Source organism: Falco punctatus (assembly GCF_963210335.1).
Source record: "Falco punctatus genome assembly, chromosome: 11".
In the NCBI taxonomy this organism is placed as follows: Eukaryota; Metazoa; Chordata; class Aves; order Falconiformes; family Falconidae; genus Falco; species Falco punctatus.
The window spans coordinates 11,736,159-11,841,645 of record NC_137591.1 but is presented as its reverse complement, the minus strand read 5'-3'; the positions used below and the strand labels follow the sequence as shown (position 1 = coordinate 11,841,645).

Here is a 105,487-nt window from a genome sequence, read left to right as displayed (position 1 = left end):
TGGGAGGGAGCCAGGCTTTCTGGCAGGTGTTGTGGACCAGCCGTGTGCTCTATGTACGTATGTGTAAAACCATATGTAACTAGTCATTGGTTCTTTGTTTTGGGGGGTTATTTTCTGTTTATTTTTTTTTGTTTTTAATTGTAAAGCCATCCCCTGTTTTCAAGGGGGGGTCTGCAGGGGGGAAGGCTGGGGAGAGAGGCATCCCGGTTTGTAGCAGGCATCCGCCACTTCCCCTCTTCTGCAATGAGTTTAAATGATTTTAAAAAAAAAAAAACATTTTTTTTGAAATATCGGAGTTACCTATCTTTGCCCAAAGAATCCCAGTTGCACAAAGCGATATTCCGGTGTGTCGATGATTGTGTGTCGGTGTATATTATACAAAGAGGTACTTGTCACTCCCGTTTGTAAACTACATTTGACATTAATTAAACAAGTATAAATCTTCTCAGGCGCTTTCCGCCTTTCTGTGTGTCCCTTTTTGGCAGGTCAGAGGCAGCAGGGGAGCCACCCCCCTACACATGCCACAGCCCCTGGGTGCGGGTCATGTCCCAAAGGGGAGCCACAGTCCTACTTGGGATGGGGGAGGTGCTGGGGGGTCTCCAGGGGTCCTGCCCCAGCATCCCCTGCAAGGATACATCTCTGCTCCATCACAGATGGGGTCCCCCCAACTTGTGTCCGTTCCCCCCTCCCCCCCAGAGCCAGGAGTGCAGGGCAAAGGGCACACGTCAGGGGACACCCCCATAAGGAAGTCTCATCAGCTGCATTAGTCGGGGGCAGGAGGCGGCCAGCCCCAACAGATCTATACATCCTGCATTAGGGGCCACTGGCATGGTATAGGGTTACCCCCCACCACGTGGATGGGAAGCTGCTAGGGCAGGGACGGGTAGAGGTCAGGTTCCCCCCACCACAGGGCTGGCGCCGACACTTTTGGTTTACAAACATTTTGCAGACGGGTCAATGGGGTGTTTTCAAACCCCTCCCCATGGCAGCATCCCCCAGGGATGGGGCAAGGGGGGTTCCTCAGGCTGGGGAGCGGGCAGCACGGGGTGTTAGTGACCTCTTTCCATCTACAGTGGCAAGGATGGGGAGAGGGGTGGATTTGGCCACCTTTTTGGTTGGATGCAATAGAGCATCTCAGCCATTCTCCAGCCTGCTTTCAGCCCAGCGGAGGAGGCCTGAGGCCAGGGTGAGGGGCAGGAACGCTCCCTCCCTTCCCCTCCACCCACCCCGCAGCAGGCTGCTAATATTTTATTTAAAATATCTTTAGGAAGCGGAGGACCATGATGTATCGGATGTATTGAGAAAATGCTAATGTGTAATAGCATGTGTCAGGGGCCTCGTTCATCACCCCGCACCGCCTTCTGGGGGATCCATATCTAATTAACAGTAATGAATGAGGGAGCCCACCTAATGACAGCCTGCCAGTTTGTTATGGAAATGAGGCAATCCCATTAGGCAAAACACTTAATTAAACAAACTGCTCGGAGTGGAGGCCAGAGCAGGATGGGCACAGGCCCTTTGGGGGAGCAGGGGGCCCTGGTATCCAGCCCCCCACATGCCAGCTGGGGGGCACAGAGGCTGCCACAGCTCCATAGGGCTGGGTGCCCATGGTCAGCCCCAGCAGCACCGGGCTGGGGGTGCCGAGGGGGACCCACTGAGGCGGGTCCCGGCCGGCAGGAGGGCAGCAGGGCAGCTCACATCCCCCTCTCATCTCTCCAGCACGTCGCCAAGCACAGAGGCAGCGGAGGCCAAACACAGATTTCCAATGAAACGTGTGTACTTGGCTCCTGCTCTATTGACACTGAAACAAGAAGGGCTCAAGGTTAATTCCTTATCAATACCCTATTGTCAGCTCATTCATCACCCGGGGAGGGCAGGGGCTGCCCAAGCTCTCCCTGCCCCAGCCCCCATGGGTTTGGGAGGGTGACCGAAGGATGCCGTGCCTCTGCCCACCCCAGCCCTTCTCTTGCAGCCCATCTCCAGCCAGCAGTACTGGCGTGGGCTTGCAGCCATGTGAGGATGCAAAGACAAGGGGATGGGGGCTCAAGTTCAAAGGCCAGGGGATGGAGGGATGCCAGGCAGGCAGAGCAAGCAGCTGCCCGGTGGGTGAGCCCCTGCCTCCTTCACCTGTGCCCCAGACTGGATGCAGGAGCCGTGCATAGGGCGTGCTGCTAGGGTGCAGGGCGGGGGGGAAGGTGTCAGTGGCTGTGACCCCCATTTGTGCCGTCCTGTTTCCTAAGTGCCCCCCAAGCCCCCAGCCCTGTGTGCTAGGGGGTCCTGCCAGCCTTTCCGGAGGGCAGCACTAAGCCCAGCTCCATCCCCAGGCCTGGGGGCTGCAGGGAACGCAAGGGAGCTCCACAGTCCCAGTTTTGGGGGGTTCTAGAAGTTGGACCAGGGTCTGTCTAACCACAATATGGCACAGATTTGCTTAAAAATAGCTAGCCCTCTCTGGGTGACGGAGAGGGAAGTGGTGCAACCTGGCCTGCTGATGCTGCGAGGGCTGTAAAGCTATTCATGACATTGGGCTTTTGGTTCTAACATTCAGTTAAAGCTGAGAAATAGGATCTTGTACAACTTGCAGGGGCAGAGAGCTCTAGGGCTGGATGCTGTTCTGTATTAACTCACGGTCTCTGCTTCTTGTCGTCGGAGTCCGTTCTCGCTGGTCTCTTTCCTTGCCTCGAGAGGGGACGTTTAGCGGGGGATGCTCTCAGGCACGCAGAAGCGCTGGGCTGAGCCGCCCTGTTGGGGTCTTCTCCAGGACCTGCTGTGCTCCTCTCCCGAACCAGAAGGCTCTCCAGGCAGGGAAGAGGCGCCTGCTGCCACCTCGTGGAGCCCTGCTCCGAGCGGCCCTCGCCGGCTCCCTCCATCACCCCACGGGGCGGTGATGTACGTACACCTGCCACGTCCCCACGCGTACCAAGGTAGGACCTCAGCCCGCACACAACCTGCTGCCCCAGCACACAAAAGACAACAGCTGACTTGTTTTAAAACACTCTTACTAGGTGTGGGCACAGGTCAGTCTTCACCCAGGGTCCCGGTTGCAATTACCGGTGCTGTAAGGTGCCGCCCCAGCTCCGAAACGTGACCCCTGGCTGTGCTGGACCACGGCCCTGCTCTGCCCAGGTCCCTCCCCCAGTGTTGCGGGGCGCCCTGGCTGCGGGGCACCCTCCCACGGCCCGACAGCAGCAGCTCAGCACCCTCCAGCGCAGGCACACAACCGCTCTGACCACTAAGTAGCTTTTTTTCTTTTTCAAAACCTTCCCGTAACACCACCGCTGCCTGGGGAGAGAAGGCAGCACAGGGGAGTGAGCCAGCAGGCAGCTCCCTCATGGGAAACACTCACAAACAGCTTTTGTTGCTGAGGAAAGGTTCGTTTGTGCTCTTGCAAAATGCACCTGGCTGGGAAACGCACAACAGCAGCAGCTGGCCCCTGGGCATCCTCCTCTCCCACCATCGCTGGTGATTCGCCCACACTGCTCCACCGTCTGTGCTGCAGGGAAACGAGACCGTCGGTGCCACGTCCCGCTCCAAACCCAAAGGCAAGCCCAAGGACACTGCATTTTTCCTCCCAAAGCGCAGATCTGCAATACCCCTCCCACAGCTTATCTCAGAGATTTACTTGGATTTGCCAAGATATCCCAGCCTTTGGCCTTCAGCGTTCAGGCTGAAGCTCTTTAGGAACACAGGCTGCACCAAACTGTGACAGTTTAGCAAGGATTAAGGGTTTGAGGCTAGGGTTTTTTAAATCCAGTAGTGCTTGGATCAGTTCTTGGCCGTGTGCCTTCGGGCTCCAAGTTATTAACCTTCTGTTTCAAATAACAAGCAACAGAAATAAAGAAGGCAGAAGGAGGTGGAGGGGTGAGTATACATGCTGTACAGGAAAGAAGGCGGCAATATATCACACAATACATTTAACACACTGCTCATAATCATAATTAAAACTTGCTGGGGCACGGAAAACGAAACTCGCCCACAAGATTGGCACTGATGACTTCCTCTGTAAACCACAGGCTTCCTTGAGATCCCCCTGCCCTTAGAGAGCTGTGTACACAAATGAGCTCTGGATTTCAAGTCAGTTTTGCAGCCCTGGAAATGCCTGTGAGCAGGTTTCCATTTTCGAAGCCCAGGGCACCTCCGACTGCGGAGCGCCAGCAGGCAGCACCTGCTCCCTCCCTGCCGTCCCGTAAAGCTGCAGGGTGGAGCAGAGCCGGACTGAGTTGAGGGAACAGCAATCCCGTGGTGGGGAGCTGAAGGTGGGGATGGAAAGTGTAGCGGACATGTGAGGGTCTTTCCAGAGGGAGCTTCACCATCCCATCGCATGGGGACGGAAGGTTTAGCTCCATCTCCTGCCAGCCATGCTCCGCCACAGCCCGAGTCTTTACACAGAAATCCAACGCCCACAGCAATAAACAGGAACGGCAGATTCCCAGCTCAGCACAACTGTATTAATTCAGAAGCATATATTATGGAGTGTTTAACTGTTCTGTAAATACTGAACCTGTAGAAACCAGCATGAGAGCAAGTACTAGTTAAATAACCTTTATCACCTCTGCTCCCTAAGAGTTTTCAGTGCCACAAACAGGCTGGATGCTCAGAAGACAGCCCATCTCTCCGGGAAGGCAGGCAAACAGATCACAGCTCGGGAGTTACAGCACAAACCAGGGGCCTGCTTTAAAAAAGCTAAAAGATCTCTGATGGGCTTTCTGGGGATAGGGAACCATGACTGGATTTTATAGGTCCAAACCCTAGGAACAAGAATTTCTTCATGAAAAGCAGCAGGCTGAAGGCTATCTTACTGCAGTGTAGCCCTCAGCTTACCTTCACACTGGAAGCTGAAACTGGGATCACACCTACAGAACACTGGACCCCAAGAAACAAGTGCTCCTGTGCCTGGAGCCAGTTTTCACTTAAAAAAAAAAAAAACTGAAGACAAACCAGGCCATCAGCTCTTTTCCCATTAATTCTCACCTACCCTATACACCCCAGTCCACCCTTTAAAACTATGCCCAACATGGGGTTATTCTTTGCTTTAAGTAAGCTTTGTCACATTAGCCTGCTAAAAACATTTGTGCCAGCCACTGACCACAACTCACCCTGTGCTTCCACCGTGAGGTGTTATGGTTCTTGTTTTATACTTACGAATTATTTTAGTGCTTCCCACGAGACCTCCCTCTCTCTGTTTCAATTCAGAACAGCAAATGATTTGTCACTGTGGATGACAGCACCCCAAGGATGGGCAGGACAAGTACAGCAGCCCAGAGGCAGCAAACATCTGTAAAAATCCTCGTGTTTTTTATGTTCTTACTTCTCAAGGGCAGTCCTCTGTTCAAACAGGCCCGTATCACAGCCCTCCAGAGCCTGTTCCCAGCAATCTTTGGCTGGGAATTTGACGCTGGTTAATACTGTCCACCACATTACTAAGAAGCTTGCAATACTGTGACACAACATAAACATATTTGCAAGCTCGCCTCTGTCTTTACCCCGACTTCTCCCCCAAATAAACAACAAAACCCAAAACCAAACATGGCTGACGCACAGTGCAATAAACTACTTTTTCACTAGGTGGAAGGAATTAGTTTCTTGTATTACTAGTATGCGCTGCACAGGCAGCAAAGACTGATCATCTGAAGAGAACATTGGGGGAAAAACATTGAATTTCATGGTCATTTGTGGGCTGGAAGTGATTTAAGAAACATCCAGTATGAATCATAGCTCCAAGAGACAGTTTCATTTTTCTCTGCAGTTGCACCTTTCTGTTTCCGAGGTCTTTTGGGTTACAGCTGTGCCAGTTTCCCTGTATTTCCAGATGCACAATACAGGCTGCTCAAAGACACACAGTAATATGAGCAATTCTCCAGGAAAGCAAAACTGCTCGGGAGAACACACAATAGACTGGAGGGAAGAGAAACAAAACAAGACACATTCAAAAAGGTTAACTTAAATCTTTCGGTTGAAGAACACAGAAGTTATCACAAATATTTGAGCTCCCACCAAGGATCAGAGCTTTGACTGCTTGCTCTATCTCAGCTACTTAAAGGAATCAGATGACAGTCTGCTCATACTGCCCTATATACACTTTTTCCAGGTCTTACACTTGATTTCTGGGCCTGATCTCCAGCAAGGAGTATAACAAGATCTGGGATGCACCAAGAGAAAAGTCCTGCAGAGCTGCTTCTGTTTGCTCACTGCAACATAAAAGAAATGGCGGAGAGGAAAAAAACAGCAAAGACGTGAAAGAGCTATATTGTAAAATCAGTACAAGGCAACAGAACACGCACATTGGACATCAGGGACAACTAAACATGGAAAGTAGAGAACAGGAGACAGAAAGAAACAGGTAACACTCTGTGTGAACTTCTTGGCTGACACACCTTGATAATGTACATCAATGTCAACCATGCTAGGATTTTACCTTCAGTACTTTAAACTAATCCACATTTACTTTCTGCTATAACGTGGCTGGCCCAAAGGCCAGCCCAGAGGCTTTCAGACTTGAATATGGGGGGCAGCAGGGGGAAGCTAAGAAGTCTCTACTTTCCTCCCTCCAAAGACACAAAGGCAAAGGGGGTGACATTTCCCATACAAGCTGAGCAAAGCAGAGGCAAACACTGCAAACACTGGAGGTCATTATACCACTAACGAGGTGAGCCCCCAACACAGTCAGACAGGAAAGTCATACAGAGGTTGCTGTAATAGGTGGGATATGCTCGCATATGGCTGACATGAGCTGAATCCGAGAAGTCTACAGCTTTCACAGAAACACCAAGCTGCTGCCGGGCATCAGCCATGTGCTTAACTTCGCTGGCCTTGATGATGGCATCAGCTTGGGAATAGAGGTAAAGCTCAGGCCACCGTGAGGGCGCTTTCAGCAGGGCATCGTAATGGCTCTCGTGGATGAAGCGGGTCAATGGGTACAGCAAGATCCGCAGTACAACAGCTGTAGTAGCAAAAGTGAATAAGAGGAAATACTTGAGCAGCACATTTGTGGACACCAAGACAGTTGCCAAGGCACGAAGGCCTCCCCTCAAGTTTCTTCTGCCAGGGGCACTATCAAAAACAGTGCCTGCTACTTTGACGTTCTTAAATGGCTTGTGAGTGTGGAGCGCCTCAATGATGTAACGGTACAGCATGACACCACCATTGCTAAAAACATGAAAAAGAACCGGTCTGTTTTCTACACTGTAGTCAAAGAGCAGCTCCAGGAGTCTCTTGGCTGGGGTCTGGAGGGATCTGATGCCAAAGGTCTCAGAGAAGAATATCATCTTCCATGGAGCCGTGTAGCGGATGACTGTACACCCCTAAGAACAGAAAGAGACCCCACAGACATTTAGGCTGTGCTGTAAATTACAAGGAGTAAGAAAGCATCAGTACAAAGAACATGAAAATTTAGGACAGGTTTCCACCAGAAACCACAGGGCCAGAAGAAGGTCTTTAGTGTCAGTAGTGAGGCACCAATATGAATAGGATTATATTAATCATAACAGCACACAGTATTATGAAAAGGTTTCTGCAGTAGCAGAGGCCTGGACTTGATGACATTTGAGATCCTTTCAAATCTTGTGCTAACTGGCACAGCCCCTGGGGACATTGCCACACAAGTTTTATGAGTCTTAGTCTTCACCCAGGAAGAGAAAACCATTTCCTTGATTCACAAACCTTCAGTATAAGCCATTTTAGTAAGAAGGGCCTTTTCTGCTACACATCTAGTTCATGACATTGAAATAAATGCAAGGAGGAGTTGCAGGAGGAATTTCTTCCTGTCCTTGGGTAGTACTTGTTTGCAGCGGTCTCTAAGACTCACCCACAATCAACACTGACATGATTTTCATGAGCCTTTCTGAAATGCTCCAGCTGTGCAAATGAAGAGCACTGGTTCAGAGGTTCAGAATGCCCGAACAATTGCCATTACAGTCAAAGCCTTACACTTAGGTGCAGCCTGGGAAACAGGATCCTGAAGGAGTTTCTAAACAGAGCAGAAGGAACTGTATTTATAAATACCTTAGGTCTTTTCTATCACCTAAACGCACTGACAAACACAAGGCAAAGTCACCAACACAACCCTCCTGCCCAGAGCTCCCTAAGTAGTGAACAAGAAAGAAGAGGATATCAAGTTCTTAAATCAAAGTCTTCTGTACCATCTTGCAATGGTTGCAGCCACTTCCTTATTAGGGAGCTAATAAAACCCTTTCCCTCCTTTCCCATTCCTATCATCTTTCTGATAGAAGAGTATTTTCAGAGAAGTTGGCATGCTGCCATGTAATGAGCTCCTCATCTGCTCAGCAGCACCTCAGTCATAACAGTCACTTAGTAATTAATTCTTCACTAGAACAAGCCAATTCAGGACTCTTGCACTGGATTACACATTAACAAGTTTATTGTTAAATAAACTTGTTAATGTACAAACTTTGCCACCTATAGCTGAAACAGACTTGGAAAATATAAGATCCTTGTATGGTGACAAAAAAAAAAAAAAAAAAAAAAAGTCTAATGTCTAACTGGGTCCCCATACTACAAGCTGGGGTCATTCCAGTAAAATACAGTATTAGAAAAGAAAACGTAACTTAGGGAACTAGCAGCCAGACAGACCTCTTTGTTTCAAACACAAGGATTTCCTAGTGAGCAGGTATGACTACCACAGGATGTGTGCTTCACAGACAGGATAAAATAAATTTGGATTACAACATTTAGATGAATCATCTTCAGAGGAAGGAAAAGCCAAAGGAATGACAGGTGTTGACATGTTTTGTCAACCTGGCCTCCCCAAGTCTGTGCTGTGGCCTATCAGCAAGCAGTAAACGCATAATCTTTCCCCCCACATTTACCTGTTTGGAAAGTTTACACAGTTCATGTCACTCCTGAATAATCTCATAACTTTAAAAACCTTAAAATATTCCAGCGATTCACAAAACAGCAGCAAGTTTCTCCAAGGAACTATTTTTGTCTCAGCTGCACGCAGAGATGACATCACCAACTGTTAGATAACGCTGCCTGCGCACTGTCAGACAAGGAGCTTTCAATGACAAGAGAACTTGCCACTCAATCCCAATGACTCTTCAGACTGTGAGCGGCTTTAGAGTGATTTCACCAACATGGAGAAAAGAAGCAGTTTCTCAGAGAGTTGTATAATAGTATCATGAAAATATAAATAAGCTACCCACCTTCTGACCGTAGATTGTGCTGTATTTGGCCAGGTATTTGTCCTGGCAGCCTGCCCAACCTAAAAGGATCACCACAGGCTGACCATCTGCGTGCCCCCTCTCTGTACCGCTTCCTGAAACAAATCACAAGATTTAAGATATTTGTCCACCAGTCTACCAGAATCAGAACTTACGGCAACTTGCCTGGTTAATAAAGTTTAAAACTAATGGTGAAGCTGGTATTAGCTTCATTTATTAAGTCTGTTACGAACACTGCCTCGTTCCAGTTTCACTGTGTGGGCATGCTGAGGACGACAGCAGTTTCAATCCCTGCAGCCTCACAAAGCTCTCCGCTGATGCAAAGCCAGCGGTGTGAAGATGGCTACGGGGGCGGAGGCCCCCTCCTCACACCTCCCGGGCGAGGGGAGGCATCAGAGACTGCTGCCCCCTTCCAGGGGAAAAGGGACGTGTCCCGCCCTGCTCTCCAGAAACTACCAGACACCTGGTAGGGTACAAGTGTCTCCACGGCTCCTTCTCCCCCGACCCTGAGGGGTCCCCCAGGCCCGGCCCCCCCTCAGAGGTCCCCCAGGCCCGGTGTCCCCCCCACCCTCAAGGGTCCCACAGGCCCTCCTGTCACAGGGGGCCCGCGGGCCCGCCCCCCCTCCATCCTCGGGGCCCCCCCATGCTCGCTCGCCCCCGCACCGCGGGCCTCCCCCGGCGCCAGCTCCACCGCCGCCTCCAGCCCGCGGACCCCCATCGCCGCGCCCTCCCTCCTCACACCCCACTGCCGCTTCCGCTCTCGCCACCGGAAGCTCCGCCCCCACGCCCCTCCGCAACCAATGGGAAGGAAGAGCTTCCACCCCGCCCCGCTCTCCGGCTCTTCACCTTCCCGCCTCCTACTTCCTTAGCGACGCGCCCTTAGCACCCGGCCCGGGCTGGCCGCCCGCCCACTGGTGAGGGAAATCGGCCCACCCATTGGGCCGGAGGGTCAAAGGCGGGCCGCGATTGGTTCGGCCGCGGTGTCAGTTATTCTGATGGAAGTCCGCCCCCTCGGGGAAGGTGAGAGGGAGTGAGGGGCTGAGGCGGGCGCTGCGGCATGTGGGGGGAGGGGGGGTAGGGCCTGGGGCGGTCGGGATGAGGGGAGTTGTAGGGCCTGGAGTGGGGATCGCAGTCAGGGGGGCTGGAGGATAGGGTGGGCGTGGGGACTGAGGGGGTTGTTGGTCCTGAGGGAGGCATTTGGGCCAGGGAGACAGACCTGGGGGTGGGCACTGGGGTCAGGGAGTGCGTGAGGGGCTGTAGGGCCTGAGGTGGGTTTGGGACTGTGGGGGCCCACTGGACCCGCGGTTGGGCTGGATCAGGCCTGGTGGGATGGTTGTTTCTGGGGTAGGGAATGTTGAGACTGCAGTGGATTAGGGGAGGTAGGGGCCGAGGTGGGTGTAGGGATAAGTGCGGGGCCTGGCTGGGGGTGAGGAGAGTGCAGAGTTAGGTTTGGAGTTTTGACTGGGTTAACAGTGGGGCTGGGTGGCAGGACATGTGGGTGAGAGAGGGACCAGTGGCACTGTGGGTTGATAGGGGCTGGGTAGAAGGCACTGGGGTACACTGAGGAAGGTGCATTGTGTGTGAGGAAGGCTGTGGGGGATTTGAGGTCTGCCAGGAGAGGGTGAAACCTGCTAGGGAAGCAGAGGCTCTAAGTTTTGCTTGAGGCTGGGCACAACCTTGATGTTGCAAGGTGCAAAGCTAACACCAAATCACTATCACTTTGTCCTTCCATTGAGTCCAAGCCCGTAAGTCCCTGGCACCTCACACTTGGACTGAGGCTGACGCAGCACCAGTTTGCCTTTTGATCTCAATCTGATGATTTAGCAGCACTCTGGATGTAAAGAACTGCTGAATTGCCAGAGCCAGTCCCTAAATCACTTGTGTTTTTCTTGGCAGGAATAAACCACTGCCCTGACCCAGCCTTGTTTTGATTATTAGGTCCAATGGACTGGGGTGGCAGCCCAGCACTATTGAGAGCAGAGTTTGAAGCCAACAAACAGGAGTTATGTGCTGATGCTAGCACTGATGAACAACTCATGCAAGTCATTTAACTTCCCTGTGTCTGTATGTTCCCATGTATAAAATGGTCATGATAAAAATATTCATGTACATTTTCCTGGTACTTTGCAATGCTGGCTCTAAAGGCTACTATGTCAGCAGATGCTCTTATTGTAGCAGCCAGGGACAGATACCACTGTATTCTCAGAAGCCTCACATGATCATTGTTTCAAACTCTTCTCTTTTTTTGCCATTGATTCATATGCAAGCCCTTTGTATAACTAAAATCCTCACGTCCAAAGGCTAGTGCCGGTATTTCTGAATAGTGGGGGGTTACTGCAGCTTTATAATAAAAATAGGATAGCATTACACCACCAGCACCTTAAACATAAATATGGAAACGTTAATTTAGAATCAATTTTGGGATGTTTCAGGCTGTAAAGTTCTTTTAACTAGATCTCTGTTGAGGACAGAGGAGCACTTTATGGGACTGTAAATTTCATGCAAACAGTCTCTGTGAAATAGAGATTCCCCCTGCACACTAGCTGTTCTTTCAATATCAATCATATGCCTTGCAAGTAATGTTTCACAAATATTCTGTAAATCACAGGAAAATGCTAGTAATAATGTGAAATATGACTTTCACTTGACTGTTTCACCAGAGGCCCCTAACAGGCCATTCTCCTGTCAGCACTAACATTTGTTATGGCTAATAACATTTTCAATCACAACTATTTTGGGAAAATGGATTTATTTTAAACCTGCTTCCCCACAAAGGAGATCCTGAAAATGCCCTGCCAAGGACACAGACTCCTTATACAGTACAGACCGTTAACTCCCCAGTGAAATTTCATCTCATCTTAATTCTCAAACGTTGTTTCTTAGCCAGCTTTTTGAAGACTTTGTTTGTTTGTTTTCAGGCACTGAGGTACATCTTCACCTCTTGGTCATTGTTTTCAGTCTGGTTTAGATAATAGCAACAGAAAGTTATTTTTGAGCAGGTATCTTGGGGATATTCTGGAACTGATTTGGAATTTTGCTCCAGATTCTAGGAAAAAAGGCTTAAGAACTTTGTAGATAGGAAATTGATAATCTTAGCAACTTGTATTATATTGAAATAAACTTCTTATTCTGAAACCCAAAGATTTTTATGTCATTTTAACTTCTCTTAAACAACACTTTAAATAAAACCTGAAATTGTGCTTTTCTGATGTAGGAAGTCCAAGAACTATATTAGACAAGGCGTGAATTCCTTTCTTATCTTCAGACACATTTATACAGCTTGGTGGAGAGCAACGCACCTGTGTTAATGCAGCTGTCTGTGACCTTGTCGCTCTGTCTGCATCTGTGTATATACACAGGTACCGATGTTTAACTGTGTGGCTCCTAGAGATAGGTCAGTGTCCTAAAGCCAAAGGCATACATGTCAGTGGAATTCTCGCCTACCTGAATGAATGGAGAGCATCATCCTCTGACATTTCATCCCCTTGCTAAGCACACCTTCACATTTTTCAAGCTGGAATACTGAGCCAAAAGTGTGCCGAAGAAATCTGGCAAAATATGGATTGCTTTCTTTAACACCTGTGTGAAGGGATGGAAGGAAATGCAGGCAAGGGATGTTTCTGGAGCTTCTGTCTTCTTGCTTATTAGTTCTTATCATTTCAGGTTTTCTTAGATTGTTTTAAAACATTCCATAGAAATTAGATAAGAAAAAAACAGAGCAAATGTCTGTCATGCCAAAGGGTCCCAAAGCGCTCTCCCACTGCCAAGGCCAAGCACATCTTCCTGGAGTGGATATGGGCCCAGTCCAAACGACTGTCGCTCCATCACGTGAGGGAGGACATGCTGTACTGCTGTGCTAACAGGCATTTACAGCCCCCTTGACCCTGTCACTCCCCATAAATCCATACCTATTTGTGCTCTCATTTCACCCTATTTATTCTCTGGCAGGTCAGATATGAGATGCAGTGTTCATATCATGAGGCTAGCAAGAAACCAAGACTGGGGTAATGGGTAACATTAAAATGACTTTATTAACAGAGCAGAGAAGAGGGCTCCTGTGGTGAAGCCACCTGCCTTGGAAAAGAATGTCAAGTCTGTCGCAGATTCATTGTGCAGCTTCAGACATACCAGGAGCAATCCTTTTGCCCCGGTTTCCTATCTATAAAATAAGTATAAAGGAAAATGAGATTAAATTAATGTCTAGTAAGTGCTTTAATATTATTTGCCAGACATTTTAAATGTGATTCTGGTGGTTAATTCCTTAGTACAGGCTTTTTCTAGCTTCAAAGCCCTTTTTTAACTTCTTTCTCACTTTTGTCTAGGCAGAACAGATCATGACCTCTGTTAAAGAGCCGGAAGCCATCGGAAAGCTCATGGTTTCCTTGCAGAAATGGGATAGTGCCCACAAAGTTGCTCGAAGGTGCATCCTGGACAACTTCATTAAAAGCAACGATGGCAAGACAGAACCAGAGCTGGAGCTGGAGCTCTCCCAGGGAGCCAGCTTATTTCTGGCTCGCCTAACAGCATGGCTCAGGATGACGTATCCGTTTCCTTGGACAATTGGAGATGGCATGTGGTAGTGAGATGGAGAGGAGGAGAAAGTTCTTTACTGAAATTTTGTTTAAAGAATAACCTTCTGTATGGAGACATCCATATCCAACCATGTTCTGCAGGGTTAAAAAAACCACTGGCAATCTAAAGATGGAAGTGAAGGGAAAGCCACGTAACCTGTCTCACAGGGACCTAGAACTGATGTTTTTTCTCATATCGGGATGAGCGTGCTGCCTCTCTGCCTGTGAGAGGAAGGTCCATGCTCTCTCCCCGTTCAGACCTCCACATAGTCAAAGGCAGCCTGGGGAGCACCCATCTGGTCTGTAAATCTCTCCTTAGCCTTGACAAACAACTACACTTACAGCACATGCCTTGACAAGCTGCTGAAGTCCATTGGCATCCTCCTATCTGCTGCAAGTGGGTGAGTATAGAATGTCACTCTGTGAAAGGTGCCACGGGAAAGGCGCACAAGGGTGAGGGGGTGACTACATAGAGTAACAAGTCCTTGGGCATCTTTTGGGAAGGCTGTGTAAGCATTTCAGGCAAGACAGGCCCCAGTGAGGCTTGTGGTAGGAATTTCAAATGCTCTCAAAACCAAATGCACTGCTTGTGCATTTCTCCAGAGCTACCAGGTCACGATGTGGAAAGACTGTGGTGAGAGTCTGAGTGAGGCAACAGGGCTTTCTGTGCCTGTGGTTCAATATCTGAAATAAGCACAGAGTAAAACAGGAGCTGGTGACCTTCTGGCAGCAAAGCGTGCTGCTGGCAAGCATCTGCCTTTGCACTCTAGGGTGAGCCTCCTTGTGTTTACTGCCCGGGCACAGGATACCCACTGCAGCGAGGCCAGAGATGATAGTTCCCTGGAGCACAGCATGCTGACAGAGGAAGATGGGCTCCAAGGCAGGTGACACTTTGGCTTTGTTCCCCCTATCCTTGCAGGTGCAGATACCTTATTGAATTTCTGGAGACTGGAGGTATCTTGATTCTCCTGGAAGTACTAGGGCTGAACCACCTGAAAGAAGAGGACAAAAGGGAGTCTCTAAAGCTGCTGCAGATTGTTGCAGACGCTGGCAGGAAGTATAAGGAGCTCATTTGTGAAAGCTATGGTAGGCAGCATGTCCATCTGTGCTTTTTCCTAATTCAGGCAAGGATGTTCTCCCTGACCTCTGGCCCCCGGGGCTGCTTGCCACGCTGAGCCACTCCCTTCCCTCCACCTGCCAGATGGCAGATTGCCATGGTGTTTCTCTGGCTGGAAGGAGTTCAGAGTCTCGGCTATTGTTGAGCAGTTGCATTTCATCCCCTCTCTCAGTTTTTAATGAGCTCGCTTTCTTTACAGTCATTTCTTTTGATGTGATATTGCTGTCCCGCTGGTTGCAACTGCTCTGGTTAAAACCATAAAACAGTTTCCATTCTTACCTGCAGTGTTCACCTACTACAAACTTTTCCAGACTTCCTCTCTGGGGGTGGAAGGGGCTTGTGGCTTGTACCTTTTGAAAGAACATTGCAACAGGTTTTTTTCCTGTTTTTTCTCCTGGGCAGTGGAAGCCAAACCCCATTAGTTGTTCTGTAGTTTGGATTATGTTGTCAGATGCTATGGGGTGATACCTGCCATCACAGCTCCAAGAGAGACGAAGTGGCAGGATCAGCAGAGGGATCCTTAGCACTGTTGGCATCCCAGTGTCAGACTCTGCATGTCTAAATACCTGCAGAAGGGCTTTGGCCACCTACTCCAGCTGTGAATTTTGCCAAATGGTTTTCTAGTTGGTGGTGTGGCTTCTGACAAAGACAAGGAAGTTTTTTGCTGGCTTCTGTTCGAGCCACACTTTAAGTGGGATCTGGTACTGGGTTTTCTCAGGGATGACAGTGAAACATCTGAGATGGGTGACCCAGACTCATCCAGGCACATGAGTTGTTGTGTCTTTCTCTGCACAGGGGTGCGATCCCTCGCCAAGTTCTTGGCCACTTCCAGCTCAGCAGAGGCTCAAGAAGATATGCAGATTCTGCTGGGCTCTTCAGACCACGGCAATCCCAAGTACCAGAACCAAGTCTACAAAGGCCTCCTTGCTGTGCTGCTGCATGCCACCCCCCACCACCCCCACCCCACCACCCCCCCCCCCACCCCCACCCCCCACCCCCCCCCCCGAGCCCAGCAGCGGGTCCTGCAGACGCTGGGGGCCATGCAGGTAGGCAGCATGCCTCCCTGGGGGCGAAGGGCAGTGTTAGCTTCTATGTCCATCCTTCCTGCCCTGACAGGAGCTGTGCCAGTCTCCTCGGCATTGCAAGCTGCACTGGGCAGCTCCAGTACTTGGAAGAGGACAGCCTGGAGTACTGTGTGAAGACTGTCCCTGTCACTCTGTCCTTTTCCCCCCAGGACGTGGTGGGAGAGGCGCCATCCCTCCTGGTGGAGCCCGTGCTGGGCACGCTGTGCTCGGTGAACCTGGAGGTCCAGCACGAAGGTAGGTAGGATCCCTCCAGCCTCCAGGAGGCTGGGGCTGGGCGTCTCTGGGCAAGTGTGGCAGAGGTGTGGGGAAGAGCGGTGCGGGCGGAGGGCAGAGGACGGGAGGCCTCGGTCCGTGCAGCTCCGGGACCAGCGGCGGGGCCGGAGGGGCGCAGCAACCCCAGAGGCCCAACTCCTGCTGGGCTACAGCCCTGCACAGCGCTGCAGGGCCACGGCGGCTCATTAGCATGGTGCTCATTAGTATGTGCCTTATTTGCATACCCAGGGTGCACCACGGGCTGGCGGCGCAGTAGCGGTAAAGCTGTCCGCCGCCGCTGCAGCTCCCGCGGGGCCGCTCGGGTCCGGGCGCGGGGCCGTACCGGTGTGCGCCGCCTGGGGCCCAGCCGGCGCGGCGGGGGATCGAGCTGGGGGGCGGCGGTGGTCGCCGTGACCTGTAGAGCGCCAGCCGAGGGTGGGTACATGTGCGGGGGCCCTAGCAGCCATACTCTGGTTTCTCTTCAAATCGTATAAATCTTTCGCCTTTTACTAAAGATTTCCGTGGAGGGGAACAAGCACGAGTGTCAGGGAATTTTTTGAGGCTCCATTTCGGGAGCTGTCTCTGCGCTAGTGAAAGACAGAACGAATGAACCGGGAAGTATTGTAACGGGGAGTGGCGATCGGTGGGCGAGGTGACACCTACGCCAGAGCCGTCTGCTTCCCGCAGCGCTGAGCCGCTGCTCGGGCCCTTCCGCGCCGCGGCCGCCCCGTTCCCGTTGCCTGCCCAAATGATGAGCGGGTGACCAGGTGGGAGCTCGGGTGGGCCCTTCTCCAGCCCCGGGCGGTGCGGCGGGGCCGCTGCCTGCCGGCGGCTCGGGCCCCGGAACGATGAGTTAGCTGGGGACCTGTTCTGGCGCGACGGGCCGGTTCCGCAGCGCTGTCCGGCCGCTCCGGCGCTGTTAGCCCCGCGGGGCTCTCGGGCAGGCCCAGTCGGTACTGCTCGGGGCCCAGCCGCGCCCCGCCCTCGCCGCCGAGCTCCGCTCCGTGGCGGCCGAAGCGGCGGTGGGGGCGGCCGGTGGCCTCCCCCGGAGCCGATTTTTGGCCTCTGCGCGGCGCTGCCCGCGGGGACGATACGACCCAACCCGGGTGCAACACGGTCCTTCCCGCTTCAGCTCGCTAGCGCCGGCGGCTCCAACTCAGCGCTGTCCCCGTCCGTGCCGCGGCGCCGGGGGCCGGCAGCGCCGCGCCCTTAGCATGTCCCTCACCGCAATGGCTGCGATTAGCATACCCAGGGTGCCCCGCGGGCGGCGCGGTGTGACACCGGCCACGGGCACCCCCGGCTCAGCGGCACCGGGGTCTGGGGCCCAGCGGGGGTGTCGTAGCCGGGACGAGCCGGTGTCGGGCCGGAGGGCGGCGGGGTTCCGAGTAATGGTCGCCGTGTGTTGTGGGGCGGCGGCTGAGGCTGGGTACGCGTGCGGGGGAGGGAACACTTATACTCCGGTTTCTCTTCAAATCGTATAAATCTTTCGCCTTTTACTAAAGATTTCCGTGGAGAGAAACACATACGAGTGTTGTCGAAATTTTTTAAGGCTCCATTTTGGTGGAGCTGTTCTTTATTTGGTCAAAAGCAGAGCGAGAGTTAACAACTCAGCCTTGTATACCTGCTTGTGGCAGTAGCAAGGGGCAGCCGTCGCGCTTCGGCCTGGCGGCGGAAGGGATCCGCTGCGGGGTCGGGGCTGGCGGCGGAAGGGATCCGCTGCGGGGTCGGGGCTGGCGGCGGAAGGGATCCGCTGCGGGGTCGGGGCTGGCGGCGGAAGGGATCCGCTGCTGGGTCGGGGCTGGCGGCGGAAGGGATCCGCTGCTGGGTCGGGGCTGGCGGCGGAAGGGATCCGCTGCGGGGTCGGGGCTGGCGGCGGAAGGGATCCGCTGCGGGGTCGGGGCTGGCAGCGGCAGAGCCCGCCCATCTCGGGCCCCTATGCGCCGCCTCCGTCGACCCCGCCGCCGCCTCATTAGCATGTGCCTCATTACCCGGCGGCTGTTTTGCATACCCAGGGTGCACCGCGGCCGCACCGCGACGCTGCCGGTGCCCGCCGCCGCTGCTCCCGCCGCCGGTCCGGGCTGTCCGGGTCTGCCTGGTTTGTGCGGCCGCGGCGGGGCCGGGGCGGGCCGGGGTCCGCGATACCGGTGGCGGGCGGGAGGTGGTCGCCCTGAGCTGTGGGGCGCGGGGCCGGCGGGCGGTGCGGCGGGGTGGGCGCTCAGGGTTATACTCTGGTTTCTCTTCAGATCGTATAAATCTTTCGCCTTTTACTAAAGATTTCCGTGGAGAGGAACAGGCACGAGTGTCGAGAAATTTTTTGAGGCTCCATTTCGGTGGAGCTGCCCTTACGCTGGTCAAAGACAGAACAAAAGGCGGCGGGGCCGCGATGTTTCCGGCAAACCCCCTGTCCCCTTCCCGCGCAAGCACCGCGGCCCCTCTCCCCCGCCTGCCCCGGGGAGCCGGCCCCGCGCTGACCCGCTCCCCTCTGTCCCCTCCACCCACCCGGCTGCTGAAGGCCCCCGCGGCCCTGGAGGCGCGGCCCGCCCGGCTGAAGGGCCTGGTTGCGTTACTGGCTGCACCCAGCCAGAAACCGCCTGCCTTCCGCCGTGAGACCGCCCACGGTAGAGGAGCTGAGGAGCTGGCCCGAGCGCACAGCTGGCTGTGCCTGCCAGGGCAACCGGGGGAGGCTCTCCCAGGGTCCCCCATCTCCTGCAGGGCTCAGGGGAGGCGCAGGGGCTGTCCCCTGAGGCAAGGGCGCTGCAGGGCTGCCGGGGTGCAGGCAGTGTTTGCAGCACCAATGCTAGCGTGCAGGCCCGCAGAGACCCGCTGAGGGCTGCTGCTGGATGAGGATGGTGAGCAGGTCCTGCCACGGGTGTTTTTCCCCCTGATGCAGCAGCCCATGCTCGCTGAGCTGTGTCCATCATGCACACGCAGGGTACTATGTATGATATACAGCCACATGGTTTTCCTAAGGCATGTTTCCTGGAAAACTACATCATTCTTTCATGCTAACAGTGTAACTTCACCTCCCCTCCTTTCTAACATCTTAGAAGTGTTTGAAAACATCATTCTCACCTTTCTAATGTTCCTCATGCAGACTCAACCAGACTTTGTCTGAGGGAGCCTGTGCTGGCGTACGTTAAGCAGGCAGCTGCTGCAAAAGTTATTGGGTAAGAAACTTCAAGTAAGAAACTCTGGAGCAAAATGTACAGGAGCATAAAAGGGACCTTAGAGCAGTGGCTTCCTTTGGGTAGGAAAGGACTGGGAATGTTCCTCCCAGGGAGCATCCACCCATTCACCTCTAGCACTGCTCTTGTACCCCAGCTCTGCCAAATTTCCAGTATTGGGCTCTTTAGAGATGGGATGTGTTGAGGAATGGGGCAGAGCCGCTGCCTGCAGGTAGCAGTGATCAGACCCTCCCTGCTGCTGATATTGGAGCTGGCTTGAAGTTTTATTTATAGGGAGATGCCTATCTGCTCTGGCCCTGTGTGTTGTCACAGTGTCCCCTTTACGGCTAGACCTGGCAGCAATGTGTGTGCCCTGCCACACCGCAGGGCTGAAGGGTGTTGTATTGCTTACGGCCACTGTATTCTCCACATAGCTGGGAGTCACAGTGAGCAGTGAAACACCCTTATTTAACATCAGCCACCCAATGGAAGAATCTAGCGCCTATGATTGACTGCAGAGCCCTTACGGAAATTCAGCCGTTTGTGCTAAAATGTTCATTCAGTATGAATTTCCTGCAGTGTCCACAAGATAGTGCTATCAGAACATTTTTCCTGCAAAAGCAGATGACAAAAAACCCTTGGTGGGTAGGGAGACACGCAAGTCTTCCAGGGACATGTTCACAGAAGTAATGATGGTAGTGTTTGGGGCCTGGGTTCTTTATAGTCACACAAGAAACTTGCTACATTGAATACACACAAGAAAGCTCCTGCTAATCATTAAAAAATTGGTTCTCAGCAAGCCCACACATTAGATGATTGCTAATCCATGCGCAGTGTTTATTTTGAGACACTTCTGTCTATTGGTGCCGCTAGGGCAGGGTAGGAACATCATTTTCTCTGGGGGTCGCACCAAGAGGCCCAGACCTAATTTGCTGTGTGCTTCTTCCCCCATATGGGGTAGGGGATGATGGCCTGTCTCATTGCAGCCTATTAGCCAAGGAGTTAGCAGAAGTGGCTGAAGACCTGATCCAGCTGAAAGTGGTACATGGCCTGATGGTTGCTTTGGGGAACGTGGATCACATGGCCAGCCAGAGACATGCCAGCATCTCCCTGGAGGTGAGCGTGGTGGTACATGGCAGAGGACATCATAGAACTGGGTCTGTTGCCAGAGCACCTGAGCAGAAAGGCTCCCTACACTATGGTTTGGTTTTTTCTCCTAAGCATAGCAGACACAGGTTTATTCACAAAGACAGGAGTGACCCTTCAGGGAAGAGCAGTATTTCCTCTCCTGTCTGCCTCCCCTCCACACACAGGGTGCTGGGAAGCCAGTGTTAGCCCTCATACCTCTGTCCTGGGTAGGGAGCACAGACAGAGCTAAGGGCCTAACCATGACAATTTGCCTGGAGCAAGACACTAGCACAGAATTATAAGCAGGTTGTTTTTTTCCTGCTGGTGCTGGGTAAAGGGTTTTGGCCTGCCTTCGCACAGCTCTGCCTGTGTAACAGCCACAGGGAAGGACCATGCTGTCAGTAGATGTGAAGGGCTAAGTAAGTGATGGCTGAGAACAGGCTGCTCAGGGTGAAAAAGGGTTTAGAAAACTACCTGGTCATGCAGAGGATCAGTTCTTCTGAGCAGGTATTGACAGCATGGCAGGATGAACCTCCTAGCAACCACTGCACTGCAATCATTTCACTGAAACACCCTCCCGCCTCTTGTCAATGAAGGTGGGAACTGGCACTGGGGGAGGACAGAAGGGAACAAGGTGATGCTTGAGCAGGGACCCACAAGTTCCTCTTGGGTGTTCATGAAGTGCCGTCAGTAGCACCAGCGTTAAAGAAGGTGGGTGAGGGACTTGCTGACGTGTGGCCCAGGTTATCTGGAGCCACACCATCCAGGCAGCTCTACCCTCTATACATACACTCACATCCCTTCTCCCTACACACCAACTCTGTTTTGTTGCAGTATTTTGTCCACGCATTTCCCTTCATGGAGGAGTGCATAAAAAAGGCACTAGGACACACACTGCTCCAGCATTTTATGGTAAACACACCATCCTTACAGGGTTTATTAGTGGCCCTAGGACCTTGGTCTGTTTTGCAGGGACTGGATTTCTTTTCACAAGAAATCCAGTCTTGCACAAGTACCCAAAAATAAACCAAGCCATCCTTTGAGAAGTGTTCACCCTCAAATCTGGGTGTTCAGGAAGAGAATTGCTCTGACTCAGCCCCAAGACAGAGCAAGGAGGAAATCTCAGACTACTGCTGCTTCTGTGACAGTGGGAACTTGATGTCAGAAGCGTGAGCTGAAAGGCCATTGAGGCAAGAGGTAACCTGAGCTCCTCCAGATCAGGTCGCTCCTGACTAGCTCCTGGAGTAAATATACAGAGCAGTAAACAATGTTAGGTCAGGGTAGGGTGGGACAAACAAGGGGCAACATTTTGTTCCTTGCACCCAGGCCCACCCTCACTTATCCCAAGACACCACTGGGGAAGGCTGGATAACCCAAGGGTAGTAATATCTGAAGGGAAACAGGACTGCTTTGCTTTAGTCCATACTCGGTAGGGTGTAACAGCAACAGCCCTTTTACTCTGGATGTGCCACCTGAATATGATGCAGGCAAAGCCCAAGTACCATCCCACTTTGAAGATTCAGAGACCCTTAGAGCACCCAGCCCCACACTGTGCCCAGCACCTAAACTGTTGATCACAAAGTGCCCTAGCTGTCTGGGTTGAAGTATCCCTTCTCTAGCTGCTTGTCACTGCTATTTGCCCACATTTCATTAAGATCCTGACTCTTCTGTTGCCTTTCCTAGGACAGTCCTGAGACCTGGTACACAAAAATGGATCCAGTCCAGGCTGAAGAACTAGTCTCCAATAAAGTAGACGTCCCCAGAGACATGGCAAGGATGCAGTCCACAGCAGGTATGTGCACAGCTAGGGACAGTCACTTAAAATGACACACCCTTCACTTTCAAGGGGAGAAGGCAGCTCAGGAAGCAAGCCAGTGTGGGGGTCTAGGGAAAGAGGGAGTAATGGCAGAAGGATCCCTTTGTAATCTGACGTTTGCATGGCTGCTGGGCCCCAAGCTCACAGGGCCATTTGTCCTTTCAGAGACAAACCCTGGAGTGAGCTGAACAAACAGGAAACATGCCTCCCATCTGTCCTCCCTCAGCCTACCCCTCCTGTCTACTCCTTCCCAGAGGACAGGTTGTGTAGGGCCACCTGGACCAAGGTTGCACACAAGGGCCATGGCAGCACCTCCCTGCACCTGAGCCAGGGACAGCTTTGCACTTCTGCCCTCAGATACAGATTTTGGTGGACTGCTGAAGATGTGTGTTTTATGTGGCATGCTAGCCCTGGGAAATATGTGAAAAATAGTAGCATCCTGGAGCCATCTTCAAAGCCTAAGTAAATTTCCATGGTACACGAGAGTCACAGGGCCCTTCCTACTTACCTGATGTCATAAGAGCTGAATGACTCACTACATGCCCAGTCAAAGCTCAGGTGCAGGATAGGTACCCTCTAAACCTTTGATAAGCTAATTCTACCCAGCAGAATCTCAACATTAAGAACCAAAATTTATTTTGAGTGATTTTTCTGTAAACATTCCAAGTGTAAAGGCTTTAAAGAGAAACTTCAAGAGATCACCAGCAGCCAGTTGTTAGGGGCTGTCAGACTTCACCAAAATCAGCAAGAAATATATTTTCTATGACAGAAGATAATTAAATCCAGGAATATTTATTTACCAAACTTCTTAAAATACTAGGGTTGATGGGGTTTGGGTTTTTTTTTTTTGGTTTTGGGTTGTTTTTTTTTTTTACAATTACATATAGTACATTTTCTTTCTAGAAAAGCCAGACTTGCAAGTTTTGCAATGATTCAAGCACATCTGGAAAGGTTATATGTACACTAGAAAATTATACATGTGTATCTAGCTCTATTAGATGAAACCAGTGTCACTAGCAAAGGGCCAGATGCTAGACACATCTAGCAGACTCCCCAGCCCTCCCTTCCCCAAGCCTTGCATGGGGGTTGCTTCTAGCACTCCACTAGAAGCCTGATACCTGGCCATGAGGAGACAGAGGCTGCCAAGTTCACTGCCTTCAGGCACATGACCTGCAGACACCCTACTGCTTTTTAAAATGGGAGTTACACACACCACTGACAAACATGTAAGACATACACAAAACTGCTTGTGAACCAGGTTTTGCTGTATTTACTAAGGCTTCCACCACCTCATCTGCTTGCTGGCTTGTTCCTCCAGTTGCATGGCAGCCCCCAGGGCATCCAGTGTTTCTGTACAGAAAGACACGAGTGACAGGGTGACTGACTTAGACACTGAACACCCCAGCCCAGCTGTCCCCCTCAGCAGCTCAGCAGGGCTCTGCAAGGGCCACGGAGGGCCTGGGCAAGAACTGCTCAGCCAGCATCAAATCCTGCATGGTCCCACAAAGCTCTTCAGCTGTACTTGTTCATTTCTACTCATCAATAGTTTCAATCCTGCAGTTTGTAGTTCAAACTAGATGCCACTAATCAAACCATCCCAGAGGGCCAGACTTCCCTGGTCTGTAAGGCAGAGTGGGTGGTAGTACATACAATAGGATGTTACAGATCTGTTCAGATCACCTGGGAAATTGATCTGAACCGTAAGCTATGCAGAAGGACTGGGTGCTCAAACCTCCACAGGTATACTGGTGTTACTTTCAGGTCTTTGAAAAAAATATTAGTGACAGCACTAGTCTGAGACACACTAACATACCTCTGACACTAAGGAAGTTTCTTGAGCTCTCCTCTACGAAGTACTTTGCTCTGCTCACAAAGGTCTCAAGATCATAGTCTGGTTGCTCCGTGATTCCCAAGAGGTAGTCAAGTTCAGTAGCCATTCGCTATATTTACAAGGGTAACAGTGATGAGAAATTGACTTTCCAGAAAGTTTTTTCAGATCTGGCACGTCAATCAACAGACCTGAGCTTCTACAGACCAGTAACAGTCAGTGCTCATTGGCAGCACAGAGAGGTTGCCAGGGGGTTGTACAGGGGAAAGGGGTCTGGCTGGCCACAAGCACCAAACCACCTGGGCAGGAAACCACACAAAAAAGTTGGCAGTGAGGGAAAAAAAAAAACCACCCCACAGCATTGTACAGCATCTTGCATCTCTACAGCACACAGCCTCCCCAGGAACGCTTGGCTCAGACAAGGCAAGCTGCTATCAACTTGTAGAAGGCATCCTGGGCTGGGCTTGCCTTTTCCACATACCTGTCTCAGTTCTTTAAGCTGTTCTACAAGCTTCTCCTCCCGTTCGTTAATTTGAGTCATAGCCTCACGGAAGTTGGACATGTGGGGAGAGATGTCCTCATCATCATCCTTGGAGAGCTGCAAGAAACAGTCCAAGTAAGAGCAGAATGTTGCACCCAGCTTTGAGGTCTGTTCAGCCAGCTGCACACACATACATTGTATTGAAGACCTAAGCCTTCTGCACAGGTCCCTTCCTCATCCTCAGTTTCCATCTGATTCCGTGTTTCACCACCTCCATTATGAGGACTGAGCTCTTTCACTCTGCAACAAGAAAGTTTGTGAATCTTCCAGCAGCTTATAGGCTACAGCATCACAAAACAGCTACCACAATCAATCAGTGCTCAGCAACAAACATTCAGCTGCACTTTAAAAGTTGCACATTGCCACCCCCAGAACAAGCTCACAGGCAGAAACCCCAGAGGCTTATAGGAAGGAAAGCTTGAGAAATGTTTATCTCAGTGCCAAATCTGGGACCCCTCCTGGAGAGAAATGTCCAAGTACACAATGCTAACTGCCAGCAAAGCCTTTCACAGAAGCTGTCTTCCACATGTCAGCTTGGTCTGTCATGAGCAACTGAGAGAACTTAGTATGGAAAGAAAAGGAATAAGGTTGATTTTTCCCCCAGAGACCCACTGTGCCACAATAGGTCTATAATAAGGATGAAAGTCATGGCTGATGACATGCTATTAGAGGTAGGTGTCAGACACCAGCCAGCCATTTCATTCCAGTTACTCATGTCAGCTTCATATTTCCAGTGAGTTTCAGCCTAATACCCCCTTTCTTATAGCTTGAACTTGCCTTGTACATTGGCTAAGAACCCAATGGGCCCAACTCAAGACTAGAATCCTGCTGAAGTACACCAAGTCAGATGTAGCACTTTGTACTGTACTTTCAGGTGAGCAGGAATGACTGTCCACCAGAAGGGGGAAAAAAACCCCGCAACTTCAATCCAGAACCACACCTGTGAATATGTCAAGATTCACAGTGCTCCTGAATGCTTATAACAAGAATTACCATACGTCCTTTCAGAGTGGAATGCTTTCCAGGAAGGAACTAAGCAGCCTTTTGTGAACTAAATGAAGGAAAGCTACCAAGCCTGAAACGTGCAAGTGTCTTTTTACTTGTCACCTCACTGGAGAGGTGCAGGGGCATGTAAAGGAGAGACCAGGAGGCACTCACTACTCTGTTACAGGTGTTCCAGGTATCAGCAAGACCCCCCAGGGAAACTTGGGGCTCAGTCCCTGCAAATCTAAGCCTTGCCTTGCAGGTACCCAAAGTCAACCATGTGGCACTCAAAACACACTCCCACCATCTGCTTAGAGGCATTTGAGTTCTCTAGGTCTTTTAGATTTACCCAAATTATCCAAGGTGCCATACCCTATTAGTTCATATCAAAGTCCCTCAAGAACACCTAGTGTTTTGTGCCATCTCTAGGGCCACGTCAGGGACACATTCTTAGCCTACCCTTACAGGTGCAACCCAAAGTACTAAAAAAAAAGTAAAGAGCATGGAGGTAACCACTGAGGACAGTGTAAACTTCCTACAAAAACCAGGGCAGTCTGAAGTCTGGCATGAGAGACTGCTCCGAGGAAAGGAGACATTAGTCATGGTTTTATACAATCTCTATTATGTCTCACACGTAGAACACCCAGGTTAGTTTCATAAGACAGCTCTGAGATAACTTGCTTTTAACAACCAACCTCCAAATTACCATTACAAGCAATAGAAGAGAACTCTAGATTTCAAAGGTCAGAATAAAAGCAGCCAAAACACCTTCTGCAACAACAGTAGAATCCCCAAGTTAGAAAGGCCATTACCTGTCAGCGTATCTCAGTGTGTTTAAGGTGTACTCACACGAGCTCATGCCTGGAGAAATCATTGCTATCTGCAAACAGAACAGAAGACCTCAGTGACTCCCACATCTGACTTTTGCTCATGTTAATGGTCCTACAAATCTCAGCTGACAGCTAGGACACATTAGGACAAAGGGTCAGAGTTGAGATATTCTGTCAGGTCCATTTTTTTTTAATTATATAGCTTCTGCAGGACATGCCAGTGGCCCTGTATTCAGCTTCCCACTGGCTTCGTGTGCATCCACTGTGCTGCACCCTCCACAGCAACCAAAGCCCTTTGAGAGCACTCCAGGCTCTACTATAGATTCACTGCGTGAAAGTGACTTTGGCAGCCTTGCTGCTACTGGAGCTGGGCATAGCTCACCAGTTTTTTAGTCACCGTGGGTGAGAAGAGGAAACTGACTTTTCTTTGCAGAGAATTGAAGCTTTCTGACTTCAAAGTCCTCTCACTCTAGAAGAGCATGCATCTATGTGGTCACATTGCAGAATCCATAAGCAGCGTGTGTGTTTGTGCCACGCGCATACTCACCATACAGGTCCTTGAGTTTGTTCCTATGAAAGAGTCTCTTAGCACCTGGGTCAGCTTGCTCTCCCGGAAAGGGGTATGAGACTTGTTCTGCCCTAAAGCTCGGATACATTCCTACAAAAAGACAAGCCTTGTGAATGCAATGTCTGCATCTCCTCTCAAACCGCCCTGCAAGCTATCAATCACCAATTGCTGGTAAACCCAACAGGCTAGAGAATAGTCATCTCTATTACTCTGCAAGTGCTTCGTAGCCTTTTAAATATACTCCAGAGATTTGACTGTTACAGGACAGCTTTATGTGATATCCATCACATAAAGAAAAAAAAAAAAGAGACCAGTGAAGCTCAAAATGGCTGTACCAGTGTCTGGCCTGACAAAACTGCACTGCTTTCCTGGAAACATTCTAACCATTTTCAGGGTTGTTAACATACTAAACTAGGATCTTTTTGGCTATCCTTTTCCCCTGCACTGGAAAGAAACAGAAGAGATAACCGTACAGTTGAACGGAATCATGTGTTGATTACCACTATTTGCTCCCTGATCTACAGCTCACCTTCAAAGCCAGCAAGCTCTTATTGATTTCTGCACCTTCCATTCGTGTCTGCCGATCAGCACTAGATGTGTCCGCACCCCTCTCATTTCCTGCCAGATCCACCAAGGAAAATTTGCCAAGCAGTTTCCCTCTTTGGCGTAGTAGGATTTGGAAGCAGGCATGTGACCGTGAAGAGCTAGCATTTGCAAAAGTCTGCCCAGATGTCCTACAGCAAAGATGCAAACAAGTGTTAGAATTGTGTCACAGAAGGCACAGCAGGTCCTGACAGCACTAGGCAAGACCTGAAGCCATTCAATTAAGTTGTTTAACCTCCCATGTTTTATCCCACACATTAATACTTCAAGTTTACCTGAATTCCAGAATTACCTCTGATACAAGAGCACAGAAGGACTGCTGTAAGAAACATGAACCTGCACCCCAGTTGTAGAGATTTAAGGCTACTTAAGCTGCCTGGCTCAATTCAGCCGGCCTACACTGGAATGCCTTTCTGACTGCTAATGCCTTACATGCATTTGGAGCTGGAGGACATACCTTCAGCACCGCATGTCCCTGCCTCAGAGCAGGGCACATGTCATTTTCCTAATGCGTCTGCCATTACACGGCAAGCTCAGCCAAGCTTCCCATTAAACAGCATTAGCTGTGCTAGCACATTACAATCATGGTAAATCCCCTTCTTCAGCCAAGCTGGCTTGGCATTTCACCTCTGCTGTGCAGCTGCACCTGCCCCATCACTACAAGACACAGGCTGGAGTCTTACAAGTTACCATAAACCTCCCTGTGACCTTCACTGTCATTTACTCCCTAAGAAGGCTGACAGGTTCAGTATCACTTGTGTCCTTAATGCCAGGGGAAGGGAGGGAGGTTGTCCTAAAGTGAGGCAGGAGTCTGAAGTGTTGAACAGTTCTGGACTGAATTGTTAGCCGAAAAGGCATGCCTAGCAGAGTGCTGAATAAGCTTTCACAGGATGTGCATATGCAGTCTAATACAGAAGCCAAGGAGTTCTCATTTGCCTAGTAATGTTTTCACAGCAGTTGCAACTTAGCTGAGACAGATAAGATTGGGTAATACAGATTTTAGCCCCCACCACAGCCTTCCTGCCAGAACAATAAGCCAAGCCTGCAGCTGTCCCTTGGCACCTGCTCTCAAGGATTCTTTAGACAAGATCTCTGAACAACATGCAGCATTTTTGTTTGTTGCCATTGGAATTGCTCATCTGGCCTGCAGTTAAGCCAAAAAAGTTTTTGCAACTGTAAGTTGATGCCAGCTGCTCTTCCTTGATCTTACAAGCCCACAGGCAGTTAGTTCCCCATGTTCCTGTAAACTATCTGATACTTCTAGAAAACAGCTAGACTGCTGTTTAGCTATAGCACCAGGGCAGCCATCTCCTCATGTGATTAGTTTCTCTCTTCTTACAGTTAGTTACATGAGGACATATGAACCATGAACTCTGACCTTCTCTATGGAAGGCAGGCTAAACCCATTCCTGCTAGCCCTTTATTCTGTAACCACCTTCTTGTATTCATGGAGAGGTGTTGCTCAGTGTCTGCCTATTACTGGGAACAGCAAGCTTCCGTTTAATTCCCAAAGCACCAGATACAGACATTGTGTATTTTTTCTAGACATGAAGATACAACAGGACACTACTTAATGGTTTTAAGTCACCAAACCTGCAGGCACTGCCCATCTCAATCATTCTGATGACATCCTCAGCACAGGTGACTTGTCTTTCTTGGAGACCAACAACCTGGACCTGCTGCTTGCCATCCTCCAGGACTCGAAGCTTTGCCTTCTTATTCAAGAGGTCAAACACCTATATTCAGGCAACAAGATTGAGGAAAATCTGAACTAGGTCTCCTTTTAAGTATTTTGCACTGTCTTTTAACAAAGCTATATAGAAACAGCACCTTTAACATAGCCTTCCAAATCAATTCCAAACACATCAAGAACAATAGACTATTACAGAACCTAGTAAGTTTCACTCAGCTACTTATGAAGCATTCAACCAGCCAGGTCAAGATTTAAGAAGACTCTTACCTTGCCATTGTATATTTCAAAGAAAGTCACATAGACTTGCAGGTTCTGATTCCTGTACCTGGGCTGGTTTAGGAGAAGGAAGACATCTTGTGCTAGTGAGGAAAGGCAGAAGTTTAGTGAACTAGTTTAAAACTAATTCTAATTGCTACTTGATCTACTTTCAAATATTGTGCAGCCATAAGGCAGTATCTAGCAGCTGAATGACAGTCATCCTAAACAAATGCTAGTGAAACAATTAGTCCTGTGCTACCATCTGGAGAATGGTTTCAGCATCCTCCTCCTCATCCAGGGGAATATGGAGGTTTCTACTGCTAGTGTCACCCGCAGACAGCAATCCTTACTGATCTGGGGGAAAAAAAACCAGGGATCTGCTGTTGGTTTGGACAGGCCTGAAAGTCACTTATCTGAGTTTCAAGCACTTCTTTGGACAGCCTAGAAAACATGAATCTCTGAGCACCAGCATTGCTGCTGTTTAGAGGAAGCATACCAGATTAGTTCACCCTTTGGATGGGTCCAGTGCAGTTTTCACAATTAGGCTTCAGACTTTGAGCTGAAAAACAGAGCTTCCTTCAGGGCCAGACATAACTAATTTTCAGAAACTAACAAACAGTTGCTCATTTCAGCTGCCTTGCTACACAGACAAGTTTCACAATATGCCTTTCTAAAGGGAAGGTAGAAGTGGTCAGGGTTCATGGTGTTTTCTAAGCATTACATCAAGGAAAGGCTTCTAAGCATCTGTTTTCTGAAATAATTTTGTATGTGCTAGGTTTTTTGCATCTCATGCTTACAGGAAGAAACATACATTCACATGCTTTCTGTATAACAAGCTTTATATCAGAAATGGGTAGGGTTGTGTTGCATTCGAGTCAGGTATTTCCAAACACCATCCCTAATCTGAGACAAAGGCGAAGCAGAAGAATCAAAATTAGGTGGTTCAGCCCAGAAAATGCCAAACTAGAAAATGTCAACTCTTCGCCTCAAAACCAAATATCTTCTGGTGAGTCAAGTGTGGATCTAGAAACTTACAGGCTGGATGGAAAATATTTTGTGAAACTGAAAAAAACCAATCATACCTCCTGCAACAAACATGACTACCTATTACTGAAAACACAAATACTTCATGTATCTTTTACTGGAAATATTTTAAATAACCATACAAAACCAGTTCTTATCTATTTAAGAAAAACAAACACTAAATTGATTTTATCTGAAGAAAAGTCAACTTACACGCAAAAGCATATATGCCTTTTGAGGCATTCTGTGCTTTCCCAGAGAAATCTCCGCCCATAGTCTGTGAAGAGAAAAGGCTAGAGGTAAGGTGTGGTACCTTAATCAGGCTACCTGATTTTAGTCCAGAGAACATACGAGGAAGTTACCATATATATGTTCCAGTGTCAGCAAGATTATTAGAACACAGTGCAATTCAGGATAAAAATCAGTTTGCTGCTTCTCTGTCAATTCAGAAGGAAGATCTGGACTATGCAAAGCAACAGCTGAATGCCTGTAAGGCTGCGCAGCACAGTCACAGCTGCTGTTCCTCCAAGGGGAAATGCACGGCCTTGGCAGTGCAACCAAATAGCCTCTGGTCAGAAGCAGCAAAGCCTCATTTTCTAGGACACAGGTTGAGTAACATCTTCACTGCTACTTGCAAAATCTCACATGATATCAAAACACATCAAACTTCTAGATCAGACAATACTTTTAACTCCTTTGACCAAATTTTCAGTTAGTGCTATCCTGGCGATTTGCTCTGCCACTTTGATATGAGACAGAGCCAATTATTTAAAACACAACTCAATCCCATGACACATTCTCAATCTTCCAGGGTTTAATATGCAGCAGTCCAGCCTCAAGGTACAGCTATTGTACAGAACTAGTACAAGGACCCTAAGATCGGAAAGGGAAAGTAACTTCACTGCCTATGATTTTAGTGCCTCACAGTTGTATTCCTGTAGCGTAGCAATGCTCAGATGAGCAGGTTTGTCTGCCCATTCCAGGGCAATGGAGACAGCCTATGTCCAAACTTCTATAAACTTCCAGATTTCCTTCTGGATTGCTGGAAGATACCTGCAGCTCACCACATGGCACTAACAATAAGAGATCCTAGCCTAAAACTTGACTCTAACACTGGAATGACAGCAACTGATTACTCAGACTGGCAGGTTAGCCTAGTCCAGTCCAGATCACTGTGGTTTGAGGGAAAGGCTTCTTGCAGAACAAGACAAGAGATTTGACTCTGCTATCATGCTGTGGGGAGAGACTTTCCCACTTCCCTATAGTTTCCAGAAGAAGAAAGTTCAAAAGACAACACAGTAGTTGAAAATTCAGAGCAGGTCACCTCTGTGGCAGAAAACACAATCTTCAAGTCTCTTGAAACTGCAGCTGGTTGACTGGAAGGAGTGGTGAGAAAACTAATAGACTAATTTGTCCACTTCACAAAAAAATACCGAATCACTTAAATGTTTACTGCAACAAGAGGTTTATTCTTCTATAATCACTAATGTCTTTGGAGTGGCTCCAAGCTCTAAACAGCACAGACAATAGCCTTTGGCTCAGACGTAGGCTAATAGTCCCACTTTGCAGACTGCAGTTAGGCAGCGATAGCCATTTGAGGCAAGGAATACCCATGACTAACTCTAACATGTCAGGACATCCTAAGTCTTTAAAACAAACAGCTATGGGCGAATTTTAGTATTATTTTCCTCACAACCTCAAAGGAAACCCACTAATACATCAAACCACAGAAAAAGAGGATTAACAACTGACAAAATATTAACTTTAAGACAATAACACCAAGACCCAAACTCCTTATACAATCCTACTCATTATCAACATCAAAGAGCTTTAAATTAATTTATCTAAAGTAGAAAGTTTGAGACCTTTGATAAAAACTTACATGTGTTTTGCCACTGCCCGTCTGGCCATATGCAAAGCATGTTGCCTTCCCACCCTCAAAGATGGTCTCTACAAGAGGTCTAGCAGTGAACCTGGATATTCAGAAGGTAAAAGTTAAGGCAAGCATTTCACACCCTGCTTCACCAATTTTCTTTTAAAAGTGCAAATAAAAGCAAATCCTTAGGGAATCAGCAAGGCCGTGCCAAAAGTAAACTTCAGACTTTTCAGTCCTTTGGTTTCGTCCAAAAAGGATTTCAATATTTATTTCAGGTGGCAGTTTAAGTCAGGATGCCATCTAGCCATAGCTCCATGCTTTTATCTTGCAAGTCATTCCCAGTGAGAAGAAAGCATTACCTGTATACCATTTCATTAGAAGAAGATTCATCAAATGAGAAGTCAAATCTAAATGCTTGGGTGTCAAGGTATTTTGTCAGGTCCACTTTCTGCTTTGGCTCATGCACCAACAGGACACACTTGCTTGGAACAGTAATCACATCACATTCCTTTTTCAGAAGTTCTGTTGACAGAGAAGACCCTCAGTTTTAACAAGAGTAAGCAATGTCAAACTGCTCGGCGATAGAGCTGCTTGGCCAATACACTCACCTTGTTTATTGAGAGGGCGCTTCCTCACACAGACACAAATCCTATGTTCTTCTATCTAAAAGAAAAGAAAAGTAAGAATTATTTCCCAATTATACCCACACCTGCTTAGTGTTACAGAGAGAAGGATCCAATGCTCCCTCACATCTGCTTTTCTATATGGTGGACCAGTCACCGTACTGATCAGACCTACTCATGCAGGGATGCAAGTCTTAAAGTCTGTTTAGTGCAAAAGAAACACTACAAACAATTAACCTTTACATAGCATACTCCAGCATATCAGGTAGAAATGCTGCTATGCTATATAAAGTGCCCCAAATATTCTGTATCAGAATGAGAAACAAGTTTAGTCCTTGGCCAGCTTTCCAGCAAAATCTGTAATATCAATATTGCAACTGTGGTCAAATTCAGGCAAATTATTATTTTAATTTACCCCAGAGGTATTTTTTGACCTGAAGTTCTTTACTGATGCAGCAAGTTTAGCTATTTGTGCAGCATGGCTACACAGCAGTTGAGTTTGAAAAAGTGCATATTCCATTGGGTGAAGCAGAGAGCAATGACAAACTTCTGTCATGCAGTAATATGTACACAAACAGCTGGTTCCCAGCTCCGCAGGATGCAAGCACACAAACCACTCAGTGTTCTAAGGTAATTCACACCCACTTTTTGTTTGAATTTAAATGCTGTCATTTTTCACTGACTATAACAAGGCTTTTTTGAGACAAGGACTACTTGTTCTCAGGTATCAAACAATGCTACCTCCATAATTGCTGAAGATATGAATCAAGCCTGTTTTTCTAGGTTTTGACCTTTACTTTTGCTCCTCCGCTTTTTGACCTAGTTTAAAATTACTTAATACAGGATTTACATGCAGTACACTGCATTATAGGGCAATAGTCCATTTTAAATTATACCTAAATGAGCTAAGCTACTATGTTACAGGCTCTGCCATTTGCAAGCTCTGAAAAATACTGATGTTACCACACAAATCATTGCATAATTGTCAAAGCGCAAGCTCTTCACTAGTGACATATGCAAAGTAGCGCAAGGCAGCTTAGCCCAAAATAGAGAAAGTAAATGAAGTCACATATACCACCAGATGCCTCAAGATCACAGCATGCTCAGACTGTTTCCAAGGTGCAGTGATGCACTACATTGCTCATATGCTAAAATCTTCAGTACAAAATAAAGAACTGTCTACAGGCTGCAGTTAGTGGCCTCAGTCTTTACTTACTGGATCAGTTATAGATATTGGCTGGCAGTCTAAAGTTGCTCTAAACTCCTTGATCATCCGTGCAAACTCCCAGTTTGGGCAGCTGCTGTCAAATTCCTGCATGGAAAAAACATGGATGAGAAGGTAATTAACCTGTTGCAGAAAAAAGCCCCAGAGCATACCAAACAATCAGCTATACGCAATCAGAGATATTTCACAAGATTGAGAACTTCTGAAACTAGAGTCAATCCATCCTTACATACAGCTTTTTAAGAACAAAGCCTGACCAAAATATGTTTTAGTTTCAACTATTGTGCTACTGTCACATAGACTTTCCCTTTACTGGTGTATAGTAGAGTACTCCACCTGTGCACGTTTTGTCCTGATTTCACTAATTTGAGCTCTCTTTTCTTCTCTCTTGTTTTTCATTTTCTCCATCTCTTTCACAATGTTAGATTTTCTCCGAACTAGATAAAAAAACATGTCCTTGGATTAAATTTTCATACTAGATTTTAAGCACAATACAAGTATTTCAACTTTTCCAGGCTGCTGACTGACCAGCTTGTACAGGAAACAATCACCTTCAGAAGGATGGTCATTAGTTTTGCAACCCTTCCTTCCCAAACTAGATCTACCTACCACAGAAATCACCTAGGAAGTCTCATCCCCACTCCAAAGTAAAGGCAGCTTTTCTGAGGCAATACTGCTATACCACAGTTACACATTTGTATTAAAATTACTCAAAATATTCAGCCTTACTGCTGAAGCCACCTTTTCAACCTTTAGTCTCGTAGTATACAAAGCAGCAATCACAGTGATGCATTGCTGACTGGTGAGTCAGTTCTTACCCACTGGCTCCCTGGTACCTGGGCTCACTGAAGAGCTCATTCTAGCAGCGGGCAGATGATCCTCTGTATTCCCATTTACATTTGTCACTGAGGCTTCTGGAGCACAGCTCGTCCTGCTAGTCCTGGTTTGGCCAGCTGCATAAAGAAGCCAGACCAAAACCAATAATGAAGATTCCAAAGGTCAAGAATAATTTTGTCTTTTGGAAAGCCTCATAGACCACAGGCATTTCTCAGCTCCAATTCTGGATCAGGAGAGAGAACTAGCTAAAACCTGTGGTAAGTCTGCAAATAATTTTTTTAAATCCTTTGCTGATCACCAGCTTTTATTCAAAGCTACAAATCAAGGCCACAACAACTAGATAAGAATTTAGTATCAAGCCTCTTATTTCAACGCCTTTGCAGAACTTAATACACAAGGCATGCCCTCAGCTATTGATAGGGTAGGGCTGGTAGAGAAAATTTTGTAATTCAAGTAGGCTCAAGTTCTTGCTTCACTCAGCCGGGATAGGTAAAACTACTACCAGTATAGTTACAGAGCATGTTGTCAGCAGCGTTAAGGCACTTCTCTTCCCCCTCAAGCCCTTCATATAAAGTGAATACCACTTTATGCCTTTAAGCGGATACCACATCCACCCACACACATAACCAGTGCGCTCTGGCTAATAAAGCGCATCATTATTCAACAACATTGTTTCCAAAGTCCTTTGAGAATCCCTTCAGGTAGGAGCCCTGAATATTTACATAGCAACAGGCCTCTAGGTCTTTCTTGGTTTATATGTGAAGGAGTAGAGGTTGCCCATCCCCCTGGGATTTGCAGTTTACATAATTAAATGCACACAAAGCATCTTGCTTCACAGTAAGAATGCACAGGGTTCTTTCTCCACTCACCAGGAACTGACGAATTGTTTCTGGTTTGTGTAGAGGTACAGGGATCTACCCCCATCTCATTTTCCTGGAGGCTGCACTGAGATTCTGTGATAACAGACATCCTGGAACGGCCACGCATAGCTTTGGAAACAGGAATTCAAGGTCAGCATCATGCCTCAAACGCTTGCAAGTAATAAAGTGCTCACAAAATGCAGAACAATGAGGAACACTGTGTGGTTAAAAGAACCTTTTCCAGATCTTTGATACATTAACAAAGTACAGGACAAAGCAATGCAGGTTGGTGAAAAGTGATCATGAAATATACCCCTACAGAAAAGCAGTTTATTCTAGATTTAGAGTCCCAGTGAACTAATGAACTCACTAATATGGTAGTTCCAGAACCTTAGTACCTAGGAAGGAAGAAAGAAGTTACAAGTTGGGGAAATGAGAAATTCTTTGCAGCTTCACACTGGCAGGGCTGTGTGAATTAGCAGTTTGATGGTGACCAGTACTACTGCAATCTGGCAACTGGTCATGGGCAGCATCATGCCTACTATCACAGCACCCATGCACAGTGTGTGTGGTATACAGTGGAGTGGGAGCTTGACAACACTAAATTCAGCTAAAAGACTATATAATCACAACAGCAAATCTTTGGAAAATATACTTTTGTAGGCAGTCTCCACTGTCACATGCTAAGATATTGCCTTCACTCAAAAGTCCATCACAGAGCTTCCTAGGGAAAGAACTGGAACATACACCTCAGTATGTAATTTGTAAAGAAATTTGATCTAAAAAAATGGTGTGATATGCAAGCTAAAACTACCTTCACCTCCAGTGATCACAAGAATTTATCCAAAATCAATTGGTATGATTTCAGGGTACACCAGATCTGTTTCATACCAAAGGTTAATTTCAATTCTGGATCAAAGCCCTTAGAACCATAACCACAAAATTCAGTGCTCCTATCTGTTAACTCTTTACCTGGAATCTTCTGCTCAGGTGCAGAGACATTAGATGTCACTGCTGCATAGGAACAAAAAGTACCAGTTTCATTATACTCAGAGATGGCATTTTATTCCATTTGGTTTTGTCACACATGTCCAGGCCTGATCTTATCACAACTCAGCAGCACTTTTTCTGTAAATACTAGTGCTTCTGGACAGGCGTACCAACTGCAGAGTATGCTGCATCTAAATGGGTTTGATCCAAGTGATCCTTGTACATGAGGATATTCAGCATCCTCCAAAATTCTTATTGGTTCACAGAACTGAAGCAATATCTGTTTCTTCATTCATTCTGAAAGCACTGCTTCTGCGTCTCTCGCTTCCCTGAATGAGATGGGAGACAGGCAGCTCCTGATCTTCTTTAATTTCTTTAGTCTAAGAACCACCAAAACTTGAAGCCAGTATGAGCTTTCAGATTGGTGCAGTGCAGAGTTTGCAACAGGACAGATACTGACACTCATAGGGTTTGGCTAGTTATAACAGATCATATTATTTGAGGACTACTAGAAACGCTGCTTCTCTTGTACTCTAAGCAAATCTTCAGGGACAAGACTGTGCCAGTAGGAAAGGCAACAGGTATTTCAGTTTTGCAATTAGATTCTATACTTCATGAAAGCCATGACCTCTGTGAGGAAACTTTTCCATCAGTCAGTGACTGGATTAACACACTTTTATTTTTCCGGCTGGCTATTCAGCTCCATTAACTAACCTGTCAGAGCAGTCATAACTTTACCACATCATTCCGCTTGCCAGTTCACAAAATGTATGGAGAATTTTCTCGCTTTGAGGAAGATCAAGATATTCAAGTACAGAACAGCTTTTGAAACATTAAGCTGCTGGGACTATTATTGCCTCTCCAATGCAAGGGGATTGGTACTGTTGTCTTCCAGTACCAGCTCTCCTTTCTTGCAACACACGCAGCACAAGAGGCCAGATAAACCCGGATGTTTTGTTTACAGTTCAGCTGCATGGAAAAGCACACATTTTGGCTAACTATGTGCTTTAAGAGAATAATTAAATTGGCAACCATTCAACCTCAGCATCACACAAGTGTATTATAAATAAACCTGTAATGCTGCCACTTGCAATTCAAAAAGCCAGAAGAGTCAGCCTCATCTCATCAAAACATGGGAGTTTTCCAGCTCCTGACACCTCAGGAAAAACAATTCCTTAGCAATCCCACATCTCTATCTTCTCTTCTGGCTTTGCTCAAAACATTGTACTGACATACAATCACTGAGCCATGGCACACCAGCTGGCACTTTGGCTGCCTCATCTGAAATGTCTCCAAGGATAAAGCTGTAGTCACTGTTTAAGGCGACTGTTTGAAGAGGAGACATCCATTTGTCACAGCTATTTCTTTCTTGCGCTTTACACTGTCATTTTGACACTGGCAATCTTAATAGCTGCCACTTTTTGCTGTTTGTGGCATTTGCAAAACTCCATACAAAAATTTAAAACTCACAGCAACAGTAACTGCCTAGTGACAGTTAAAGCAGCATGAAGGAATAACTACAGCAATGCTGCAGAAGAAGGCAAAACGTCAACAAACCCTGGCTCACAGGAACAGGACAGCAATCTGTTAGCAAAGTTTCTGCGCTCAGGAGTCCAAAGCATTGGTATGAAACAGTACGCTCTTTATTAGCATTGCCCGACTGAGCAGCTTTATGATGCACTGAACTATAATATTATGACTACAATGAAGGATCACCACTGTGTCACAGGGATATAGCGGAGAAAAGCATTTTCTCACCTTCCCGGGGAGCAGGAATTTTTGAAAGGGTTGTTCTACGCTTCTCTTTCTGAAAAAAATGAATACTTTAAGTAACCTAAGTAAACTGCAAATACCTAGCACAGCACTGACTGAAACAAGAATTTCTGACTAAAGTTTGAGACAGAGAAGACAAGTTAGAGACCTCAAACTTTAAGACTGAGGATATTATTTATAACAAAACCTATGCTGTTAATACTTTAGTACCTTAGGAGAGACCAAATCACTTTAAAGCACTTACCTGTACAGTTACATTCTCTTGCAAAGGAAGGTTCTCTTTCACATCTGCAGCAGGTAGTTCTGCTAACTCAGGATTTATTGTTAGTACATCATCAATATCAATCTACAAGAGCAAGGGCAGGATTTTACAGAGTGGAAATTTGCTGCTACCACTTACAGCATTTTTTAATGTTTTTCAATCTTGACATTCAGTACAGGCAAACAAACCTGACCCACTGCCTGCCAAACACTAAGTTATAATTGTCTGGAAGAGCAGGAGAGTAGTTCATATTCCGTTTGAGTAGTCTTATATGTCCAAATATGCTAGAAGAAATGTGCTAGTTAAGCCATTTACCCTCATCTGCCAGACACCATGCAGGTGCCATAGAGCACTTCTGAAGAGATGCGCAAAGCACATTTGGCATCAACTGCTTTAATCTCTTACTGCTAATCTTAGTAAATCTCAGCTGCTCTGTGACTTCTGTGCTAGGAGAGCATTAAGTGTTTACTGCGTGATTGCGCTTACTGAAATAAACTTCAAAGAGCTACTTAGACTTTGGGAAATGAAGGATTCAGTATTTAATCCACAAGTCAATTCACCTGCATTTTCACTTGCTATTGCAAGCGATTTCACCTAGGGCCAGCTACCACCTCCTCCCTGACCCTCCAGTGAAGTCATAATCCTGTCTTCACCACATTCTCAGCAGCCACAGGGCAGGGGGAGTGATGCGGGGGCAGACAGCCAAGGGCAGGCTCCAGCACAAAACCCAGCAACTCTCCTGGGTCAGTTTTTCAAACCTAACCCTGCAGAAGAGGTTGAAAGCAAGTGTACACAAAAACCCCGGTATCTCAGCAGCTTGCACTGGAATTCACCTAAGGTAACAACACAAGCAACACTCCAGGAAGTTCTTAACTCTTAAATTACCTGAATAAAATAAAAGTCCATAAAAAGAGCAAAATCAAGTAGGTTAGCCTCTATAAAATATTTGTGTGGAATCTGTAAGTACCCAATTGGAAACCTCAGAAACCTTTACGTGGACAGTATAATGTATAAGTGTATATCAGTATATATACACTGTATATACAAGCATATGAGAACATTGCTAGATTTTGAAGCATATTCATAAACATTTAATATCATAACACATACATGCAATTTAACCAGCAATTAATTACATCTGAATCTGCACATTTTGCATATTTGAATGTCGTATAAAAAATGGGTCTGAATGCAGAAAACAGCGTAAGATCCAGTTTCAAAGAACCAGCCGATAGCAACGTTAAGATTCCAACTAAACTCTAGAGCATCTATGTTTCCAGATAAATAGGAGGTCAAGCACGTTTGCTCGGTTACCAAAGGAGATCTTGTTAAGCATCAGAATGGCAGCGACACCCACCTCTGAGAGCCCAGCCCCCCGCCCCATCCCACCCCACAGCAGCTATTGACATCGGCACAGCGTTGGGGCCGGAGGATGCCGTTGGGGACCGGGCAAGGCAGGGGGGCAGCCCGGGGGGGAGCAGGGCTGGGGCACCCAGCACCCGCAGCAGGAGGCCCGGCTCAGCGCCCCCCGCAGCGCTTCGACCGTGCGCGGCGCTGCAACAAGCGCACCCCGAGCGGGCTGCGGCAGGGGGCGAAGGGCAACGGCCGCGGGGCCGGCCCTAGCCCCCCGAGGCACACGGGGCCTCGCTGGCCCGGGGGGAGCCCGCCCAGCCGCCACTCACCTCCTTCCCCTTGATAGCACCGCCCTCGACCCACTCCACCGACACAGAGGACCGCTCCACGCTCACCGTCTTCACCGTCGCCTTATGGATCAAGCCTGGAAGAGGCCGGCGTTAGGCCCCGGCCCAGCCCGGCCACCCCACAGCACCGCCCCACAGCTGCTGAGGGGGGTACGGGGCAGAGGGGAGCAGCCAGGACTCCGCGGGCACCCCGCTGCCTTCCCCGCGCCTCACCATTGCTCCGCTGGATGTTAACGACGAGACCGGGGCAGACGTGGCGATGCAGCTGGCAGTCCATGGCGCGGAGAGTGCGGGCGGCTCTGCAGCGGCAGCGAAATCCAAGCCCAGGCAACGGCCGCCGATTTAAACGCCGCGCGCCGCGGGGCCTACCGGGAAACACGGCGGGAGGGGGGGGCGGAGCGCCACGCCTCCCAGCGTGCTCTGCGCACACGGCCGCCTACAGCTCCCGGCGTGCCCCGGGGCGCGCACCGGCACTGCCGGCTGCCCGGAGGCGAGGGCGTGGCGCTCGGCGCGGGTGCGCAAGAGGCCCTGCCCCTGCCGGCGGCTGAAAGGCGGAGCGGGACCGCCGCCATCAGTGCCTGAGCAGGGCACCGGGACCGGTAACTGTGTGTGGCGAAAGCGCTGGGGGCGCACCGGGACATCCCTCTATGGGGCATTCCGTAATTCTGTTTTTCAACCATAAAAGGAGTAGCTCCACCGAAATGGAGCCTCAAAAAATTTCTCGACACTCGTGCCTGTTCCTCTCCACGGAAATCTTTAGTAAAAGGCGAAAGATTTATACGATCTGAAGAGAAACCAGAGTATAACCCCGACCGCCCACCCCACCGCACCGCCCGCCGGCCCCGCGCCCCACAGCTCAGGGCGACCACCTCCCGCCCGCCACCGGTATCGCGGACCCCGGCCCGCCCCGGCCCCGCCGCGGCCGCACAAACCAGGCAGACCCGGACAGCCCGGACCGGCGGCGGAAGCAGCGGCGGCGGGCACCGGCAGCGTCGCGGTGCGGCCGCGGTGCACCCTGGGTATGCAAAACAGCCGCCGGGTAATGAGGCACATGCTAATGAGGTCCCGCAGCAGCTCCCCGCCGCCGGCCCGAGCCGGGGCGCCCTGCTGTGGTTTAGCCCCAGCCGGCAGCACCGCACAGCCGCTCGCCCACTGCCCCCGCCGTGGGGTGGGGGAAGAGTAAAAGTGACAGACTTGTGGGTTGAGATATAAATACTTTAATCATTGCGATAAAATAATAATACTTTTTAAAATAGTAAGGAAAAGGGAGCAAAAAGAACAGGAAAATAAAAAGCCCAATGGACAAGCGATGCAAAGGAAGCCCGTTGCGCGCCTCGCGCTGCTTCCCACCGCCACACGGGGCAGCCCCACGGCCAGCGGGGGCTCCGGCCGCCCTCCCCCAGTTGGAGCAGGCCCGGCCTGAGGCTACGCGGCGGCTCCAGGTGTTGCTGTAGCGCTGCAGCGCAGCAAAGGATCACCGGCCGCCGCAGGCCCGAGGCACCGCCACTGTTCTGTCTTTGACCAGCGTAAGGGCAGCTCCACCGAAATGGAGCCTCAAAAAATTCCCTGACACTCGTGCTTGTTCCCCTCCACGGAAATCTTTAGTAAAAGGCGAAAGATTTATACGATTTGAAGAGAAACCAGAGTATGGCTGCTAAGGCCCCCGCACATGTACCCACCCCCAGCTGGCGCTCTACAGGTCACGGCGACCGTTCTCGTCCCCAGCTCGATCCCCCGCCGCGCCGGCCGGGCCCCCGACGGCGCACACAGGCACGGCCCCGCGCCAGGACCCGAGAGGCCCCGCGGTAGCGGCGGCGGACAGCTTTACCGGTACTGCGCCGCCAGCCCGCGGTGCACCCTGGGTATGCAAATAAACCAGAATAGTAATGAGTTGTACGTTAATGAGCCGCCGGGGCCTCGCAGCGCCGAACAGGGCCGCAGCCCGGGTAGCGCGGGGACCCGCTGCGCCCGTGCGGCCCCGCCGCGGGATGCCGGGCCCTGGACCCTGCCCCAAGGCGCCCGGGGGCCGGCGGAGCAGTAAGGACGGACCTGCCGTAGGCAGCGCCCTAACAGCGCTCTCCCCGCCCTCCCGGGACCACCGGCCAGAGCCCGGTGCCGCCGATGCCTCGGCAGAGCAGCCCCGGCGCGGACGCACGCTGAGGCCCGGCCCGGCCCCGCCCACCGCCGCCGCCGCGTCGCCAGGCAACGGCGCGCGCCCCGCGCTGCCGGCGCGGTGACGTCACTGCCTCGCGAGAGCTCTCCCCGCCAAACCGCCCCGAGAGGCGCCGCCCCGCCTCTTTGCGCTAGTGCCGCATCATGGGTGAGTGGGGCGGTCGCGGGGCCCAGCCGCTATCCGCTGCCATCTGCTCGCGCGCTGCCGCTGCCCGCCGCTGTCCCTTACCGGGTGACAGCAGGGGGTACCGCCAGCCTGCGCTGCCCGCCATCGGGAGCGGCCGCGACGGCGCCGAGCCGCTGGCAGGGGGAGGGTGCCTAGGCCCAACATGGCGACGGGGGGGGGAGGCGCGGGCGGATTCTCCTTGCCTTCCTGCGGGTCCCGAGCGCTGGGCTCGCGTTCGGCGTCTTCTGCAGGGAACCCTGCCGACGAGGTGGGACGGCGTTCTGGGGGACCCAGCAGGAGGGGTTGGGGGGTGGCCTTGTAAAAGACTTGGCTGGATGGTGGGGGCTTGTAGGGTCCCCGGGAGGTGGAGTGCGCTGGGGAAATGGTCCCTCTGGGGGGCCCAGCAGGCTGGGCAGAAGCAGGATTACGTTGGGGTGTCTTGTAAGTACAGGTGGGATGGGGGTCCTTTCCCGTGCAGGACTTGCCACACCCAGCCGATAGCATGGGCTGTGTGCGGTGATGTGCCTGGCAGCTGGGCTTCTGGCACTGCCCGTAGGGTGCTCAGCATACGAAGTATGTTGGCAGGCTGCTTGCCAAAGGGGATGCCCGTCACACAGTGGAGGGAATCTGCTTTGTAGCACTTTGCTGGAAAGGCGGAGGTTAAGGCAGATCTGAGTACCAATGATGAAGCTTTTCTTACTGCTGCATAAGGCTGAGTGCACTGTGCGGATACCAACCTTGGAGAGCTGAGGACTCAGAACTGTGCCTAGATGTGGCCAGGTGGGGTCCATGCCATCCCCTGACCACACTGCGCTCCCATTCAGGTATCTCCAGGGACAACTGGCATAAGCGTCGCAAGACTGGGGGCAAGAGGAAGCCCTACCACAAGAAGAGGAAGTATGAGTTGGGGCGACCTCCTGCCAACACTAAGGTGGGTGATTTGGGGAGGGTGGTCACTAGCTGTGTCTTTAAACTCTTGATTGCTGGTTGCGTGTGCTTTTGGAGGCTTAAATACATGCCGTGTTTTGTGAGTGGTTAAACATCTGTTACTGCTTCTTTAAAAGGTGGAACTTTCCCCTGTGCCTATAGAAAGCAGCGACAACATTTTTGTAGTAAGGGGCAATTTGGAGTGATGAAACTTTCACCTTAGGTAGATGCAACAGACCGTTTTGGTCTTTTACCGTATCTGCCAATGCTCGGGTTTGTCATAGTTACACTGACCATGTTGCCTTCGAGGTTAGGGGTTGGCTGGGCTCCTGCAGGAGCTGTGTAGCGTTCCAGCACCAGCAACACCCTCCTGTTTGTTTCTGACTGTAGATCGGTCCACGTCGAATTCATACAGTGAGGGTTCGTGGTGGAAATAAGAAGTACCGTGCTCTTCGGTTGGATGTTGGCAACTTCTCCTGGGGATCAGAATGTAAGTGCATTGTAAACCTGGTGGGTTGGGAGGGAAGTCTTTTACAGCTGTGCTGGTCTCTGGTACTGCTGCATTGTAGAGGGATGATGATGCATGTATAGATTTGTAGGCTGGGTTTGAACATCTCGGGGCTTGCAGTCCTGGGTCTGAAGCAGCATGCATAGTGATGATACTTTTGACCTTATGTGGCCTTAGGAGACTTGGTTGTCTGCTAAGTTCACAGTGATTGGAGTGTCATAGTTACACTGAGTGACATGCTCATGTTACGTTTTTACTGGGGTGGGGGCATCTACAGAGGGGTAAAAAACCTAATTCAGATAGTGCTTCCTAAACGGAGCCTTTCTATGTATCAATCAAGACTTAATAATTGTTAAGTTAGGTGATCCTGTACAATAGAGAACAGTGTTGAGGGTTGTTCTGAGAAGGTGTGCCACTAGGACCATGTTACATTAGCATGTGCAGTTCACTTCATACTTCTGCTTTGCTAAGCAAAAATGGGAAGCACAGAAGCGAGAGGGGAGTCTGTTGTATTTCCCCTGAGCCAGGTGGGTTTTCTTTGAATACAAACATGAAAACCATGAAACTTGAGCCTGGGCCTGGTCAGCTTTTCTCAGTATGATGGTAAAACCAGCAGTAAGGAAGGTGATGTTTCAAGTGATCAGCATGGTGCAAAGGTGAAAGGACGTGCTTTCTCCTCAGTCATCACAGAGCGTTGTCCATACTGTGAAAAGTGCCGTTATTCATAGGCAGTATTGCAGGAGCGAAGAGACTGAGCGTACCTTGCAGAACAAGGATGAGGTACATGAGCAAAGAGGAGAGAACCCATCTTGTGCCTGGCCTTTGCGTGCATGGAGGGCTGTGTCTGCAGGGCCAGCCCCTGCTAAACAGTCACATGCTTCAGGTGGGTCTTAAAAGGTGGAAACACCAGGTTCCCCTCTCAGTTTGCTCATAAACCCTCATCCTACAAAAATGGTTTCTAGTATGCATTGCAGAGCAGTCCTGTCCAACACTGCTCGATTCAGTAATTTTAGGAAGTAACACAAACACATACAGGAGGTTGAGCTCTGTGTGCAGTGTTATTTGGCATCTGCTGAGGTATCTTCCAATCCAGAAATTGACTTTTTAGCTTTGCTTAGTCTTACTTGAGATGAGTTCCAGCAAGGCCACAGATCCCAGTTTTTCAGTTGGGGTGAATCAGTTTCCAGGTGTAGGCTTAATGTCCTAGCAGCAGAAAGTTGGACTGATGAAAAATAGTTGCACCTCTTAGTTAAATTTAATTCGGTGCCAGGGAGGCTGGAGGACATTTGATGGGGTGATGAGTGTGAGTTGCTGTACTGTGTTCTCAGTTGTCTGATTCCTGTAGGTTTGAGTTCATGCTCTTCTTTTGAAAGGCTGCACTCGCAAAACCAGAATCATCGATGTCGTCTACAATGCTTCCAACAATGAACTGGTGCGGACAAAGACCCTGGTGAAGAACTGCATTGTTCTCGTGGACAGTACCCCGTACCGGCAGTGGTATGAAGCCCACTATGCCTTGCCCCTTGGACGCAAGAAGGGTGCCAAGCTGGTATGTCTGGGATTGTCATTGTCATTTTGACTCCTTGCAGAATCCACCCTGCTAGAGGCAGTTAGCCATCATGAGTGGACAGTGCCTGCCAGAATAGTTTGCGTAGCCTTCAGTGATAGCATGGGCAATCTGGGCCCACCAGTTTGCAGGATGAGTTTGGTTCTGTTACTGGATTGACCAGTACCACAGAGCTCTGTGAGGCATTGCACCCATTTGTGCGCAAGGACCTACCTGTCAATCCCTTTCGTCTTCTAATGATGATACCTTTGTCCAGTTCTGCTGCTGAAGGGAGAGCGATGACATTTTATGATGCTGAGGAAGACTTGCAGGTCAGGTCCTTATGCCTGGGAATGATTGCTTTGATGAGAAGCTTGTGGATCAGCATGTTTTTAAGTGTCTTTTAAATTATCCAGACCCATTGCCTTTTAATTCATTTGAGGTCCAAACCCCAGACTGCTGAAAGGTATTTAAACCCCCATATGCAGCACTCAGCTTAAGAGTGTCTCCTTGCATTAAAAACAAAGCTCTTCTTATCTGAAGCACTGTGTAGTTCAGAAGCACAGGGAGAGCTCATAACCTGTCTGCCAGGAGTTGCACCACACCCAAGTGCTTCATGTCTGGAGAGGGAAAGAGTATTCGCTTCTGCTGGAGGAAGATTAATTCATCAAGGAAACCTTCGCAGTTTCATTTGTCTAAGAGTGCCCTTCCCTAGGGGTGCTGTGCTTTGTTGTCAGCAGTGACCGTAGTTAGCAACATTGCACTTCTTGGCCTCAGAAGTGAAACTCAGCACCTGGTTCTATGGGGATGAGGTATTTGTACCTTTGCCAGGTAGAAATGGGAAACAGTACAGTGCTGAGAATACAGAAGTCATATTAGTGGGGACCACCTGCTCTAACAGAAGGCGGCCATATGTTTAATCTTGTCTTCGCTTATGGTCTTGTTTTTAGACTCCTGAAGAGGAGGAAATCTTGAACAAGAAGCGTTCAAAGAAGATCCAGAAAAAATACGATGAGCGCAAGAAGAATGCCAAGATAGCGAGTATTCTTGAGGAGCAGTTCCAGCAAGGAAAGCTACTTGGTGAGTCCCTGCCAGTGTAATGTGAGTGGGGATAAGGGAGTTGGGGCACAAAGAGGGTGCCAGAGCAGATCTTATTCTTGGTGTTGGGATGGGATCGTTGAAAGTTATACTCACCTGTGATAAAGCTAACTGCAGGGTGAAAGCAGTGCGGTGTTCTCCGTATCTGCAGGAGTCCCTTCTGGGTCTTAAATGTAAGTTGTTCTTTTAGCTTTTCTGGAGATAGCCGACTTCTGGCAGGAAGGGGAAATCTGTTTCTGGAGCATGAATTGCTACATGTCCTAGTCAGGCTCCTGGAGTTGATTATTCCTGGTTGGCCTTTGAGAAAAATAATGGGGCTTGAGACTTGCAAAATGAGAGAAGACCCATGGGCTGCACTGTGTGTCAGAAAAATGTCCTACAAACACAACGGCTTTGACCAGTTTTAAGTTCTGGCGAACAGTTCAGTGTTCTGAAGTCTTCTGGTGATGAGACCTTTGTCCAGTTCTGCTACTGAACTTGAGCGATGACAGTTTGGAGATCTGAAGAGGACTTCATAGAGACTCATTCCAGCAGAGCAGGCTCACGAGCACAGTACCCTAGGGGGAGGTACTGAAGCCAGCACGTACCACTGGTGTATCCATTACTAGTAACTTGCTGGTCCGTGCCTTTGCAGAGAGACTGCATGCAGGGTTTCTTTCAGTTGCTGTATATATGGGGGTAGTGAATTATTAAACTTTTAACTGGATGACTTTTCCTTGCAGCCTGCATTGCCTCTAGACCTGGACAGTGTGGCCGAGCTGATGGCTATGTGTTGGAAGGCAAGGAATTAGAGTTCTACCTGAGGAAGATCAAGGCCCGGAAAGGCAAATGAATGAAAACTATTCTGCTGAGAGAACGAATAAAACCAAGAGTCTACAACAATAAAGGGTTGTGTGCTCATTTGTGTCTGCAGGGTAGAGGGGGCTTGTGTAGCTCCTCCTGCCTGTAAAATGTGGAGGAAGGAAGAAAGATCTCCTGGAATCCCTGAGTGCTTTTTTGTCTTCAGGCAAGCTCTGACCCTATATGCTCTCAACTAAAACATCTCCCTGGATTCTGGGATGGTGACGTAATGGATCAAGTGGGTGTGGAAAAGAGTTGTCAGACTTGGCTGAGGTGGAGAACTTCCAGTACTTGAAACCTGCAAGCAGGAGGAAGGTGCAAATGCCCACCCCATTTAAGAATCCTGGCTCTTGGGGGGGGCTGTCGGGATCTGGCTGGGCACACAGTCCCCCCTTTTCCCATGTGTTTGGTCAGCACGTGCTGCATCTGGAGTTCTGGGGTGAGTCAGTGAGGAAGGGGGCCCTGCTGCCTCAGGAGAGGAGTGTCCAGGGAGCAGCTCTGCAGTGCTGTTTCATACTTGGCATTTGTGCCAAGTCTGGCTGAAAACTCCCAGCTCTTACACCTCCAGCCTCTGCAGCTGGTACCTGCTGCTTCCACTTCCTAGATGACACGTGTCCCCATCCTCTGGTTTGGGCCAGCAGTCCCTTTGATCATTGCTGGGTGTTTTCTGCCTGGCTGTACAACTGCCTCCAGTGTCTTGTAGCTCCTTTTAACCAAACTTGGCTGCACTGCTTAATGACCAGCTGGTCTTTTGCTGACCTCCTTGGTCTCATTCCAGTGCAAGATAAATTCCTTCTAGCAGAAGGGCCAGGCTGTCATTGTGGTCTGTCCCTTTCGAAAGCTGGGCACAAACTTCAGTGTTCTGCCCCGTCACTTGAGGTGGGATTGGAAAGCTGTGGTGAACAGAAGCTTTTTCAGGATGTTTTGGGGCAGGTGATGATATTCCTTGGGGCTGCTGGCTGAAGAAAGCCAGCATGATGGATCTCTGCATCCAGTTGCCAAATGGTTTGTGCAGGTATTTGGGGGTGAAGTTGGGAGCCCATCTAAGGGCTGGTCCTGGGGCCAGGCTGGACTTGGGGCATGCTGCACAGCTTGCCCCACTTACGTATTTTTACAACAGCCTGATGTATCCATAGGAGCACTCCGGTGCAAGGCAGGCTGCCTGCAGCCCCGGCTTCACAGGGTTGTTTTTTTTTCTCTGAACTGAAGAACATGGTCTGTGATCATCTTGCCCTAGGCAGAGGCATGATGAGATCTGTGTTTAGTGTCTTAAAATGCAAACTGCTCCACAAATAGTTTGAGCTCAATAGGGTTTTTTTTAAAAAAAAGTTTTTCTTGAGGTGCTCTGCCCTGGTGGCTGTGTGTGGCAGCAGGAGGTGCCCGCGAGCTCAGGTGTGCCTGGGCGGTATGGATTCATCCTGCCTTGCTGGCAGGGAGCCAAGGACGGGCCTGTGCCACAGATGGAGAGACACACCAACCGCATCAGAAGATGGTACCTGCTACCTGGATGGCGCGCGGTTACAGCGTGGTGGTTGTGTGCCTGGCTCTGCGCTCTGCAAACAGCCGTACCCAGCTGGCTGTGGCGCTTGGAGTCCCTGGCAGCGGGACCTGGGCTGGGTGGGACGTTTGCACAAGCACATTCCTTATCCATAGTGATGTGGGTAAAAACTTCCCTGTTCTCCAGCGACGCCTGCTTTCCAGAGAGGTGGGGCAGGGGCAGTGAAGGGCACTTGAGAGGGATGTGTCACGGCTGCTTCCTCTGTTCTCCCCTCGCCCTCGACAGAGAGCAGTAAGGATTCGGTGTGTTTCTGGGGGACTTTGTACAGGTGGAGGAGAAACTGAGGCTTACAGAGCAAGTGCCAGCTCAGCATCAGAGCAGGAGCTGTAAAACTGGCCCCTGATGAGCAGGATTGCGGCCAATTCATCAATTCATGCTGCTTATAAAGTTACTGCTCTGAAAAACACAGCTGCCAAGGGCAACAGCCCGTGGGAACGAAAGCGGCACCCATCGCCCACTGGAGCCATGCTGTAGGTGTGACATGGGAACGGGATGGTGGCAGCTGGCTCCCACGGTGGCACAGGCTGTGGGACCTTGTGCAGCTCGGCTGTGGGGTGTGTGGTTTCTGGTCTGGCCCTGCCATAGCCCTGTGGATGTGCACAGGGATTTTACGTGCCTGGGAGGAGGCGACCTGCCCTGCTGAGCCAGGAAGGGAAGGGCAGGGGCTGGGGTTAAGCACAGCTCAGTCTGGCTGGGGTACTGAGGTGCCAAAGCCTGGTCTAAGGACCTTGCTTACTTCTGCAGATAGGTGCCAGGGCAGAATTTTAAAAAAGCTACTTTTTCTATGATGGTGAGCAGCCAGCAGCATAACCCAAGTGAGGTCACTTGTCATCCCGAGTGCTGCCGAGTGGCTCTCGGCTCCACGCAATATTAGCTTTGGGGTATTTCCACAGGACATAGTCCAGCCCAGAAGATGACCTCCTGGTTATGCTTTAACAGGTCCAGCAGTGCCCAGGAGGGTAGTGGAGGAGGAATGGGGCTGGCTTGCTGGGGGAGATGGGAGTTTTAAAAGGGAGGTAACTGGTAAAAGGGAGGCTTGCAGGAAGGGGAATATTTTAATAGCTCTGCTAATATTCTCAGGGGAAACATGTCTGAGTGCAGGAATCCTTCTACAGGAGCTGAAAGCACTTTTTTTTTTTTTTTTTTCTTTCCTGGCTGTATCACTTGGTCTAATACCCCACAACCATCACTGGTGTCCGTCCTTGGGGCTGTGCACTTTTGGCCTGAGAAGGTGCACACTCCTTGACAAAACCCAAAATGACCCACATTTTCCATAAATGCGATCCCCCTGCTGTCTCACTGCTGGGGATGATTAGCACTGACAAGGAAGAACCTCAAAGCTGATGTTAGCAGTAACTTTATTAATATTGAGGGCACATTTGGATCACGGTGTTGGTTTTCTGCATGACTAATGCCCTTGTCCCATCCCTTGCTTGGGGTCTGAGCTGTCCCCTGTCCCCTGCATTGGGCCATGGGATCAGGGGGTAAGCCTGGCCAGCAGCAAGTCAGTGGCATCATCACACAGATGGGCTGAATCCTGCAGTTTTGGGGTTAACAGCTAGTGTTGAAGGCTGTCTGCCCAATCCCAAACCCACCAGGATCTTTCCATCAACCTGGGGACAGATCTTGGCTCAGGTCTGAGGGACAAAAGACCTGGCAATGTCCTGCTCTGGACAGGGGGTCCAAGATGGGTGTCCAGGGACAGGGAGCTTTGTGGCTGGCGGTGGCAGTGCCTGGGGTGGGGGCAGCTATTTGCCCCCAGGAAAGGGGGCTTCTGGGGCAGCCTCAGGGCTCACAGGCCTCCGGCCAGTCAGCACCAATGTTTTCACTGGATGGTGCCTTCACCTGGATCAGCGGCAGCTCCTCCCTCTGTGTTTCAGAGGCCTCCGGTGACCTGGTCCCCACTGGGTGACCGCCAGGAGTGGTGGGCTTGCTGGCCCGGCTCTCTTCATCTTCCATCTCCTCCTCCTCGATGCGGGACACTGACTCAGGGTCCTCTGAGCGGTTGGGGCAAGGGGAGGGGAAGCCACCATCTGCCCAGGGACGCCGCAGGTGGGGGTGACCTCGGCTGCCCCGGCCGAAGTTTTTGATGCTGATGGCGGGGGATGCAGCAGCGAAGAAGCGGCTGAGCAGAGGTGTCTGGATGCGTGGCATGCTTGGTGAGGCCTCTGCCAGCTGGCTCTGCTCCACGTCCTCGCACATGCTGAGGAGCATGGTGGGGGGATAGGGACAGGGTGCCATCCTCCGCAGGGATGCCCAGCACCTCCATCCCAATGCATTTGCAAGCAGGGAACGGCTGCAGGAGGCTACAACCCTTCCCCAGCAGCTCATCCATCACCCAGTGCAGCCCCCAAGCCCCATAGGGGCTGGGCAACACACTCCAAGGGCAGATTTGCTGTTTGCTCACCGTAATTGGGCCCAGGGGGGACAAGCCTGCTTGTGCTATTGTCACCCTGAAGCCCTGGCCCCTGTTCCTCCAGCCCCAGGGCTGCACTGCGCACTCACCCACTCACCGCATGTCAAAGGTAGAACCCAGGAATGAGGGCTTCAAGGTCTCAGCAGCTGTGGCCGTGGTGTAGGGCGGCTGAGCCATGGACTCGTTCCAGTATTTGTCCTTCACAGCAGGAGGCAGGTCCTGGTACATGTCATCCACGGAGAGCAGGGATACCTGGGCACGGCAAAGCCGAGGGACAGGGGTGGCTTTGCAAAGATATGAGTGGGATGGGTGGCTGCAGGTCCTCCCCATGCCAGCCTGGCAGGGGTAGGGCTGGGCTCTGCGAGGGGCCAGGGAGGCTCTGGGACCATCCCCTGGCTGCATTTGGGGTTTTCCTCTTTTGAATGCTTTTCTCAGAGGTGAGGGACTGTGCAGCAGTGCCAGGCTGCTGAGTGTCCCTTGTGGGGGTGCTCACCCTGCCGTGGGGACAGGGACAGAGGGACAAGGTGCAGCCCTGCTTCCTGCATGGGAATCTATTTTGGACAAGGACCTGTGTGGCCAGGAGCAGGGCAGGGGGCCAGGTCCCAGCAGGGCACAGGTCCCACTGCCAGGGGGCAGGAATGTCCCCGTGCGCCAACTGCAGCAGCCCCACACAACACGAGCTTAGAACAGGACCCACCTGCAGGTTCCTGTCTATCAACTTGTTGGTCTCAAAGTCATCGTCATCTTCTCCAAAGGGGTTAATGATCTGCTCTGCAACCTGGGGAGGGAGGGGGGCAGGTGAGGCAGTGGAGCAGGGACAGGGGCGCCTTCCCATGGGGCTCTGCATCCCTTGGTCCACCCATGGGGCACATGAAATGTGCAGACTTGGAGCTCTGTGGTGCCCCAGTGTGGGAGCTGTGCCCAGAGGACGTGTCCCCAGGGAAAACTAGCAGTGGCGTGGTTGGTGCCATGCCCTGGGCCAGCCAGCCCCTCAGCCCAGGGTGGTGCTCAGGGCCACCTGGCCACCCTCAGCCCATAAAGAAAAGCCCAGCTGCCTGGCCATGTCTCACCTTCAGCCAGCCGGTGTAGAAGAAGAACTGGAGCAGGGTGGAGAGGGGGACGTACATGTCTAGGTCCCCCTCCTGCCCTGGCTCCAGCGGCTCCAGGAACTGCCGCCCAATGAGGCAGAAGGCGAAGAAGGAGTAGACGGCGATGGTGACCACCTGCCAGGAGTGCGGGTCAGCTGTCAGTGAGGGTGGCAGCCGAAGGGGACACTCAGCACAGGAGCAGCAAGGATGCGAGAGGCTTGGCCAGTCACTGATGTTCTTGCAGGCTTAAGGCCAAACCCCACCGCCCAGGCTCCTGCACATCCCTGCAGGGCTGTGAACCGTCGGCTGTGCCAGATCCGGCACCAGATTCAATGGGGGAGTAAAGTGCTTTAAGTGCTCCTCATCAGAGCGGAGGTGAGGAGGCTGCAGGGCTCCTCTGCCGTCATGGGATGGAAGGAGCTGGGATCTGGGCTTGTTGGGCCCATGGGGTGCATGGGTACCCACCTGCGTGTACACCAGGGGGATGCTGATCCAGTCGTAATGGAACAACATGCTGCACTTGGCCCGGTAGAGGTTCAGCTCCTGGGCAGAGAGGACAAGGATGGGTGGCCAGGGCTTTGCATGACCCCTCCCCCCCAGCAGCCCCTGGTCCCCTCCATGCACACAGTGCTGACTCACGTCCATGAGCAGGCGGAGGGCCACATCATCACGGATGCGGCCATCCCCCCTTGCCTGGGCCGCCAGGTTGGTGAACCAGACGCAGGGGATCCAGTACTTGTTGAAGTCGGAGTGGAGGCTCTCAAACTTCTTGCACTCATCCTGCGTCATGAAGCCTGCGGTGGGGCAGAGGCTCAGTGCCACAGCCCCCATGTCTGTGCGGGAGAGCCCTTCTGGGGACTGCGCCCAGCCGGGACACAGCATGTTTCCAGGTGAAACTACAGCCCCAGGAGACAGGCTCTGGGCAGAGGGGATGTGGGGCTCTTTGGAGGTGAACATCCGTGCAAGGATGCCATGCTATGTTTGGGGCAGTTTGGGACAGGGATGCTTGCAAGGATCCTGGCCCCCAGCACACCCTCCTGGTGACGGACACATCTGTGGCCCCCAACTCTCACCCCACGTTGCGAGCCATCACCCCTAGAGTTTAGCTCCTCACCTGCTTCCACCACATGGTCCATGGTGGGGAAGCGCTTAAGCACCCTGGTGCTGACAGAGCGCAGGATGAGGACTGCCGACAGGTTGGCGTAACGGATGAGGGTGCGCCGCAGGATCCGGCCCCTCTCATCCTTGCCGTGGACATTGCTGGAGATGACACACATGAGCTGGTCGGGCAGGGGGATGCTGGTGTACTGGGCCCACCACCGGTTCACGATCAGGGTGACATAAAAACCTGCACCAAGAGACAGTGCGTGTGGGGCTCAGAGCGGCTGGGCAGGGGGTCGAGTTGAGGATGGGCCCTTGCCAGAAGAGCTGCCACATTACCAGGGGTGACAGGTTTCTCTGTGGCCGGGAGAGAAAGCGCACGTTGTGCTTCCCATTGGGCTGCCCTCCCTAGGGATGGAGGTGGGGATGTCCCTGGCTCTTCCCTGTCCTGGGCATGGGTGGCACAGGGCAGGACAGGCATCTCTTGTAGGTAAGATGCCCCTTTCCTGGGCATGGGGAGGAGGGTGCAGAGCGGGCCAGGGAAATCACAGCCCTCCCACTGGCATCCCCATGGTCAGGGAGCTGCATTTGGTGGGTCTGGGGGCCAAATGCCATGCCTGGGGCACCAGGCTCCTCCAGCCCCCATCCGATGGTGTCTAAGTGATGTTTTGGCATGGGGTCAGGACGGACAGTGGGGGCATCCTCAAGTTGCCAGCACCAGGGAGAGCAGGGGACGCCAGCTCCTGAGTTCAGGGGAGGGACGCGTACCTAGGACGAATGACATGGGGATGAGGTCTGTGGAGCGGTTGCAGTATTGAGCCACTTTGGTATAGAGGCGCTTCTGCTCCTCGGTCAGCATCTGCCTGCAACAGACATGCAGCAGGGTCAGGGACATGCAGTGGGGACAGGGACCCTCAATGGGGCCAGGGTGAGCAGTAGGACTGGGGCGCTGCCTCTGACCTCCACAAAAAGCCATTGCCCGATTCCTGTTTTCCCTGCCTACTCCCACCCTCCCTGGGGGAGTCCCCTGGACTTCTCCCCTCCCCACAGAGACCCCAGTCCATGACTGATGGGGCATCTCTGCACAGCCCAGTGGGTCAGCAGGGAAGTACACAGCTGGTGGTGACACACCAACCCTGCTCACCGGTAGATGAAGCTGAGCGCAGCATACAGCACCACGAAGACGATGAACTCCTTGTACAGCAGCTTGTAGATGCTGCCTTTCCAGCGGAACAGCAGCTTGGAGAAACCTCCAAAACGGGAGTTGGCAACTTCCAGCGTGTAGGAGATGGTCATCGTGGCTCAGCCCTACACCTTTGCGGAAAAATCCTTCCCTCACTGACTGGGGAGAGCTGGGGTTCCCACCGTGGCCCAGGCTGCAGGGTCTGGGGACACGCACTTGCTCCCACGCCAAGCGCTATGCCCCATGCAGCCGCCCTGCCCTCCCCACGCCTGCCACAGCCACCGCCGGCTCCCTGCCTGCTCCCCCGTGTCCTGCCCGTGCTTCTTCCCCTAAATACCCCAGCAGTGGCCTGTGCACCAGAGCCCTCCCCGTGATGAATTGGGGCTGTCAGAGGCAGGGAACAGGGAACTCCAGGTCGGTCACACCTCCCTGCCACCAGCCACAGCTGGAGATTTCAGTGGGAGCTGCGGGTGCCAGAACCGGGGCTGGGCAGGACCCGGTGGGGCGGTTTGAGTCGTCCCCCTTTGCAGCCATGGTGGCTGAACTTCGGCTCTGTGGGAAGGAGGGGAAAGGATGGAGGCTTGCATCGCTCCGGGCAGCCCTGGGAATAGGACCCTGGCGTGCACAGGCAGAGCCGGCACCCAGGGAGGGCTGCGGGATATTTCTGGAGCACGGGTGAAAAATGTCCCCGTCAGTCCCCAAGCCCTGGCTGCCAGCAGCAGGCAGTGCCGGCGGCCATGGGCTGGGCTGCAGCCCCTGGGGATGGCTGGCTGAGCCGTGCCCCTCCTGCCTCCGCACTGTGGCAGCTCCTGGTCCCCCCGTGTCCCTGGGGGTCTTGGGGATGACATGAGCTAGGGCACACCGGGATACCCTGGCTGCAGCACCTGGCAGGGGTGATGGATGCATGTTTAAGGCTGGCAGCAGGCCACTTTCCCAGGGCCTGGGAGAGAGCGGCAAGGGAAAATTCCAGTGGGACATAAACCAGTGGGAAACATCCCTGAGTGACAGAAAGGCATGCGGGGAAATCATCCCATCCTTGTCCCTGACCCGTGCTGGGGCTGGGGCCAGGACCGAGCACTGCTGTGGCCCTCGACTTGTCCCGCTGTGGGCTGCCGGAGGCTGTGCCGCGCTCCGCAGGAAACGCTGCTTCCTTTGCCGGCCGGAGCGCCGCGTCCTGCCCAGCCTGGCTCCCTCCCTTCCTGCCCCGGCACAGGGCCAGGCCCAGGCCCAGTATGACTCCAGTGTGGAGTGGGGTGGCTGCTGGGGCTCACAGCATGGGAAATGTCCCCCTGGGCAGTGGGGACAGGGCTTAAGGGTGCCTGCATCGCCCCATCCCTGCAGAAGGGCTGGAGCACCCATGGGTGAGACTCGCTGCGGGATACCTGTGCAGGGGGATGATTTACAGCATCCCCAGCCTTTGCCCCATTCCCAGGAGCCCCACAAGTCCCTGTCCTGGCCAGGAGCTGCGGAGTTTACAGCAGGCTGACGCCTTCCCCAGCCGGGCTGTAAATCCTGTGCAAGGCAGAGGCTCCACTCACCCTCAGCCAGTGCGCAGCTCTGCTCTGCCACGCTGGCAAAGCGGCCCCAGGGCTGCTGTATGAGACCCACACTGGGGCATCACCCAGAGCACGGAGGGGAGATGGGGTAGGAGCAAAGTCCCCCATCTCTGCATTCCCCCGCATCCCATCCATCGGCTCCTCACCACCCCAAACCACACAGACGGAGGGATGGACCCAAACCTGCCAGGAGTAAAACGATTTATTTCTTATTGCGAGCTGGATCCTACAGGGCTTGGCAGCACATCGGGCAGGGGAGCCTGCAAGGGGCCCCCTCCAGTGCCTCCCTCTCTGTGTGTGCACCTTGCACACCCGTGGACATCCACCTGTGCACAGTCCCTGCACACGTGTGCATGCAGGCTCATGCATTCAGCAGCACATGTGCACCAGTCGTTTCAAGCCCCCATGCCACGCGGTAGGACATGGCAGGATGTGGGGTGGGCAGCAGGCAGGGCCACCTCAGGCTTCCCCTGTCCAGCCAAGGGCACCCCATCCATGCGTGACACCCCCTGCAGACCACACAGGCAGGGCCAGCCCTGTTTCATGTCCCCAGACCCTGTTCTCTGTGGGCTGGGGAGCAGCAGGCCCATGCCAGGTGCCATCTGGCTCCAGTGAGAGGATGGAGGACCTAGTCAGTGGGTCTGGCACACACAGTATTGTCACCTGGTCCCCAAAACCACTTCCTCTCCCTGTTCTTCCTTGGGCACTGCCAGCCCACGTGTCCCCATACACCGCCAGCCTGCGGCAGGGTCCCCAGTGCCCAAAGCACTCTCACACCCCCTGCCCAGCTGCAGCACATGGCAGGCGAGGGGTGCACATGGTAGCGCAGGGGAAGGGATGGGAATTTGGGGGTGCAGCTTTGCAAACAGCCACTCTAAGCTACAGCAGGACAGCTCATGCTGCTCCTGCTCTGCCAGCTTTCACTACTGCCCGGCCCCTGCTGTCCTCCTGGCATGTCCCAGACGCAGCCCAAGTCCCGGCATCAGTGCAGGTCAATGTTTTCATACTCCAGGTTGTCCAAATCCTCCAGCTCAATGCCATGTACCAGGTTGTAATAGTTGGTTGTCTGACTCATGTAGATCTTCTCCCGGTCGGCAGAATCCTTCAGGACCTCGCTCACGCTGACGGTGTCCACCTCTGGCTCGCTGCCCCCCAGCTGCTCTGTCCTCAGTGCTGGGGTGTCCTGCTGCCTGCCTGGCCCTGTGGCCCACTGCCTTTCATGGGTTGGCACCTGGGAACTGCTGGGGGATCCCACCTGGATCTCCACCTCCTCGTAGAGGTCTCTGCTGCTCTCCAGTGGGTCCGTGGAAGGCTGGAGCAGGACCTGGCTCCCCAGCAGCACCTTCTTCTCAGTCTTGGAGGGGGTAGCAGGCAGCTCATAGGGGACATAGTGGTGGGGCTCCACAGGCACCGGCACATTGCCCCTCTCTGCTGCGGCCGGGTGGCTCTGGGACCTGCTCTGAAGGCTGTAGTTGGTCTTTCTCTTCTGCCTGCAGAAGCACCAGGTGATGCTGGCAAGGATGAGGAGAGGGGGCAGGCAGATGAAGAGGGCAGTGAGGCTGTGTGAGCGGCACAGCTCATCCCGGGGGATGCTCTGGAGGTCCATGGCGTGGTACCGCTCCGGTGTGTGGCAGATAACCTCAGTGGTCAGGTTGGGCCAACCCTCCAGGCTGCTGAGCAAAGCGCAGCTGCAGTCCCAGCTGTTGTTGGAGAGCTGGAGCTGGAGCAGAGACGGCTTCAGGAGGCTGGCGGGAAGGAAGGTCAGGGCATTGAAGCTCAGGTAGAGCTCCTGGAGCTGGGTCGATGCTTTCAGGAAGGACTTGGGCAGCTCCTGGAGCTGGTTGCTGTCCAGATAAAGGACCCTCAAATTAGGAGCATCTTCCAGGAAGCTTCCAGGGAGACTTTCCAGCAGGTTATGACTCAAGTGCAAGACCTCCAAGGCAGGGGGGACTCCCTGCGCATTGCTGATATCCATGATGCTGCAGTGCGAGAGGTAGAGCTCCCGCAACCCCTGCACCCCTACCAGTATGCCCCAGTCCAGGTGGGTGATGTTGGAGCTGGTGAAGTTGAGGCAGCAGCTCTCAGGGAGAGGAGCCTCCTGGAACTCCTGGAAGTCCATGGGCTCTGTGCAGTTGCAGCCCTGCGGTGCTGGGTCGAGGGCAAGGCCAGCAGCGAGCAAGAGGCTGCCCCAGAGGGGCACGGTCCCCAGCCCGGCACCTGCGGGGAGAGCAGCGGGGACATGGACAGTGACCCCCCTGGGGGACCAGCTCTCCTGTTCCCTTTGTCGCAGCCCGCCACGGCGCGGGGGGATGAACCCCGCTTCTCCCCCCACCCAGGGAAGGGACCCGGGTCCCCGCAGCCCCCCCGGAGACACCTCCCGCGGCCGCCGCCCCCCGCAAGCACGGGGCTGTCTCACACCCGACGTCCCGCTGTTCCGGCCGGGTGCCCGCGGGGCAACGGGGGACCCCGGGGCTGCGCTCGCCGCCCCCCACGGTGCCCTGCCCGGCCTCACCTGCCGCCGCACGCCCCATCCCGCGGGGCCGCTCCGCGCCCCACCGCGCTCCCGCCGGGCGCGGCCCCCGGCTCCGCCTCGCCGCGGGGCGGCCCCGCCGCAACCCGCCCGCCCCGGCCCGGGCCCGCCCGCCGCCCCCCCCTGCGCCCGCTGCCCCCCCCGAGGGACGCGGTTTCCCTTCAGCCCCCTGTGCCCCGTGCCCTCGCCGGGCTCCCGCCCGCCACGGGCTCTCCAGCCGCGCTCTGCAGCAGCACCCCCCAAAATAAGCTTGTCCCCGGCCCCCTGCAGTCAATCTGCCCGGTGGCCCCCCTTCCTCTGCCCCCCCACCGTAAACCACAGCCCCCTATCCCTTCCCCATCCCTCCCCTCTCCATCCCCCAGAAGCAGTGCCCCCAGCATCCCCCAGCCTTCAGCCCGCTCTGGCTCCCCACAAGCCATGTGTCCTCCAGCCCTCTCCGTACTCCAACATCAGCCCCCCAAGCTCCCGGAGAGGGGCCAGGCTGGGCTCTGCTGAGTTCCCCTCCCTCCAGGATGGGGAGGGGGCTCTGCCCGCCTGCTCCCTATCTCCATGCACGGGGTAACTCCCAACCCCACGGGGCAGAGGATGCAGGGTGGACATGCTTGCAGGATGGGAACCAAAGGGGCCAGTTTCTCTCACTGGACCCCTTATGGCTTCCTTCCATCTCACACAAGTCATGGACTGGGAAGGAGGAGCAGACCCAGAAATGAGCACTACAGCTGGCAGGGAAGCAGCACTGCAGAGGGGAGCTGTTTTTCCACACCCTGAAAGTGCATTTGTACTCACCACAGTGTGAGCTGGGTAAACCGAGGCACACGACATGGTACTGACAGCACTTTGCTTTGGTGCTGGTGGGAGGCGGGTGAGATGGGACCTGGCCTGAGCACGTGTGCCGTGCCATGGTGCCAGAGCCCGGTGGAGTGACTGCAGCAGGGCGTAGCTCTGGCAGCTGCTCTTCAGCCTGGCTTGGGGTGCAGAGTGCCGGGACACCCTATATGCTGCAAATTTGGGGTACCTTAGAGGCCTGGCAAGCCCAGCACACCAGTAATAAAAGTGCTGGGTTGTTTCAGGCTTCCTTGGCCCACCTGTACTATCCTCAGGGGATGCAGCGATGTTTGAGAAGGCACCAGGCTTCAAGAGTTTCTTCCCTTGATTTCCTGCTTACGGCTCAAAACTGGCACCTCAGGTGCTGCTCTAACATCTCAGCTCAGGGACACTCCAGCCCCCAGTGGGAGAGCGGCAGCTCCCCTTGGCACAGACCCATCGCCCACATCCTGTGTGCCCTGCTTCGGTCTGTCCCAGACCCCCACACCCTGGCAGTCAGTGGGTTTCTGGCAGTGGGACCTGCCCTGTCCTGCTGCAGGCATTGCCTCGTGGGCAGTGGGTTTGGGGTGCCAGCACCTCGCACTGTGCAGCAAATGCCACAGCAACGAACCCTGCACCAGGGGGTTCTGCTGGGGAGCAGGGATGGGATGGCATGGAGCAGGGAGGGAAGCAGGGCCAGCTGAATCCTGGCTGCTGGGGTGGGACGCAGGAAACGGCTGTTTGGCCCTTTCGGGAAGGGAGGTGCCGGCAGTGCGCTGGCCTGGGGGGCTGGCAGCTGCTTCCCGGGGTACCCTGGACATCAAGCTGGTACTCACTGGCCGGAGCCTGCTAACACCCTGCCTGGGGTAAAGCCTGCCCTGCTCCCCCTCCGCCTCCAGGGCAGCAGCTGAGCCAAGAGCCCCATTGCAGGAGGTTTCAGAGGGCTCCCTGAGCCTCCCTGGGCCAGATCCTGCCTCCCAGGGGGCACCTTCCAGCACTGACATTTTGCATACCACCTCAGATCCAAGTGCTTCCTTAATCCGGAGGGATCCGGGTCCTTTTATCTCTCCCTCCAGGCAGCTTCGCCGGATTTGCAGCTTCCCCTCTGCACCTCCCCAGCCAGCCCCTGGGACGGGTTGGCCTCTGCTGGTGCTGAAGCTGGTGCTGGTGCTGGTTCTTCCTCACCTGGCTCACCTGAGGGACCAGCCACCCTCTCCCTCCTTGGTGGCTGCAGCCCCATGTTTTACAGGAGCTCACGGGTGAGTGCCAAGGGAGGGGAAACCCCCACTTTCAAGGGGGTCAGGGCTGTCACCCTGATCCTGCGGAGCTCACTTGCACCCTGGGCTGGAGGGGATGCAGGTTTTCTCGCTGGCATTGCTTTTGCTGCCCTGGCACCACATGCCAGCACCCGCTGGGCAGCCCCCTCCCTGAGAAGGCTGCTGAGCATCCCTGAATACTGTGAGGGTGGGGGGACCAGGGCAGGTCTGAGTATCACAGAGGACAGAGATCCCACAGCCTCTCTGGGCTTCTGTAATATTTTACTGTGCTCACAGGGGAAAAAAAGTTTCCTAATACCTAGATGGAATTTCCCTTGATGCAACTTGCATCGGGTGCCTGTCCTGGTTTCACTGTGCACCTTCCCAAACAGTCTGGCTCCCTTTTCCTGTAACTCCATCTAAATAGCTGCAGGCAGCCAAGAGATCACACCAGAGCCTCCCTTCCCCAGGTCGGGCAGGTTGTTACGTTAAACCACACTTCCTCCCACCGACCCACCGGAAAATCCCGGGCTGTGATGCTTTGCATCACCACGGACCCCAGCTGCAGGTGGAGCAGGGGCTGCTCCCGGGCTCCATCCCTCTTGGAGAGGAGGTGCCTCAGCCTTGGCGGGACATGGCCTGTGGGGTTCATGGGTGCCCCCAAACCCAGCCCAAGAGCTTGCCCAGAGCCAGTGGGGAGCAGGAGCAGAGTCAGCAGCAATGGGACCTCGCTAGTCCCCACTGTGGCTCTGTGGGGGACCTTGGGGCAAGCCTGGTGCAGGTCACCCCATCACCCCCAGACTGGTCCCCAGGGCCTCCCCGCACCCCTGAGTGCCTCCACCCACACGCTGCCTCCAGACTGCTGACTCAGCTCTGCCCGGGGAGCTCCCAGCAGCCCCAAGCTGGGGCCTCCATCGGAAAACCAGCATCGCCCATGACGTGACAGCACCCGCACCCCAGGGAGCCCTTGAGGCCCTGGTGGAAGCAGGCAGCTTTCCCCCGAGGGGCTGCAGCCTCCTGCCTGCTCCTGGAGCGGGTTTTCTGCCAGGTGGTGTGTTTGCACGCACTTCCCCTGAAAAAGCTGGAAACTTGGGAAAAAAGCACAGATCTCGGCTGTTTCCTGTCTCTCTTCAGGCCGGTTTGCTCAGCTGTGCTCCAGCAAAAAATAGGGGCTAATTCCACTCCGCTGCCCTGGGATGAAAGGGGAGGTGCTGTGGTGAGCGGGGCTGTCCGGCCAGGGGTGCTCATGCAAAACGCTCATCATGTTCAGGAGTACATTAAGCATTGGTGATGAGAGCCCTGAGCTGCGGGGATGGGACATGGAGGCACAGAGCAAAGGACACGCACGCAGCCACCCTGTGTGCAACACGAGCAGGGGAAGGGCAGTGGGAGCTGCTTTCAAGCAGTGCTGCTGCTCCAGGCTTGGGGGGGCCGTGGGTCTGTGGCCCCTGCCAGCTCCCATGGATGTGGGGAGGGAGCGGTGCCCCGCATCCACATCCTTCTATGACCTGTTTTGGGTGACAGAGACGTGTCCTCCTCATGGCCATTAGAGAGCAGCACCGCTATGGCACACTGCCCGCACGTGGCAGCCAGGCGCACCCCGCAACACCAGGGACCCCAGGAAGCCCAGGAGCCAAGGGGCAAGGATGGAGGTCCCCAGTGGGACAGTCCTACAGGTCCCCAGTTCTGGACTGGCCACCGTGGGCTGCTGCAGAGGACTGACCTTCCAGGGCTCTTTGAGGGCTGCTGGGGCACAGAGCTGGGCTGGAGCTGGGACAAAGCATGGCCAAGGGGCACCTACCCAGGGGACAGCCCAGCCAGGGAGCTCACCTGCATCTTCCACTGTCCCCTGTGTGCCCACCCCCGCCCAGGGTGGGTGGGCTGTCACCCCCCTCCCTCTGGCACATGTGAAAGGCTCGGGAGGGGGGGGTGTCTGCCTGCATCCAGATTTGTGGGTGGTGGGCCAGGGCCCACAGTGAACATGTGGGATTTGAAATCCCACTCTGGCCATGGCCTTTCCGTGGGGTGTAGGTGGGGGGTCCCCAGTCCCCAGGGGTCATGTGACACAAGCTGGTTACATCTGCGAGGAAAGGTGCCCTGCGAGTGGTCGTATGTGGGGTGTTTACAGACCTGTATGGGGAGGGAGCTCTGTGTGTCCTGGGAGGGAGGGGGGCGAGCTGACCAGGGGTCTCTGTGAGTCTGTGGGGCCTTGGCATGTCGGGGGGGGTGTCTCTGTGTCAAGGGGGGGGTGCCTGTCTGGGGGGGGCTATTGCATCAAGGGGGGGCTGCCTGTCTGGGGGGGGCTATTGCATCAAGGAGGGCTGCCTGTTCGGGGGGATGTCTCTGTGTCAAGGGGGGGGGGCTGCCTGTCTGGAGGGTCTCTGTGTCGAGGGGGGCATGCAGCTTTTGGGGAGCCCCTGTGCCGGGAAGGGGCTGTGGATACATGGGGGGCCCCGTGCCGTGGGAAGCAGCAGGACCGTGGCTAGGCTCCCCCCGAGACACCACAGCAAAGGCGCACGAGTGGGTGCACAACACCCCCCACCCCCCTCCGCCGTGCGGCGGTCGCTTTAAGGACGGCGCGGGGCCGCCCGGGGGCGTGGCCCCTCGGGTGACGTCAGCGCGCCCATTGATAAAGCCGGCGGGATTCCCGGGACGGCAGCGCGCGCCGGCGGGGCCACGTGCGCGGGGCCCGACCCGCCCGAGCAGCCCCGCGAGCCGCCCCGCGAGCCGCCGTCTTCCGCGCCTGCCATGGAGCCTACCGGGCTCTTCCCGCCCTTCCCCGCCGCCTGCCTCCCCGCGCAGCCCGCCCCGGCGTCCCCGCACCGCGCGGCCGGGACCACCCGCATCGTCACCGACCCGATCTCCGGCCGCTCCTACAGCAAGGGCCGCCTGCTGGGAAAGGTACCGGGGGACGGGGCTGGGGGCGCCGGCCGGGGCTGTGCCGGGCGGAGTGGGGCTGGGAGCCGGTGCAGGGGAGGGGCGGGGGCTGTGCGCCGGCTCGACCACCCTCTGGGGCGGCCCGGGGCTGAATGCGGCCCCTCGGCTGCTACCGGCCGCCCCCGCCCTCCCCGCCTCTCCCGGCGGGCCCGCGGCAGCGCTGGGAGCCGTGAATCACCGGGCTGGCTGCGTGCCGCGCCGGCTATCGGGGCCACATCGGTTTCGGGGCGCCCCGCGGGGTGTGTGTGGGCCGGCGGGTGCCCCGGTTCCCAGGGGTGCCCTTCCTCCCCTTGCCGGCGGCGTGTGTGGGAGGCGGGTGCCGGTTCCCAGCCCGGCCCGGGCGCCCTCGGCGGCTGAGTGTGCAGATGGGAGGCTGACATCACGGCAGGAAAAACCTGTCTCCATGGGGCTGCCTTTCGGTGGCCTCCGGTCCCCGGCCTCCCGCCCTGCGCAGGACTTTCCAGGTCGATCTGTCATGTGGAAAGATGCAGAATCCGGCCGTGATGGGAGGAAAAACGCCCTGAAGGTTTTACAGAAACTGGGTGAAGAAAATCTCTGGTTGAGAGCATCACAGTTTAGATCTTAGTGGGCGATGCAGCAGGAAGGAGCGTGTGATGCTCGCAGGGCTGCGCTGCAAGGGAACGGAGGAGGCTTGTGAGCAGGCAGGGGCGAGGAGCAGTCTGTTACCCATCCATAACCACCTCTTCCCTCGCAGGGTGGGTTTGCCCGATGCTACGAAATGACGGACCTCTCCAGCAACAAAACCTATGCTGTGAAGGTCATTCCTCACAGCCGGGTGGCTAAACCCCACCAGCGGGAGAAGGTGGGTGCCATGGGGCTGGTGGGCTGCTGGCCTGGTGGGGTGCAGTGGGTGCCCTGTACTCACTCGGTACTACTGCTCCCTTTCAGATAGCTAATGAGATCGAGCTGCACCGGGACTTGCACCACAAGCACATTGTCAAGTTTTCCCACTACTTTGAGGATGCAGAGAGCATCTACATCTTCCTGGAGCACTGCAGTAGGAAGGTGAGCACTGGTGTGGCCTCCTTGTCAAAGGATCTCCTAGCAGAGCCATAGCTGGTTGAAGCAGCTTTATCTGAGGTGCTTTGTTAGCATTCTTTCTCCTGGATTGCCTTGCTGCCAGCTCTGTTGCACCCCCTGAGCTCAGCCATAAGCCGTGTGGTTTTGCATGGTGCTGGGGACACTGCTGGCTGCCTGTTCTTGTTGCAAGCCTGTAGCTCCTGGTGGGGCCACCATAAATCCAGTTGTTCCCCTGGCTCTGCTGAACAACCTCAACCTTGTGTGGGGAGTTTGAGGTCATGGCTGTGGAAGAAGGATTATTTGTGGATGTGCAACTTCTGGAAAAACTGGCTTTGACCCTGCCTGCCCTATGCCTAGTCAGCAGGGCTGCCTGTTCTCCCTGCCTGCTATCATCAAGCTGCCTTGTCTCCCTCTGCAGTCCCTGGCCCACATCTGGAAGGCCCGCCATACTCTTCTGGAGCCTGAAGTGCGCTATTACCTCAAACAGATCATCTCAGGCTTGAGATACCTTCACCTCAAGGGCATCCTGCACAGAGACCTCAAGCTTGGTGAGTGTTGTGGTTGAGGCAGGGCACAGTGTGGGGAGCAGGCTGCCCCAGAGGGACTTGTGGTGATGTGTTGACCTTGACTTGCAGGCAACTTTTTCATTAATGAAAACATGGAGCTGAAAGTGGGGGACTTTGGGCTAGCTGCTTTCCAGCATACCTCTGACCAGAAGAAAAAGTAAGTTTGAGGTTTCACTCTTCCTCCTGAAGCTTCCTGGGAGGGTGGAGGGGTGACTGGTCCCTCCTGGCCAGGGGAGAGGAAACATTAGGGCCCCTTCCTGGGGTGGGAGAGCAATTCCTGTCCCAGCTGCAGGCAAGGCAAGGGGGCTGGAGGGGCTTTGTGGCCTCTCCTGGAGTAAGCTTGCAGCCGTCGGGGAGAACAATGTGCTGACTATCGCTATTGTGCCTGCCTGGCTGCCCTGCCGGCTGCGTGGGGCTGGGACACAAAGGCTCTGTTCCTCCCCAGCTCTAGGACAAGCACTTCCCACCGGCTCCCCAGGAGCAGCTGCTGCTCCTGACCCCTGGGAGCTGGAGAGTCTGTATGGGGCTCCGAGATGGGGGGAGGGCTCTGAGCCACAAAGAGCAAAATGGAGCAGGAGGGGACAGGCGGCAAGCTAAATCCCAGGGCTTGACAGGGGAGAGGCTGTGAGGGGATGCAGAGCGTGTACTGACGTGGTGCTCTGCCCCACAGGACGATATGTGGGACCCCCAACTACCTGGCCCCAGAAGTGCTGCTGAGGCAGGGCCACGGGCCCGAGTCAGATGTGTGGTCTCTGGGCTGTGTCATGTAAGTCTGTGCTTCTGGGGGGGGCAGGGGGCTAGGCAGCCCTGCCTGTGTTGGGGTGGGGGGCTGGGCTGCGGAGCCACCCCAATGAGGAAGTCCTCTTGCAAGTCCTCTTGTGCTTTGCCTCGTGCCTTTGCGGTAGCTGCTGAAAGGCACGGGGAGGGGAGCGGGCGGCTGGATCCTGCCCAGCCCCTCTGCGGAGCGGGGGCTGCCGGGGGGCTGCGCGAGCCAGAGCTGCAGAGGGCAGGTGTTCTTGTGCCGTGCTTGACTCCGGGTCAGAGCAGGCTTGACTGCCCCGTGAACCTGATAAAGAATGGAAAATCTTGGTGGCTGGTGGCAGCTGCGGCTCTGTTTGGGGAGCGATTGCTGTGCTGCTTCGGCACATCCAGCCCCTCGGCTGGGCCCGCCTCAGCAGCTGCCCAGGGATGGGAGCGGTGGTGGCAGGGGGTAGCCTTTGCCTGCCAGCCTTGCTTCCTTCCCCGGGGCTCCTTGCCTGTTGCTCTAAACGGTCGCTAGGAGGAAGCGTGGCCGGATGTGAGCACGGCCACCCCGGCTGGAAGTGGTGCTCCCAGCCAGGTGTGGCCAGCCTAGTGCTAGTAATTTCCTAGCTGTAAGTGCTGCTGAGTCACAAGCTTGGTGGGGATGTGACAGTGGCACATGTGTCCCCTCCCAGGTACACCCTGCTGTGTGGGAACCCTCCCTTCGAGACCTCTGACCTCAAGGAGACCTACAGGTGTATCAAGCAGGTGGAATACACCCTCCCCGTCTTCCTCTCCCTGCCTGCCAAGCACCTCATTGCTGGCATCCTCAGACGCAACCCCCAGGACCGCCTCACGCTTGAGGAGATCTTGGACCATGAGTTCTTCAAGGTGAATGGGTGGCCCTGACCCTTCTCCAGGTGGGATGAGGCATTTGGGGCAGTGCAGGGTGCTGTCCTTTGAGCCCAAATCTCAGTCCTTCAAAGGAAGCAGCTGCTGTCCTGTCCAAATGCCAGCCAGGGGAACTGAGGGACCTAGTGTGCTCCTGTCACCTTGTCCCTATGGCATAGGCTGTTTCATGTACTGATGCTAGCTAGTTGTGGGGTCAAGGCATGATGGAAATGCAAGCTGGCTGTCAGGAAGGCTCTGAATGACTGTGGTCAGCCCAGGGCAGCTGCTCTGCCTGGAGCATGTGGGCTATGGAAACCAAACCTCTGCCTTGACCTCTCTGCAGGGCTACACGCCTGAGAAGCTCCCTCCCAGCAGCTGTGTGATGGTTCCAGAGCTGAGTCCCCCCAACCCAGCAAAGAGTCTGTTTGCTAAAGTCACCAAGACACTTTTTGGGAAGAAGTCATCCAAGGGTGAGTCCATACACTTGCCCAGGAGTGTCTGTGTGACCCTTCCTCTAGTGAGGAGTGGGCTCCTCCTGGAGAGATGTCCTGATGGGTCTCCATGCACCCCCTGCCTGGGGCCAGTAAAAGTTGGGCTTGCCCCTGCCCTTCTGATGCTGGTGGCCTGACATGGGTGTGTGCCTGGAGAGCGGATGCTGTGCTGCCACACATGGGGACAGTTCCTCCTGGAAACCCTTGTGCTGCATGAGAACTGGGAAGTGAAAGTGGGAGGCAGCTGCCTGACACAGTCCTCACCGCTGTAGGCATGGGAGCAGATGAGGGAGAGCTGAGCTACTGGGAGCAGTGGCCCAGATGTCCTCATCCCCTGTGCTCAGCAGTGTGCTTATTGCTTGCTCCCTTCTCAGCCAAGAAGGGCTCTTTGGAGGACAAGGATGATATCTCCAGGCTGGTCACTGGGCTGATGAAGACCTCTATCTACCGGCAGATGAGCTATAAAGCAGTGGAAGGGAATGAGGTGAGAACATTCCTGAGCCTGTGCACACCCCTCTCTGGGGGAGCAGGCTGGATGGTGATAACGCCAGGTCCCTCCACAGGTCACCCCCATATCGTACCGCAGTGCCAGCTCTAGTCCTGTGGAGACAGTGATAGAGGAGACCTCTCACAAGTCTGCATCCCCTTCCCTCCGGGGGACGATGGCCAGCAGCTGTGAGGGTGAGCAATACTCACCTGCCCAGGCCACCCCAGCCTACCCCGAGCTTCCTGCCCTGCCCTGGCTGATAGTGCGGCTGCCTGACTCAGCCTGTCATCTTCTCTCCACAGCCTTTGAAGACTGCATCACTGCCTCTACCATCATAGAGTCAGCGGTTCGGCTCCTGCGGACCTGCCTCTCCTCCATGCCCCCAGGTAAACTGGTTGGATTGCTTTGGGATGGGACAAGGGTGCTGTCCCTTCACCATGAAATGAAGGTGTGGCTGCTATTTGGGGTACCTTAAATGCTGTCAAAGGATGCTGTAGGAGGGTCTACTCCCCCCTGGGGCGTGAGGTGGGCAGAGGGCTGACTGCCTGCTCTGCTCACCCCCTCTTCCCCACCAGCGGAGAAAAACCCAGCTTCCCTGGCCCGCCATGAGCATTTTGTCTGGGTGAGCAAGTGGGTGGATTACTCCAACAAATATGGCTTTGGCTACCAGCTCTCCAACCGCAGCATCGGGGTCCTCTTCAACAACGGCACGCACATGACCCTTTCCCCCAACCTCAGGTAAGTGGTGGGGAAGGAGCTGCTGTCTCTGGGGAAGCCCCTCTGGTGGGAAGGGGCAAGGGGAAGCTGTGCCAGGGGTGGGGTTTGGTGCTGGTTGGCCCCAAAACTCATGGTCTGTTCCCTCCCAGGACTGTGCATTACAACCCGACCAACAACAAACACCTTGTTTTCTCTGTGGCTGCCATCCCTGAGCAGCTGCAGGGACAGATGAGTGTCTTGTGCTATTTTGCATCCTACATGGAGCAGCATCTCATGGAGGTGGGTGCTGGGATCCTGGGCTGGGCATTGGGTCATGGCTTGACCACACTGCTTGGGGTTGCAGGACTCCCTGCTCACAGGCTACGGCCAGGTGGACACCCAGAGTTGTCCTGGGAGTGGGGACCCATCTGGGGGTGTGTCCAGGTTTGGCTGTGTGTATGCTGGTGGCAGAGCTCCCATGTATGGGACCAGTGGCTTACACAGACCCTTCTCTCCAAGGGAGGTGACTTGCCCAGCATAGATGACCTTGGGCAGCCTGCCCTACTTCTGCAGTGGGTGAAGACTGAGCAAGCCTTGCTCATGCTCTTCAGCAGCGGCACCCTTCAGGTACGTGTTGGGCACAGCGGAGATGCCCAGACCCCCGTGGGGAAGAGGCTAGCTGGGGACTCCTGGCTTGTGTTAGATCTTGTCTGCCACAGCCCAAACGCAGGGCCCAGCTATGAAAACAGCTGTGAGTGCTGCTCCAGTACCTGGAGCTGGGTCACAGCTTGTCCAGCCCATGGGGGACATGACTTCAGTTGGCTGCCTCAGTCTGCCCCATTGCTGGGGCTAGTGCATTCCTGCCATGGGGCATGGAGCAGGGATACTCCTGGGCAGGTCGGGGAGGAGGAATGGGTCGAGGCAGGAAGCGTGGCTCCATCCTGGCTCCCAACATGCTGCACGAAGCATGGGTTAAACAAAGCCCAACCTGTCTCCTAGGTGAACTTCTACAATGACCACACCAAGGTGATCATTAGCAAACCTGACCAGTCCTGCCTTGTCACCTACATCAACCGTGAGCGCAACTCCTACACCTACAAGCTGTGCAGCATCCAGGAGCTGGGCTGCTCTCCTGAGCTCCACTACCGCCTCGAATACATCCTCAAGCTCCTCCAAGAACAGGCTGAGGCCTAGCATGGGACCTTGGGGGGACCCTCTCTGGATGTAGGGGTCTCCCCCTGCCCTCCTACTGGATGGGAGGTATGTTGTGGTGCTTGCTGCCCACCTGGGCACCCTGTATCCTGGTGCTTAGCTGGATTCTGGACTAAGACATGTGGATGTAGTTACAGCAGCAGGTCTGGTCATCCTTGCTGCTTCCTGGCTCTGGGAGATTGCTGCCTTCCTGCTGGCAGCTCCTGCTGTGGCTGTGCTGGTCTCTGAGAGGACTGGGGTGGCACGGGGGTGGGGGTGGGGGGTGTGTGAGTGCCCTGCAGCCAGCTTTGGGACTGGCTGTGCCTTGTTTGTGCCCTGGCTGGCAGCTGCCTGCAGTGAGGGCTTGGGCTGCCTTGCCCAGGGTGATGCACCAGTTGCACAGACCCTCTGCATGACATGGAGAGGACCAGCACAGCCTTGACATGAAGGCTCAGCTGCTGTGGGATAGGGAAAAACCTCTTCCCAGAGGTGGACAGGGGTGAAGGGCACTGCCTGCCCTGGCAGGGGCTGCGTGGGCTGGTGTGTACTACTCCACAACTGCTACACTAAGGAGGGGGCTGTGCTGGGCCCAGCCATGCCCTGTTGGCTTCCAAATTGTGAATTGTCTGGTACAACCTGAGGTTTGATAACGGGTGGGGGGAATAGGATTAGAGGGCTTGCCTGGAGAAGCCCTTGCTGAGACCTGGGAAGGTTTCTTGTTTCAAGGCAGTCTCTGCCATGGGGGACTATTTATGTGTCTTATTTATATGGAATTATTTATTTTCCTGTTGATCTGTCTATGTGCAGCTCCCCTGTCCCTGACTCACCTTAATAAAAACTTGTGTAAGGTCAAACTGCATCTGCCTTGCTTGGACCTGGGGCTGCACAAGGGCTTTGTCATTATCTTAATCCTTACTCCAGGGCTGCTTCTGCCTGTCAGGCAAGACCCCCTCTTGGCACTGGCTGTTGCTGGGGCACGGGGTCAGGGAGGCAGGATGGGTGTAAGGAGCCCATGGAGTACCTTCACTGCCCTTCCTGGGGCTGGCAGGAAGGGTGGAGTTAGTTCTTGCTGATGCCTGTGGAGCCTTGGAGTTGCCTCAGCTTCTCCTTGCTGCTGCCAAACCATCATTCCCTTTCTGCACTTGGACCAAACCCAGTAGCTCTGATGCTTTTGCTGAGCTGCAGAAGGCAGGAGCTGTGGCCCCTGGGCTGAGTGTGTTGCCTGGGTCCTTGCACTATGACACCTGGTGTGATGGGATATGAGCTGGGAATGAAGCCAGGAAAGAGGAGGGACTTAATCTGCTCCATGAGCTTGCTTTGAAGGTGGTCTGTCACCTCCTTCCCCAGCACTGGTGTAATCAATCTGCCTAGGAGCAGCTTGTGCTGTGGGAAGCAGCCTGGGCTGTTCCCTGTGGCACAGCCTTGGGGAGCTGCCTGTTCCAGAGCAGTGCAGCCTTTTGGGTTGTATTTGCTGCAGCTTGGGTCTTTCTGCAGTCTATGGTAGTAGGAGGTGTAGTGTGGGTGTGAGCCCAGGCTGGGGGCTGCAGTGAGCATCAGGGCACTGAGGTGCATCCATACCTTGCCCCCTGCGCACGCCATGGCCAAAGACTTCAGGTATGAGCCACAGCTGGAGAATATCTGTTTATTTCAGCTGCTTTCCCCCTGCAGCTCTTCAAGGCTGGGTGGAGGGAGAGGCAGGCACTATTCAAAGTAGACCCCATGCACTATGGCCACAGCAAAGAGCGAGGCATTGGAGAAGGTGGTAGAGGCAAAGTTGTCATTCTCAGGGTCCCACAGTGCCCGGCTGGCCACCAACAGGCTCTGCTGGCCCCGCTGGCCCAGCAGCACATGGCAGACCAGCTTGTAGCGGGGTGGCACCACCTCCTTCACCTGGCTCTGCAGCAGCTCGGCCAGGCTTTGGGCTAGCAAGGCACTGCCCTGGGGGCTATAGACCATGGTCCCCAGGGCACTGGCCAGGGCATGCTCCAGCACCTGCTGCACCCGCCCTGCATTGAACTTGCAGCCTTCGTCTGGCTGCATCCTGTAAGTGTTTTCGAGTTGGGTTTTGAGGATGGGCTGGAAAAGAGGGAGCCCAGAGAAGCTCACACGGCTGAGGAGCATCCAGGGCCCGATGGAGGGGCGCCTACCCCCCGGGGCAGCCCCAAGTGAGCTGCGGCGGCTGGCCAGTGGTGCTGGGAGCATGTTGAGGATGGAGCTGCAGCGGGAGGGCAGGAGCTGTGGTTTGCCTTCCTCGGTGCCCCGGGCTGGGGGCTGGGAGCTACGACGGGTGGCCCGGAGCAGAGGGGCTTCAGTTCTGTCTACAGCAGTCACCTGGGCTGGCAGGCCTGCCTCTGGGGAGGGCTGCTCAGCCATATGGGTGGCCTGGAAAGGAGACATGGCTCGGTTGTCAGGGGAAGGTGGGTTTTCCCCCAGCCTCTCTATTCCACCACCTTTCTGCATTGCTTCTCCCTGACCTCTGTAAATCCCATGTGTCCTGGCACACAGGTCCCTGCAGGGCTGGATGCAGAGGGGCTGGGGAGACCATGGCAGCTGCCTTCCCTTGCCCAGCAGCCTCAGCCAGCTGGAACTGATCTGGTGCAGCTAAGCGTGGTCCATCCAGCCCTCTGCTCTAGCATCCCCAGCCTTTCTGTGAGTGGCTCCTCCCTCTCCAGCCCCCCCCCCAGCCCTCCTGCCTGCATCTGGTTCCATACTTACACCTGCCCTGCCAGGGTAAAACCAGGGGACTTGTCTCTGGCTGATGTGCTTCCAACTGCCCAGGACCACCTTGCTCCCACAAGTGGCAGCGAACCTGTTGTGTTCCTGGAGTGTGAAGAGTTGCTATGTGACACTGAAACTCCCCAGGGCTGCTCCAGGGCACGGCTTCTGTAACTCCTTGTTTCCTGGTCCCTGGACAGCACAATCCCCTTACTCCTGCCTTGTCTGTGTTTCCAGCTGTGCCAGCATAGGGACATGGTTGCTCCAAGCACATGTCCTCCAGCCTTGGCTGCTCTGCCAGCCTGAACAATATTTGCTGACGTTGAATGTGCAAAGGAAGAGCAAGGGGTGAAGAACAACCACTGGGATCACCACTTTGCACCCCAGCTATGGGCTGCACAGGGGTTGGGACCTCCAGCAGCTTGATTTTACCCAGAGGTCTGCATCTTTTGGGTACTTATTCCCCTGCACCAAGGGAAAGTTTGAGCGGGTGAGCACTCACCGGGTGCAGCCCTGCTCTGCTGCCACAATGCCCTGCTCCAGAGCGCAGTTCTGCTGGGGGCTCCTGACCCCGGGCGAGAGGTTTCTCTCTGCTGCCGGAGCCCAGCCCAGCTGGTACGCCACAGCCGCCCCATCAATGTGCCTTTGTCTGGCCTGGCTGCTGAGCTATTTGAGGAAAGTGGAGATGCCTTTTGTGTTTCTATCTCCCGTCAGAGGTATTTATAGCCTGACGCTGACTAGCGCTGCCAAGCACGCTGGCAGCTGGACCCCGCTCCCTCAGGATGCCACACTTGCTGCGGGCCCTGCTCCTCCCTCTTGCTCCCACCACTGCTGGCAAGCAGAGGTGGGGTCCCTCTGTGGGCACCCTCCCCACATCCCTGCATGCAGGTTGTCTGGGGCCAGTCAGACTTGGGAGAAAGGGGATGGGGCATCCCCTGGCACAGCTCTTGGTTTGGGTTTGGGTGAGGCTGGTTATGCTTTTTGGCTGTGATTGCTTGTGTCCTAAGCAGCCATGATAGCTGCAGGGCTTTGGCCTGGAGCACTGGCAGGAGAGAAAGCTTTTGCTGTTTCAGGAGGCAGATCTCCCCTCTGGGCTCAAGTTTGCTCCACTGCTGGTGCCGGCGACCCAGCCATGCCTGGCAGCTTTCCACAGGGACTGTGCATGTGGACGTGGGAGTGATCTTTCTGCATTTAACCTGTGCATGTGTTGCCTTTTCCAAAATCCCAGCTACCTACCTCCCTTCACCCCTATCTGCCCCATCCATGGGCTTCTCTGCAGCAAAGCCATCAGGCTGGAGGGCAGCTGGAGGTGCTGGGGCTGTGCCATAAGCCATGGCAGGGAGATGCTAATCACATCAAGATCCAGGGCTGCTTCCCCACTCCGATCCAGTCCAGCAAACACCCAGACGGAGCTGCCTTAGCAGCAAGGGTGGGCTTTGCCGCTCACCACCCCCTCTCTGCCTGCCTGGCTGCCTGGCCACGTGCTGCCTGCCAGGTTTCCCTAGCAATGGGCCATGTCGTACAGCGCGGCAGCCTCCTCCCAGCAGCCTCCCCAGGCCGGCCTGCCTCCAGCCTGCCTCCCGCCTGCCTGCGCCGCCTTCCTCCGCCGCCCTCCCCAAGGCAGCCCATGGCCGGACTCTGCTCAGCGCAGCTGCAGGGCGAAGCGGCAGCCTTCACCGCCGCCCTCCGCACTCTGGTCAACAACCCCCAGTTCAGGTGAGGGGCCGGGGGGGGGCATCACCCCCCCCCAGCCATGCCGAAGCCCCCAGTGCCTGCTCCGTGCTGTTTTCCTGTGGTCCCAAACCCTGATGGGGGGGTTTGGAGCCCCTGGGCAGTGCGGGAGCCCCGGGGATCTGGCACGGTGGGGACATCCCGCACGGCTTTTGCAGCACTCCCCCCCACATCTGCACAGCAGCAGGAGCCCCCAGGGCTGCCGGGTGTGTATCCCCCTGGGACAGCCACCGGCTGTCCAGAGGAGGGAAGGTCCCCGGGTGCACGGTGCCAGCAGGGTAAGGCAGCGTCGCAGGCTAAACCCTGCGCTGGGGGTCCTGCCCTTGCCAGGAGTGGGGGTACTGCAGCCGCTGTGCTGCCCAGGGGCAGCCGCCTGTGTTCAGCTCCTTTCCCACCCCAGATTCACCAGTACTGTCCTTCGACATCTCCAAGCTCCTCGCACCCTGGAAGGCAGGCAGCAGCCTGGCTGGCCCTGTCACAGCACCTGGCATTCCTGTTACCTCCCCCTGGAGTGCGGAGTGGAGATGGAAAGCCACTGCCTTGGCCACCTCCCACCTACACGGCCTGTCCTGCTTGGCAGCTGGCTAGCTGTGTGGTCCTCTTCGCCTGCTTCATGCTGAGACCTGGCACAAATGCCAGTGCTATCTGAGGAAATCCCCATCCCTGCTGAAATTTTTGGCTACCCAGAAGAGAAATCCCAGTGAAAACTCCCCACCCACAGCATCAGGCAGTGGGGAAGCGGCTGCCAGTGCCTGGTCATCCCCAGCCCATATCCTGCTGCTCACATCTTGCATCTCACACCTTTTGTCCTGCATCCTGCAACCTGAGATCTGCACTCTGCATCCATCAACTTCATCCTGCATCCTTCCTCCTGTAGCCTGCAGGCTTCATTCTGCATCCTGCACCCCACATCCTGCAACCTTCGTTCTGCATCTCACATCCTGCAACCTTCATTCTACACCCATGCTTCAGCGTGCATCCCAGACTTTGCATCCCATAACTGCAGACTGTATCCCACATCTCACAGCCTGCACCATGCTTCCTCCTCTGGTCCTGTGGACCATAGCCATGGAACAGTTTATTTCAGTCCCCTTGCAGCAGCAGTCATGGAGGACCTTTTGGGCTCTGCTCACGCTGCCCAGCACACCCCAGCCGTGTGTAGCTGGACAGATGTGCGGGATGTTCTAGATGCTCTTCCCTCTGGTGGGCACATCCATCTCCCTGTGAGGGTCAGGCCATGAGTATACTCACAGCCTCATGACCGCTAGAGTTTCGGTGGCGTGTCTTCTGCTCATTGCCCTGCTGGGATGGAGGAAGAGAGGAGGAGGGGACAAAGTGATGGATGGGCCATGGCTGCATGGTGCGCATAGGCTGGAGACTCCCTGCCCCTTTGCCCATTCCCTTTCCTCCAATCTTGCCTTCCTTTCCTGGGGCCACAACGCTGGGGAGCCATGCTGGGGGGCTATGGCAGACCAGGTCAGCAGGATGGACCCTGTGCCCCAGTATGCACAAGCTGACCCCTCCTGCAGGCCTTGGGAGGGCCAGTGCCAGCCCTGCTGATGCTGGAAGATTTACATCCCTGAGCCTATGAGTCAGTTCCTGTGAGTCAAGGAGGCTGAGTCTGGTGACAGCCAGCTTTCCCCAGCTCTGTTGTGCCAAAAGAGAAAGCCACTTTCTCCACCTGTCCCTGGCCTTTCTCTGCCCTGCTCTGTGCCAGCATCCGTGGCTGTCTGTGCTTTCCAGAGGACCTGTCTTGCTCACCCTGCCTGCAGCATTCAGATGGCTGCAGGGAGCCACCAGCAAGGACCCCTCCCTGCCTCTGCTGGGAAAAGTCCCTCAGTTAAAACTAAAGGGCACTACCCTGCTGGGACAGGCACCCAGCCAGTGCCTGCCCATGTGCCCTGTCCCAGCCCCAGGGCATCTTGTCCCCTGGCTTCCCAGGTACCCCATCCCTCATGGTCGGTCCTCTCTCCCCCACAGCGATGTAACGTTCGTGGTGGGTCAGGAGCAGCAGAAGGTGTTTGCACACCGCTGTGTGCTGGCGTGCCGCTGCCAGGCTTTCCAGGGGATGCTCAGCCAGGGGCCGGTGGACAGTGAGGAGTCCCCCAGCAACATCCCACCCCAGGGCCCCTTCATCCTGGGAAATGTGCAGCCTGAGGTCTTCCTGGCCGTCATCGAGTTCCTCTACACTAACAGCGTCACTCTCAACAGCTGCATTGTGAGTGGGGCTGGGGCTGGGGCTGGCAGGGACCATGGGCGTGAGAGGGACAAGGGGGGGATGCAGGTGCACAAGGTGCTTTGCAGCTCCTGGGGTGCCAAAGGTGGTGGTGGGGGTGGTCTGAATGATGCTTTCTGACTGGCTAACAGTGTAATAAGTGTGGGGTCTCAGCACAGCACAGTGGGGAGTCCAGAGCACCTTGTCTTACATGTGTCTGCCCCAATCTTGGGACAGCTGGCTGTGCACACCCTAGGTGCTGGGAATGGGGACACCAGAGCAGGACACCTTTGTATGCCCCCATGGGGCAGCCCCTTCCCCCTCCATGTCCCATCTGGGAGCTCCCAGAGGGGCAGGAGGACACATGCCCTTGGCCCCTGGGTTGCCATGCCTGTCTGTGGCCCTGCACACCGATGCTCACAAGGTCTGTCTTGCCTGCAGGCGCTGGAGGTGCTGACCTCGTCGGTGGAGTATGGCCTGCAGGACCTGTGCAAGGTATGGCCCTGCTTACACTGGGGGGGTGGTCTCCAAGTGCCCCCGTGCTGAGGAGCACCCCAAGATGGTCCCTGCGTGGCTGGTGGCTCTGAGGATGGCACCACGGAGCATCAGCTGGGTCCAGTGTAGGCTCAGCCCCTGCTTCTCGATCCCAGAGGGTCTCTCCGGTGGGATCTCCCTTGAGGGGGTGCAGCACCGGCCGGAAGCCCCACAGGGGCTGGGGAATCCCGGGGAAGGACACGGGGCCTCCACACGGCAGAAAGCCCCTCTGCCATCGCCCACGCTGCCCTCCGGTCAGCTGGCAGGATGACGCCATAGGGAAAGCCCTGGTCCTGGGGAGCACTCAGCACCCCTGCCCGGTGCCGCTTCGGGAAGGCAGCAGCGAGTGAAAAGCAGGGGAGGGAGCCAGACAAGGAGGCGCAGGGAGCTGGAGCAGCTCTGCGTCGGGGAGGGTGGCCAGGCCACGTCATCAATGATTCCTTAATTGCGGCTGATCGCGTGACCTGCCGTCTCGCGCCCGGACTTCCCCTCCCTTCCCACCGCGCCGGGAGGGACCCTGTGGAGGGGCTGAGCGGTGCGCCGAGGCGGCAGGACCTGCCCCGTCACCCTGCGGGGGACAAGGTCAGCAGAAGCCCAGATGTGGCACAGGGCTGTCGAACAGCTGGCTGGGCAGGGAAAGGGCACAAACGGTGTCGCAAAAAAGGGGGACCCGGTGCTCCAGCCGCGCCCCGCCGCGCAGCAAATGCATCCTCAGGGAATGAGCTGCACCAGGGAGAGCCGTAGAGGAGGGGTGGGAGGGAAAGGGGATGACCAGGGACAGCCGGGGAAGGCCCTGGCTGTGTCCCCAGCTGCAGGGTGACCTCATGTCCCTCCTGCCAATGACTCAGGGCCCTTCTGCTCCAGCTGATGGCTCCTTCCTGCATGTCACATCCCCTTGGATTCCCCGGGGGCTCCGACCCCTTTGCGCTGGACGGACGGACGCAGCTGAGATGGGCAGGAGGGAAGTCCTGCTCCCTGACAGACATGCCTGTCTGGCTGCATCACCCGTGTGTGAGCTGCAGCCGGAGATGCTGGTCCCCCAGCAGGCATAGGCAGAGAGCAGCTGGCAGGCAGAGCTGGGCAAAGTTGGGGTCACCCCCAGTTCGCTGCAGCTGGCACCAGGGCTGTCCCCTGTGGCAGAGCACAGCTGGTGACAATGGTCAGGGTTAAGTGACCCACCTGGGGCTATGAGGCTGGCTGGGGTTTCACTACATCAGGCTCAGTCCCTGGCTAAATCAGTGCCCTGGCAGGCTGTCCACAGGCTGTGCTACAAGCCCTCATCCCACAGCCCACCCCACTGCCTCACGAAACACTGGGGGGCTGGCTGTGCCTCCACCCCATGTCCCATATCCTGGGGGGTTCAGGACTTGCTGAGAGTTGGGGGTGGTTGTGGTGCTGGTGGGTTTCCACCATACTCATCCTCTCCCCATGTACCTTCCAGCTCTGCGTCAAGTTCATCAAGGACACGCTGAGTGTGGAGCAGGTCTGTGAGGCCCTGCAGGTGAGTGTGACCCCAGTGGTGTCACAGGGGGTCAAATATAACCCGTCTGATTTGGGGCAGGAGGTGGCCAGACCCTCCTGCTCTCGGCTGGATGGTGGGGCAGGATTTCCTACCCACCCCTGGCCCAGCGGCTGCCCTGCCAGCTCCTGGGCACATTGTACCAGGCTGCAAGGAACACAAGGGCCACCACAGCCTGGCAGGGAAGTATCTTCATGCTGCTCTGAGCAGGGCTGGCCCAAGCTCCCCGGTGCCAGGACCTTGCCATCATCTGCATGAAACTGGGAGGCACTGGTTTTCTGGGAGCTCACATGGTTTTGAGGCCAGTACCAAAAAAACCTGCTAAGAGTTGGGGCACCTAAAAATAGCCTTGGGGGAGCCCCAGTGGCCCTGCCACGGTGCTTGATGGGACCCTGCTCCCCACAGAAGGGGCGTTTGTTCCATCTCCCACTGGCTGAAATAATGCTCTTGGGGCGGCAAAATGTCAGCCCCAGAGCACAGAAGTTTCCACCAGTGGTGGTGCCAGACCACCACGGCATAAACAGATCTAAAACTGGCCTGGAGGAAACAAACAGAAACCCCCAAAGCCCCAGAACAAAACAAATTCGAAGAAAACATCTCACCTTCCTCCCTGCTTGCATCAACACCAGTCCCCTGATGTGAGGCAGGCCATGCTTGCCCTGCCTGTGCTGGTACCAAGTACCCTGGCATGCAGGGGCTGCCACCACAGGGGACAGGGATGTGTCCTTCTGATGCCCAGATGGGCCATGCCAGCCCTGGGATGAGCATCGCTGGGTAGGGCTGGGTGAGGATGAGAGGACCCCAGATTCCTGCTGCACTGGGAGATGGCAGCTATGGGGCAGCTATGGAGCATGGTGGGGCGTTAAGCTGACCCTGTGCCCATGCAAGGAGCGCTGGGGATGGATGGCTACATGTCCCTGCGCTGTGGCCTTGTGAGATTGATGCCAGGGCCCTTTGCTCTCCCAGGGATGGGTGACATCATCAAGGAGCAGTGGAAAATCAGATGCTTCCTGCAGACGGTGGGGCTGGGTGACGGTTGTGGGTGGTGGAGCCACCAAACCTTTTGCTGTGGGGCACGCCAGAAAAGGAGGAGGTCCTTGGTGCCCCTTCCACACCATACCCGCACTGTGGCACCCAAGCACGGGGATACTCACTTCACCTGGGTCCCTGGGCGTGCCTGACTCTGTAGGGCTTTGATGAGGGGGTCCTTCCTGCTCCAGACCCCCTTGCAGGTGTCTGTGTTGTCCCACAGGCTGCAGTGACCTACGGGCAGGCAGACCTCCAGCAGCACTGCCTGGCCTTCATCGAGGGTTGCACTGCGGTACGGCTGTGAATGATGGGGGAGCATGGATGGGGTACCCCAGGGCATGGGCAGCAGCAGGGGACACAGCGTGTGGCAGGGGAGTGCAGCCCTGAGGAATGGGGTGGCTGGAGGCTGGGCAGGGGCGGAAAGGGAGCAAAGGGTGGTGGGGGAGACAGTGCTGGGTGCCAGGTAGAGGCTGGCTGGGGGCGTGCCAGGGGATGGGGGTCTGGGTAGGGGGGTGCCCGGGTCTGATGGCCTATGGAGCGGAGGGAGGAGCGGTGTGGGGGTCCTGGTACCAGCGCCGCGGTGTGCTGGCAGGAGGTGGTGCGAACACAGGGTTTCCACGAGCTGTCCGACGTGGTGCTGGCGCAGGTGCTGCGCAGCGACCGCTTGGCTGTGGATGAGCTGGACCTGGTGCAGGCTGTGCGGGAGTGGGCACACGTCAGCTCGGTGAGTGCAACGTGGCAGTGACCGGGGGTGGTGGTTCTGGCTGGCCACCCCCAGGCAGACCCACCCAGGGGTGCCTGGACTCTCACCAGCCCAGGCAGGGAACACAGGCACCCTGTCCCTGAGCCCCAGGGCTGTCTCGCTTCCCCCAAACACCCTGTGGTGCCCAGGGCATCACCAGCCTATCCCGCTGGCTGGCAGGCCGTCCTAGAGCGCCCGGTGCCCGAGGTGGCCGCCCTGCCCGTGCGGGAGCTGCGCCTGCCCTTGCTGGCACCCAGCGAGCTGGTGACACTGGAGAGCCACAACCAGCGGGATCTGCTCATCCCGGTGAGTTGCTGCCTCGTCTCGGGGTGCCGTGGCTCATCTCTGGGGCTGGAGGGTGCTGCAGGGCCGGGTCTGGGAGGGAACCATGCTGTGGCCACGCTGATGTCCCCGTCCCTCTCCCCGTCCCTGTAGGTGGAGAGCATCGCGGCGGCCTGGCGGTCCCACGCGCTGCGGAAGGGCAGCGGGGTGCCCTCGCGCCTCTGCCGGCCCCGCCGTGGCACGCGGCCCCGCGACCACCACCGGCACCTGGGCCCACACGCCAAGTAGGGCCAGCACCGAGGTGCCCCCAGCCCGAGCAGGGGGCTTGGGCAGCGGCAGTGCCCCCCGGCCGGGTGCCCTGCAGCGGGGCTGACATTGCCGTGGCCGAGAGCACCAGTGAAGGGCTTTGCCCCGTGCCACAGCGTTGGGGTCAGGGCAGGATGCCCAGGTGACCCCCAGAAGTGGTGGGGGGACCGGGGGGGGGTTGGAGCTGGGCCATGGCGGGGGGTGTGAGGACATCCAGTGGCAGTGAGGAGGGCAGTGACCCCGGGGGCGGTGGGGCCGCAGGGTGAGCCCCCCCTTTCCCCCCCCCACTGCTGCCCCCGCCCCCACCAGGCGGGCCCTTCCCCGGCGCCGTGCTGCCCCCCCCCGGCAGCGGGGCGGTGCTGCAGCGGGCGGGGCGCTGGCACCGGGACACCCCCCCCCCCAGTGGCAGCGGGGGAGGCGGGGGCTCAATGGGATGGGGAGCCTGGGGCTTGGGTGCGGGGGGGCAAATGCAAGGGGAGACCCTGGCATCTCTGCACCCACCCAGCACCGCTGCACCAATGCCAGTGACATCTCCCCCCCACCCCACCCCACCCCCGGAACCTCACCCCAAGCCCTGCCAGCAGCCCCCAGCCCCTCATGGCTCCGGGGTTGGGGACACATGCAGGACAGGCTGACAGCCCCCCCCCCCCCCCGTGCCACACACCCCACTCCACACTGTGCGCCCCTCCTTGCACGTTTGCACATCCCATTGCATGTGTGCACACAGCAGGGTCTGTCTCAAGCATCCGTCCCCCCCCCGCCACCTCTGCCCCCCAGAAGAAAGGGCTAGACATGGCAGGTAATTTATATATAATATATATATTTACTCTTTAAAAATAAACCTTCGGTCCCCACTACCGCCTGTACAAACTACAAAAATAAACCTTTGCTCTCTTTGATATAAATAACTTAGATGGCGTGTTGGGGGGGGGGGGAGCTGCCCGCCGTGCCCACGCCTGGCACGGGGACGGGGTCCCCAGGGCCACCCCAGCTCAGTGGCAGTGTCTGGGGGCCGGGGGGGCTGGGGCCATGGGCACAGCAAACACCGCTGGAGTTAAAGTGCTGGGTAACGGTGCAGACGGTGCCCGGGATGGGGCTGGGGACAGGGACAGAGGCTGGCCTGGGGACAGCCCTGACGTGCGGGGACAGCAAGGACCACCCCAAGGACACACACACAAACCCCCCGCAAAACCCTGCCCGTGTGGTGGAAACCACAGGCTCCCTGGCTCCGCTGCGGCACATCCCTGATCTCCAGCCCTCCCGTGTTTGCCAGTGGGGAAACTGAGGCACGGAGCCGCACACCGGAGAGGGGTGAGCTGCCCGTGGCCGCCCAGCACCCCGTGGAGCCGGGGCATGGACCAGGTGTGTGCCCCTACCCTGGGCTCCCGCTGCCTCCGGTGGGCAGCCCCGTACCGGCAAAGGGGCTGCCCCCTCCCTGCCTGCACCCCGGGCAGCTGGGCGGGGCTGTAGGCTGAAGAAATAAATCTTTTAAAATAAGCTTAAAAATATATATATCTCTATAGATAGTTTCCCTTTGCAATAAATAAAGGTGGGGGGTGCCCGCCCCAGGCCTTGCCCACAGCACCCCAGGGCACAGCTGGCTCTGGGGCTGCCCCCTTATCAGGACGGGGGGCATCAGGGCACCCTGCTGGAGCACCCCAGCTTGTGGCCCGGGTTGGGGGTCCCAGGAGGAGGTGATGGGGAGCAGGCAGAGACCCCGCAGTGGGGGAGCTGGTAGGGCACCAAGCCCGCCTTGCCAGCAGCTCCAGAAACAGAGGGGGGGGCGGGGGGGAGGGGTTAGTGCTTCCATTTCTGGGAGGGGGAGGGGGGGGCAACAAGCCCGGGGCAGGGAAACCCCACACCCTGGGTGAGGGGACACAGCACCATCGGCACAGCCCCCGCTAAGGGACGTGCAGGCACAGGGTGGCCTGCACACAGCTTGCATAGAAGTGCCAGCCTGCCCTGCCGAGCCCCTTTGGGGCAGGTGTGGGGGTGCCAGTCCCCCTCGGCCGAGACCGGGGGGCACCGCCGCTCCGGCGATTAGCAGCACGATGTGGGCGACCCTGCTCTGCACCCTCCTGTGCCTGCTGGGCGCTGGGGAGATGCTCTGCCCAGGAGCCAGCAACCTGTGGGGTGAGAGAATGGGGGGAGGGGCGGTCAGCTGGGTCCCTTCAAACCCACCCTGCACCCCCACGCCGCCACGCAGAAGCCCCGGGGCAGGGTGCCTGTGCCCCCAAGCTCACCTAGCGCCGGGTGCCTGCCCCGCTGCGTCCCATGCTCTGCATCTCGAAGGCGTCAGGCACAGCAGTGCCACTGGTGCTGGGTACACTGGGCTCCTCCAGGCAGTCCCGCTCGCCACCAGCAAAGCCCTCGGGGCCAAAGTTGGGGTAGGAGCCAGGCAGTGTGGGGTGCAGGGCCACCGTCACCGAAGCAGTGGCAGTGACGGTGGTGTAACTGCCGGCGGGACCCTGCAGGTGGGTGCTGTAGGAGGGCAGGGCTGTGGCGGGGGCTGGCCGGGCGCCCGGTGCGCAGGGCTGTGGGTAATCTCGGGGTGGTGTGGGGCACGGCTCCCCGAAGGGCAGGGGCGGTGCGGGCTGTGGGCCGGGAGCCTCCTTCTTCCCCTGGACCTCTGGGCTGTCCTTGTAGGGTTTCAGCACCTGGAGGGGGGACATGGAGCATGAGGGCCCCCAGCCACGATGAGCATCCCTTTGGCAACCCCAGCAGCATCACAGGGCACCCACGAGCCCCCATTCCCAGTTTTATCCATGACCCTCTCCCAGGGGATGCCAGGCAGCTGGTGATGCCATGGTGGGCAGAGACACTCACGGTGATGCGAGGGAAGCTGGGGTCCTTGCCGGCCTCCAACAAGATGTGTGCTGGGGCTGGGGGCACAATGAACGGCCCCCGGGGGCTGCCTGGTCCCATGCCATCTGCGTCCGAGGGGTCAGGGAAGGTGGCAGGCCATGCTGGGGCACGCCGGACATACAGCCCCCCAGGGCCCAGGCATGGGGGCACCGGCTCTGGTGGGGGCAGGCGGGGGATGTTATCAGCTGGGGATGCCTGGAGAGAGAGGGGACAGCGTCAGAGGGACTAGGGAAGTGGATGGAGGGATGGAGAATAGAATATGGAATAGAGGGATGGAGAAGTGTGGGGGCAGCAGGGAGCATGGGGTGATGCAAGGATGGGGTGAGGGCCGTGTGGGGTGAGGGAGATACAGGGTGAAGCAAGCGTGGGGTCAAATCGGTCAGGGAGGGATGGGGGGAGTCGAGTGTGGGGTGAGGAATGGGGTCAAGCAGGTATGGGGCAAGTTGGATATGCGGTAGAGATAGGATGGGGTAAAGCAGGGATGGTACAGGGTGAGGGATGGGCTGAGATGGGTATGAGGAAGGTTGGACTGGATAAGGCAAGGGTGGGTATAGGGTGAAGGGGGCACAGGGTGAGGGGCACTGGGGGATGAAGAGACATGGGTACGGAGTTGAGGAGGGACAGGGAGAGATGGGAGGGGGGTCTTGTACCTCAGGGGGTGGCCCAATGACAGAGAGCAGGACTGGCAGTAGCACCAGCCCATTCAGCAGCCCCAGCAGTGTCAGGATGGTGAGCACCGCAAAGAAGTACCTGGGTGGGCCACAGGCAGAGAGGGTAAGCAGGCACAGCCATCAGGAACCCCGTCCCACCCCAGACACGGCTTCCCACACCACACACTCCAGCCCCTCCATGTCTCCCCAGCCTCCATGCAAGACGGGGTGGATGGGCCCAGCAAAACACATTCTCGCCAGCTGCCCCACCTCCCCCCCACCAGCCAGGGGGGCTGCCATGCTCAGCAGCCTCCACTACCAAAGCTTTTGGGGTGCAGCAAGTGGCTGGTTTACGCCAGGCCCAGTGCTCACCTCATGATGAAGTCAAACTCTGAGCCAGCCAACATGAGGACGCCCAGGAGTGTGGAGACAGCACCATCCATCACGGGGGCAAAGGTGTGCTCCAGTGCTGCAGCTGAGCGCACGTTCTTGCTCCCCACAGCTGTCAGGAAGCCCTGCATGGGATGGGGATGTGACGCGGGGCTTATCCCCGTGAGCCATCCATGATGTGGCCACTCATCGGCACATGGCCAAGGGGATGAGAGTGCCAGGGAGTGGGAACTGGGGTGCCCTAAGGCTGGGCAGGGGGTCTGCCTGTGCTTACCAGGGCCACGTGGACAGTGAACTCTACACCGATGCCCACTGAGGCGATGAGGATGACCACGGGGATGGCGCTTAGCTTGATGCCCATCAGCCCCATGATGCCAAACAGCTCCACTGCCATCATGGCCAGGATGGAGACCTGGGGCAAGGGGGGTCAGTGAGGGGTGGCTCTGACCAGCTGTCCCCTCTGTCCCTCCACTTGTCGTGCCCCATCCTACCCCTCCATATAGGGCAGCCTCACCCCATTACCCCTTTTCCCTCTGTTCAGGCTGTCCCTCTGTCCCATTTTTGGGGGTGGCCCTCACCCTCCATGCTCACTACATGTTCCTTTCATAAGGGGTGTCCCTGATCCCTCCATACGGGTCCCCTACACACCGTCACCTCTGTATGGGTATTCCCTTCAACCTCCTCTGCATGGATATCCCCAGACTCCTGTCCCCTCCGTATGTTCCCTTCATCAGCGATGCCCCTGATCTTTCCATACGGGTGTGTCCCACCCACTGCCACCTCCATACGGGTGTCCCTTCCACCCAGGGTGCCCCTGGCCACCCCAGCACCCCATCCCCACAAAGCAGGTGCCCAGGACCACCCAGCAGGATGGGAGCAGGGCTGTATGTTACTGTCCCCAGGCACCAAGAGGGCAGCATGGCCAGCTGCCTGCCCCGTCCCCATGCATCAGGGTGCGTACTCACGATGATGCCGGCCGTCCAGGGGTTGAGCAGGAGCAGGGCACAGACGAGGAAGGTACAGGCCAGCAGGATGCTGATGGCCAGCAGGAACCAGTGGCGCAGGCCAATGTACTGCTCCCAGAAGAGGAAGGGGTAGCCACTGGGGTAGCTCAGTACCCCGTGGCGCTGGGCAGCCTCCCGGCAGATGGCCCGCACGCTCTCGATCGCCTCCACAAAGTCAGCTGTGCGACGCAGCCCGCTCAGGTAGAAAGGGAACTGGGCAAACTCCAGTGGCTGGGCTGCTGGGACTAGGGAGGAGAGCACGGGCAGTATGGGGGTACAGGCAGCACAGGAGCGCAGGCAGCATGGGGGCACCTCAGCCACACCAGCCTGAGTGCTGTCTGGGCACCACAGGGCTGGGCAGTGTGTGGGGAGCAGGCTGGGGGCAAAAAGGAGAGGATTTCTCTGCCAGCAGGATGCTTGTGAGGTAGGGGGTAACGGGAAACAGGGGGTTCTCTGCAGGGGCATGTTTGTGGGGCAGAGGGAAAACAGAGCGGAGGGGCTTCTTTGCGGTGAGATATTCATGGGCTGGAGCAGCATGTGCTGCTGCGTGCTAAGAGCACAGTGGGGTGCTCAGGGTGTGGAGTGCAGGGGACAAGCATGGGGCACAGGGAAGCAAGGCAGTTTCTCTACCAGAAGATGCTGACGGGATGAGGGATGTGGGGGATTTCTCTCGGGGGGGATGCTTGCAGGTCAAGAGAGGTGCAGGGAGCGGGGTCCTCTGCAGGAGGATGCCAGGGGGCAGGAAGGGGCCATCGCGTCACTCACTTCGCAGGTTCTCGCCCGTGGTGTCGTACTTGTCATGGATCCACTCCGGCGGCGGGGGGTAGAAGTTGGCCTGGGAGGCAGCGAAGCCCAGAGGGTCGTTGCTGGCCCACACCGTCAGGCAGATGTAGAAGGTGTCAGGGGGGATGATGCCATTCTCATCCACCAGCCGCCGGGTGGTCAGCTATGGGGAGAGAGTCGGAGTGGGTATGAGCTGGGCGGTGGGCACAGAATTGCCCCCAGCCCAGTTGCCCCAGCCCCGTCCCCACGCACCTGGTTGAAGTTGAAGGGCTCCTTCTTGTTGCCAGTCTGGATTAGGAGCTTGTATGCCAGCGCCCCATCCTCAGAGCCGTTGCGGTAGCTGTCATGGGTGATGCGCCCAGCTTGCCAGTCCCTGTCGAAGGTGGCCTGGAGCCCTGGGGACACATTGTGGGGGGTGAGCATGCCTTGGGGCACACCACCCCACACCGCATGCCGTGTGCCCTGGGGAGCATGGTGCCAGCAGGATGGGCATGAAAAAACCCCAGGGCTCAGCTTGGCATTGTTGGGCACCCTGGGGACACCATGGGACCACTCTCCCCGGGGTGCCACACACCAGGGAAGGCATTCCCAGGCCAGTGGGGAGTATGCAGGCTGCGGGGGGGTCCCTGGGCAGGTGATGTCATGGCAAAGAGGGACATCCCTTACCTCGCAGCCAGTCCTGGAAGTAATGGAGCCACATCTTGGGCAGGTCACGGTTGCCCTCCCGCACCACATACTTGACGGTGCTGAAGGCCTGGTGCAGGCTGAGCAGGGCGGCTTGGGCACCTGGGTAGTGGAAGCCACCCTTGGTGACGATGAACATGTTGTAGAAGGAGAAGTACTTGAACTGGGCTGAGATGAAGGCATGCGCCTTGGTGTCCCGTGGCACGATGTCCGTCAGATAGAGCCCATCGTGCACCATGGTGGTGCCGTAGAGGCTCAGCCCCAGCAGCGCCAGGAAGAGCACCACCACCACCGCCTGTGGGGACAGCAGGGGGGTCAGGCAGGGTCCTGTGCCACCGGCCCACTTTGAGTGGCATTGCCAGGACTTTCCCCTCCTCACCTTGGTCCGGGTCCGCAGGAGGAGCGGGGCGTACTTCTCCCGGGCAAAGTCAGCCAGGCTCCAGCGGCAGAAGGGCAGGGGGACACACTCCCGCCCACCCTTGGCCTCATCCAGCTGGGCCAGTAGGTCCCGGGTGGAGCTGGACGGGGTGAAGACCTGCGAGCCCAGGGGGTCGGTGGGGGGCAGGAGGACGGCGGGCGAGGTGCACACCTGGGAGGTGGGTGGCAGGACGGTGACGACATGGTGGCCTGAAGGGTCACACCGGGTGAAGGCTTGCACAGTGGTGGTAATCTGGGTGCTGGTGGCCACACCAGGGTGCCCATAAGGGGACGGGTGGCAGGCATGGTTGTCATTAGCATCGGCAAGCTCCTGGGGTTGGATCTGGATGACCCGCGAGGAGCAAGGGCTGTGGGGAAAGAGGAAAGGAGAGAGAAAAGGATGAGAAGATGTTGAGGGAGAGGAGCAGTCACCCCGTTCTGGGGGGGACCCACGGGGTCAGCCCCATCCCCGTCAGCCTGGTGCTGGTACCTGTAGAAGCAGCAGAGGATGTCAAGCCGGCGTTTCTCCCGGCGGTGGAGGTCCAGGCTCAGGATAGCAGGAAAGACAAACAGCACCATGGCGAAATTGAACACCACAACCACTGCAGCCTGCAGGCACAGGGGGACATGTCAGAGTGGGGTCTGGCCATCCCGTCCTGCTCCCTGTGGACAGGGACCCTGGCCCTACCTGGAGGGAGAAGGCACGCAGGGCAGGGATGGGCACCAGGGCTGCCATGAAGAAAGCGATCATGTTGCTGACAGAGGTGAGAGCCACGCTGGTCCCCGTGCGCTTCAAGCACTCGCCCGTCCGCTCCTGCAGGGACAGAGGGAGGGGGTGATAAGAGGGGCCACAGGGAGATGGGAGGGGGCCAGGGAGCCCCCAGGCAGGGCTGGGCACTCGCCTTGAAGGGAATGTGCTGGCTGGTCTCGGTGAAGGCATGAGCCAAGAGGAACATGTCATCCACACCGATGCCAAGGGCCAGGAAGGGCAGGACCTGCCAGAGAGCACCCGGTGTCAGTGGAAGGGACATGGCCACCACCTGGGAGGGGACTGACCATTCTGCAGCCCCCAGGGTCCCACCAGCCCTGCAGTACCCAGATTTTCCCCCAGCACATACCTGGGTGGTGGCTGCATTGAAGGAGATGCCCAGCAGTGAGCAAAGCCCCAGGCCAGAGGCCACTGACAGAGCCACAAGCAGGACCCCAGCCAGGCCAACAGCCCCTTGGGACTTGGAGCAGTCCCACCGCAGCATGGTGACGCAGGCATAGGCCAGCTGGAAGAGCACAGCGGGTTAGTGGGGATGGGGAGAGGACAGAGGGGGTGGGGGGGTGGGGGGGGTGCACACACACCATGAGGAGGTAGCCCCCAGCCACCCGGATGGCGCTGACGTCGGAGAAGGACTTCATGATGTCGTTGAGCGTGGTGGTGGAGAAAGCATGGACGCTCTGCGTGGCATTGGGCGGGATGGAGTTCTGTGCCAGCTGCCAGAGGTGCACCCCGTTAGAGGAGTCACCTCCCACACTCCCTGGTACACCCCTTCCCAAGCCACCCAGGGTATCACCACCAACAACAACGGTCCCATGGGACCCACCAGACTACAAGAGAATGGTGCCAGGACTCATGGCCACATGAAAACCTGGGTGTGGGGGTATGCCACATACAGGTTCATCCCCGCCCAGCCCCATGCAGGGGCTGATCCCGGTGCCCACCTCCACGAATTTCCTCTGCCAGGCCTCCAGGATGGCTCCCGCCTTCTCCTCGTTCCAGCTGATGTCATGGATTTCGTAGTCATCTTTGAAGTGCTCAAAGAGCTGCCGAGGGCTCATGAGGAGGAACATGGTCTGCAGGGCCTCGGCGCTGGGGGACAGGCATGCATCTCGCTGGGACCGGCTGCAGTGCCCCGGGATGCAGGAATGGGTCCGTCCCCCACCCCACGGCTCCCAGCCCCACTGCGGACAGCCAGGAGAGGACTCAGGCATCCCTCCCTCCATCCCCCACCTTGCTCTGAAGCAATGCCCTGCTTGCCAGCCCCATACACTAGCCAGCCTCACACTACCTCCCAGACAGCCCCACAGCCCCTCGTGCAGCCAGGGCAGGTTCTCATGGGCACCAGATGAGGAAGAGGACAAGGGAATCCTGCCCCAAACTGTCCGAGGGGTGAGTGCTACAGCTGGGCCCCTGTGCCATGCCTGGGGTACCCACACCACAGTGCCTCTCACCGTAGCAGCTTGCCCTGGGAGTCTTTGGTCGTGCCACCTAAAATCAGCTCCTGCTGCCAGCGCATGAACTTCCTGGAGAAGCCGTGGCAGCCCCCCGAGAGCTCGGCTGGGATGTCAGGGCTCTGTGGGTAAAAGGGAGGTGTCAGGGATGCAGGACTGTGGGGCAGGCAGGAAAGCAGCGAGCTCCCACACACCCCCTGGTCCCCACGGGCTGTGACCCACCTGCTGACTCTGCTTGTTGGGGGCACTCGGGGGGCACTGGGGGTCCTGGGGATCCAGGCAGGGCCGCTCCATGTAAGCCTGCCCCACCTCTGCCTTGTCTAGCAGCTCTTTGAAGCCTTCCAGGGATGTGAACTGCCCCAGCTCCTCCATCAGCTGCAGAGGGTCCAGGTTGCTCCACTGGATGTCCGGGCGGCCCCTGGGGAGAGAGCAGGACTGGGGTGACGAGGCATGCCAAAACCTACACGTGATACCACCACCACTGCCATCTCATCCCATGGGTACCCTTGAAGGCAGGGTACAAGGATGCAGAGGAGCAGCATCAGTTCCCAGTGCATCCCCTACCCCCTCCCAGGGCCGCCTGCAGCATCCCCCGTGCCCTGCACAGCGCAGCAAGCCGTGCCCGAGTCAACACTGCCCCGAGTCAAGTAGCGTGCCTGATCCTGTTAGGCTGGGACAAAGCGGGGGGAGCTGGCCCCGCTGCCTGGCCCCGCTTTGTGCAAGCAGTCAGGCCGATTACTGCCCGCAGGCTAACATCTTGATAGAGGGGAGCAGGCAGGCAAGGGGGCTCCAGGTATCCCCTCCAGCCCTTCCTGCCATCTCGCCTCAGGCTGGAGGTTTTGGGGCTCAGCAAAGGCTCCGGAGGCTCAGGATGGTGCTGAGAGCCGGGCACAGACCAGGTCCTTGGAGGTCCAGTGGGACCCCGTGGGACTTGGGTAACAGGGAAAAGGAACTTTTCCATTGCCTGTGGACGCTCTGCTCCCTCCATCCCAGTCCGGGGTGCTGGGGGGCAGCTCCCAGCCTCACTCGGCTTCTTTTTTAAGACAGAAAGGACACACAAAAAAGCCAATAACCCAGCCCAGCGCTCCAAAGAGGGGAAGAAAAAGCCCCAAGCGAGTGTGGGCTCTGGGGAGAAATGCAGCCTAATAATTCATGAAGGCTGGCTGGGCCGGAGCCGGCCGCTCGAGATTCCCACATACCAACCGGAGCTGCTGCTGCTTCCAAAGAGAGCCCCTTTTATCTGCTTTCGCTTGCTTCACTGAGCCAGGGCAAATCCTTTTGTCTTTCCATAGATTGCTGCTCTTTGTTCTCCCAGCTCCCGCCCCGCTCACCCCTAGGCGTTAAAAAGGGGGACGAGTCCCCATGGGCTGGCTGGTGCTCAGCCGGGGTGCCCACCCGGGCACCCGCTCGGCTGGCTGCGAGGAGAGATGAGTCCCACCGCTACTGCGGGTGCCACCCTGCCTGCCACATACTCCAGCACCAGGATGCTGCCCACCCGGGCAGATGATGCCACCAGCTTCCTGCTGGACGTGGCCACCCTGGCCCTGCTCGCTCCGGCTCCTGGCTGCTTCCCCGGCTGGGCTGGGGAGAACCTGAGATCTTGGGGGGGCAAAGCCAGTCCCCCAGTCCTGGCTGGGGATGCTGCGGCCCCTTCCCCCTCCTCCCATCCAGCAGCAGCCTGAATAAGGCCACTATTTCATCTGTTTGGCAAGGGGCAGCTTTCAGAGCAGCATTAGCATGAGAAAGCACAGGGCTGCGTTTGCTGACAATGCACAAGCCTCCCCGGCTCTCCCGGACGAACACACGCGTAAACAGAAGGAATGTGGGGGGGGGAGGCTCCCCCTGCCCAGCCCGGGTCCCCAGCTCCACCACTGCGGTGTGGGGAGCTGGATGGGAGTCACCCACCACCCACTCCGGGGACTCTGTGCCCTGTGTGTCCCTGGGCACAGCTCAGGAGCTTGGGTGCCTCCTCGCTACCGTGGCACCCACAAAGCGCTGGGGGCAGGGAGCAGCCCCCAGGGACCTGCCTGCGGCACAGCCTCGGCCCCTGTGTCCCCGTCCCTGGTGTGCAGTGTGGAACAGCCGGGATGGGCAGCTCCTACCCAGGGGCTGCAGAACCCCTGCGGCCGTGCAGCCCTGCCAGTGCCACCGAAGCCAGGCGGATGAGGCCAGGGACCTGTCTCCAAGGTGTTGACCCATCAGGAGGAGTGATGGTGATGGGACCATCCCAGGGCCCAGCAGGACAAGCAGCAGCACCGAGGGACCTTGGGGTGGCTGGGCCAAGCTGCATAGGAACGTCAAGCACAGCCCCTCGGCAGCGCGCCCCCGGTCCCTACTCCCATCCGTGGCCCCCCACACCCCAGCACAGCCCCCTGCACTCACGGGAGGTAGGCTGAGCCTCCCTGCAGCTTGGCACCTTCCCAGAAGCAGTCCAGGGGCGTCAGGATCACGCAGGGGAACAGCTTCTCTATCATCTGTGGGAGGAGGAGATGCGAGGGGTCAGCAGGGATGGATCAGGCCCTCCCTGCTCCCCCCCAGCCCTGCTGGGCTGCCCAGACCTGTGCCCTCCCGCACGGAGCTGGCCGTGCCATTGCAGCGCCTGGGGCTGGCAAGCCCCATCCCCACCACGGCCCACCTGCCCATTTGTTGAGGGACCGACTGCCTGTGGGGGGGCTCCCTGGGGGCCACACCGTGCCCAGCACTCACCCTCTCGATCATGCCATTCTCAATGATGGGGACACCCGACTTGTAGCAGATCTTGTTCAAATCCCACGACCTGGAAAGGCAGGAGGAGGAGATGAGGATGAGCATCATCCCACAGGAGACACAGCAAAGGGTGGGGGGACATGCAGGACACAGCGGGGGTCCCCATCCCACCCTGTCCGGAGTCGGACTCACTTTCCGTACAGCGAGACTTGGACTTTGCTGGCGGCCAGGGCCGCCTCGAGGTGGAGCTGCAGGGCCTCCTGCGTCAGGATGTTCTCCCCCTCCCTCTTCGGGGTCTGGATCAACATCTGGGAGGTGTAGACAGACTCCTCACCCAGCTTCTCCTTGGTGTAGCGCAGCTCCTGGCTCACCCGGCTGCCCGCTGCGGAGGGGACCACAATGTGCCCTGTCTGTGCGAAGGCTGGTAGAGCCCCCGTTACACCACCCTGTCCTGCCCATCAGGATGCCCAGGGAAGGGGATGGGCTGGATCAAGGCCCCACAGCATCAGATGGTGCCACGTGAATCTGGATCGGAGCGGGGTGGGGGTGGGGGGGGCACGCTTCTTGCAATGGGGTTCTGCAACAGCTGCATCCTCTGGGCACTTGCACCCAGGGCACCCAAGCAAGGAGCACCCCAGCCCACACTGGACCAGGCACCCCCCTCCCACCAGCACAGGCATTTCCAGCCCCAGAGAGGCCCGTTGGCTTTACTTTCCCTGGAAGAACCCTGCAGACCGACGGCTGGTGAAGCAGATGGGACACATCCTGCCCTGCTCCCACCTGTGTGCTGTGGCGCGTGCTGCAGATGCCCAATACAACCAGCTCCTGATGCAGCAAGCAGAACTGGGGACACCGCTCCCCATCCCTGCCAAGCTACTCCCTGGCACCCCAGGGTGGGCACCCCCAAGTCCCCAACAGTGCAGAGTGCCCTATGAGGGGTTTGGGGACAGGGGAGGGGCACAGCACTGGGGAACCCCGTAGGACCCCTCTCCTCTCGCCGAGGCGCTGGGAGCCATCCCCAATGGCAGCAGGAAGGCTCCCAGCGCAGCGCGGCAGGGCCAAGGTTTCCGGGAGAAGCCGCCAACTCCATTTGCAGCCACCTCAGCGCAGAAGAGAAATCCCCTCCCGGCCAGCGCAGCAGGGCCGAGATCAAACCCTGCGTGGCCTTTTGCAAGGCAGAGCCCCACCGCAGGGACAGCCAGCCCCAGCCCCGCTGAATGAAGGGCTCCCATCCCTCCCGGCACAGCAAAGGGGGATAGACACCCCCCCGAGGAGGGTGGGAAGCCGATCTCGAAGACACCAAGTGCAACACCCAGCCACCCTGCTCCCAGGTCCCTGCCCAGGGCAAGGGATGCTGCATGTAGCCCCCACCCCAGCACCACCCACCAGGGACACCCCAGGGTGCCTGGCATCGGGGCACATCCCAAGGCAGTGCCGCTGGCAAGGGGAAGGCTGGCTCCTGCCCAGCCCCGGGTGCTGGGGATGCGGTGGTGGGGGGTGTCAGGATTCATCCGCACCGGGACGCTCCCTCAGCAAGAGGCGGGGGCCCCGGCGGGCCTGGCCCCCTGCCAGCACCGAGGAGGCCGGAGCGAGACCACAAATAAGGAGCAGAATCTTCCCTTTTAATGACTTATTATATGGTTTGGTGTTTTTGGGGCTTTTTTTTTTTTCCCCCCCCTGCTTTTTGGGAACCGGGAGGGGAAGCGTCTTTATTGTTCCTGGCTGGGCTGGGGAGCAGCTGGTGTCCATCAGATGCCAGTTGGGGTGGAGGTTGTGCCAGGGTTGGGAAGGGGGGGGGGGGGGGGAACGACACTGCCGCGGCCTTTGTGTGTGTGTCAGAGGGGATGGCAGCGCCTGGGGCGAGGGGACGAGGACACAGGGAGGGTGGGTGTCACAGTGGGAGGGAATGGGACACCCCATCCCCTTCCTGGCAGGCTGGGAGGTCAGGCAGGAGGTGTACCGAGCTGCTCTGATCTCAGCTGCGCCACCCACGCGGAACCCGGGTGGGTGGTGGGACACAGCGATGGGAGGGTGCTCAGCATCGCCACCGCTCCCAGGGGACACATCCTGCTGCACCCCACGGGCATCTCCGCCCAGCACGGCCACAGGAGGAGCCACACATCTGCAAGCATGGAGGGAGGGGCTGGGGGGAGCCCCTCAAAAAATTAAAGGGGGGGGGGAAGAAAGAGAAAATAAAAAGCCGTCCCTTGTAATTAGTGTTAATTTGGAACAGGGCACTGCAAGCCGTCAGCAAGCTTCAAAGGCCGTGAGGAAGCCTCAAATTCCAACACCCTAATTAACCAAAGAGCAACATGAAAAGACAAGGCAGCGCACACAGGGCTGCCAAGGACACTTCAAACGGGTGCGCACCCGCCGGCCGGCCAGCCCGGGAGCGGGGCGAGACACCCCACGCTGCACGCAGCCCCCCAGCCCAGGGAAGGGGCTGGGGGGGGCACCCCGATACCAACAATGAGTACGTTAATGAGGAACTGTATGTAAATTTTTTTTTTTTTTTTAATTCCAATTAACAAAGGGAGCCCTTGGCTTTTTCATGCAAAGGGCCCTCTGGTTCCAATCAGGCGCTCCGGTCCTGCTTATTAACAGCCCACTCTGCTCCCCGGCGGGGTTTGGCTTCACCCCCCCCCCCCAGACCCCCCCACTGGGCAAACTGACCCCCATGCCCCCCAAAACACCACAGTGGGGACTGGGGGCAGGACAGTCCCTGGAGGCAGCAGTGCCTTGCGTGAGCATCCTCCCAGGGGTGGGTACCACTTCTGGGTACCACGGGCTGGGGGGTCATGGGGTGCAGTCCCACAACCGTGTGGGCTAGAGGGTGGATAAGACCCCAGCCCACCCACAGGCCAAACAGCCGGTGTGCAGAGCAGGCTCCCACCGTGCCCCAGTGGGGAAGGCATGGGTGCCAGGGTGGGGATGGGGTCCCTGGCAGCAAGGGCAGCTGTGTGTGCAGCTTCCCCCCTCCCTGCCCCATGGCCATGCCGGGGGAGCGCTCCCCATAATTGCAGCATCCGCCACAAAATTACAGAGCAGGGTGGGAGCCTCCCTGCCCCCTTCCCGGCCACCCTGCCTGAGCCACCCCCACCCCCCGCCACCACTCCCCAAACCCTTCTGGCACAGGACCCACAGCCACAGCCACAGCGCTGCAACCAGCTCACCCTCACCCAGTGGGACCAGCTTGTGCCCTTGGTTGTCCTGGTGGGTGCCAGGGCTGCTTCACCCGCTGCCCAGCACCAGCGCGCCCCCCCCCCCCCCCCCCCCCCCCGCCCAGCCACGGGCAGCCCCAGGCTGGGGTGGGGGAGGGACAGGGTTGCTGCTGCTCCTAGTCAAGACGGAGCCCTAGCCCCTGCATTTCCCCCTTGCATAGGAAGGGATCTGATCCAAGCTCACCCCACATCTCCCCAGGGGCAGACAGCACCCCCCGCCCCAGCTCAGAGGGTTTGGGGTCAGAGCAGCCCATGCCAGGTCCTGCTGCCCCAGTGCAGCTGCAAGCCCCCCAGCACAAGGGTCACCACCACACAGCCACCCTGACATTCCACCATGCTCAGCCAGGGCAGGAGGGGGGCAAACCCCACAAGAACCCTGTCTCCAAGCCCCCACAGGTGGGGGGCAGCAGGCTGAGCACACCGGGGCAGCATGCCCGGGTGACACAGGGAGGGCAGTGGGTCAGGGCAGGCTGCCAGCCCCACACCAAGCCCTCCCTGCCTGGCAAGGGCAAAGGAGGGCCATGAGAGGTACTGGGGGCCATGGAGAGGCACCAGTGTCCCTCCTAGCAGATGCATCCTGTTGCAAGGACCACTCCGTATCCCCAGGGCAGGTGGAGGCTGTGGTCAACAGCAGTACCACTGCTCTGCAGATGGGACCCAGGCACTGCCAGCAGCTGTCACCGGTGCTTGGGTGACCTGGGAGGGACAGGGTGGCAGGGAGGGAGGATGCCTGGGTAAACATCCTCACCTGGCCTCTAAAAAAATAAAAATAATCAGGCCCTGTCCTCCTGTCTGGTGTAACAAGGCTATGGGATGTGGCAAGTCCCAGATTCAGCTGGTCCACAGGGTATGCTGCAAACTGCAAAAACCCCTGGCAAGTGAAAAGCTGTGGGCAGTAAGGGGGGTGGTGGTGGTGTTCCCTGGGGAGCTGCCCCTTTTCCACACCACAACATCCTAATGCCAGGGCTAGAAACCCCGACTCAAGTCCACAGCTGGGAGGGGGGGCAAGGTCATGCTGAGATCCCCTGGAAAAAGCCATCCCCTACAGGGATCCTCCCTTCTGCAGCACCCCACCACCACAACAAGGGGCACACACTGGACTGTCAAGCCATCCCACAGCACAGACCAAGTGCATCCCACTGGCAGATATGCCCACTCCTGGGCGATTAAAGCTCCCAGGGGCATTGGGGAGATGCCAGCACCATCCTGCATCCCGGGGCACTGGGGAGATGCCAGCACCATTCTGCATCTCAACAGGAGGGGGTCCCAAGGCACCGCCCCGAGCATCCCTCGGCTGGCCGCTTCCCCGTGCTGAGCAGCGCGCAAGCCAGAGGCCACCTTCAAAGTGTTGTGGGGCGGATTAGCTGGATTAGGGAGGCAGTGAAAGGACCCATGCTGCTCCGGAGGAAGTCTCGCCCAGGGCACGCTGAAAGAGCCATTTTTACCTGTCCTGGCCGCTACCGCCAGCCTCGCCAAAAGCCCCGCAGCCCCGTCCTGTCAAAACAAGTCCTCCCGGCCCCATTCACCCCACGGCGCGGGGCCGGCCCCGGGGAAGGGGAGGGGGGGTGGTGGTGGGGGTAGGTGGGTGGCAGATGGGTGTCCCCAGAAGCGCGAAGGATGACTGAGGGCTCGCTGCTGGCCCAGTGCCCCCAGCTCCCACCAAACCCAGCCCCACCAAAGGGGCTCCCACCACCCGGCTAAGTCAAGAGGGGTGGCAGAAGAGGGGGCTGCCTTTAAAAAGCCAGCAGCAGAGGGGCTGAAAGGGCCCGTTTGGGGCCAGCTCCACAGCCAAACCCCTTTTGTTTAACAGCAAAGCTAAATTAATGTCTTTATTACCCCAAATCGCGGGGTGGCGGTTCCCAGCGCAGGGAGGGGGGCAGCCGGGGGCTCGCACCGCCCCGGCCGGCACCGAGGGGACAGCGCAACCCCCGAAAAAGAGGGGGGGAAAAAAAAGGGGGGGAGAGGGGATTCAGTTGGGAACTATTCACCGCTAAGACTCCTGTCAGCATTGACATAAATTTCCACTGGTGTTGGCATTTAGGCATTTGCCATTTCCATATGTATAGGGCTGCCTGTACTAATTATGCTAATCACCCCCTCTGTTGGCTGCTGTGAAAAATGGCCACATTAGGCACTCCACTGCTTGCTAATGTCACTTAATGTGTGGTTGAAACATACATTCATCCCCCTCTGAATGGTGAAATTTTTCCACATTGCTGGCTTCATTCAGGCAAGAAATGAATTTTTTGAACTCAGACCACTTTTCCAGGCCCGAGGGAGAGGCAGATAATAAAACCCTCTTCTCGGGCCCTGGCGCTGCCCCCTCCCAGCCGCCAAATAACATTTAAAACGCAAAAAAAGAGCCCCCCTCCCTAAGTCCATGGATATGTCTAAGTTAAAAAAAAAAAAAAAAAAAACACAACACACACACACACACACACACACACACACAAAATCCCCACTTTCTAGGAAATACAAAAAAACCAACATATAAGTTGAAAAGCAAAGCAAAATGGATAGGGGCAGATAAGCCACAGCCATCTGTAAAGAGTCTCCCAGTCTCTTTGGGTTAATTAGCAAAATTTTCCAGCTTGAAAAAGCTGACTGAGCTGTCAAGGAAGGGAAAAGGAAAAGCAAGAGGTTTTTGCACTCGCCTCCCAAAGATATATGAAGGCAAACTGCCTGCACCTCATATTTGGGCGGGTGGGGGGCTTCTGGGTGAGCCCCCCCAAGAAGAAAGGTCCTTCCAGAGCCAGCTGGGGCTGGGAGGGAGAATGTGCTTTAGAGCAGACTGCAGAGCCAGGCAGGCAGGTTTTTGGGATAACAGGGACCTCGGCACTTCATGGCAGCAGCACCCCAGCTGCCCCTCACTCCCCTGAGCCCCCAAGGATGGGATCACAGGGTCCCCAAGGATACCCAGACCCTGCAAACAGAGAGGACTGCAGGGTCCCAAAGGAAAAATCTCATCAGGCCAGGCAGGAGGGGGGCTCAGGGAGCCTGGGCTGCCCCTTCTGTCCCCATAGGTTGATACCTGTGTCATCATGCCCCAAGAGAAGTGGGGACCCCATCCCCACAGGATGCCCATCTGGGGATGGAGTGGGGACATGGCAGCCCAGAAGCCATCCCTTGGGCACGAGGCCAGATCCCAGTGGGCATCTCACTGCCCCAGCTGCAAGGGCAAGCTGCCGTTAGAGCCCCCATGCTGCTGGCACCAGCCCCACGTAGCCCCCCAGCCCTGCACCCTGGCTTCGCCTGCTCCTTTCTCTGCCCCCCACAAAACCCACCTGCCAGTAGCAACGAGACCACCCACCTCTCTCCATGCCCACCCAGGAATGACCACAGTACCCCACTCCCCTCCACAACTGCTGCCCCACACACACCCCACTCCGTGGGTCCCACCACGCACCGTGGGGACAGGGGCTGGGAAGAATGGCCACACAGATGATCTCCCCAGGACGCAGGCAGGGTGGGGAGAGCGTTCAATCCCCATCCTTGGCTTTCTGTTGTGCCTATCCCATCCCCGACACCCCTCTCTCTGCAAAGACGGAGCCAGCCAGGGTCTCTTCTCCTGCTTGCCCCTGCCACAAGGGGAGCCCCAGGCTGCCCCCCAACCCAGCCCTGGGTGCTGGGGAGGGGGTGCCCTGTGCCAAGTCCTGTTGCAGAGGTCAAGGAAAGGCAAAAGCTATTGCCAAGGGGATTGGGGGTGTCTTGGCTTCATGCCCCAAGCTGGGAACAAGGCAGCAAATTCCCCTCACCCCCATACCACACAGCCCATTTCATCCCACCAGCATATTTGGGGTGTCCCTGACCCCCTCCAGGAAAGGGACAGGGTCTTCTCCGAGGAGACTCGGCAGCTCTTTGAGAGTGCAACGGCTGCGCGGGGTGCTCGGCTGTTCCGGTTAGGAATTAACCCGGCCTTCCTTTGAACCAGCCCTCAGCACTATAAATCAGGCAGACCCATTCACCACCCAGGGCTCTGCCTGCCCGGAGCTCGCCACCCCGGCCCCTTGGCCCTACAGACTCCCTGGGAGAGCCGGGAACAGCTGCCAGGTGTCTAGAGGTAACTCAACACTCGCCGCTAGCCAGGATTTCAAAGCCTCTGAGTGGCTAATTGCTTCGGAGGAGCCTAATTGAACATTTCCACAGTCGAGTCCAATTTATGGGGTGACACAGTCTCCTTCCATCTCCCTAACAGGGATGTGGGTCAGGCACAACCCCAAGAGACCACAAGCACTCCCCAGCCAGCCCCCAGTCTGCGGGGCTGACGATTACACCCCCAAACTGGGAGTTTGTGCTTTCCCATGGCGGCCAGGGTCACAGCCCAGGCTCAGGGGGACATGCCACCAGCATGGCCCCAACACTGACCCCAGCCATGGGGCCAAAGCAGGGCTGCCCACCCTGTCCCCCTTTTGGGGTGGCGTTGGGGTGGGTGCCTCCATGGAAAGCAGCTCCCGTCCCTCCTTTGCCCACCAGCTCCCAGAGGGCTGAGCCAGCAGGGGCAGCCTGGTACAGGGTCACGCTCCACTCCCGTGGGGTTGGGACCTCACCTGGGTGAGGTGGTTTGTGTTGGAACATCACCAACCCACATCCCTCAGCCTGGCTAGGCAGAGGCAGGTGATCAGGTACAGACCGTTGCAGGGGGTCATCAGAGGCTTCCTGGACCCTCAACCACCCTGCCTCTGAGCTGGAACCTGCTGGCCTAGGACAATGGGACCAGGACTCCCCACACACACGCCCTGCCCCTCAAGACACCCCACGGTGCTGCCTCGGGGCTGGGACAGACCCTGCTCCTGCAAACATCTCCTTACATATCCAGAGAGGCAAGGAGCTGGGATCGCCTGGCACTCTGGGGATCTCAAAGCTTTGGGGCCAGGCTGATGGGGCACCAGCAGCACTGCCTTGACCTGGCACAGAAATGTCAGGCTTGCTGCAGAGGGAGCCTGAGCAACATCTGCCCCTGCACACCCAGGGATGGGAAGAAGCGGTGGCTGAGAAAATCCCGATGCAGTTTAAAATGCTCAGGATCCAGCCACACAGTCTGGGAAATTGTGTTCCGCTCCCCAGGGGCAGCCCAAGCCCTCTCACCTCCCAGTAATGCACATCTCCACACCAGCAGGACAGGGTCCAGAGATCAGGAAGGGCTGGCTACACCTGAGGACACCAGGGGATGCTTTGATCACACCAGAAAAGGCAGACGCCGAGGCCAGCAGAGAGGCAAGGACCCACAGATGTTATGGGGAAGGGAAGCAGTCCCACAGCTGATACACAAGACTGAAAGAGCCACTGCAAACCTTTCTTCCACACCCTGGCTCACGCATGCCCATCAGGGACCCTGCAGGACTAAAGCCACACCAGCCACATCATCCTTGGTGGTCGCACGTAGTGCCAATGCCTGAGGACAGCCTCCCTGAGCACGCTGGGGCCGTGCCACCCAGGAGCAAGGCACGGAAGGGTCTGCCCCAAATGCACACTCCTGGAGGAAGAGCCCTCCCAGGAAGACCAAGAGGGGTCCCGAGCAGCACCCCACAGAGCACCCCTAGCATCGCACACCATTCCCACTCCAAGCACTACAAATCCAGGGCAGGAGCTGTGTGCCGACCCAAGCGCGCCCACTGCCCAGGAAGGGATAGGACACCCCAGGGTTAGCAGTTTTTCACTATGGTGTAAAAATAAATAAATAATAAAAAAAATCCAGCTCCAAAGGTGCCCCAGTCATGAGAAAGAGGCGGCTCCTCAGAGAGGCCCCCTGACACCCACACCACAGTGCAGGGGAAATGTGCCCCAAGAGCAGGCACAGTCCCTCCTGGCTGTACCCACACAGGCAGGGAAGCATGGTGGGGCGCAAAGCGTGCGTGCAAGAAAAGCTGGGTTTCTGGGCACTTCCAGCCATCCCCAGGCTCGGCCACATCCCCACCCTACTCTCCACCCTGATGCGTTGCAAGTCCCATTCCCCCCCCCCAACAGGAACAACCACAGCCGCTTCCCTGGCTCCGGCCGTGGTTGCACAAAACACAGACTCCTTGCAACCCCAAAAGCACAATAAAAATCCAATGGAGCTGGAGCCGCGACCCGGAGCAAAGGAACCATGGAAGAAGCACGTCCCTCCTCCAGCAGCCACCACTTAGGCGCCGGCCGGACCAGGAGGTATCACTGGATTTCTCTGCTACGTGTTGCAGAGGAAAGGGGTGATGGAGACAAGATGGGGGGACGGGACACAACACACACGAACACTCCTCAGGAGTGGGGAGCAGGTGGGAGAGCCAGGCATTCCTGGGCAGGGGTGCGTGCATGCATCTGTGTGAGAGCAGGGCTTTTTTTTTTTTTTTTTTAAATAAAAAAAAAAAAGGGGGTGGGAGAGCAAAGTTGCTTCTATTGTTGAACCAAATCCAAGAGTAGCTGAGGACCACACAGGGAGCGGGGCGTGGGGGAGGAGGCAGCGCTCCCGCACAAAGATGGCTGACACCCCTCCGCTGAGCAACATCTGCCCCTGCACAGCACCCCGCCGGGGACCCCAGGCTGCCAGAGCCCCCCCGGCCCGCGCCTGGCAGGGATGGGGAGCGGGGGCGCCATGCGAGGCGCTGCCCCCCCCCCTCCCCCGGACCCCCAAAGTAGGAGGGAAGCGCAGGGAAAGTAAATCCCAGCGCCGGGAAGCAGAGCTGCAGGGAGAGGGGAGAGAAAATCCACGCTGGAGTTATTAATAACAAAGGAGGGGGATCAGCCGCTTCCACTCGGAAACGGGGATTTGCTCCCGCCTGACCCTGCCCGCCGCTGCGTCCCCTCCGGGTAGGGCTCCCGGCCGGCACCGGCACCGGCCCCGCCGCGCTGCGGGGCTGCGGCCACCCCCGGGGGCGCTCCCCGTGGGGAAGGGGGTGCCCACGCGCGCGCGGGGACACGCGCCCGCCGCCGCCACGCACCCGCCCCACCGCACGCGCGGGGACGCGCCCGCACCTCGGCGCCGGGGACCCCCGGGCGGGACACGCGTGGGGGGTCCCTTCGCGACACGGCACCACGCAGCCGCGCGGACGGGACCTCGCGCCGCGGGCGGCCACGGCCCCGCCGGCGGCACCGTCCCCCCGCCCCGCGCTGTCACCTGCCCGCGAGCCGGCCCGCGTCCCCGTGCCCACGGGGGGCTGCTCCCGCGGGGCCGCGCTTACCTTCCACCCAGAGGTGCTCGATGTCGGTCTCGATGGACGCCACCCGCAGCCCCACGGCCAGCGCCCCGAACACCAGCAGCCCCACGAAGAGCACCTTCCCGCAGTGCCGCTGGATCCGGCAGCCCAGGGCGAAGAGCAGCGCCTGAAAGCGGGCCCGCAGCCACAGCGGAGCCCTCTGGCCCACGGCCCGGCCCTGGGGAGAGGGCGAGGATCAGACTGGGAGCGGGTGAAGGGAGCCCCTGGCCCCGGGAGGGGTGGGGGGGAGTCCGCTGCGCGGCGGGACGCCCGCGGCGGCCGCTCTCCGTGGGCTGCGGAGCGGCGCCGGGACCCCTCCGGCACCCGCGATGCTAGAGGTCCCCGGCCGGGGAGAGAGCGGGTGCCCGAGTCGGGGGACCACGGGGATACCCACACCCGCTCCGCGCCACACCCCCGCAGGCTCCTCCGCGCTCTCGCCGCCCCCCCAACCCGGCTCAGAGCCCCCCGCGGGAGCGGGCGATGCTCGCCCCTTACCTCGGGCAGCGGCTTGCGGCGGGCAGCGCGGAGCGGCGGCGGCGGCGGCGCGGCGCGGGGGGGCTCGGCCGGCATGGCGGGGCGACTGGCGGGGCTGGGCACCCCCCGTTATGTGGGGCCGAGCGCAGCGGCGGCGGCCCCCATGCGCGCGGCGGGGCCGGTGGTGCCGGTGGCGGGGCCGGTGGCGGTGCAGCGCGGTGCCGGTGCGGAGAGCTGTGTGCCGCCGGCCGCCCGCCGCGCCTCTAAAGGGGAGGCGGGGGCGGGGGGCGCCGGGGCCGCGCCGCCGCCGCCGCTCCCATTGGCCGCCGCCGCCGCGGCAGCGCCCATCGCCGCTGCTAGGCAACGGCGCGCCCGCCGCCGGCGGCCACACACGGCGGCACCCCCTACCGCCCCCCCGCCCCGCACGGCCCGGCCCGGCCCCGCCGCGGGGGGGAGCGCGTCCCGCCCCGCCCGCGGACAACGGCACCCCCCGCGCCCCGGGCCGCCCCCCCTCCCGCGCCCGCGGCCCCCCTACAGACACCCCCAGGGATGGGCAGGTGTCCGCCTCCCCCCCCCCCCGCCCGCCCAGCAGCACCGCAGGGGTGGGCACCCCCACGCTGCCACCCCGCCGAGGGTAGGCAGCCCCCCCGTAGCTGTCCCCCGAGGATGAGCACCCCGCAAGCAGGGCAGCCCCCCCTAGACAGCCTCAAGGCTGGGCATCCCCCTGTAAGCACTCCCCTTAAAGGTAGGCGGGCCCCCCGTAGCTGTCCCCCAAGGACGGGCACCCCATAATCAGGGCAGCCCCCCCATTGCCACCCCCAGGAATGAACATCCTTCTCCCACAGCTACCCCGCAAGGGTAGGCAGCCCCCTGGAGCTGCCCCAAGGGATGGACATCCCTCCCAAGGGGGCCCCAAGGGCAGGATGTCCCCCCCATAGCCTCTCCCCGAGGATGGGCACCCACTCATAGCTACCCTCCCTCGTCCAGGCACTCCCCTCAGAGACCCCCACCCAGTGCTGGACAGACCCCTCATAGCTGCCCCAAGGGCCAGTATCCCCTCCAGGGCCAGGCATCTTCCCACAACCACTTCCCAAGGGATGGGCAGCCCTCCTAAGGGCAGAATATCCCCCTACGCCCACCTCCCAAGAGCTGAGCAGCCCCCCCAGCCACCCCCTAGCCATCCCAAGGGATAGGCAGCCCCCTCCCAGAGTCTGCGCATCTCTCCTATAGCCACCCCAAAATATGAGCATCCTTCCTT

The 105,487-nt window shown here is 56.4% G+C and overlaps 11 protein-coding genes across 27 annotated transcripts; 5 read left to right on the top strand and 6 right to left on the bottom strand.

Moving 5' to 3' along the window:
• Positions 1-5,927: 5,927 nt before the first annotated feature.
• TMEM53 (transmembrane protein 53) lies at positions 5,928-9,959 on the bottom strand. The gene is made up of 3 exons (XM_080406187.1): positions 9,840-9,959; positions 9,159-9,271; positions 5,928-7,298 (listed from the first exon to the last, which is right to left on the bottom strand). Exons 1-3 carry the CDS (start codon positions 9,892-9,894, stop codon positions 6,636-6,638), a joined length of 831 nt encoding a protein of 276 aa, XP_080262313.1. The 5' UTR covers positions 9,895-9,959; the 3' UTR covers positions 5,928-6,635.
• Positions 9,960-10,204: 245 nt separating this feature from the next.
• LOC308071773 (armadillo-like helical domain containing protein 1) lies at positions 10,205-16,170 on the top strand. Its single transcript, XM_080407701.1, has 5 exons — positions 10,205-13,752; positions 13,850-13,883; positions 14,018-14,148; positions 14,667-14,833; positions 15,660-16,170. Exons 1-5 carry the CDS (start codon positions 13,511-13,513, stop codon positions 16,061-16,063), a joined length of 978 nt encoding a protein of 325 aa, XP_080263827.1. The 5' UTR covers positions 10,205-13,510; the 3' UTR covers positions 16,064-16,170.
• Positions 16,171-17,126: 956 nt separating this feature from the next.
• LOC308071171 (armadillo-like helical domain containing protein 1) lies at positions 17,127-38,798 on the top strand. Of its 3 annotated transcripts, XM_080406190.1 has the most exons (6): positions 17,127-18,296; positions 19,296-19,368; positions 20,352-20,481; positions 21,328-21,405; positions 22,177-22,285; positions 25,553-26,467. In XM_080406190.1, exons 1-6 carry the CDS (start codon positions 18,137-18,139, stop codon positions 25,564-25,566), a joined length of 564 nt encoding a protein of 187 aa, XP_080262316.1. In that variant the 5' UTR covers positions 17,127-18,136; the 3' UTR covers positions 25,567-26,467. The 3 variants fall into 3 exon arrangements, 2 of the variants coding, with proteins under 2 accessions (XP_080262316.1, XP_080262317.1); XM_080406191.1 differs by lacking the exons at positions 21,328-21,405; positions 25,553-26,467 and adding an exon at positions 36,101-38,798; XR_013931004.1 differs by lacking the exons at positions 17,127-18,296; positions 21,328-21,405; positions 22,177-22,285; positions 25,553-26,467 and having other exon boundaries at positions 18,311-19,368; positions 20,327-20,419.
• KIF2C (kinesin family member 2C) lies at positions 22,923-42,853 on the bottom strand. Of its 3 annotated transcripts, none has more exons than XM_080406132.1 (21): positions 40,997-42,853; positions 40,766-40,860; positions 39,066-39,167; positions 38,807-38,855; positions 36,068-36,187; positions 35,180-35,314; positions 34,698-34,798; positions 34,353-34,448; positions 33,122-33,176; positions 32,873-33,035; positions 32,520-32,610; positions 30,851-30,914; positions 29,624-29,715; positions 29,257-29,399; positions 27,590-27,794; positions 27,040-27,150; positions 26,475-26,542; positions 24,813-24,918; positions 24,619-24,735; positions 24,123-24,249; positions 22,923-23,659 (listed from the first exon to the last, which is right to left on the bottom strand). In XM_080406132.1, the coding sequence occupies exons 1-21, from the start codon at positions 41,058-41,060 to the stop codon at positions 23,583-23,585; spliced, it is 2,181 nt and encodes a 726-aa protein (XP_080262258.1). In that variant the 5' UTR covers positions 41,061-42,853; the 3' UTR covers positions 22,923-23,582. The 3 variants fall into 3 exon arrangements, with proteins under 3 accessions (XP_080262258.1, XP_080262259.1, XP_080262260.1); XM_080406133.1 differs by having other exon boundaries at positions 35,198-35,314; XM_080406134.1 differs by lacking the exon at positions 35,180-35,314.
• A 131-nt stretch (positions 42,854-42,984) lies between these two features.
• RPS8 (ribosomal protein S8) lies at positions 42,985-48,086 on the top strand. Its single transcript, XM_080406192.1, has 6 exons — positions 42,985-43,103; positions 43,946-44,052; positions 44,439-44,538; positions 45,930-46,105; positions 47,053-47,182; positions 47,923-48,086. Exons 1-6 carry the CDS (start codon positions 43,100-43,102, stop codon positions 48,030-48,032), a joined length of 627 nt encoding a protein of 208 aa, XP_080262318.1. The 5' UTR covers positions 42,985-43,099; the 3' UTR covers positions 48,033-48,086.
• Positions 47,923-57,134, bottom strand: BEST4 (bestrophin 4). The gene is made up of 8 exons (XM_080406194.1): positions 55,348-57,134; positions 54,972-55,066; positions 54,217-54,450; positions 53,568-53,896; positions 53,085-53,237; positions 52,712-52,792; positions 52,112-52,266; positions 47,923-51,801 (listed from the first exon to the last, which is right to left on the bottom strand). The coding sequence occupies exons 1-8, from the start codon at positions 55,497-55,499 to the stop codon at positions 51,384-51,386; spliced, it is 1,617 nt and encodes a 538-aa protein (XP_080262320.1). The 5' UTR covers positions 55,500-57,134; the 3' UTR covers positions 47,923-51,383.
• A 102-nt stretch (positions 57,135-57,236) lies between these two features.
• Positions 57,237-63,744, bottom strand: LOC308071162 (uncharacterized protein). The gene is made up of 2 exons (XM_080406170.1): positions 59,455-63,744; positions 57,237-59,159 (listed from the first exon to the last, which is right to left on the bottom strand). Exons 1-2 carry the CDS (start codon positions 59,471-59,473, stop codon positions 57,925-57,927), a joined length of 1,254 nt encoding a protein of 417 aa, XP_080262296.1. The 5' UTR covers positions 59,474-63,744; the 3' UTR covers positions 57,237-57,924.
• A 170-nt stretch (positions 63,745-63,914) lies between these two features.
• On the top strand, positions 63,915-71,430 carry PLK3 (polo like kinase 3). Of its 2 annotated transcripts, none has more exons than XM_080406137.1 (15): positions 63,915-64,433; positions 65,185-65,292; positions 65,379-65,495; positions 65,929-66,058; positions 66,146-66,233; positions 66,747-66,842; positions 67,513-67,708; positions 68,052-68,178; positions 68,574-68,683; positions 68,751-68,880; positions 68,989-69,072; positions 69,262-69,424; positions 69,553-69,682; positions 69,902-70,009; positions 70,382-71,430. In XM_080406137.1, exons 1-15 carry the CDS (start codon positions 64,281-64,283, stop codon positions 70,574-70,576), a joined length of 1,935 nt encoding a protein of 644 aa, XP_080262263.1. In that variant the 5' UTR covers positions 63,915-64,280; the 3' UTR covers positions 70,577-71,430. The 2 variants fall into 2 exon arrangements, with proteins under 2 accessions (XP_080262263.1, XP_080262264.1); XM_080406138.1 differs by having other exon boundaries at positions 63,916-64,433; positions 68,763-68,880.
• Positions 71,431-71,518: 88 nt separating this feature from the next.
• DYNLT4 (dynein light chain Tctex-type 4) lies at positions 71,519-73,820 on the bottom strand. 2 transcript variants are annotated; one of them, XM_080406189.1, is made up of 2 exons: positions 73,289-73,820; positions 71,519-72,955 (listed from the first exon to the last, which is right to left on the bottom strand). In XM_080406189.1, exon 2 carries the CDS (start codon positions 72,944-72,946, stop codon positions 72,275-72,277), a length of 672 nt encoding a protein of 223 aa, XP_080262315.1. In that variant the 5' UTR covers positions 72,947-72,955; positions 73,289-73,820; the 3' UTR covers positions 71,519-72,274. The 2 variants fall into 2 exon arrangements, with proteins under 2 accessions (XP_080262315.1, XP_080262314.1); XM_080406188.1 differs by having other exon boundaries at positions 71,519-73,820.
• Positions 73,821-74,276: 456 nt separating this feature from the next.
• BTBD19 (BTB domain containing 19) lies at positions 74,277-83,406 on the top strand. 4 transcript variants are annotated; one of them, XM_080406172.1, is made up of 8 exons: positions 74,277-75,004; positions 77,000-77,237; positions 77,676-77,729; positions 79,210-79,269; positions 80,540-80,608; positions 80,963-81,040; positions 81,208-81,364; positions 81,494-83,406. In XM_080406172.1, the coding sequence occupies exons 1-8, from the start codon at positions 74,796-74,798 to the stop codon at positions 81,790-81,792; spliced, it is 1,164 nt and encodes a 387-aa protein (XP_080262298.1). In that variant the 5' UTR covers positions 74,277-74,795; the 3' UTR covers positions 81,793-83,406. The 4 variants fall into 4 exon arrangements, with proteins under 4 accessions (XP_080262298.1, XP_080262297.1, XP_080262300.1 ...); XM_080406171.1 differs by having other exon boundaries at positions 74,279-75,004; positions 80,909-81,040; positions 81,494-83,400; XM_080406174.1 differs by having other exon boundaries at positions 74,279-75,004; positions 81,239-81,364; positions 81,494-81,778.
• Positions 82,447-104,483, bottom strand: PTCH2 (patched 2). 8 transcript variants are annotated; one of them, XM_080406120.1, is made up of 24 exons: positions 104,251-104,479; positions 103,741-103,933; positions 93,558-93,747; positions 93,366-93,435; positions 93,042-93,133; positions 90,882-91,077; positions 90,660-90,781; positions 90,150-90,297; positions 89,790-89,921; positions 89,558-89,713; positions 89,342-89,434; positions 89,128-89,253; positions 88,930-89,048; positions 88,402-88,807; positions 88,005-88,317; positions 87,591-87,733; positions 87,321-87,501; positions 86,517-86,800; positions 85,826-85,963; positions 85,534-85,676; positions 85,162-85,261; positions 84,473-84,706; positions 83,890-84,303; positions 82,447-83,772 (listed from the first exon to the last, which is right to left on the bottom strand). In XM_080406120.1, exons 1-23 carry the CDS (start codon positions 104,323-104,325, stop codon positions 83,890-83,892), a joined length of 4,068 nt encoding a protein of 1,355 aa, XP_080262246.1. In that variant the 5' UTR covers positions 104,326-104,479; the 3' UTR covers positions 82,447-83,772. The 8 variants fall into 8 exon arrangements, 4 of the variants coding, with proteins under 4 accessions (XP_080262246.1, XP_080262244.1, XP_080262245.1 ...); XR_013930999.1 differs by having other exon boundaries at positions 83,890-84,706; positions 104,251-104,481; XR_013930997.1 differs by having other exon boundaries at positions 83,890-84,706; positions 88,005-88,807; positions 104,251-104,482.
• Positions 104,484-105,487: the final 1,004 nt, after the last annotated feature.

Coding starts and splice junctions, on each gene's coding strand:
- LOC308071171 (XM_080406190.1), top strand. CDS start 18,137: ATGCGCCGCCTCCGTCGACCCCGCCGCCGCCTCATTAGCATGTGCCTC. Junction 19,369..20,351: donor GCTGCTGCAAAAGTTATTGG/GTAAGAAACTTC, acceptor GTCTCATTGCAG/CCTATTAGCCAAGGAGTTAG. Junction 20,482..21,327: donor ATGCCAGCATCTCCCTGGAG/GTGAGCGTGGTG, acceptor GTTTTGTTGCAG/TATTTTGTCCACGCATTTCC.
- BEST4 (XM_080406194.1), bottom strand. CDS start 55,499: ATGACCATCTCCTACACGCTGGAAGTTGCCAACTCCCGTTTTGGAGGT. Junction 52,793..53,084: donor TCTACACCGGCTGGCTGAAG/GTGAGACATGGC, acceptor CTCCCTCCCCAG/GTTGCAGAGCAGATCATTAA. Junction 51,802..52,111: donor GGTTCTACCTTTGACATGCG/GTGAGTGGGTGA, acceptor CATGCTCCTCAG/CATGTGCGAGGACGTGGAGC.
- PLK3 (XM_080406137.1), top strand. CDS start 64,281: ATGGAGCCTACCGGGCTCTTCCCGCCCTTCCCCGCCGCCTGCCTCCCC. Junction 66,843..67,512: donor TGGTCTCTGGGCTGTGTCAT/GTAAGTCTGTGC, acceptor GTCCCCTCCCAG/GTACACCCTGCTGTGTGGGA. Junction 69,683..69,901: donor TGGAGCAGCATCTCATGGAG/GTGGGTGCTGGG, acceptor CTTCTCTCCAAG/GGAGGTGACTTGCCCAGCAT.
- BTBD19 (XM_080406171.1), top strand. CDS start 74,796: ATGGGCCATGTCGTACAGCGCGGCAGCCTCCTCCCAGCAGCCTCCCCA. Junction 75,005..76,999: donor GTCAACAACCCCCAGTTCAG/GTGAGGGGCCGG, acceptor TCTCCCCCACAG/CGATGTAACGTTCGTGGTGG. Junction 77,238..77,675: donor TCACTCTCAACAGCTGCATT/GTGAGTGGGGCT, acceptor TCTTGCCTGCAG/GCGCTGGAGGTGCTGACCTC.
- TMEM53 (XM_080406187.1), bottom strand. CDS start 9,894: ATGGGGGTCCGCGGGCTGGAGGCGGCGGTGGAGCTGGCGCCGGGGGAG. Junction 9,272..9,839: donor GGCGCCGGGGGAGGCCCGCG/GTGCGGGGGCGA, acceptor GATTTGTTTCAG/GAAGCGGTACAGAGAGGGGG. Junction 7,299..9,158: donor GCACAATCTACGGTCAGAAG/GTGGGTAGCTTA, acceptor TTCTGTTCTTAG/GGGTGTACAGTCATCCGCTA.
- DYNLT4 (XM_080406188.1), bottom strand. CDS start 73,033: ATGCAGAAAGGTGGTGGAATAGAGAGGCTGGGGGAAAACCCACCTTCC.
- PTCH2 (XM_080406117.1), bottom strand. CDS start 104,325: ATGCCGGCCGAGCCCCCCCGCGCCGCGCCGCCGCCGCCGCCGCTCCGC. Junction 93,134..93,365: donor AGAATGGCATGATCGAGAGG/GTGAGTGCTGGG, acceptor CTCCTCCCACAG/ATGATAGAGAAGCTGTTCCC. Junction 85,964..86,516: donor CCTGGACGGCCGGCATCATC/GTGAGTACGCAC, acceptor CCCTTGCCCCAG/GTCTCCATCCTGGCCATGAT.
- RPS8 (XM_080406192.1), top strand. Junction 44,053..44,438: donor GACCTCCTGCCAACACTAAG/GTGGGTGATTTG, acceptor TTCTGACTGTAG/ATCGGTCCACGTCGAATTCA. Junction 44,539..45,929: donor CTTCTCCTGGGGATCAGAAT/GTAAGTGCATTG, acceptor TTCTTTTGAAAG/GCTGCACTCGCAAAACCAGA.
- LOC308071773 (XM_080407701.1), top strand. CDS start 13,511: ATGACCTCTGTTAAAGAGCCGGAAGCCATCGGAAAGCTCATGGTTTCC. Junction 13,753..13,849: donor ACAATTGGAGATGGCATGTG/GTAGTGAGATGG, acceptor CATGTTCTGCAG/GGTTAAAAAAACCACTGGCA. Junction 14,834..15,659: donor GCTCATTTGTGAAAGCTATG/GTAGGCAGCATG, acceptor TTCTCTGCACAG/GGGTGCGATCCCTCGCCAAG.
- KIF2C (XM_080406132.1), bottom strand. CDS start 41,060: ATGGACTGCCAGCTGCATCGCCACGTCTGCCCCGGTCTCGTCGTTAAC. Junction 30,915..32,519: donor CGGGCAGTGGCAAAACACAT/GTAAGTTTTTAT, acceptor TTCTCTTCACAG/ACTATGGGCGGAGATTTCTC. Junction 29,716..30,850: donor AGGCATATATGCTTTTGCGT/GTAAGTTGACTT, acceptor TTTCCTCACTAG/CACAAGATGTCTTCCTTCTC.